The sequence below is a fragment of the Phascolarctos cinereus genome, unplaced genomic scaffold (genome assembly GCF_003287225.1).
Source record: "Phascolarctos cinereus isolate Bilbo 61053 unplaced genomic scaffold, phaCin_HiC Scaffold_5;HRSCAF=322, whole genome shotgun sequence".
NCBI classification, from domain to species: Eukaryota; Metazoa; Chordata; class Mammalia; order Diprotodontia; family Phascolarctidae; genus Phascolarctos; species Phascolarctos cinereus.
Genome location: NW_027555958.1, coordinates 51,521,523 through 51,665,701, shown reverse-complemented (window position 1 = coordinate 51,665,701; position 144,179 = coordinate 51,521,523). Strand labels below are relative to the sequence as shown.

The 144,179-nt window shown below is 39.8% G+C and overlaps 1 protein-coding gene across 2 annotated transcripts; it reads left to right on the top strand.

Moving 5' to 3' along the window:
• The first annotated feature begins 48,337 nt into the window (after positions 1-48,337).
• SLC22A15 (solute carrier family 22 member 15) lies at positions 48,338-125,581 on the top strand. Of its 2 annotated transcripts, none has more exons than XR_002327575.2 (12): positions 48,338-48,731; positions 65,899-66,111; positions 73,124-73,256; positions 74,410-74,574; positions 82,777-82,906; positions 98,080-98,295; positions 102,651-102,791; positions 108,708-108,793; positions 117,098-117,218; positions 120,916-120,992; positions 124,514-124,702; positions 125,024-125,112. XR_002327575.2 is itself a non-coding variant. In XM_021002539.2 (12 exons), the coding sequence occupies exons 1-12, from the start codon at positions 48,645-48,647 to the stop codon at positions 125,108-125,110; spliced, it is 1,641 nt and encodes a 546-aa protein (XP_020858198.1). In that variant the 5' UTR covers positions 48,338-48,644; the 3' UTR covers positions 125,111-125,581. The 2 variants fall into 2 exon arrangements, 1 of the variants encoding a protein (XP_020858198.1); XM_021002539.2 differs by having other exon boundaries at positions 120,916-120,988; positions 125,024-125,581.
• Positions 125,582-144,179: the final 18,598 nt, after the last annotated feature.

Genomic DNA, 144,179 nt, shown 5'->3' with positions numbered 1-144,179 from the left:
AAAAGGATTTTGCCCTCCTCTGCATCCTCTCCAATTTATCTACCAAGATGGTGAAAAGTCATAAGTTCATGTCATATGAGGATCATTTGGAGAAATTGGGTACATTTTTATCTTGGAGAAGAAAGAAGACAGTTGTTTTCAACTATTTAGAGGGTGTTTACAAGGAAGAAGGATAAGGCTTCCTTTGCTTGGCTCCAGTTGGAAGAATCGGGAAAAACGGCTGAAAGTTTTAAAGAAGCCAGTTTACGCTTAATGTTAGGAAATCTGTCCTAACTATTAGGGTTTTACCAAAGTGGAATGAGCTACCACAAGTTTGTTAGATTCCCCCTCTGAGCAGACCCTGGAAAACCATTTGTCAAAATGTTTGTCACAGCAGATATTCCTTTCATACATGGGTTAGATTAGTCACTAATGTCTTGTCCAACTCTAAAATTATGTAATTCCATTAAAATGGAAAATGTCATATTAATTAGAATTATTATTATTACAGATATGTGTGTGTTTGTATACACATATACATAGAGGGGCACCTAGGTGGTACAGTGGATAGAGCATTAAGCCTGAAGTCAGGAATATTTATCTTTCTGAGTTCAAATTTGGCTTCAGATACTTACTAGCTGTGTGACCCTGAGCAAGTCACTTAACCCTGTTTGCCTCAGTTTCCTCATCTGTAAAATGATCTGGTGAAGGAAATGGCAAACCACTCCAACATCTTTGCCCCCAAATGGGGGCATGAAGAGTTGCACACAACTGAAAAATGACTAAACAACATATACATCGAGATTACACATATATATAGGTATAAAAATACAATCACTACGAATATATAGCACATCCATACATGCAAACATATATCTGCTTTGGAAGCTACATGGCGTAATAGATAAAGCTCTGGAACTAGAGTCAGGAACACATGAGTTCAAATACTGCCATGGACACTTACTAGATGTGACCTTGGGCAAGTTACTTAACCTCTGCCTCAGTTTCCTTATATGTAAAATGGTGATAATAATAGCACCTATCTCCCAGGGCTATCAGGACAAAATGAGATATTTGTAAATCATTTTTCAAACCTTAAAATGCAATGTAAATGTTAGTTCTTATTGTTATTATTGTTATATGGAAGTGAGTCCTCATACCAAAACACATACATATATAATCAGGATGGCCAAATGATCTAAGGAGTTGTATTCTGGTCTCAGTCTTTATTAGAGGTAATGAATCACAGAATCTTGAAGCCATCTGGTCTGACCTGAATAAGAATTTCCTCTACACCTGACCAGAGAGCGGACCCCCTATATCTCAAGGCAGGTCATTTCCGTTTGGGGTAGCTCAGATTATTAGGAATTTTTCTCACTTTAAACCTAAATTTTCCTCTTTGCAACATTTAGTCATTGCTCCTGCTTCTACCCTTTGGGACCAAGCAGAGCAATTCTCATCACTCGTCTATAATTTCTCCAAATTCTTAAATACAGCTATCATCCTCCAGTCTGGCTTTTCTCCATTTCCTTCAATCAATTCTCATATATCATTAATTTGAGGCTATTCACTACCCTGGTTTCCATTTTCTAGCTTTTTAACATCCTTCATAAAATATGGTATCTGTAATAATAATGATGATGATGGTTGATAATGATGATAGCAAATATTTGTATTGTACTTTAAGATTTGCAAAGTACTTTACATATAATAATTCCTTCGATCCACACAAAACTCTAGGAAATAGGTGCTATTATTTCCCCCATGCTTAACAAATGAGGAAACTGAGGCATGAAAAGGTTAAGGGACTTTTCCAGGGTCACATAACTAAGACCTATCCGAGGTGGGATTTGAATTCAGGTCTTCCTGACTCCAAGCTCTGAGCTCTATCCATTGAGCCACTTGGCTTTCCAATGAAATATTCCAAATATGGTCTGACAAGGGCAGAGTATGGCAGCACTATCATTTCTCAAGTCCTGACCACCGTCTCTCTTAATGAAGCCTACCAATTCTGTTTGGCATTCAAAGCCTTACATAACCTAGCCCTCCTCTGTACCTTTCTAGTCTTCTTACATCTTACATTTCACACCTCGCCCCAGGTACTCTGCAAGTCACTGACACTAACCCCTTGCTATGGCATATACAAAACATTCCATCTTCCAACTCTGCCCTTTTTCACTAGCTATCCTCCTCCCCATACTTGCAGTGTTCTCTCTTTTCATTTTTCTTTCCTGATTTCCCTTGCTTTCTTTAAAACTCAGCTCAAATCTCATCATCGGCAGGAAGCTTTTCCCAATCTCCCTTATTTCTAGTGCCTTCCCTCTGTTTATTACTTCCAATGTATCCTTTCTAAAGATTGTTTGTACATAGTTGCTTACATGTTGTGCCCCCCATTAGATTGTGAGCTCCTAGAGGGACGAGATTGGTTTTTGCCTTTCTTTGTATAGTCAGGGCTTAGCACAATACATAGTATATAGCAGACACTTAATAAATGTTTATTGACTGACTAACATTTATCTTCCTGGTTTCCATATTATGTCACTGACACATATTACCTTTCAGGTCACCCTGCCCCTAAAAAAGAAAATTTTTTTTCTTTTTCTTTTTTTTTCACAACTGTACTTTAAATTTTTAAAAAATTTTTAACAGTATTTTATTTTTCCAATTATATGTAAAAACAATTTTAAACATTCATTTTAACAAGATTTTGAGTTCCAAATGGTTTCCCTTTCCTCTCTCTCATCTCCTCTTCTTAAAATGGTAAACAATTTTATATAGGTTATATATGTGCAGTCAAAAACACACTTTTTGTAGGAACTATTGTCTAGCCAAGCTTCTCCTATCTTCGTAAAGCTGATTTGTTTTTATTAAAAATAAAAATTTAAAGCTTTACATTTATCCTTATTAAATTTCATCTTCTTAATGTCAGCCCAACATAAGTCTGTCAAGATCTTTGAGATTTTAATTCTGTTGTCTGATATACAACCTCTCTGTCCTGGTTTTGTCATCCACCAGTTGGAAAAATATCACACATGTGCCTTTATTCAGTTCATTGATAAAAACGTAGATTTTGCAGGGACTGTACAGATCTCTGAGGCATTCAGTCAGAGACTTCCTGTCACACTGACCTCAAACCACCACTGATGACTCACTGGGTCCAGTCTTTTAAGTCGTGGACTGTACTATTGTTAGTCCATATCTTTCCATCTATTTCACTAGAATAGCACAAGAGACTTTCTCAAATACTTTAGTAGAATCCAGGTAACAGCATCAATAGCACTCCCCTGCTGTACCTGCCTTATAAGGCTGTAAAAAAAAAGGAATAAGTTTTGCCCATTGTTTCCTGTTTTTACCCTTTTCTTTTACTAACCATTCTCTTATCAGACACTCTAACATTTAGCCAGAAATAAAATCCAACCTCACTTGTCTATAGTTTTGAGACTCTGTTTTCTTCCTTTAAAAAAAGAAATCAGAACAACATTCGTCCTTTCCTAGTCTTGTGTGCATACAAATCTGCAAAGTATGGATAATAAACAAGGTGAAGTAGGAATCCTAAGCAAGGAGACAAATTTGATCTAATGACTTCAAAAAGTTTACTTTATTAAAAAAATGAATAAATAAATAGCATGGAAGTAGAGTAGCACTGTCTATAAAGATCTCATCAAAGGAAAAACCAGGAGCCAGAGTGGCAAAGCATAGTGGAAATTATTTTGGTGAGGATCAGTGGAAGCAGAAATGGCTCTCTATCTTTCTAAAATCACTTGCAATGGCTCCTCAGTTACATTGACCTATTCTTTCAGGACTCAAGACTGATGAGGACATAGTTCATTTTGGAATGGAGAGCTGTACTCATCAAGGATTGCTAGTCTTTCTCTTACGATCTCCCAAAATATCCTGGGAATCAATTCTCTATTAGCCATTTTTGTTTTGTCTTTCTCAAGACTAATAGAATTTTCCATGGCAGAGAACATAAAATCAGAACAGGAGCCTTAGCCACTGTGCCACCTAGCTGCCCCTCTACATGTCTTTTTAAAGTCAGTGAGTTGATGTTTCCTGTGCATCTACACTGATCTTAGATAATTCCCTTTTTTCTCTTCATCTGAATTGTTTCTCTTTTTTATTAAGAATTTTATTCTTGGGGCAGCTAGGTAGCATAGTGGATAGAGCACTGGCCCTGAAGTCAGAAGGACCTGAGTTCAAATTCTTCCTCAGACCAAACACTTGACACATACTAACTGTGTGACCCTGGGCAAGTCACTTAACCCCAATTGCCTTAAAAGAGAGAGAGAGAGAGAGAGAGAGAGAGAGAGAGAGAGAGAGAGAGAATTTAATTCTTATGAGTCATTCCCTAATTGACAAATGGTCAAAGTATATGAACAGGTAGTTTTCAGAAGAAGAAATCAAAGCTATCTATATTCATGAAAACATGCTCGAAATCTACTGATTAGAGAAATGCACATTAAAACAATTCTGAGGTACCACCTTACACCTTTCAGACTGGCTAATATGACAGATAAGGGGAAACGATAAATGTTGGAAGGGATGTGGAAAATTTAGGACACTAATGGACCATTGATGAAGTTGTGAATTGATCCAACCATTCTACAGAGCAGTTTGGAACTATGCCCAAAGGGCTATAAAACTGTGCATACCTTTTGATACAGCAATTCCACTACTAGGTCTATATCCCAAAGAGATCAAAGAAAAATGAAAAGCACCTTTATACATGAAAATATTTCTAGTAGTGCTTTGTGTGGTGGCAAAGAATTGGAAATTGAGATGAAGCCCATCAATTGGGGAATGGCTGAACAAGTTGTGGTATGTTATTGTGATGAAATACTATTGTGCTGTAAGAAATGACAAGCAGGAAGGTTTCAGAAAAACCTGCAAAAACCGATGTGAACTGATGCAAAGTGAAGTGAGCAGAACCAGGAGAACATGACTGAATACATATGGTCTATATCAAATTGCTTACCTTCTCAGGGATGGGGTAAGGGAAAGAAGAAAGGAGAGAATTTGAAACTAAGAATTTTAAAGAATGAATACTAAAATTGTTTTTACATGTAATTGAAAAAATAAATATTGTTTTTAAAACGAATTTATGAGAGTGCCTCATCTCTTCTTGTTTGGCTTCATGTATACAATTTTAATTCATGCTTAAGAATTCTTATCAATGTAGTGACCAATAATGGATTTAGAACTCATGATAAGCATGCTTCCCATTTCTTGGCAGAGAGGTGATGGTCCTGGGGTATAGAATAAGACATTTTCAGAGAAGGCCAGTGTATAGGGGTTTTTTTTCGACTATACCTGGGGAGGTGGTTTTTGTAGGGGAGAGAGAATTGGGGTAGAAATGGTGATAGTGATAGTGATGCTAAGTGACAGTGATTAGCAATAGTGATTAGCGATAGTGAAACTAAAAAGAAAAGTGAAAAAGAAAAAAAATCATCAATGAAACATTTTTTAAAATAAAGAGGACAGAAGGAAGTTCAGAAGAGGACACAGACAACCAAAGCCATACCAAAGCTACTGTGTTGGATTTAAAATATATTTGACTCAAAATTTAAAAAAAAAAAAGCTGTACATCATGTTCATGGTATCATATACAATCCTTTTTTCAGTTCTTTGTATTAAAAAGTTTATGTTTGTTATCTATCAAATTTAGAATAATAAACAAGAATATTTTAATTAATTTATTTATTTTTAGTTTTCAACATTCACTTTTATAAAATTTTGAGTTCTAAAATTTTCCCCTTTCCTTCCCTCTCCCCTCCCCAAGACAGCATGGAATCTGATATAAGCTATACATGTAGAATCATATTAAACATATTTCCACATTAGTTGTGTTGTGAAAGAAGAATCAGAACAAAAGGGAAAAACAAGAAAGAAAAAAAGCAAAAATAGCATGCTTCGAGCTGCATTCAGACTTCATAGTTATTTCTTTGGGTGTGGATAGCATTTTCCATCATGAGTCTTTTGTAATTGTCTTAGATCATCTCATTGGTGAGAAGAGCTAAATCCAACAAAGTCAGTCATCGCACAATATTGCTGTTACTGTGTACAATGTTCTGTTTCTGCTCACTTCACTCACCATCAGTTCATGCAAGTCCTTCCAGGTATTTCTGAAATCTGTCTGCTCACCATTTCTTATAGAACAATAGTCTTCCATTACATTCATGTACCACAACTTGTTCAGCCATTCCCCAACTGATGGGCATCCCCTCAATTTCCAGTTCTTTGCCACCACAAAAAGAGCTGCTACAAATATTTAAAAAAAGAATATTTTAAAAATTAGTACACAAAATTTTCTACTTCCTATGAACTCACAGAAATCTGTTGTCCCAAAATTTAGGGTTGCATGTCATACTGTACCTAGCTTTCTTCTCCTCTCTCACTAATTCTAAAATGGAAGAATCCTTTGCCTCCCCAGAAAGGTTCTGGTTATTTCCACTGCAGAAAAGAGTTTTTCCTCATCATTGAAAATCAGATCCATAATGCAAATTGCTCTCTTGTTGGTTCCTTAATTTTTGGAAGAATTTTTTTAAATTTTTTTAAAAAATATTTAAATTTAAATTGTCATTAAGGAAAGTCAAGAAATTATTAGCTACTCTCTTTTGGGTAGAGTGACAATTCCAGCAAATAAAGAGAGAATTGAAGCTCTCTAATCCTAGTATATGATTCTTTAGTACCAGACTTGTAGTCTGTTTCCTGAACCCCTCTTTCTATCCAAGAAATCTGTACTAGGTTCCAATGATAATATCTTTTCCCTTTCTGCTTCCGTTGAACTTCATCAAATGCATTCCATCATCCTTCCCTACTCTGGCTCCTGGTTTTCTTCATACGAATATCATTTTTTAATAGATGATGCTACTCTATCCTCAACCTTTTACCCAGTCATTTCATTTTGAATAAAGTATACCTCTAGAGTCAGGAGGCCAAATTTGCCTCCTTGCTTTGGGATTTCTAGTTCACTTTCCTTGTTAACCATATTTGTACATTTGTGTACAGAGATATGAGGCCATGGGTTTTATTGTTGGCTCCTTTCTTAGATTTTGTTTCTTGGAAATTTCAGAGCATTTCTGTTGCTATTTTTTCCTACACTTTAGCTCTCTATGCTATCTATCTCGATAACTAGATATAGGCAGTTTTCTTTCTTCCCCTTCCCTTTTCCATTTAAAGCTTTTTTTTTATTAGATTTGCAAGACTCCAGCAAATACATTCTTAGATGACCTTGTTTAATACACTCTATCCCTGACCAGGGTCCTGCCATTCTTATATTTTAAGGGCTGAGGCCAGGGAATTAAATCTCAATCTCAGGGACCATTTAAAAAAAAATATATATATATAGTTATTTCTTTTTACATTGCTTTTGCTTCTGAATGATATTGCCACCCAAAAGAACCTTTTCTTGTAACAATGAAGAAAAGTCAAATGAAGCAAACTCACACGTTAGCCATGTCAGATGGTTTGGAATGATAGCTCATTCCACACCTGGTTTCCAAAAGAGGAAGGAGTCGTGTTTCATCATAATCATCCCTCTAGAGTGCAAGATCCATCTAACACCACCTTATTAATCAACTGTTCTCTTCGCCAATCTTCCTTGCTATCCTGTAACCCATTACTCCAATAGGTAGCAATAATAAAAACAGCACCTGTGCTCCTAATTTCTTCACTTTCCTCCCCATGACTCTGTGGTCTTTAGTAATGTTTTCTTGATTTCTTCTGGAAGCATCACTTATGACTAAATGGAGTACCAGATGTAGAGAGTAGTCATCTGGTTTGATAGGTCATGGGAGTTCCTCCAACACATCTTGTATCATCCCCCTGCAAGACATCAAACCTTTTTATTGTTGTTTTCAATTCAACAAATATTCATCTTCGGTACCCCTTATCTGGGGAGTCACTAAACACTGCTACTTGTCTCTTCTTAATCTGATCCATACTAGAGGGTATCTCATCTGACAGCACCTGGGGATCAATATCAGCATGCCTTGGAGGATAACAGCTACTTCCTGCTCAGACTGTCCAGCTTTCTCATTAGGGAGAATTTCATATATGTATCTTAGTCATACTTCAGCAGTTTTTTTTTAAGTTGGTACAAGGAAGAGCAACTATGCCTTTAAACAAAACATCTTACCTCTACTAACACTGACAGAATACTGGACTGAATGGTCTAACAAATTAGGTTTGGGTTTCATTTTTATTCTCAGTGACAGTGAGCATTTTTAAAAGGGACAAGTACTAGCTGTGTGACACTGGAAACATCATTCAATCTCTCTTAGCCTGCACTTCTTCACCTTTAAAAAGGGGGTACTGATAGCATTTATCTTGGTGGATTGTTCAGAGGATCAAATAAGAGGACATATGTAAAGCATTTTGCAAATCTTCAAGTGTCACATAAATGCTAACTATTATTATTATACTATCAGATGCACATACAAACAGAAATTTAATATTGGGTGTCTTTCCCAAGTGAGAGGTAGTTTACAATGATTAGACAAGTTGATGAGTGGAGATCCCTTTCTGGGGTAGAGGAGGTGAATATAAATTAAGGGAGGAAATATAAACCCCAAACCAGGCTAGGGTGACACCAGTAAAGTCATGGAAGACCTAAGTCAAAATCCATTAAAATGTAAAGACAGTAGGAATTGTTTCATTCTTTATAATTGTATCCTCAGTGCCTGATATAATGTACGTGTGTGTGTGTGTGTGTGTATACATATACAATAAGTATATATGTATATGTGTGTGTTATATATGTGTATGTAGAACTTAATAAATAAATGTTGCTTAATTGATTGGTGACTGAGACATTTGAGAAAACTTCTGCATATGGATTTGCAAGTGAATTTTATCAAACATTAAAAGAACAATTCATTCTAATATATAAATTGTTTCAATAAAAAGAAAAGAAGGTGCCCTTCCAATCTCTTGATACCTAAACTAGGGAGAGATGAAGCAGAAAAAGAAAACTACAGAACAATATCCATAATAAACATTGATACACACATTTTAAATAAGATATTAGCAGGTAGACAACAGCAAAAAACAACAACAACAGCAACAACAACAATTATGTACTATGACCAGACTACATTTATGCCAGGAATGCAGAGTTAGTTCTACATAAGAAAGACTATAAATATAATGAACGATGTGCATAATGTAAATAACAAAAACTATATGATTTATCAAGTACTGAAGAGGCTTTTGCCAAAATCCAACACTCATTTCTATTTTTAAAATCCTTTAGAAATCATGGAAATAAATGGAACTTCCCTCAATATGGTAAATAATAATTATCTAAATTCATGAGTAAGCATTATATGTCAGAGGGAAAAGTTAGGGACCTTTCTGATAAAATCAGAAGTAAAGCAAGAATACCCATTATTACCATCACCATTTGACATAGTATGAAAATGCTAACAATAGCAAGAAAAAGGAAGAAGGGAAGGAAGGAAGGAAGGAAGGAAGGAAGGAAGGAAGGAAGGAAGGAAGGAAGGAAGGAAGGAAGGAAGGAAGGAGAAAAATTGAGGGAATAACCATAGACAAAGAGAAAATAAAATTATTGATTTTTTCAAATGATATAATGCTATACTTAAGGAATCCTAGAAAATTAGCTAAAAAATAATTGAAATAACAACTATCACGAAGCTGTATAATGTAAGATAAATTCACATAAATCATCAGCATTCCTAACAAAATTCCTACATAACAGTATTCCTATTCCAATAAGCCCATCAGGGAGAACAAGTAATAAAAATTTCATTCAAAATAATTACAGAAGTTATTCAATATCAGGAAGTGTATCTACAAAGATTCACCCAGGGACTATATGAATCTATAAAACACTCTGCAGAAAAAAAAAATAAAGACCTAAAATGGGAAAAACATTAATTTCACTTGAGTAAGTTGAGCAAATATCATAAAAATGGCAATATCATCTAAATGAATTTACTTTTTTGGTACTGTGCCAATCATTCTCTCAAAAGAAAATTGTACAGGACAGCTAGGTGGCACAGTAGATAGAGCACTGGTCCTGAAGTCAGGAGGACCTGAGTTCAAATTTGCCCTCAGACCAAACACTTACACTTACTAGCTGTGTGACCCTGGGCAAGTCACTTAACCCCAATTGCCTAAAAAAAAGAAAAAGAAAGAAAGAAATTTGTATAGATCTAGAAAAAATAATAACAACATTTATATATGGAGAAAAAAGTCAAGAATCTCCATGGAAAAAAAAAGGAAGAAAAGTGGTCAATCAGTACCAGATCTCAAATTATGCAACAAAGAACTAATCATTAAAACAATTTGGCACTAGTGAGAGAGAGAGAGAGAGAGAGAGAGAGAGAGAGAGAGAGAGAGCGACAGAGAGAGAGAGAGAGAGAGAGAGAGAGAGAGAGAGAGAGAGAGAGAGAGAAAGCTGATCAGTGAAACAATTCAGGTATACAACATACAAAAGCAAACAAAGACAGCAATATGTTAGGTGAACCCAAAGACCACAGTTTTAGGAGAACTCATTATTTTACAAAAACTGCTAGGAAAGTGGGACAAGAATCTGGCAGAAATTAGGTTTCAATCAACACCTTATACCATACACTAAGGTAAATTCCAAATGGATACATAATCTAGGTATTAAAGGACACATCACAAACAAATTATAGAAACAATGAGGAAATTAAACTGCAGATAAGGAAAGTGTTCGTAAATGAACAAATTAAGAGGATGACACAAGATAAAATGGACAATTCTGATTATGAGAAATTTAAAAGTTTTTTTGCATGAACAAACCTAACAGTAAAAATTAGAAAGGAAAAAGGAATCTAGGGAAGAAAACCTTTGGAATGGTTTCCTTGATAAAAGTCTCATTTCCAAGATATGTAAAGTACTAATTCAAATTTGTATGACTAAGAACTGTTTCCTAACAGATAAATAGTCCAAGGATATGTAAGGCAGTTTTCAAAGAAAGAAATCCAAGCCATAAAAAATCATATAAAAATTCTCCTAAAAAACCTACTCATTAGAAAATGAAAATTAAAGCAACTTTGAGTCTCTACTTCATATCTATCAGATTGTCAAAGAAGACAAATGAAGAAAATGACAAAGGTTGGAGAAAAGGTACAATAATGTACTTTTGGTGTAGCTGTGAATTGGCCCAGCCATTCTGGAAAACCATTTGGAAATATTCACAGAAAGTTGCCCAATTGTACATTCCCTTTGATGCAACTATGTTGTTACTAAGCCCATATTCCAAAGAAATTTTGAAAAGAGGAAAAGGCCCAACGTATATATACAAAAATATTTATAGCAGCTCTCTTTCTGGTAACCAAAAACGAGAAATTACAGGGATGTCCTATGGAGATATGGGTAAACAAATTGTGGTATGTGAATATAATGAAATATTATTGTACATAGATTATGAAAGGGATAATTTCAGAAGAAACTGAGACCACTTTAAACTGAAAACAAAAATAACATTATTTTAAAAAATTTAAAAGACTTTAGAATGCTTATCGGCACATTGATAAACTATTAATCCAAAAAGAATGAAGGTGAAACATGCCACTCACTTCTTGACAGAGAGGTGATGAACGTAAACGCAGAAAGAGGCATATATTTTCAGGCATACCTAATATGGGTAATTGTTTTCCCAGACTATGCATTTATGTAACAAGAGGTGCATTTTTTGGTATTTTTTTATTTGCTCAGTGGTGGGGAAGGGTTGAGGGAAGGACAGATTAATTAAATGTAACCCTTCACTCAAAGGGCCATTTGCATGCGACTATACTCACTGGTGGAGACTGATTGCTCTGTACTCCATGCCAATGTGAGGGGAATAGTTGGTGAGAGCTTGAGACATGAGAGATTCTGGTCCTCTGGCTTCTAGTTCCAAGACAGAATACATGCAGTTCTAACCTCTCTTCAGGTCTCTGAAGAGAGAAGACTTTTGGAAAAAGCCATGTGGAGAAAGAGTCAGCAATCTCTATCAGGCCCCTATCCCCAGCTTGCTTTGCCAAGGCCCTCAGGGAATTTGCCTTTGAGTGAGATCTGAGCCTCTATCTGTTGGTTGAGCTTAATTATCTCACTCTCTGTGAGGCCTCAGTCATGCTAAACCAGGGAAAGAAAGGCCAAGGTCACGCACTGCATCCGGGGCCATCTCCAGTCATTCTGATTGATATATTGCCACCGGACCCAGACGGCTCCAGAGGAAAGAGTGAGGCTTGTGACTTTGCACAGCGCTCCCTCACTTAAATCCAATTCACTTGCAAGTCATGGCATCACCTTCCTTGATGTCATGGTCCTCTTGGAGAATGAAGGACAAATAATAACAACATGCCAGAGATCTCAGGGTATTTGCCTTTGAGTGAGATCTGAGCCTCTATCTGTTGGTTGAACTTAATTATCTCACTCTCAGTGGAAAAAATTGGCTCATTCACTCTTTTTTCTGATATATGTTCTCATATGTATGCTTTTCCTTATTTCTATTTGCTATTGACTTGGATAAATGGGTTTATTTGCCATTTGTTATGTGTGCTTATTATGGAACTGGCATCTGATGGAAACAGAGTCAAGCCTTGGATGGCTAGCTTGGGGCACTCCTTCCCTGGTAAGAGATAGAGATCAGGAATGCACCTTGGACCTAATTTTTTTCTAGACTAACAATATTTAAGGAAACAGATAGATATAATTTTAGCCCAGTATCCACTTTCTAAGGAGAGCAGAGTGACCTGCCTCTGGCCCCAATCTCCTGTTCTCTTCCTGGCAGGAATCAAAGTCTGTCTTGGAGAACTGGGAGAGAAGGAGACTCTAGACATCTATTCTTGCCTCCCTTCAAGTCTCATCTAGATAGACCTTTGTGGATGCACATAGACTATGTGAGCATAACAACACAGCCTGACTACACACCCTAGCATGAAAGTTCTTGTTAACTGTTCAAACAAAAATAATAAACTTTTTAAAAGAGAGAACTGGTTACTGGGTTGTTGTTGTTCAATTGTTTTTCAGTTGTGTCCAACTTTTTGTGACCACATTTGGGGTTTTCTTGGCAAAGATTTTGCAACGGTTTGCCATTTCCTTTTCCAGATCATTTTACAGTTAAGGAAACTAAGGCAGATACACATTAAGTGATTTGCCCAGGGTCACAGAGCTACTAAGTGTATAATGCTATATTTGAACTCATTTCTTATTGACACCAGGCCTAACACTGTGCGATCTAGCTGCCTCTACTTATGACAGTTATCTAATCAAATGCAGTTTTTTACATTCCTTCCAATCTAATACACATTAATTTCATATGATACGTGCAAAATATGTAAGATCTGTTTTGAAAGTTTCTTTCACATAGGCTATAGAAACCATTACTGTCTCTTTAAGAATCAAGGGTGTTTGAAGAGTTATAGGCTTCCCATCCCTGTGGAGCCCAAAGTTTGACTTGGATCCATGAGGATCCATTGAAGAATTTTTGGAAAAAACAGAGAATAAAGATGGGGAAAAACTTCTGTCTTGAGAGAACTGTCTTAACTGTCATTTTATGAAGAAACCTTATAGAGAGAATTTTATGAGAAGTGATTCTAGGGACTGTTAAGTTAGGTCTTGTAAGAAGCTGACAAGGTCATTTTCCTGGCATGGTTGGAGATAAGTTGGAAAAGAGAAAGGATTTGAAGGGATCTTTATTTATAAAACCATCAAAACCTTTTCCTTAGGAATAGGATAGAGAGGATTCTTGCCGACTGATTTTATCTGGTGTCATGAGTGACCTAAACGGTATAGAGCTGCGTTTCCAGAAGCGAAGAGAAGAAATTATCTATAGTTACAGTGATGGTTTGAGGTAACTCTGTCTATGATCTTTCTCACAACTAAAACAACTAATTACGTCCTTTTATTGTAGATGTCATTATTTCAAAATTGCATAATAAGTAACTTTAATAATTCATCTAGGAAACCAGGGGTTTTAATAGAGAAATAAGTAACTACTCATGGGAAAGGCGGCTCCTCCAGTTTATTAAATATACAATATTTAATGAATGGGTTGGGGGCTATAGCCTTATGTGTTTGAGAGGGATGTTTAATTATATTAATTAATAAGGAATGCCAAACATAATCCTGGATTACAATAGAACTTGGAATGCTAAGATTAAATATGAGAACTAGTCAGGTGGCAGGCTGAGGGGTGACCTACAAGTAAGGATAATAATAGCATCTGCCTCCCAGAGTTGTTTTCAGAATCAAATTAATATCTGTAAAGTGTTTTGCAAACCTTAAGAAGTTACATAAATGTTAGCCAATACTCAAGTAGATGTGTGATTTCATTGATTCAGGAGTTTCCTCCAGCAATGAAGCTCTCAACATGTCAGTGCCTGTCATTCTTATGCAAGATCAGTACTATAGGTATTATTATCTCTCTTTTACTGGTGAAGAAACTGGGGCTCATAGAGTTTAAGTGATTTGCTCATAAGTCACATAGCTGGTAGATAGGAGGCCACCTAGTACAGCAGAAAGAGGACTGGTCTTGGAGTGGGCAGGCTTGTGCTCCCACCTTGCACAGGGTTACTTTACATGACCCCTCATGTCTCATTCCAGCCTGAGATTGATGCTCCTTTGCCAAAAATCAGAGCCCAACTGAAAAGGAAGGATGTTGATTCGTTTCCATTTTATTTCCCTTCCCCCTGTGTCCTCCCTTTTATCCTCCCCTCTTCCTTCCACATAGGATAAAATAGCCTTAAGCCAGGCAACAAGAGTAACAGGGAGGAGAGGGCACGAGAACTGCATGAGCTGCAGAGTGAAAAGGCAGACTGGGAATTAGCCAGGTTTGATTCTCCTGCACTGTGCTCAGCCGGAGGCTTTCCCAGGTCCCCTGCTCCCCTTTGTGGATGAAGGAAGAACTGAGGAAGCTGTTCTTCCACAGGTCCTACAAGCAAAAGCAAAATGGAATTATTTTCTCTTCCTCCTTCCAGGAAAATGATTTCCACAATCCCTTTCATTTCTCCTGTACGGACATTCAGTTGGCCATACAACATAACCCTCCATAAGCTTCTGCTGTTTGAAAAAATGCCTAACATGCAGAGAGGGTGCTGATAAATGTTTAACAAACAATTCTCTCACCTCCAAAATATGGGCACAGGACACTTTTTAAAATTTAATCTGCATTGTTAACATTTTCTTTATCACTTTCTTCATCTAGACAATCGGCAAAACAATAAATCAAGCTCTGATTGACAGTGCTTTCTGTTCCAAAGTGAATGCTCACAGTGAAAACTCAACAACCATATCTCATGAGCTTGTTCAAAGCCGGCTTCAGCATGTTCCCGCATGCCCACCCCAGGAATCTTGTTCTCTATCTGGCTACTGGACCCAGATGGCTCTGAAGGAGAAAGTGAGGCTGGTGATTTTGCCCAGCCCTTCCTCGCTTAAATCCAATTCACTTGCATGTCATGGCATCACCTGCCTGATGTCACGGTCCTCTTCAAGAACAAAGGGCAAACCCCAGCCATGCTCATCTCCAAATAAGGCGTCAAGCAAATGGTTATTGATAAGAAAGTAAAACTAAAAGACACAGCACAGATGTGGAGCCAGAGAGGTCCACAGAAGCCCTTTAGTCTAAATTCCTCATTTTACAGATGAGAAAACAGAGACACGGAGAGAGAAAGTTAATTTCCCACAGTCACACAGGCAGTGAGCAATAGAGTGAGATCCTCTGGATTCATTTATCTCTCCACTGTACCATGCCTTTCTTCCTAGAGTAGGCCACTTACTTTTCTGTCAGCTGTCTAAACGAATAAAATCATGCTTCAATTTCACTCCATGTCCCTCTGAAATGGGTTCCAGGTGACCCAGATAGAGTAGCATTTCCCCTCCGCCCTGACCTTTTGATAATACCCCATGGTAACAGGGGCACAACTGAAGGAGTGAATGAGGCATTGTCAATCATTTAATTTTCAGTGAGTTGGCTTCTAATTTTCCCTTGGCTTTCTCCAGTGGAGAAGAATTTTCCTAAAACACAGGTCTGATCATGTTGCTCCCAAATCCTGCTATTCAGCAAACTCCAATGCAACCCTATTACTTCCAGGATCAAATATAAACCCTCTGTTTAGCATTTTGACACTTTTCACAACCTGATCCCTTCCCATCTTTCTGGTCTTCTTATACTTGAGTCACTTCCACATACTCTCCAATCTGTTGTTCTGATTTCGAAGAGGACCAATGACATCTTAGGGTGATGTCTTGACTCTCTGTGCAAATCGGATTCAAGCAAGGCAACATTGCACAAAGTTGTCAGCCTCATTCTCTCTTCCAGAGTCATCAAAGTCCAATGGCAAGACAAAAGTCAGGATGACTGGTGATGTCCCAGGATGCGGTGGATGACTTTAACATCTTTGATGTCTGACCAAGCTGTAAGCTCTCCACAGCGCCTGCTTCAGCTGCCTTCATGGATGTTGGAACAAATTGTTCTCATCTGCCCATTCTGCCAGGGGAAGTCTTCATCTGCTGGGGGTAGGCGCTCCCCAAACTCACTGATGGGTCTGAGGCCCTCAGCCTAGTTCAGCCCCTTTGCCAAGATGGTTTTGCTGTGGTGGGGCTGCTGCGAATGCTACAGCTTCTACTCTCCAGTCTAGCCACTACTTCACTGACCTACTTGTGGTTCTTCCATCTCATGGTACTTAAATCTAGTACTTAGCACAGTGCCTGACGGACAGTGCCTTCCTTCTGTTGATTGCTGCAGCTAAGTCACTTTTTCAGTTCTATTCAACTCTTAGTGACCTAATTTGGGGTTTTCTTGGCAAAGATACTGGAGTGGTTTGCCATTTCCTTCTCCAGCTCATTTCCCCAGATGGGGAAACTGAGGTAAACAGGGTTAAGTGACTTGTCCAGGGTCACACAAGTAAGTGTCCGAGGCAAGATTTGAACTCATGAAGGTGAGTCTTCCTAATTCCAAGCCCAATGCTCTATCCACTGGGCAACCTAAATGTTCCTGTTAATCCCTCTGTTAATTACTTCCTGTTTATCCTGTATATAGTTAGTTTGTCCATATCTGTTTATTTGTTAAACAACAAGCATTAGATCATAAGCTCTTTAAGGGCAGGGGCTATCTTTTGCCTTTTTTGTATCCTAAGAACTTAGGCACATAGTAGGCACCTACCAAATATTTATTGACTGACTGACTGACCCTAATTACATGACTTAATTTCCACCCTTAGTATCCTTATTTGTGAAATAGAGAGCCAGGAGAGGATAAAAGGGAGGAGTAGGTGGGAAATGGAGTAAAGCTGAAATGAATCAACATCCTTCCTTGGTAGTGGGCCTGACTCTGATCTTTAACAAAGAATCATTGTTGGCAGACTGAAAGGTACCTCAGAGTCTGCCTCCTACCTACCTACATCAAGTAAATGATGTAACCCCTCATTTTTCAAAGGAGGAAATTGAGAGCTACATATACTAAATGAATTACACATCAGCATAGGCATATAGCAAGCATTAGAGACAAGATGGCAGCCCTCCTGCAGATTTCCCATCCTACTTTCTATCACAAGACCAGTCCTTTTCTACTATGCTAGGCTGTCTCCTATTTACAGCTGTGCAACCATGAGCAAGTCATTTACACTCTCTGAGCTTTCAGCTTCCTCATCTGTAAAATGGAGTACTGAGACCAGTTCATAGACCCCTTGAAATCTATTCACAGACCCTGGTCTGTATATATCAAGTTAAGAACCTAAGAAGGTGGTTTGGGAAAGGCTTCACGTAGAAGAGAATATTGAACTGAGCTTTAGAGACAAATTCACTTGTAAGCTTATGCCACGATTGTACTTTCTACCCCATCCTCATATATCCTCCCCAGCTCTTTACCCATTTGTTTGTGAACTATGGTTGTGAGACCCATAAAGTTCCCTTTCTGAAGGCCTGGAATGTTGTGCTCAATTTGGTACAATGCCTGAAATTCTGCCATTATTGATCTACTTTCAGTCCTGAAGGCTTCCTAGTCTTCTAGAGGTTTACACCTTAAATTAGTACTAGCCAATACCTTACTGGAGATGAGTTTATTAGTATTTACTGAGGGACTGAATACAAATAAACACTGGAGAGGGGGTGATAGGATAATAATAGCCCAGATTTATGTCACTCTTTAGAATGCAAATTTTATATCACCCTTATAATTTATATTATTAAAGGCTTAATTGATTTATATTATTAAAGGTAATTTATATCACCCTTCATAATACAAATCACTTTCCTCACTATAATAATGTGAGAGAGGGGAGAGGGAAGAGGGAAACTGCCAAAAAGAATCCACTTGACAAGTTTAAGATCTGTCCAGGTACAGGATAAGCAAGCTTTCAAGGTAGGAAAGAGAATAAGATCTTAGCCTAAGAAATATAAAAAAGACTGTCTTTGGCCCTCAGCATTTCTTAGAATAATAGTAAACAGAGCATTATTGCTTATGTAGGCATCATATACTGTAGAAAGTAGTGATCTGCTCTTTGAAATATTTGTATAAGGCAGTGTACCATAGTGGATAAGGAGCTGGTTTCAAAGCTAGGGAGACCTCCATTCAAGCTGACATATTTTGACCATGTGACCCTGGGCAAGTCACTAACCTTCCAGGCAAGTCTTTAACCCCATCAGTTGGAAAGAAGGTGCTGATCTGCATTAGCAGAGGTGATTTCCTCATCTAGGAATTTCCTATACTAATAAAATCATATTGCTGGTTCCTATCACTCAAAATCCTATAGTTTTGTTGGTATCTATGTTTTAATCCAGAATGTTAACAACAAGTTTTCCCCCCAACTTCCAATCTGCATAATTATACCCACCCTTTGCAGTTTCAACCAGATACTCTGACATTCTTCATCTTTTCCCCAAACTGTAATGCTTGTTACTTTGAGGTTGTTAGCCAGCTGTTAGATTTGATCCCAAAGTGGTTATATTTCAGAGAGGGGAGAAATGATCCCCAACATGTTAACATGTATTTTATAAAGCACTTTGGGAACCTTCCAAGGCAGAGTGAACTTTATGCATTTCAAAAGCATTATCAACATCATTACCACTACTAAATCATTACTAATGCCTTCTTCATATAGTACCAAAGGTTCCATTAACATCAGGTATTGTCTTACACCCTTATAGAAACTTAGAAGTACTAAAGAGAAGACAACATGGTCAGAGGATCATGGGATCATATATTGGATGCTGGCAGTAGAGTGTGGGCTCCTTGGGAATACAGATTTATTTATTTATCAGCTTATTTATTTATCCATTTTATTTGTGTATTTGTATTTACTCATTTATTTGATTTTTATTTGGTTTTGGTTTTCTTTATATCCATAGAGCTTTGGACAGCACCTATTGCTTAATAAATGCTAATCGACTGAGTAGTTGACTAAGAGACATTCAAGGCCATTAAATCCAACCTCCTTATTTTACAACTGAGGAAACTGAGGCTTAGAGATGTTAAGTGACCTGCCCAGGGTGACGCAGCTTCAAAGTAAAGGTAATATAAAAAACACTAATAAAAAGATTTTTGAAATAATATAAACTGGATGATTGGCTTAATTTCTTAGGCTTACTTGCCATTTCCATCAGCTCCAGCTTCAAGCTCAGCTGAGTGTTACTGTGCTTTTTTAGGTTGGGTATTATAGCACTGTCTTCAACAGGAGTATATTGTACTTTTTTTTTCAGAAAGGGCAGAGATCTTTAGCCTAAGACTGGTAGGAACTTCTCCAGTGGGCCTCATCTTTAAGCCTTGCCCACAGAACAGGGGTGGGAAAGGTGTAGTCTTTCCTATTCAATAGTTCCTTCAGAGATAGATGATTTCCCCACATTTCCTATGTTATTGTTGGGTCTTATGCAACTGAGTGGCTAGGAGGAAGGTTGTTTGTGCCCTTGGGCAAATTCATAGTCTCTGCTGGTCTCTTCGTAAGCAACTGAGCTACCCAGAGTGTCAGAAGCTCTTCTAAAATGTAAAATGTATCATTTACAACTGACGGGGCCACACTCTTGAATTTTATCACCTCTACTTTTGCCCCATGTGACTTTCAACACAGGTTTTCCTATCTAACTGCTTGTCATAATCTAGGCAGTATACCTTTTTATCCACTTTTCAAAACCATGTGATTGTTAGATTGCTTTCTTTTGATTGACTGTGAATTTCTTTGAAAAGACAATATAATGTTCCAGGGCTTGATGAAATCAACATAATGCCATCTGCAAACAGAAGCATCTGGAGAACCTTACCATCAATATAGAATCTCTTTTACATTTGGACTTGGCGCAAGACATCTTCTATGACAGTAGTGAACATCTTTGGTGAGCATATGTCTTCCTATTTCATGCTTCGTTTGATATTGATAATCAGAGGATTATTGAACAAAATTATATCTGTGCTTGCATTTATCAAGACATCTTGGATGATCTTAATGTTTACAAGCAAGACATTTTGTTGGAAGAAAGATTTCGAGGCTGCATTTTGCTCTACGGAATAAAATGCCTTTTTACAACCAACAAATCTTGTGATCTCCATGTCTTTTAAATGTATTGTTTTGACACAACAGGCATTTCCCAAGTGAATGCCTTCAGTAACTCCTCCATTTCAAAAATAATATATTCAAATAGTTTAACAGGAATAACAGTTAATAATAATTTAACCAGTTAACAATAAAGAAGCCTATGTCTTCTAATTTTGATAGGATGGTATTTGACCAAGATTCTATTGCCTCTCAATGTTGACTTTATTTACATTTTCATAATCATTATTTATACTGGGGTTGTTGTTTTTTTTCTTTGCCTTTGCTTTCTCCACTTTACATTACTTCCAAAAGTGTAAAGGTATTGGTCTAAACCTAGTTAAGACCTACTGATTTCACTGACTTTATTTTTTTAACTGTCATTTCTCCTCACATAAGGCATTAATCATGGGATCATAGGAACACAGATTTATTACCAAATAAATGAGTAAGGAGGTCATTGAATCCAACCTCTTCATTTTACAGATGAGGAAACTGAGTCATTGAGTACTTTGGTGTTTAAGTTGGAACACGGTATCTATGTTTCATCAGAGAAGAGATCACTAGGAAATACTCTCCTTTTCCTCCTCTCAGTTTCATCAATAAATGTTTTCAAGATGACCTGGCTTAGTTGGGTCCTATGCCTACCCTTTCTACAAATGTATTCTCCTTCTTCACTGCTTTTTACTTATTTTGTGAGATGACACTGTTCACAATCTCCAGTCATTCTCCTCTATAATATTTTCCAAATGAATTTGTACTCCATATAAGTACTGACCTTGATCACCTTGCCTTTAGTTTTTTTGTGGCTAAGGCAGTCTCTGGCCTCTTTTGGCTTTCTCATTATGATGACTATTTTATATCAATTAAATTTCTGTCAGAAATGGTGGTAATCTGTGCTGATTGAAAAGTTCCAAGAGACGGAATTTCTGGGTAAATTAAAATTAGTTTTGTTGATTTCAGCTAGAAAGCAGTCAACAAAATAGGTTCATTGTCTCTTTGGTAGAAAAAGAAAGTGAACCCCTTGAACTTTTGGTATTTGTAAAGTCTTTTGAAAAAGGGTTTCACCTGAGGGTGAAAATCAGCTCTGATTGGTCAACAAGAGAGCAAGCATTATGATGGGAGGTGGGCTATATATTAAAATGAGGATCTTGTGGTACACGACCTGTGTCGCCCAAATCTTGGTTAATAGGGACAGCAATCACTTGTTAAGACAGAAAGAGTGCGTCTGCAAATACAATGAGCAGGAATATAACCACTAGCCCAAACTTAGAATTTCTTTTACTGTCTGATTAGATCTCTAAGAGAGATTTCCTACACTGGCTTATTTCTGGATGAAGAAGTAGAAAAGGGAAAAAACCTTGGTTCTAATATAATAATTACTTATTAAATATCAGAGAGAAATATGTATTTCTCACAAATCATAATCAGTGCCTTTACTTTTATGTATGAGGATGGAGCTGTTATAAGAGAATACTATGTAATCTCATTTTTTTCTTTTTTTCTAATTTCATATTGATTTAAACCTTTGTTCTCACCAGTTGATGATTTGATTGATTATGAAAGGACTGTCACATTTACAACCAATCATTTTCTGTCTAAGACATATTTTATATCTTTTCTTACATGTATATATTCAGCATTTTATGGTTCTTTCTCTGGAAGAAATTTTTCATTATATGCCGGTAATATGCAGGTTTGAGGGTTATGAAATTCAAAAAGTGTTTGGATCCTTTCATTTCTCAAACTTGGGCCATCTTTTCTGGTAAATTATTTCTCAGTCCCCCATTATTACTACCTTCATCATAAAGTCACTCATTAAGGCATGTCTTAACTTGGTTTGGAGGATCATGTCCAATCCTTTGTAAAATTTCTCTATAACATTAGTAACAATTGTGTTTATCATATATTTTTGCTATATATACTCCCCATGAGCACTTCTGAGCAAGATAACCAAATATCCCATGAAATGATGTTTCTTGTTCACTTTGGGTATATGATGGTTGCAAGTCTACCAATTCCCTTATTTGCTTTTCCAAGGAGAAACTGTGGACTATATTTTCATTTAGCTGGAACTTATTTATGTCCTCTGGTTTTGTTTACAGAAAGAAAGTCAATATGCACATGGGTCAGGTCCTCTTAGACTCTGTCAGTCAGATGTTAGATGGTCTGAAACCTGCCTGATTCTTAGAATTATCTGCTTCCTTTCCCACTATTCATTGTCGGGGGGGGGGGGGGGGGGAGGAGCAGGGTGGCTCAGAAGAAAGACTGGTGGATTTGAAGTCAGAAGATATGGATTAAAATCCCAGCTCTGCCACTTGCCATCTTGACCTTGGACAAGTCACATCCTCTCTGGAGCTTAGTTTCCTCACCTATAAAATGAAAGGGCCATAGAACCAAATGTGTCTGTTCTAGATTCTTTTTAGCAATGCAAATAATTCTAAAGTCATCATAACCATCACTTATTAGTGGAAGAGAGGTACATGCTACTTGGGGCCATTTTGTAGTTTTATCAACTTAATGGCCAAGGAATTAATCATTAAATTGGCCTCTGGGGTCCCATTGAAATCAAAGATTTTTATGATTCTTTCTCTACCACCCTCATCAAACCCACCAGAATCATCCACTTCAATAGCTGGGGGAGAAGGGATGAGGGTTTTCTATGGTGGATAAGGGATAAGGGGAGTGAAGGGATACAAGAGATGTGAGGGTAGAATCAACAGGCTTGGTAACTAATTAAAAATGTAAGGGGAGAATAATAAGGAGTTGAGGATGACACCAATGTTTCAGACTCACCACAGCTACTCTTTTCACAAATGGGAGAAAAATTATTAGGAGATGGAAAACTGAAAAGAAAAAAAAAACAAGTTGGCTATATGCACATTACAAGCTGAAAGTGACTCATCATTAGAAGCAGAGTCATTTAACTGGCCAGACTATGAATACATCATTAACAACCTAGTCAGAAAATCATCATCCTCCATCATCATTTAAAATTAAAAAGTATCTCCAAAGAAATTGTTTACTGCTTTGTCTGCAAAAAGTACACCAAACAGTAAACCAGAGAGACAAAACAGCCTTTTGTGGGTTGTTAGAGCACTTAGAAGGTGTAAATGGTAATTAGCCATATGCTAGGCTTGCATAGTCCAATAAGAATAAGCCTTCAGCAGTGTAAGAACAGTGGTCCAATTTCTTAGGTCAGAAGCAGAATTATGGTACAAGCAGGAATAACTTCTGAGAGAAGCCCTGTGCCATATACACACACACCATCATCAGGTTTCAAAGAGAACAGAAAAGTGATCTTTCTTCTGTTTGAGTTAATAACAGGTAATCACGTCCCCACGTAATTATATACTTGATTTGGACATCCTGGCATCTTAAGGGGCACAGGATACCATATGTGACCAAAAGGGGAAAAAAGCAAAAAAAAAAAAAGTAGATCAGAGGACATATATCATCTTGTAGGATAGTGAGGAATTAGACGTAATTGAGTTGTTGAAATATTATTGGCAGGCAGCAAAGGTTCTTAGGGACTCTTCACTTGGGATGCATGATCTTGGATTTATGAGAGAGAGAGAGAGAGAGAGAGAGAGAGAGAGAGAGAGAGAGAGAGAGAGAGAGAGAGAGAGAGAGAGAGAGAGAGAGAGAATTATATTTCAATATAATCACCATGTATTTCACCAATCATGTATTTCATGTTATGCATTTCAAAACTATTCTGAAAAGAATCATAGCTTCAACAGACTGCTAATGGTGTCCATGACATAAAAAGTGCTAAGTGTTGTACATTGCAAATATTTTTAGACTTCTTCAATGTAGTAGTCAGTCATGCTGACTTTTTTTCTCCTTTTTTTGTCTTAAAAATACTATTTGTCATATGGGATAGCTCTCTAGAAGGGGAAAAATGAGGAAGAATTCTGGGGGAACTATGATGATTTTAAAAAGATACCAATGAAGTTATTTTTAAGAATAAAAAATTTACCAAAGTTAAAAAAGAAACTTAGTGCATAGAATGAACGGATTTGAAGTAAAAAATCCTGGGTCCAAATCTAACTCTATCATTTCTGTGACTACCAATGCAAGTCACTAAACCTCTCTAAGCCTCATTTTTTTGTCGCTTAGTCATTTTCAGTCATGTTTGACTCATCGTGTCCCCATTTGGGGTTTTCTTAGCAAAGATATTGGAGTGGTTTGCCATTTCTTTCTCCAGCTCATTTTACAGATGAAGAAATTGAGGCAGAGTTAAATGACTTGCCCAGGGTCATACATCTGAGGCCATATTTGAACTCAGGAAGATGAGTCTAGGCCTCAGTTTGCTCCTCTATAAAATGAGATGGCTTCTAAGGTCTCTTCTGGCTCTAAATTTATGAACCTGTTATTTCTATGCTAAGAAGGGGGGAAAAGTGCCAGATGACGACCTGTAGCTGGTCCTTCTGAGACCAAGTAGTATGGTTATTCCTTCCAGGAGACTGAGAGTCCTAACTGATAGCATTAGGAGTGAGATGTAAAACTGTAAGAGGAATTGAAGCTTTCTGAGAAACTGATTTCAGAAAGAGAAGAGAGAAGAAAGGAGAGAAAGAAAAGGAAAGAATGAAAGAAAGGAACGAAGGAAGGAAGGAAGGAAGGAAGGAAGGAAGGAAGGAAGGAAGGAAGGAAGGAGAGAGAGAGAGAGAGAAAGAAAGAAAGAAAGAAAGAAAGAAAGAAAGAAAGAAAGAAAGAAAGAAAGAAAGAAAGAAAGAAAGAAAGAAAGGAAGGAAGGAAGGAAGGAAGAAGGAAAGAAAGAAGGAAAGAAGGAAAGAAAGAAAGGAAGAAGGAGAGGAAGGAGGAGAGGAAGGAGGAAAGGAAAGGAAAGGAAAGGAAAAGAAAAGAAAAGAAAAGAAAAGAAAAGAAAAGAAAAGAAAAGAAAAGAAAAGAAAAGAAAAGAAAAGAAAAGAAAAGAAAAGAAAAGAAAACACAAGGAACCCCCACAAAAAGGAAGTAAGGGACAGAAATTATCAGCCCACTAGGAAGGCAGGAGAAGAAAAGATACAAATGAGAAAGAACAAACCCTGGAGCTGAGGGAGATCCCAGGACTAGGGACTCCATGGATGCTGGCAGTCCAGCCCAGAGTAACCATTTAGGGTATCTCTGTAGACTACAAAAGTTCCACAGGCAAAATCAATCAATCACCAAGCATTGACTAAGAAATTCCCCTGAGCATCGTTTAAGGCATTGAAGGTACAAAGGCCAAAAGGAAAGAGCCCCTGTTTTCAAAGAGTTCCACTTTCATGGGAAAGATGACACATGCAAATATGAATAGATAAAATGCAAACACAAGGAATTTTGAGGGGGAGAAAGTTACTAGAGGCAACTAGGTAATGTGCATTTGGAGTCAAACTCAAATCTAGCCTGAGATATTTCCTAGCAATGTGACCCTGAGCAACTCACTTGATGTCTGCTTACCTCAGTTTACTCAACTGTAAAATGGGAATAATAATAGCACCTACCTCACAAAGGTGTTGTGAGGATCAGGGCAGATAATATTTACAAAGTGCCCCCTCTTGTTTTTCCTCCTATCTGTCTGAATGATTCCTTCAGTCTACTTTCCTGGATCCCCATTCATGTCTTTCCCCCTCCACTGGATGTATACCAGGAATGTTCCTGAGTCTTCTTTTCTTCTCTCTCTCTGTACTCTCTCTTGTTGATCTCATCAGCTTTCATGAATTTATCTATGATCTCTCTATGAATATTATTTCCGTGCTCATCTATCACCTGAGGCCAATTGAACATTACCAATCGTCAGACTGACATCTGTAGCTGGCTGTCCATAGGCAATTCAATTTCAGTACATCCAAAATGGAAATCATTATTTTCACTCCAAAATCCACCCCTTTCTAGCATTCCTATTTGTGATGAGGCCCCCACTATCTACCAGATTCACAATCTCAAAGTCCTCCTTCTCTGTCATCCCACCAGTTTCCAAATCTTGTCAACTCTACCTACACAAATAATTCTCACATCTGTCCCCTTTTTTTTCATTCACATAGCAACCACTCTACTTCATTCAGGTCCTCATTGCCTCTTTCCTGGATTATTGACATCATCCTAATTAATTAGCACCCCAGCCCTTCATTTCCCTCCTCCAATCTCCTCCTCTGATTGGTGAATTAGACCCCAAGCCTCCATTTGAAGAATCATCTATGACAGCCATACTTGGTAAAAACCAGCCCATTGCTCCCTGGACTCATTCTGGGCTTTGCTTGGCACCCCTCCAATTCCCTGCTATGTATTGTCTTCCCCCATTAGCATGTAAGCTCTTTGAGGGCAGGGAATGGCTTGCTTACTGTTTGCATTTGTATTCTCTGCTCTTTGCATAGTTCTAGGCACATTACCTATGCTAATAAACACTCTTATCTGTCTGTCTCAAGAAGGGACTAGTCAACATTGTCACATGCTGCAGAGAGGACAAATAGAATGAGGATTGAAAAAAAGGTCATTGGATTTGACAACAAGTAGGTCATTAGTAACTTTGGAAGGAAGTTTCAATCAGTGGTGAGAAGAGAAACCAGAGAGCAGAGACTTGAGCAGGGTATGGACGGGGAGGAAGTGGAGAAAGCAAGAACACACTACTGTTTTCTAACAATTGGAATGAAGAGGAGAAGGATAGGACAATGGCTTGAAGGGAGAGCAAATCACAGAAAAATATTGTATTGTTTTCAAACTGAGCATGTTTGTAGGCAGAGGGTAAACATCCAGGTAGGCGAAATAAATGCATTCCTTTGCAGAGGGGATAATTGAAAAGGAGAGCTCTAAAAAGAAAAGAAAGGGCATGGGATCAAGGGCATAGCTTGGCAAAAGGGAGGGCTAGTTCCTCTTCCGAAACAGAAGAGATGGAGGGAACATTATGGAAAGACAGAAAGCCTTGGAGGTGTGTAGCAAGAGATCTGAAGGAGCTCTTGTCCAGTCACCTGTGTCTTGTCAGTAACATCAGCAGCAAAGTTTGCTGTGGTCACTGAAGTTGGGGCCAATAAGATATAAATTGAAGGACTGCTGTGTCGTGGTGAGGGTCTAGGTGAGGTTAGGTAACATGAATCTGTTATGGGCTCAGTCAGCAAATTTTTTATCTCCTCTGCTACTCCAACATTTTTTAGCTATGACTCCGACTACTGGAACATGACCACAACATGGGTCAGGTTTGGGTGGAAGTATGGTGCAGGCATGAAGAAATTAGTATCCACCACTGGCCTCCATCCACCTCACCTGAGCAATTACCTCATGGTCACAATTATACTACTCCAAGGGCAGGAAGTATAGATATGGGTAAATGAAGCTGAAAATTCCAACTATCATGCTTGTCATGGTCTTTCGTCTTGAGCTATCAGGCAAGGGGGGCAGATGGGTAGCAGAGTAGATAGAATACTGGGCCTGGAGTCAGGAAGACTCTTTCTGAGTTCAAATCTGGCCTCAGACACATCCTAGCTGTATGACCCCAGGCAAGTCACTTAACCCTATCTGTCTCACCTGTACAATGAACTGGAGAAAGAAATGGCAAACCCCTCCAGTATTTTTGCCAAGAAAACCCCAAATGAAGTCACAAAGAGTAGGCCATGACTGAAAAATGACTTAACAACAATGTAGGGCAGTAAGTCAGAGAATTATCTAGGTCTGAAAAAAAGATCTTCTGATAAACCTGGTATTATGGCAGGTAGGTAGCAGATGCAGTGGAACGAGTATTGGACTGGGACTAAGGGAGACCTGAGTTTGAATTCCACCTCAGGCTTTGTAACCCTGGGCAAGTCATTTGACCTCTGATTGCCTTAATTTTCTCAACTGTGAAACAAGAATTATAATAGCACCCACTTCACAGACTTGTTGTGAGGACTAAATGAGATAATTTTTTAAAAGTGCTTAGCACAGTGTCTGGCATGTAGTAGGCATTACATAATTGTTATTCCCTTCCCTTATGTTTATTTCTTTGTATATAAGTTGGGACAGTAAAGAGAAGACAGTACATGTCACATAAAACTCAAGAAATTTTTAAAAAAGTCACATGATTGGATTTGTTTCTTTGGAGTTGATGCCCATCGTGCCTATGACTCTCCAATTACATGATTAGAGAGCAAAGTAAGGCTATTCGCTGTCAGCAGCCTCTTTTTTCATCCCATTGTCATCCCATATCCCCCTATCCAGAAAGGCTAAGTAAAAGCACAAAGACAGTACAAGCTGCCCTCCTCCCCCTCTTCTAATTGCCAGCATCTTAATAACAATTATATCTCAGTTCGTAAGTGATTTGTTCCAAACCCAGTCCAGGCAGAGACGAGAAGATAATGGCAGAGCAGAAGGCTTTGGTGATAGAGGGGGTGGAGGTGGGTGGCAGCTAATAGAGCTTCCTCAGGTTGGGGGCAGCAGCTGGGTGATTTCTGTGCTCTAGCCAGACACAGGTGTTCTTCGAAAGGCACATATGGAAAGTGCCTGGAATGAGGCTCTTCTCTCTCCTACACAAATAAGGTATACACAAAAAGGAGGAAAAACAAGCTTAGTGAATGTTGACATGGTAAAATGCAGCCCTGTTACTAAACCAAGCTAGCCAAATGATGCCTGCATTTCCATCTTAAACTCAACATGTCCAAAACAGCTCTTTATCATTTCCCCTCAACCCTCCTCACCTGCTACCTTCCCTTTTAGTCCCCCCCGTCCCTCAGGCTCAAAACCTAGGTGTCGTCCTCAACTCCTTACTGTGTCTTACCTGCCCACATCCCAATTTCTTGCCAAGACCTGTCAAATGTCCCCTTTGAACATCTGTCAAATTTATCCTTCAGTCCTCTAACACTGCTACCACCCAGGTGCAGGTGCCCATCACCTCTCCAGAACTATTGAAATGGCTTGCTCAGTGGTCTACCTGCCACAGATCTCTCCTCACTCCAATCCACCCTCCATTCAGTGGCCAAAGTAATTTTCCTAAAGTCAAAATCTGACCATATCACCTCCCCCACTCAGTAAACTCCCATGGCTTCATATCTCCCTCAGGGTCAAATATAAATCCTCTATTTGACACTCAAAGCCCTTTATAACCATCCCTGACCCATTTTTCTAGTCTTCTGACACCTACCCACTGCCATGTATTCTGTTATCCAGCAACACTCTCTTTTTGCTGTTTCTCCAACAAGACGCTCTATCTCCCTATTGTCTACATTTTCTCAGTCTTTCCCCCTAGGTCTGGAATGCTTTCCCCCCTCATATTCCCCTCCTGACTTGCCTGATTTCCTTCAAGTCCCAACTAACATCCCAACTTCTAAAGGGAGTCTTTCCCAGTTGTCCTTAATTCTAGTGCCTTCCCTATGGTGATTATTTCCAATGTATTATATTTAGCTTGCTTATACCTAGTTGTTTGCATGTTGTCTCCCCCATTAGACTGTAAGCTCCTTGAGGACAGAGACCAGCTTTTGTTTTTCTTTGTATCCCAGCACTTAGCACAGTAGGTGCTTAATAAACATTTATCAAATTGAATTGTATGTAGTCTTTGACAGAGCCAGGAATTTGAATGCACAACTTTTTCCAAGTGGACCTCACTGTTCTTGAATGTATACAGTAACACTTAAGCCTCTTGAGATGGTATGAAATTAATGTCCTATCTTCTCTGGGGCTGATATATATAGAGTGGCAGGAACCCTCTCTTCCCTACTGAACTGTAAGCTCCTTGAGGGCAGAATCAGCCTTATTCATATTTGCATCCTACATGATGCCAAGCATGTTTTCTTGCACATAATAAATCCTTAATGAATATTCATTTAATTAAACTAAATGAACTGGATGACACTTGTTCTTTGCAATCTGTTCTGACTTCCCATTCACCCTGTGAGCAGTTCAAACCATTGCTTTTAATCTGCAAAGCCCAGCTTGGTTCTGGATCCTATCATTACAGACATCATTACCTCCCCTTGCATAATAGCAAAACAACCAAAGTCATACAGACCAATTTAATTAAAGGTATTGAGATTTTTATTTGGGGGACAAAGATTTTTCTTGGAGACATTTGCTATTGGATGGGGGAAATTTTTCCTAGAAATTTCTTTCCCATCCTGGTCAATTTATTGACCTTTTGAATGTACCACATTCATCTTGACAACTGTTATTCCCTAATTAGCTGAACTATCAAATGAGACAATATTTAAAAAGTACTTAGCTCAGTGCCTGACACACGATTGGTGCTATATAAATGCTTATTCCCTCCACCTGTCCATTTTTTTAAAAGACAAAAAAAATAAAATAAAATCAAGAACAGACATCTGAGGAACTAGCAGGCACTCAGTAAATACTTGTTAGATTAATTGGATCATGATTTGCATATTGAAACAGTGCCCTGTGATTCCAAGGCCAATGCATGCAATGGAAACATAGCAAATACAGCTAAATCTTGCCCATCTAAACCCTGTCACGGCTACTCTGTTCATTCTGTCATCTCCTTATCCTGTCATATGTCAGATCTGTACCTCATCCTAAACCACCCCCCACCCCAATCTCATCCCAACTCAATCTTCCCCTGTGCACTAGACAGACTATGGACTTTACTCATTTTGATGCATACTCCAAGCTCGGAACAATGTGAACTCAGGTCCTAGTCTGTACCAACTCCCAAACTTGGTGTATTGACTGAACTGACCTCCTTCCCTCCTAAGAGTAGATTGCACAAGTATTAATGAGGAGGGGCACCTTAAAGCAATGAATGGAAGTAAAACCTTGGAGGATATAGATAAAAGGTAATAAAATGTCTAGGGAGCAAGATCTAAGCATATGAGGAGGAGTTTAAAGAAATAACTTATTCCTTCCTGTGAAAATTAAAACCCTTTAAGAGCAAGCTGCTCACCAGAAGCCTAACAAAAACAACCTTTTGGAGAGGGTGCGGGTAGAAAAAGACACATCCATCTCACTGCTCACTGCCATCTTCTGTGCTGCTCCAGCTTCTGTTCTTATCAATAACATTCCTGAAAAATCTGCCTGCTCTTCCCCTTAGAGTTGACTAGATGGCACAGAGGATAGATCACCAGGAATCAACAAGATTTGAATTCAAATTCAGCCTCAGACACGTACTAGCTTGCATTTTTGAGTGAGTCACTTAATTCTTGTCAACCTCAGTTTCCTCAACTGTAAAATGGGGATAATAAGAGTACCTACCTTCCAGTGTTGTGAGGATCAAATGAAATTATTTGTAAAGTGCTTAGAACAGTGATTGATAAATGCTTGTTTCTTTCCTTCCTTTTTTTCCTTCCTTCCTTCCTTCCTTCCTTCCTTCCTTCCTTCCTTCCTTCCTTCCTTCCTTCCTTCCTTCCTTCCTTCCTTCCTTCTTATCATACCAACACTAGGATGAGAGCTGACCTCGGGATCCAGGAAGACCTGGATTCGAGTCCTGCCTCAGAGACATTAATCAATCAGGTACTTCTGAAATGCCTATTATTTTTCAAGCGCAGTTCTAGGTGCTAGGAATACAAGTACAAAAAAAGATCCCTAATTATGACAAATTTATATTCTAATGGTGGAGACAAGTGCATTTAAAATATACACAGCATAAATGTGTGTTTGTATATATAAAGTACATGGTTAAGTACAAATTAGTTTGGGAGGAAGAGCACTAGTACTTGGGGGGATGAATGATCAGGAAAGGATTTGTGCAGAAGATGGGGCCTGACCTGCTTCTTAAAGGAAGAGAGGGATCCTACGAAGGGGAGGTAAGAAGGGAGTGTTCTTCAGTGCAAGAGCCCAGAGACAGGAGATAGAGCACCTTGCATGACAAACAGAGAGAAGGCCAGTTTGACTGCACCATAGGGTGCAGGTGGGGGAAGAATATCCAGTGAGTATGGAAGGAGGACTTTGAGGTCTATTATTTAGGGATTTAAAGGCTAAACAGAGGAGTTTATATTTTCTTTTTAGAGGTAACAGGAAGCCACTAGGGTTGGTGGAGAAGGAGATTTGAATGATCATATCTGCACTTAAGGATGATCACTTTGACAGAAGTGTATATAACGGAGGTAAGAGACTTGAAGCAGAGAGACAAATTAGGAGGATATTACAATAATTTAGGAGAAACGTGATGAGAGTTTAAACTAAGGTGGTAACCTTGTAAGTAGAGAAAAGGAGTCAGATGCGAGCAGTAGTACACTAGAGCCAGACTGAACCTCCCCTCAATAAAGCCTGATGTTTCGTTTTCAGTGCGTGCAGTTACACATTAGAAATCAGCAAACATTACAAATAAGAGCTTGATTTGTTGTTTTATTTATTACCAAGACTTAAGAAAATGATGGAGAAAATGGGAATAACATGGACTAAACTGGAACACTCTCCCCCCCACCCCGAAGAGCGAGGTGTTCAACATTTAGTAGTTTACCACTTTATATGAGGCAAGTTATGAAGGTAGGAATGACAAGATTTGACAACGGATTGGATAGATGGTGTGAGGCTGAGTGAAGTGTTGACAGCAACGCCGAGATTATGAACCCAAGACACTGGAAGATGGTGATGACCTCAACAGAAATAAGGAAGTTTAGAAGAGGGGAGAGTTTAGAAGGAAAGATGATATTTCAGATGTTTTAGTTTTAGCTACATTGAGTTTAAAATGTCTCTAAACATCGTTTGACATGCCCAATAGATAATTAGTGATAAAAAACTAAAGCTGGGGGGGTGGGAAGACGAGACAGATATATAGATCTGGAGTCATCTGCATGGAGATAATAATTAAACTCATATGAACCAATGAGGTTACTATGAGAATAGGGGGACAGAAGAAGATGGTGGTGTTGCTCAATTGTTTCAATTGTGTCTGACTCTTCGTGACCCCATTTGAGGTTTTCTTGGCAAAGATCCTAGAATGGTTTATCATTTCCTTCTCCAGCTCATTTGACAGATGAGGAAACTGAGGCAAATGAGGTTAAGTGATTTACCCAGGGTCACACAGCTAGCAAGTGTCTGAGACCGGATTTGAATTCAGAAAGAGAAGTCTTCCTGATTCCAAGCTTGGCACTCTATCCACTGTGTCACTTAACTAAAGAAGAGGTTAAAGGACAAAATCTTGGGGAAAACCCAAAGTTAGGGGGCATGATATGAATGATGAGCCATCAAAAGAGACTGAGGACCAGTCAGATAGGTAAGAGGAAAGCAGAAGAGAGTAATGCCACAAAAACCCAGGGAAGAAGGAATATCCAAGAGGCCTGGGTGGTCAACAGTGTCGAATGCAGCAGATTGGACAAGAAGGATGAGTGTTCATTAAAAATAAATTGGTAACTTTAGAGTGAACAGTTTAAATTGAGTGATTAGGAATAAAGCAAGATTATAAAGGATTGAGGAAGGAGTGAGAGGAGAAGAAATAGAGGCAATAAGGATAGACAACTTTTTCAAGGAATTTGGCTGAGAAATAGAAGATAAATATAGGACAAACTTTGAGGGGATGGTGGGGCCTAATGAAGATTTTTTTAAAGTATAAGGCAGACTTGGACATGTTTGAAGGCAGTAGGGAAGGGACTAGTTGGTAGGGAGAGGCTGAAGAGTTATAAAGAGGTGATCACTGTGGAAGCAATCCGATGTAAAAGAAAGAGGGAAATGATCAAGTGTACATGGAGGAGGGTTGGCCTTGGCAAGAAGAATGACCACTTTTTTGTCAGGAACTTGGAGAAAAGAAAAGAGAATGAGAGATGATGTTAAGGAGTTTTGACAGTGGGAATTCACATCAAAACACCTCATTTTTGAGCAAAGTAATAGGCAAAGTCTTCAGCTGAGAGGGAAGGGAGAGGAGGAAGTGGTAGAGGGCGAGACTTGAGAAAGGAAGAGAGATGGTTTGGAATACCTTGCATGGTGAATGGGATAGGAAATCAATTAGGGAGGAATAAAAGGGCTTTCTTGCTGCAGTGAGGGTCTAGTTGAGGTTGTATGACATAAATTCATCCAGACAGAAAAGTTGTGGGATTTCCTCCAGCTTCATTCAGCGGCTGATAAATAGGCATGGAGTAGGTAGCCAGTGGAAATAATCCAGGGCCGAGGTTTGGCAAGAAAAGAGCTGCAGAGGGGCAAGAGAGCAAAGCAATCCCAGAGATCAGAGGGCAGTATAGAGTTGAAATAGCTAACTGTTGAGTAGAGGTTAGAGACGGGGGTGAATGAAGTCAGAGTAGAGATAGTAGCCTGAGAAAGGAATTAGTGGTAGAGGGAATGGAGGTCTCAATGAGGTATGAAGGACAAGCATAGGAAGAGTGAAGGATAGGAAGAAATGGAACAATAAAAGGTTGTGATCAGATACGGTAAATGCGTCAGAGTTTCTAATCGGGCAAGATCTCAAATGTGACCATCCCTATATGTAGTTTGCTTGGTTGTTATCCTTCATACTTGAATGACATCACTATGCTAGAGTCAAGTTACAGAGTGTTCGACTGTGGCTGATCAGACCAATACAAGCTTGGAATGCTCTACCACAGGTCGGGCACAAATAGTCCCTGTGAACACTTGGGGTGGTTTCTCTAAATAGGAGCATCCTGTGTTTCCTTTGAGCTGCTTCAATTCTGTTTTGCTCACAGAGGACAACACCTTCTCTGGTGTGGGCATGCCATGCGGAGCGGCCCTGTGCCAGTGTCTCCCATGTCACATAATCAATTCCAAAGTTCTTGAAAGAGACCTTGACAGTGTCCTTGTAGTTTGAAGGAGCATCTCCATGAGCAGTCAAGTCCCCTAATATAAAGGCTGGAGTTGGGGATAACAGGAAAATGGTGAGCTAGGTGCTGAACTACTTGAGAAAGGAAGGAGAATGATCTGGGTGTGTGACCCTAAGAGAGTCACTTAACCTCTAAGGGTCTTAGGCAACTGTCTAAGACCACTAGCAGAAGAGAAAGTTCTAACATGCATTGATAAAAGTAATTCTTCACTTGGAGTTCCTTATACCAATGAAATTATAGGCCCAGTCCCCATCCCAATCCCAACCCCTATCCAACGACCTCCCTGCTAAATATATGTGCTTTCCTTCCTGTCATCTCAGTGCATTATATATCTAACACACATACACCCTCCCCAAATTGTCTCTTATTCCCACTATACATATGTGTTACAGATAAATAAATCATTGAAATAAAACCTCTTAAAGTTGATAAGTACCTTAGAGATCATTATCAATCTGTCTAAAACAGAGTCTATTACCTTTCCCCCTAAACTCACCCCTCCTCCTAACTTGCCAGGGAGTGAATCTCCATTCTTCCAATTACCGAGTTTTTTAATCTAAGAGTCATCCAGGATATTTCATTCTCATTCCCCACACTGTCCACCCCCATCTACCCACTTAGTCACCAAATATGATTGATTCTACCTTCACAACTCTCATTTTTGTTCCCTTTTCTTTACTTATACCACTACCACCCTAATTTGGGCTTTTATTACCTTTATACCAGACTGCTATAATAGCTTTCTAACTGGGTATCCCTGTACTCAGCCTCTTCTCTCTCCAATCCATCCTCCACCCAGCAGCCAATTTGTTATTCCCAAAGCATCCCCGAGAATGTTGCTTTCCTACTCAATAGGCCTCAGAGGCTCGCTCCCCTTTGCCTTTAGAATAAATACAAATTCCTTTGATTGGCACTTAGTGCCGCTTCCAATTTGGCTGCTGCCCATCTTTCCAGGATGATTACACATCATTCCTCTGACACATTCTATGCTTCAGGCAAACTGGCCTATTTGCTGCTCCCTACACATAATATTCCCTCTCTTATATCCATTCCTTTGTACAAGTTGTCATCCATGCCCAGAACACCCTCGCTCTTCATTCTTGCCTCTTGGAACACCTAGCTCTACTCAAGGTTCTTTCTTTCAAAAAACCTTTGCTAATTCCCCCAATTATTAATACCCATTCTCCCATCACCTTGTATTTATTATGTATAGATTCTATATTTATATATCTGCCTACCATCCACCTACCCACTCAATAGAATTTAAACTACCTGAAAGAAGGAACTATTTTTGCTTGTTTGTTTATAACCACATTGCTTAACCTGGTGCCAGTTGCACAATAACCATTTCATAAATAGTTTCTGATTGATTATTCTAGTGTAATTTCTTACATCATGAAGGAATTCTCCCCATATCCTTTTGTTTGAATATATTCAGTGACAAGAAACATGCTACTTACCAAAGCAATCAATCCCATTCCTGTATTTTTCTAATTGGTAAATTTCCCACTTAAATATGATCCTGAATGTCAACTTAATGACAGTACATGACTGTATTCTGTATTTCCTTAACAACTTGTTAGGGAGCTCTCATCCATTATTTTTTAATATAAATTTATTTATTTTTAGTTTTCAACATTTACTTCCACAAGATTTTGATTTCCAAATTTTCACCTCATCTTGCCCCTCCCCCCAACCCAAGATGGCATGAATTCTGAATACCCCTTCCCCTAGTCTGACCTCTCTTCTGTCTCTCCCCCCCTTCTCTTTATCCCCTTCCCTTCTATTTTCCTGTAGGGCAGGATAGACTTCTGTACCCCATTTCCTGTATTTCTTATTTCCCAGTTGCATGTGAAAACTTTTTTTAAATATATATTTTTAAAACTTTAGCTTTCAAATTTTCTCCCTTCCTCCCTCCCCACCCACCCTCATTGAAAAGGTAAGCAACTCAATATAGGTTATACATGTACAGTTATGCAAAACACTTCCATAGTAGACATGTTGTGAAAAACTAACTCTATTTCCCTTAATCCTATCCTGCCCTCCAATTTATTCTATTCTTTCTTTTGACCCTGTCCCTCCGCAGAAGTATTTACTTCTGATTACCCCCTTTCCCAGTCTGCCCTCCTCTCTATCATCCCCCTGCTGTCTTGTCCCCTCCCCCTATTTTCCTGTAGGGTAAAACAGATTTCCATACCCAATTGAATGTGTATGTTATTCCCTCCTTAAGCCAAATCTTATGAGAATAAGATTCACTCATTCCCTCTTACCTTGCCCCGTTTCCCCTCCACTGTAAGAGACTTTTATTTTCTGTTTTTCCTTTGTGAGATAATTTACCCCATTCTACCTCTCCCTTTCTTCTTCTCCGAGTATAATCCTCTCTTATCCCTTAATTTTATTCTCCTGATATCACCCCTCCATCTTCAACTCACCCTGTGCCATCTATCTATCTATCTATCTATCTATCTATCTATCTATCTATCTATCTATCTATCTATCTATCTATCTATATGTATGTATGTATGTATGTATGTATATATATACATACATATAATTTTTTCCCTCCAACTACCCTAATACTGACAAAGGTCTCATGAGTTATAAATATCATCTTTCCATGCAGGAATGTAAACAGTTCAATCTTAATAAGTCTCTTATGATTTTTCTTTCCTGTTTATCTCTTCATGTTCCAGTTGAGTCTTGTATTTGAAAGTCAATTTTTCTATTCAGCTCTGGTCTTTTCATCAAGAATGCTTGAAAGTCCTCTATTTCACTGAATGACAATTTTTACCCTGAAGGATTATACTCAGTTTTGCTGGGTAGGTGATTCTTGGTTGTAATCCTATCTCCTTTGCCCTCTGGAATATCATATTCTAAGCCCTGTGGTCCCTTAATGCAGAAGCTGCTAAATCCTGTGTTATCCTGATTTTGCTTCCACAATACTTGAATTGTTTCTTGAAATATTTTCTCCTTGACCTGGGAACTCTGGAATTTGGCTACAACATTCCTAAGAGTTTTCCTTTGGGGATCTCTTTCAGGAAGAGATCTGTGGATTCTTTCAATTTCTATTTTGCCCTCTGGTTCTAAAATATCAGGGCAGTTTTCCTTGATAATTTCTTGAAAGATGATGTCTAGGCTCTTTTTTTGATCATGGCTTTCAGATAGTCCAATAATTTTTAAATTCTCTCTCCTGGATCTATTTTCCAGGTCAGTTGTTTTTCCAATAAGATATTTCACATTTCTTCTATTTTTCATTCTTTTGGATTTGTTTTACAGTGTCTTGATTTCTCATAAAGTCACTAGCTTCAATTGCTCTATTCTAATTTTTAAGGAAGTATTTTCTTCAGTAATCTTTTGGACTTCCTTTTCCATTTGGCCAATTTTTCTTTTTAGGGCATTCTTCTCCTCATTGGCTTTTTGGACCTCTTTTGCCATTTGGGTTAGGCTATTTTTTAAGGTTATTTTCTTCAGTATTTTTTGGGTCTCCTTTAGCAAGCTGTTGACTTGTTTTTCATGATTTTCTTGCATCACTCTCATTTCTCTTCCCAGTTTTTCCTCTACTTCTCTTACTTGCTTCTCAAAATCCCTTTTGAGCTCTTCCAAGGCCTGGGACTGATTCATATTTTTCTTGGAGGCTTTGGATGTAGGAGCTTTGACTTTGTTGTCTTCTTCTGGTTGTATGTTTTGATCTTCTTTTCACCAAAGTAAGATAATATAGTCTGACTCTTTTTGCTCTGCTTGCTCATGATCCCAGCCAATTACTTGAGTGTTAAACTCTTTGTTAAGGTAAGAGTCTGCTTCCAATGTGGAGAATGTACTGTCCCAAACTTCAGGGGTTTGTACAGCTGTTTTCAGAGATACTTGTAGACAACTGTAAATTTTCAGTTCTTCCAAGGTGGTATGATAAGGGGTGAGGTGTTTACTCCTTTCCTGGCCTGTGCTGTGGTCTATTAGTGACCACAAGCACTCCTTTCTGTTCTGGAACTATGAAGGGGGTTTCATCTCCACAGCCACTACAAGCTTCACCACAGCAGCGCTCCTCCTCACCCCAGGACCACCACCCAGAACTGTGACCCAGATCCAAGCATGAGCAAAGCAAGAGATTCCTGCCTCAGCACTGGCAAAGAGATCCCTGCAATCTCTCCTTCCCCTCAATTCCCCCTTCAGTCTGTGGGCCAGAAGCTCAGGAGGCAGACCCCTCTCCAGGCTGTGCTCGGGGAATGGAGCTAAAGCCACCTGCTTCTCTCTTAGCCCTGCAGAAATAGACTTTTCCCACTGACCTTCTAAGTTGTCTTTGGCATTCATGGGTTGAGAAGTCTGGAAACTACCACAGCTGGCTGCGATTCAGTTCTCTGTCAAACTGTGCTCCTCTTTCTGCCTGGCATGATATACCTTTCTGAACAACCATCTAGGTTGTCTTGGGCTGGAAATTGGCTTCACTCTGTCTTTTTGTGGATTCTGCTGCTTTAGAATTTGTTTAGAGCCATTTTTTTTACAGGTATTTGGAGGGGTTTGGGGGAGAGCTCGAGCAAGTCATTGCTTTCACTCTGCCATCTTGGCTCTGCCCCCTCTCATCCATCATTTTTCTAAGCCCTTCTTGAACTAAGCTCTATTGTCATCCTTTATATGTTTCCTTCTTATGGTATGTGGACACTTATCATGATAAATGTAGCTTGTTTTATAAAAAAAAATTCTACAAATGTGAGTTATTGCACTATTACTCTGAAACTGGAACAAACTAAAGGGTTCACCATCCAACCCTTAAGTCATTTACAAAGCAGATGGCCCTTCTTTTGTCAACCCAATCACCAAGTTCATGCTCTACAAAAATTCTACTCTGAACATGCACTTTACACTTTTGACTGACTGCCTTTGAGAGGAAGGATACCATTCATTCTATACAATAAGAGGAAGGTAAGTATCCAAATAACTATTGTGCAAGAGTAAAGAGGGAGAAAATGAGAAAAGGGGTCAGATGGAAAGAACACTGTCTTTAAATGAAACTTTTCTAAGAAGAGCTACAGGTGTGATACCTTGAACATAGCAGTACCACAGTGAGTGCAGCAGGCACTCCAAGGTTCTCTTGGCAGGCTATAAATTGAGAGACAAAGCTAACTCAGGGACAGGACAGGTTGAGATGGAAGGCAAAAGGTCTTCAAGATGTGTTGCCAGAAGCAAAACACAGCTGCGGCCATTATTACCAAAAAATCACCTTCTGTTCACTTCAATTCGACACATTTATTTAACATTTCCTGGTACTCTACCAGGTGAGTGAGAAAAATACAAAGTTTAGCTTTGTATCTTCTGACTTCTTATCCAACTGAGTCAGTGGCCTGGCATATAGAAAGTACTTTAACTTTGTTGATTAATTCATTGATAAGACAAAGTTCTGTCCACATAAGAATAACCCAGTTGCCCTGATCGATATCTTGCCATTGGACTCAGATGACTCTGGAGGAAAAAGTGAGATGGTGACTTTGCACAGCCCTCCCTCACTTAAATCCAATTCACTTGCAAGTTATGGTATCACCTACCTGATGTCAGGGTCCTCTTCTAGAAGGAAGGACAAACAATAACAACAACAACAACAAAGTTTATAAAATGCTTTAAAATATTGTCTCATTTGATCCTCACAACATCCCTGGGAGGTAGGTGCTCTTATTATCCCCATTTTTAGATGAGAAAACTGAGGCAGACATAAATAACTTAAAATAACAAGTTTTATAACTTGCTCAGGTTCGCACAGCTAGTAAGTGACTGAGAACAGGTTTAAATTAAGATTCTCCAGACTCCAAGCCCAAAGCTCTCTCCAGTTCACCACCTTACTTCCTGGAATTTGTACTCTAAGAGGATAAGGCAGTTAGGTGGCACAGTGGATAAGAGTGCTGGGCCTGAAGTCAGGAAGACTTGAGTTCAAATCCAGCCTCTGGAACTTACTAGCTCTGTGACCCTGAGCAGGTCCCCTGACCACTTTCTGCCTCAGTTTCCTCATCTGTAAAATAGGGATGACAATGACACCTACTTCCCAGGGTTGTTGTGAGGACCAAATGGGATAATGATTATAAAGTGCTTAGTACACTTTCTCACACATAGTAAGTGCCATATAAATGTTAGCTATTATTATAAGGAAACAAAAATAATTTATTAAGTGACTACTGGTGTACATATGCTAGGCTCCAGGAGAGATAGGAAGTTTAGATAAGATTCTAATCCATTCACTGTCTAGAAGGCAATAGCATACATACACAAAAATAAATGTGGTAAAAATCATACCTAATAAATGCAAAACACAGTAATGTATAAGAGGAAGAAAGGTTATCACCAACTGAGAGATGAAGGCTTCCTAGAAAAGGTGACCTTTGATTTGAATTTACAGGATGATTTCACAGGGGAGAGGTGGAAAAAGAGGACATTTTAGGCATACGAAACAGTGTGAGAAAAGGAAGAGAGGAAAGAACATGAAGAATCTTAAGAAAGCCAGTAATCCACTTTGACAGGAATGTAGCCCATGTGGAAAGAGTAAGACGACAATTGACCTCTGCCTCTTGGAACTCCTAGATCCCCTTTAAGGCTCTGTTCAGGAGGTGTTTCCTGATTTCCCCAGTTGTTGTCCTTCAAAATTACTCTGTGTTCATTTTGGATGGGATGGGGCTCGAGTCAATTAATCAATTCCACCCAATCCACTTAATACTGAGATCCTTAGCAGGGAAGAATACAGTAAAATGAATGAATCTAAGGTGTGAATAAATTAGTAACAAGGTGTGAATGAGACTTGGACATCTCCCATTGAATCAGGTAATGACATTTTAACTAGATTTTAAGCTAGCAGAACTGGAAGTCTGGTCCAGTTGGTTATGGGACTTGGTCATGCTCTATGAAGCTTGTAAAAAAAAATCAAACATATATAACTGGTTTGGAATTGGGATTTGAGAATATGACACCTTGGTGGCCTCAAGCCAAGCCCCTGCAAAAAGAACCACTTGGAAGGGAAGAAAAGAGCTTCAGCTTAGGCTTCAGGTCTTGCTCTCTTTCCTATTCCTTGACCAAAGAAGGACTTCAGAGGGTTGGGGGAATTTGTATTTCCCATTCGATCAGTATCCACTGGGAATAGGCTGATGTAGTTTCTTCATCAGGAGCTGAGGATATATTAGACACACTGAGGAGAGGCAGCTTCATGACTCTATAACAACTCATTTGAAAAGCTACAACATTCTTAAGGGAAATATCTTGAGGATTCTAGAAAAAAGACTTCACAAATCTGTGTGTTACTCCTTTGTCACATATACTTTCTAAACTTGAACTCACTCTCTCCAGACTCTGTATTTCTTGGGGGGTGTGTGTGTGTGTGGGTGATTTATAGAATACAATTGTTTTTAAAGATATCAACTAATAATCATTAGGGAAAACACCAACGGGGACTCGTGAGTTATAAAAACATACCCTAAATCCCTCTGCGCTACCTTTCAAACTTTGAGGGAAAGTATAGCACCTTCCCTCTGGAGATCCAACTTTACAGTTTTGAGTAGGGGATTGGAATATTAGCCATGGAACCTGTCCTGTATGTATATGCAGGGTATACTAAAAGACAGTGCAGTCTGGAGTAATAAACTTATCTACACACATATCATTCCGTCCCAATAGAATTTAAGCTCCTTGAGGGCAGAAACTCTCATTTTTGTATCCCCAACACAATGCCCAGCAAATAAATAGTAGATCTTAATAAATGTTTATTGAATTAAAATAGAAGAACATGACTAGGTCTGTGTATAATGAATATTAGTGAGAAAGTGAGATGAAGGATGGCTTGAAAGGAATCAGAGAATGGAGTCTAGACGACCTTTTAGGAGACTATCAAAATAGTCCAGGCAGATGGTAATAGACAAGGTGATTACAGCAGGAAGTGAAAGGAGGGAACAGATGGAAGAGCTTATATATTGTGGAGGCAGTATCAACCAATAACTAAATGGATATATAAGCAAGGTGAAGGATATGAAAGTGCTAAAGAGAATATCAAGATTTTCAACAAGTAAATATTAATAATAATAATAGCATTTATATAGTGCTTTGAGTTTTGCAAAATGTTTTATAAATATTTCTTTTGATCCTTAAAACAACTTTGGGAGGTAGGTGCTATCATTATCCTCATTTTACAGATAAGGAAACTGAGGCAGACAATGGTTAAATGACTTGCCCAGGGTTACATAGCTAGTTAAGTGTCTGAGTCTAGATTTGGACTCAGATCTTTCTTCTCGATTCGAGGTCCAATGCTCTCTCTTCTTGTCACCTGGCCATTTTGATGGGAGAGCAGTGGTATACTTACTACTAAAATTTAGGAGTGAAATAAGTTGGGGTTGAGTGGGAAGAAAAGGTTTAGTTAGATGTGTGTAGTTTGAGATGCTATTAACACCATCCTGGGTTGATTATTTCCTGTAGGCAGAGTGATTGCCTAAAAAGTTGGAGAAGCAAGTTGAGAGCTAGGGAGAGAAATCAAGGCTAATTGGTAGAGATTTAGAAGTCTGGAAGTTGCCTACATAGAGATGACAGTTGATGTCATGGGAATACATTGAGATAATCAAGTAAGAGGATGTAGAGTGTGGAATAGAAAAGAATCCCAGAGAGAACCTTAAAGAACACCCACATCCAAAGGACAAAAGGAGGACAATGTCTTCCAGCAAAAGAGACAGAAGTTAAAAATGAGTAGGAGGAGAACAATGAAAAACTATGAGTCTTTCAAGGGGGCAGTATTTAGAACAAGGGTTCCTAGCGTTTGGTCCATGAACCCCCAAAGTGTCTGTGGATAGATTTCAGAGGCTCTGTGAACTTGGATATGAAAAAACACATCTTTATTTTCAATGAGCTCAAAATTTAGCATTTCCTTCTATTGTGAATCCAGGCAACAAATATGATTCTGAGGAGTCCATAGCCTTCACCAGACTCCCAAAGGAATTCATGACACACAAAAAAGGCAAGAACCTCTGACCTAGAAGGAGGAGGTGATAAAGAGTAACACATTTTAAAGAAAAGTCCAGAAACAGGAAGATAGAAGAAAATTACCATTTAACTAATGATTAGAAGGTCATAGATTATAGAGTCTTGGAAGTAGAAGGGACCCCAGAGGTTGATTGGCCCAACCTGTGCCTGAGCAAGAACCCATTTCCAAGGTCTCTTAATGGGAAAAGGACCCACATTTACAAAAATATTTATAGCAGCTCTTTTGTGGTGGCAAAGAATTGGAAATTGAGGGCACACCCATCAGTTAGGGAATGGCTGAACAAGTTGTAGTATATGTATGTAATGAAATACTATTGTGTGATAAGAAATGATGAGTAGGTGGATTTCAGAAAAACCTGGAAAGACTTATATGAACTGATGCTGAGTGAAGTGAGCAGAACCAGGATAACATCATACACAGTAACGGCAACATTGTGCAATGATCAACTATGATAGACTTAGCTCTTCTCAGCAATAAAATTATCCAAAACAATTCTGAAAGACTTGTGATGGAAAATGCTAGCCACATCCATAGAAAGAACTATGGAGTCTGAATGCAGATCAAAGCATACTATTTTCACTTGTTTTTTGTTTTTATATTCTTTCTCATGGTCTTTCCCTTTTGTTGTGATTTTCTTTTACAACATAACTAATGTGGAAATATGCTTAACATGATTATACATGTATAATCTATATCAGATTGCTTGCTGTCTTGGGGAGGGGGAAAGAGAGGGAGGGAGAGAGAAAAACTTGAAACTCAAAATTTTACAAAAATGAATGTTGAAAATTATTCTTACATGTAATTGGGAGAAAATCCTAATAAGGAAAAAAAGACCTCCAGCAAATATTCGGCCACCCTCTTCCACTTGAAGATGTTCAAAGACAGTGGACTTACTATCTCTGGAAGTAGCCCATTCTACTTTCAAACAACTATTAGGAAGTTTTTGTTTCTCGTTTTTTTTTTCTTAACATCAAGTTAAAATATGTCTCTGTAACTTCTGCCATTGCTCCCAATTCTTCTCTTTGGGATCAAGCAGAACAAGCATAATCCCTCTTCCACTTTTAGCTTTTGAAATAGGCATTTCTCTTAGGGAGAAAACTGTTTCCTCTTCTCCAGTATAACCATCCCTAGTTATTTTAACCAATCCCGTTGTGCACACTTAATATGTACTTAATAATTATTTATTGTCTTGGTATGATGTGGTTTTGGATTCCTCACCTTTCTAGTCATCTTCTTCTGGATGCCTTCCAGTTTATGAACATCCTTCCTAACACGTGGTGCTCAGAAATGGGAAGGATTATAGAACCATAGGTATAGAAGTGGAAAGGTCCATAGCGACCATGGAATTCAACCCTCTCATTTTACAGATGAGACTAAAGCACAGAGAGGTTCAGTTACTTGCCCATGGTCACATATTGTCTGAGGAAGAATCCTAACCCAGGTCTTCCTGACTCCAAGTCCCCTATACACTATACCATGCTACCTTGCTTCTGGAAGACACCCAGGATCCTGTGCTCAAAAGCCCCAGAAACAGCAGCATCACCACCGCCCCAACCCTAGACCACCAACTGCTTCCAACTCTCTCATAATTAAGGCCAACTCTCAGGATTGGATAAGAGTCCTTTCATCCCGGTCACCACTCACAACACCACTGCCAGTCAACTACTGTTGATAAGGTAAGCAAATCAACCTTATTGAAACAGCTAGGCACCCTGAAGGACAGACAGGAGGCAGTAGGTGTCAGGTGGGTCAGAGCAGCAGCACCACCTGCCCTCAGACCTTGGTGGAGAAAACCTAGGACCTTCTGCTTTAGAATCTCAGAAATAGCAGCACCTCCCAGACCACTACCCTGCTTCCAACACTGCTAATGACATGGTCCAAGGGAATGATGGGATGAAGCTTGTGGGAATATGACCTGGCAACTGAGCCTACAGGTACTGCCATATTAGCAGCCACAGTTACTAAAAACACAGAAAAGAATATTTTTGACAGCCAAAGTCTTTGGTACTATCAAATAGTTTAATCTCAAAAATGGATGTGGTTTTATCAATGGACATGACACTAAAGAAGATACATTAGTATTGTCTGCTTTGCTGCTGTACCCAAAGGACCACTGGGACTTTCCATCTGGCTCGCAGCTGAAAATTCCTAAATTGCTATATTTGCCATCTCCCCTTTTAGAATATAAGCCCCTTAAAAGCAGGGATTCCTTGCTTTTCTATTTTTGTTCCCAGTTCAGTTCTTTGCACAGTTTCCAACTTAATAAATACTTGTGGACTACCTGAAGAAGAGTGACTTTCTAGTGAATAATTCTAGCTTACTGAATCACATTTTTCTAGGTGTTTTGTAGGGATTAAAATTTAACAACTTTCAGCCATATGTTGCACAGTTTTAAACATTTCTTTGCAGAATTTGCAAGGATCAATAAGTCCAAGTTTCTTAACAATGAACTTTCTGTAGTTTTTAGGGGTAATGACTTGCTCCACTATCACTATCCTGAACCCCATCCCACCCCAATTTCAGAATCCACTGAATTCAGACATTTATTTGAGGTTTCTTTGGTTGACATATTGTTAATTGAGTTCCTGTGGAACATCTTCTACTTCCTTTTCTTCCTTCTTAGCTGTTTCATAGGCTCCATCCAGTGGTAAACTGCTATCATTAATATTTGATAGGTCCAGTGGTGATCTGTCTCTTTAGAAAATATTTCTGTAAATTAGTATTTTTTATTACTCTCAGTAGTGGTAGCAATTATCTTCTTAAAATTGGAGAGTGGTCACAAAGTAAGCTGGAGAGATCTCTTTCATGTTGCCTTTTCAATCATGTCTGACCCTCCATGACTCCATTTGGGGTTTTCTTGGCAAACATACTGGAATAGTTTGCTATTTCCTTCTCCAACTCATTTTACAGATGAGGAAAATGAAGCAAACAGGGTTAAGTGACTTTCCAGAGTCACACAGGTAGGACGTGTCTGCAGCTCCAATTTGAACTCGGGTCCTCCTGACTCAGGCCTGTGCTCTAATTACTGTGCTACCCAGCTGCCTGAAGAGATCTCTATTTGTGCCAAATAGCTTTTGCCTGATTTCTTTCTGCCTTTCTCATTTTCATGCATTACTGAAGGCAGTATGCTTGGAATACATCTCATCTTCATCTTTTCCTTGGTGAAATTCTTTCCTTCCTTTAAAGCCCAGATTAGGTGACACTCTTTCATGAAGCCTTTCTTATATTCAGGCTGAAAGCACATCTCTCTCCCTTCTCAAATTGGCCTGGAGCAATTTTTCTGGATCTCTCCTTTACCCCCATCACACCCTACCTTGTAGCACATTTATTTGTGTAGGAGGCTGTCAAGACTAGGTAACTGTCCAGTCTCATAAGAGTAAGGGTTGGATTCATATGGATTTATAGCACGAAGGTATTTTAGAGATGATTGAGTCCAACCCCCTTTTTACAGAGGGGGAAACTGAGGCCCTGAGAGATTAAGTTCTTTGCCTTCTTTGTTTCCCTAGCACTAGGGCGGTGTTCTGCATATATATGTCCCGAGTACAATAAGTAATGTTTGCTGGAAAGTCTCCCTCGATGCTAGTGCCTTCCCTCTCAGATTGCCTTCCTTCCATTTGCACTGTATATATTTTGTATGTAGGTATTTTTATGTTGTCTCTCCCATTAGGATGTGAGACCCTTGAAGTCAGGGACTGTGTTTTTTGTCTTTCTTATCTCCTGCGCTGAGCTCAGTGCCTGGCACTTAGTAAGCGCTTACGGACTGTTGTCGGACTTCAAAGTCCAGATTGTCACTGCTCATCTGCCCTGCTGCCTTACTTGCCTTCTGATTTGACCCTCCGAAGCTTGGCCGGATACCCAGAGCAAGGAGGAGTTGCTGTTAGTGCTGGATGGAGGAAAGCAGGAAGTCATTCCACTTCTCCCAAGAGCGTTGAAACTATTAAGCCCAGGATAAGCCTTCCCAAATCACATAACATCCTACTTTTTTCGGGAGCCAAAAGGGAGTATCCCGGTCCTCTCCTCGCTCTCCCTCTAAGTGCTGCAGGAAACGCCCCCGCCCCAGGCACTCGCCCGCCCACACCCCTCGCACCCAGCCCACTCCCCTGGCACCCAGCCCTCTCCCGGCCTCTCGGCCCGGCTCCCTCCCCGTCCTCCTCCTGGCTCTGGCCCCGCCCCTGCGCACACTCCTTGCTCTGCTTTCGTCCAATGATGGTCAGCAGACGGAACGCCGTCTGCAGCCGGGCCCGAGTCTACGCTATCCCTCGGTCCCAGGCTCTCCGCTCCGCATCACGCAGACGCGGTACTCCCCAGCCCCCCTGGACCGCCTCCCGCCTCTCCCGCGGCGGCCTCTGAATGAGCCGAGAGCCGCGCTGGGGGTGGCGGGCCCGGGGGCACTGGCGCTGCGGCCCGGGGGGCAGCGCGGGCAAAGTTGTGCGTCCTTGAAGGCTGGGGTGCGGCCTGGGTCTGTGCCTCCCGGCCCCTGCTCGGGGCCGGGCTGAGTGCGCGGGGAGCCGGACCATGGAGGTGGAGGAAGCATTCCAGGTGGTGGGGGAGATGGGCATCTACCAGATGTACCTGTGCTTCCTGCTGGCCGTGCTGCTGCAGGTGAGTGCCAGCCGCATCCCATGGCCCTCCTCTGCGGGGATGCAACTGGTTAGGGGCGAGGGAGCCGGAGCCCCAGTCCCACGCGAGTCCAGGAGGAGGGAGGCTGGGGTACCTGGAACCCAGGAGGTGGCTCGTCCCGTCCTCTTCTTCTGGGGCTTAGGCTCGGGCCTGAAGAAAGCTAGGGTTCTGGGTAGCCCAGGGCCTTGCAGCACCACATCCATACATTGGTCTCATCGTCTGCCCTTGCTTTCTATCCGCTGCTCACACCCGTTTTCATTCATCCGAAGGGCAAGATGTGCCTGTCACTGGTTTCTGAGTACGAAGGACATGTTTTCTAGATGCCCTACAGATAATATTTAGCCCATCCATCCCGGCCTGAACCCAGGGTGGCATAGGAAATAAGTGGTCTATGGCCTGTCTGATCTAGTCTGGCCCTCCATGCATCAGATCATCCTTTGGGAGAATTTAAGGGTGGGTTTTTTTTTCATATTTCAGTGCATTTTATAAAATAACTTATGTCTAGACTCTTTTTTAAATCTCCAGTTAGAAGCAAGAGATAGACTAGTAGAGATGAAGATATATTGGGGAGCTCATTTTACAGATGAGCCCAGAGAGATTAAGTAACTATCCCTGAGATTATGCAGGTAGTAAGTGGGAGAACTGGAATTCAGACCCAGATATTCATCTTCCAGATCTAGTATTCTTTCATCATGCCCATATGAAGGGAAACCAAGGCCCAGAGAGAGGCTGTGACTTGTCAGAAGTTGGCAACTTGTTAGCTACCGAGTTGGAACTAGAATCTGGGTCCTGCTGACTTAGGTATTCTTTCCACTGGCTTTCTGAATTATCCTGCCCTGAGAAGGGTCTTTAATATTCTGATTTTTCCTACCATGGCCTTTAAAATCTATGAAAAATTAGCCTTAAAAGTCCATTTTTTGTGACCACACACTGCTATGATATTAAAATGTGGTTATTAGTTTTCTTTTCATGGATATCTTTTAGAGCTCAGAGAATTCTGGGCAATGAATGAATTTGGAAACTGGAGCCTGAGAAACATGAGTTTCAAGTTTTGTTCTAAAGGCTAACACTGATTCACTTTACTAGGTGGAAGGAAGTAGGGAATCCCTTCCAACTTTAAAAATTATGTGATACAATGGAAAAACATAGCCATTCTCATGAATTCAGATTTGGAAATTATTAGCAAGCATTGCAAGGCTGATCAAAGAAGAGATTAAGTAATGTGGTGTAGGCTGATGGGCATTCTTCAGCTTTCTAAAGTGCTACCCAACGGGTTTAGGCATTGTGGTATAACCACAAGATTGTTAGGCTTGCATAAGAGGATGAAGCAGCAGGAAAGTTTGAAAAAGTAGGAGCTAATATTAATGATTCTCCTTACTTTTCATGTATTGTTTGAAGTATAGACTGCCCATCAGTAGAAAGGAAATTTGGCAAATTCCATTTTCTTTTCCCATACAGGAAATTCCCAATATACTAATGAACTGTGTTCCTAAAGTTATCCTGTAAGTTATTTGTTTGGATACTTGGTGCACACATCTTGCTCATTAAGCAGACATTCATTACTGTATGGAAAAGCACTGTGCCCCAAGGCACTGTTCTTGCAGAGGAGGGGAGAAAGGATGACAAAAAGGTTTTGGAGAAGGTTGCCCTGTAGGAGCCTATAATGCATTCAGAAAATATCTTTAGATAATCTACAAAAACTAGTGTATATACAGGTGCCCCTTTAAAAAAAAAAGCAAAAAAAACCAATCTATGAAAGCTTATGCTACTACAAGAGGAGAGTGTGTTGTCTAGCAAAGTATGCTGAGGCTGGAGAAAGAGGACATTGGTTCAGATCCAGCCACTTGTGTGACCCTGCGCAAGTCACTTCTTCACTGAGACTCAGTTTCCCTGTTGGTAAACTGGTATTTTATTTCCAGCATCCTATTGTGACTTCACCATTTTGCCTAATACGTTAATTTCCAGGACATCAAAGTGCCACAAAACACATGCCACTGCCAACTACCTTTGTTATCATAACTACCTAGTATGAATCAGCCAGAGTTGGCATACTTTCCAATTTCTTATTGATCAAATGACTGTTCTCCATATTTTAGCATCACTGTCACCATCTTGTGCACAAATAATAATAGTTCTTGGCATTTATATAAACCAATAAGGTTTGCAAAGCACTTTAAATAGATTGTTTGATTTGATTCAAACAACCACCCTGGGACATAGGTACTGTTATTGTTCCTATTAAAGAAAACAGGCTCAGATTGGTTAAATGACTTGACAAGGGTCACATAGTAATAAGGCCCTGAGACAGCATTTATTAAGCCCCTACTATGTACTAGGCGCTGTGCTAACTACTGGTGGATCCAAGAAAGATAAAAGAGAGTGTCTACCCTCAAGGAACTCCCAGTCTAATGGAGTAATCAAGCTCAGCTTTTTGTGACTTCAGGTGTGACCCTCCATTCATTTAGGTAGCCCTGCCTTCTCTACACCCCCCCCCCACACACATGCATTGTAGTGGGTGCAGCTGCACTGTTAAGAGTTTTGTTGTTCAGTCATGTCTTTTAGTGACCTCGTGACCATAGCACACAGGTCCTTCTACCCTCCACTATCTCTCAAAGTCTGTTCAAGTTCATGTCCATTGTTTCCATGGCACTATCCATCCATCTCATTCTCTGCCATCCCCTTCTCCTTTTACCTTCCATCTTTCCCAACATCGGGGTCTTTTCCACTAAGTCCTGTCTTCTCATTCTGTGGCCCAAGTATTTAAGCTTCAGTTTCAGTATTTGGCTTTCCAGAGAGTAGCCTGAATTAATCTCTTTAATTCGTAATTCGATTTGATCTGATTTGATGATTTGATCTCCTTGATGTCCAAGGGACTCTCAAAAGTCTTCTCCAGCAACACAGTTTGAAAGTGTTGATTCTGCTGAGCCAGGCCTTCTATATAAGTCCGATTCTCACAGCCATACATTGCCACTGGAAAAACCATAGCTTTGACTATGTGGACCTTAGTCAACAAGGTGATTTCTCTGCTTTTTAGCATTCTGTGCAGATTTGCCACAGCTTTCCTTCCAAGGAGTAAGCATCTTTTAATTTCATTGCTACAGTCATTGTCTGTGGTGATCTTTGAGCCCGAGAATGTAAAATCTGACACTGCTAATAGCATCATATACTTTTAAAGAGTGTTCAAAAGAAGCTACCATTTTGGACGGCACCGAATTTTTATGTACAAATTGCTACTTGGGGAACTACCTAGAACTGGGATGTCAAACCCAAATAGAAACAAGGATCAGTAAAGTATACTTAAGGATCTCTGCAGGGGAGGGGAACAAAAAACCATATGTTAATATTATTTATATCCTGTTGTATTTTATTTAGTTAGTTTAATATTCCCCAATTATATTTTAATCTGGTTCCTGTGGAACTCCATGTGTGTTGGGGCTGGTAGTGGTGAATTTGACTGAGCAAGAGGATTTGCCTTGATATGGCAAGAACTAACTTCTCTAGCCTCAGTTTTCTCATCTGTAAAATTGGTTGGACATCTGAGGTCCATCCCTTCTATCTCCACATATATGATTCTCTGACCTTTTCTAGCTCTCAATCTATGATCCTATTCACATGCAAGTGGTCCCCTTTCTCTCTATACTCAATATCTATATTTTAAACAAAAACAAGCCATGCACCTAAAATGAAATTAGCTCAGTCTTATTTATAGCCAAAGCTAAGATTCAATTCAATTCAGGATTTATTATGGGCCTTTTTTAACAGACAGTTTTATTTATTTATTTTACTTTTAGACAATTGGGGTCAAGTGACTTGATCAGGGTCACACAGCTAATAAGTGTCAAATGTTTAGTCTGAGGCTGGGTTTGAACTCAGGTCCTCCTGACTTCAGGGTGGGTGCTCTATCCACTTCACCATCTAGCTGCCCCAAGAGCCCTTTTTTAATGCAGAGCTTAATGCTAATTTAGATGACAGAGTCCCTTCCCCCATGGATCTTATTAGAGAATATGACTGATATGCAAGAGATAGCAGTAAAACAATAGGATGGAGTCAGTGTATACAGACAAAGTGCTGTGTGGGGGAAAATTATTAACTTGAGCAGAGGTGTCAAATTCCTTGGCTGGATGGAGCAAAGGTGCAGAACTTCTGAGTGTGGCCTGATCCAGATTAAAATATAATTGGGAAACAATGAACAAAGTAAGCAAAAATGTAACACAACACAGATAATGTTCATTTGTGGTTTTCTAAGGCAATATGGGGATCACTGGGATCTGTTTCTATTTGAATTTGACACCAGTGAGGAATCAAGAAAGCCTTCTTAGAAAAGGTGACATTTAAATTGGGCTTTGAGGGTAGGAATTCAATAGGCAAAGGGGTGGAGGGAGAGACTTGCAGGCACAGGAAACAGCAGGAGGAAAGGCAGGCAAGTGGCAAATCACAGGGCATGTTTGAGGACCAGAGAGCAGTCTAGTGTGGCAGGAAGCAGTGAAGTAAGGCCATCTTTGGAGATGATGCCAAACACAGGCATAGGGTACTTCTGTGGATGTCTTTTTTTTTTTTAACAAGCAACCATCTTATAATTACCAAACTGGATAAGAGTTGATTATAATGTTTAACACGTGAGTCATTTTGTTCACTTTTTTCATTTTTTGCCTCTATTTCCTGGTAGGGATTGTGAGTTGAGATGCTAGTCAGTTAATTAACATTTAATTATCAACTGTGTGCCAGGCACTGTTCACACACACACACACACACACACACACACACACACACACGCACACGCGTGCCACACACAGAGGCAGGAAACTATTCAGCAGTCTAGCTGGACTTCTGTGCAACTTCTGTATGTGTGAATGTGAAGGAAAATGGAAGGCAGGACCTACTCCTTTGTTTTAAGTTCCATTAGGTAATGGAATATTACTGTGCCCTAAGAAATGATTGACTGTAAAGAATACAGGTACATGAAAAGACTTATCTGAACTGATGCCAGAAACTAGTCATGTAGTCAAGGATAAGTTACATCAACAAACAGCATTGAGTCATTGTCATTTCATATGGAGAAGAGAGCATTGGCCAAGGGTGTGTGTGTGTGTGCTTTGCAAACATTTTCCATCTCTGGGTCCCTCTGGCAAAGCCACAGACTCAGCAAGCCACTTATCATATGTTGGTCTCTGCAAAGCCTCCAGAATTGAGGAGACAGATACCAGCCAGGTCATAAGATAGTAGATTTAGAACCAAGAGAGACTACTGAATCCATAGGAGGTCCAATGACTCATGTGGGCCTCATTCCCCAAGCTTTATTGCTTTTTACCCCTTTGGGGCACTAACATACTTGTCAAATTGAACTCAAGGGGTGGGGGAAGCTAGGTGGTGAAGTGGATAGAACACCGGCACTGAAGTCCGGAGGATCTGAGTGCAAATCCAGCCTCAGATCAAACACGTGACATTTACTAGCAGTGTGACCCTGGGCAAGTCACTTAACCCCAATTGCCTTAAAAAAAAAAAGATGAACTCAAGGAACAACACAAGGAAGTATGTGGTTAGCTATTTATGTGGCATTAGCCAATGTATTTCTTAGTATCTAAAGTCTCACAGGTGGTAAGTATCAGGGGTGGATTTAAACCCTGCTACTCTGATTCAAGGAAACATTGTTTCTGCTGTATCATCCTTCAATGATATCTGAGTTTTTATTAATCCTGCTTGTTTTCTCGTGACTACAGTCTAGGAAGAGAAGGCCCAATCATCAGTGGCAACTTTTTTCTTTCCGTTGATGGGTTTTTAAGGAAGAGCGGACCATTGTCTAAAGATCCCTTCAAGATATCTATTTGTATATGGGGAGCTGGTGGGAACAAAAGAGAGGAAGTCTTGGGTTGGGATTTTGTGAAGTTTTCATATCCAAAGTCAGGAGCGAGGCTCCACTACCCCTCCAGATTGGGAGTAGAGCCATGGTAACCTTGTGTTAATAGCCATCCATACAATTCAGAATTCAAAGGAACCTCAGACATGATCTTCCCCAATCTCCTAATTTTACAGCTGAGAAAACTGCCATGCACACTCAGGTGGTAAGGCAGTCAAATTATATTTCTGTAATGCTCAGAAGTTTACAAAATGCTTTCCTCCTAACAAACCTGTGAGGTAGGTAAGATAAATGTTATTTTCACTATTTTGTGGTAAAGAAAGCAATCTCCAGAGGGGTAAAATGCTTGTTAACTGATTGAAATTTAATCATATAGCTACTGAGTATGTTGGAGGTGGCCTTCTATCTTTACCCACAGTTCTACTTCTCATCCCCAGAGATGGGGAGGTGACCTAACCGTCTCTTAACCCATATAACTTTTCCTAAAGATCTCTATAAATGTGGGCCAAATTAAAGATGGAGACTGTGGTTGAGTACTCATGCAGTGAACCCCCCATATCCTAGTTATGCCGTCATTTAGCCAAGATTCATTAAAACCTTGGTCCTGCTGACTAATTTTGGGTCATGCTGTACTTGGCACCCTTCCTGAGTAATTTTAAAAATGTCATTAACTGTACTGGTAAAGAAAGTAAAAAATGATGGATAATATACTTCACCAAGTTTGGAAAAAAGAGAATAGTCATATACATTAATATTGTTTTATCTTTGCCTCTTGCATCCTATTACTTTTTATTTAATTTTCATGATGATTTGTGTTGCTTTGCATGAAATCTTTAGTTGTGTCTGAAGACTGGGGATATGATCGGTAGTAATGGGCATTCCTTTAACTAGGTGTAAGCGGTAGTAAGAACATGTAAAAAGTGAATATGCTTTAAAATTTTTTTTGTCTTTTGTTTTTATATTGCTAGAATTTTTCTTTATATCCCTTTCCCTTTTATATCTCAAAGAATTCAACAAATGATTGATCCATGAAGAAAATGTGACAATGTATGCAACATTCCACATCCATAGGACCCTACATACACACACACACACACACACATACACACACACACACACACACACACACACACACACACACACACACCCCTTCTGAAAAGGAATTAGGGAAAGTGTATTGTTTTTCTTCTTTTTTTTGTAATTTTGAAACATTAATTTTCAAGCCAAAAAGCATTTATTAAGCAAGTATTAAGTGCATATGCTTTCCATTGTTTTTGGTGGTTATTCTTTCCCTTTACATTGTTATAGTCATATGTTTTCTTGATTCTGTTTTCTTCATTTTATGTCAGTTCATCAGTAAATTTTTCCATGCTTCTCTGAATTCAACATATTCTCTGTTTCTTACAGCATGGTACAATTTTATTACACTCACATACCACAATTTATTTAGTCATTCTCCAATCAATGCTACCACAAAAAAGGGCTGCTATAAATATCTTGGTATATATAGAACCATAGTTTTTATCAATGAACTCCTTGGGTAGATGCCTAGGCATCTTTGTGTCAAAAGGCATGGAAATTTTAGTCATTTTATTTATATAATTACAAACTGCTTTCCAGCATATACTAATTCACAGCTCCACCAACAATGCAGTAGTATGCCTGTCTTTCAATAACCTTTCCATTTTGATTATTCCCATCTTTTGTTATCTTTACCAATTTGCTGGGTGTTAGGGGAAACCTCAAGGTTGTTTTGATTTGCATTTCTCCTATAATTAATAATTTGGAGGATCCTTTCATATACTTGTCAATAGTTTGCAATTCTTCTTCTGAGAACTGTTTATTCATATCCTTTGCCCACTGTGGACACTAGCTTTTGTATTATATATTTGTTAGCTCTCTATGTATCTTAAATATCTAACTGATATCTATCTGAGAAATTTGACATGAAAGTTTTCCCACATACTATTTTTAATATATCTGTAAAGCTAACATAGTGTCCTGATAGTAGCAATATACTTCCTCTTTCCTGAACCAACCAGATTTGTAATTATATAGGCATGGGGAAGAAATTCCCTTTGGAAATTTGGATCAGCACTTGTTCTGCACCAATAGAAATATGCTCTTAGAGTGTTGCCTGGGGTACTGAAACATGAAGGGATTTGTCCAAGGTCACCTAGCCAGCAAGGTCATAGGCAAGACCCAAAGAGAGTAATTCCTGACTCTGAATTCTGTTCTCTAACCACTTCCCAATGTCACTTTTAATTTCTTAAAGTGTTTTTTTAATTGAAGTAGTAAATTTCCTTTGGGTTTAAAATGATGTATCATTTCAGAAACCTCATGGGCAGAAATACCTGTTAGCATATAATATATGGATGGTGCTCTTTTTCCTTTCTTGTGTTTGAATTTGTTTTAGGATGATTCACATACACTTAGATAATTTGTTTTAGTTCAGAAGTCAGGAGAGATCATCATGTCTGGCTCCTTCATTTTCCAGGTAATTAAACAGAAGCCCAAAGAGACAAAGTGAATTGATGAGGGTCCCATAGCTACTGAGGCAGGAACCAAGAACCAAGCCTCCTAACTTCCGGTCTAGTGTTTTCTTTATAACATCAGGCTGCCTCCTCTAGCAACTCTCCGTTCTCCACAGCAAGTTTTTAATACCAGGCAATCTCCCCATCTCCCCTCTCTTACCTTTTCAGTATGCTTTGTCCAGGCTGCTATTTTGCCAACACTGGGGAGAGTCTAACATGTTTCATATTATCTTTATACATGATTAGGAGACGCTATTGCAAAGAACACAATACAGTGCATTTCAAAGCCAGGATTGGTCAAATTACTTGATTTTTTTTTTATTGTTCTATTTCTTTTCTTTTCTCCCTTACTTTTTATAATGTTAGAGTGGACTATGAAATGGCATTTTAAATTGGGGGGGATGGGAAACTTAGCTCTATTTATTATCTAGTCTTTCTTTATTTACCTTTTCCTATGGTTGGCTGTCTAATGGACAAGAATCAGAAGAGTCACATGTGTCCAAAATTCTTGTGCCAGTGGGCTCCCTGACCTGTACTAATACCCGCCATTGTAATGGGTTTGATTTTAGGGCAAGATGCTCCTTACTTCACTGCAGATGTCATAGCTCTAGAATCATCATGGCTCTGCTACTTATTACCTGAATGATCTCTAGCAAGTCTTTTGGGCTTATTCTTTGGGCTCTAGTTTCATCATCTGTAAATAAGGAAATTGGACTAGATGACCCCTAAAGTCCCTCATTCACTTTACATCTAGAATGCTTGGGCAGATCATCAAAGTCTTGCTGGGTCCCCATAATAGGCCCAGATTTGGCTCTTTTCTTCCTCTCTCTTCCTACCTCTCACCCTCCTCAGACCTCCCTCTACCACTGTGGCTTGGAAAGATCTGGAGACTCCTAACTTCGCTAAGATTTAGGAATATAAATTGAGGTAGAGAACAGCCAGTTAAAAATAGGTGTGCATAGGAGCAGCTAGGTGGGGCAGTGGATAGAGCACCAGCCCTGGATTCAGGAGGACCTGAGTTCAAATCCAGCCTCAGACACGTAACACTTACTAGCTGTGTGACCCTGGGCAAGTCACTTAACCCCATTGCCTATCCTAACAACAACAACAACAACAACAAAAAGTGTGTGTATTGGACTTCAGGACAGCCTTTTACTGTGTCAAAAGGACAAATAGCCTTTTTCCTATATCGCTGACACTATAGAGAAAAAGGGTAATTCAGTCATTCATTTCCTGGGGACATGAAGTTAGACTGTAAGTTCCTTGAGAGCAGAGACTGACTTTTCTCTTTCTTGGGTATCTAATGTTTGTAGCATAGTACCTGGCACATAGTAGGCTCTTAATAAATTGACTGAAATTGAACCTCCACAGAATGTGGGAGAAAGAGAGGGAACTTCTTAATAAAATACTCTTTTCGGGCACCAAACCTTCCTGTCTACTTTCAAAAGAACATAAGATCATGGATTTACAGTTCAAAAGAACCTCAGAAGCCTTATAGTCCAATTCTTTAGTTAGGTTGTTGTCTTTCGTTCTCAAAGATGATCAAAATGATATCACTATGTTGGAGTCAAGGTATAGTCTCTGTGGTGATAGGACAAATACAAGCTCTGAAGGCTCTCCCACAGGTCGGGTACAAATAGTCCATGTGAATATTTGGGCTGGAGATGTCTCTAAATTTGCACATCTCACATTTCTTTTGAGCTGCTGCAATTCTCCTTTACTCCTAGAGAATGGCGTCTTCTTTGATATGGGCATGCCATGCTGGGTGGTTCTATGCCAGTGTCTCCCATGCCTCACAATCAATTCTGAAGTTCTTAAGAGAGACCTTGAGAGTGTCCTTGTATCACTTCTTTTGACCACCATGTGAGTGTTTGCCCTGTGTGAGTTCTCTGTAAAAGTCTCAGAGGCCATAGAGTCTAACCCATTTGATTAACAGATAAAGACACTGCTGGTTAATTGACTTGAGTCAATCATCCACTTGACTGAGATGAAGGATGCCAGTGCTGCTTTTCCTTATTACACCCCCTGGGAAAAACCCTTTCCCCAGCACCCCCCTCACCAGAACCCACTTGTCCTTGAGCCCCTTCCTTCTACTTTCCCTTCCTCCCCTCCACTGCCTTCGGTTGCCTTTCAGCGGATTACATTAAAGTTAGCAAATGTTTAGATGTGTGAGATTGTAGTTAAGACCTGAATATGCTAAACATGTAGAAACTGCTTTGTAATTGCAGCTCTCCCCCAAATTACCAGTGACCTCCTAATTATCAAACCCCCTGGCCTTTTCTCACACCTCGTCTTTCCAGAGGGCTCTGCAGCATGTGACACTACTGGAACCCCTTGCTCTCTCCCGGTTTTTCTCGTAATTGTTGGACTTCACCACAGTCTCCTTTGCTGGATCCATCTCCCTCTAGCTGTGGGCATCTCCCTCTTCCTCTTGCCCACAACTCTGCCCTGGATTGATGGATCTCTGTCCCTGTGTTTCTCTCCCTCTCTCTGGGTGTCTCTCTCTCCTCTCTTCTGCTCTCCTATGCTCTCCCTCTTCTTTTCTCCCCCACGTCCCCACCCCCACATCATCAGATGCCTTTGGACATCTCAAATTCAAAACTTCCCAAACAGAGCTCATTATCTTTTCTCTTACAGTCCCCGATTCTGAACTTTGCTGTTTCTGTCAAAAGTACCATTCTCCTTTCAGTCACCTAGGTTCATGACTTCAGAGTCATCTTCATCTCTTCATTCTCCCTCACCCTCCCCTCATTCCCAGTCAATCACTAAGTCCTGTCAGTTCTGTTTCTATACGTAGGATATTTTCTCAGACCTCCTTCTTTTTCTCCATTCACAGGACTGCTAGCCTGCTAAGGGCAGTCTTTTAACACATTTGCCTGGGCTATTGCAATCACCTTTGAATTGGTGTCACTGCCTCACATCCCCTCTCTAACCTACACACAACTGCCAGAGTGATATCCTAAGGCACAGGTATAACTATAGCATTCTCCCATTCAATAAATTCCAGTAGCTTCCCCTTACCAATAAGATCAAATATAAATTTCACTGTTGGATGGTTCCAATCCAATCCAATCAACATTTATTAACCACCTACTATGTTCCAGGTACTTTGCTAAGTACTGGGAATACAATTAATAAAAAGAAAGACAGTCCCTGCCTCAGGAAGTTTACTATCTAAAGCCTTTTACATTGAGCTCAAACCTAGATTTCCAGCCTTATTGATACCGTATTTTACCACATAATCATCACAGTCTTTTTTTTCCAGTCCAAAAATTGGTTTATAACCCTGCATCATATAATTGTCACGTGGTATAATTCATCATGCTGCTTCTTACAAAGTAAACCAAGCAGCAATATATTCACCAGTGGTGTATGGATACTCATTTGTCTCTCCAGCATTGGGAGCCGTGAGTCTAGAATTCTCAGACCACAGACATTGTCAGTATTCAGTTTTAATGTATATTCATGAATATTCCGTGCATCCTAATCTTGCACCAAAGACGGTTTGGTAATAAATTATTTTTAAGTAATACTGGCACAGTTTTTAAAGCTTCACATAATGGTTGCATCCCACTTTTATGCAAATAATTTGGCATAAAATCTGCAATGATTATGCAGTGAAATACGGTATTGTTCCTTCCCCTTCATATACTTTTGGGCTCAGCCAAACTAGCCTTGCTTTTTGTTACAATATACAATACGATACAATGTCTCCTTGTATTTGCAACAACATATTTTTCCCCTTTCTTAGAATGCGTTACCGTCCCATCTTGTCTTTCTAAAATTCATCATTTTCTTGAAAGCTCATCTCATGCCACCTCCTCCATGAGGTCTTTCCTGATCCCTCCAGCTAGTAATATTCTCCTGCCAAAAATTGCATTGGGTTTATTTTGTATATGCTGGTTTTGTGTCTAGCTCTATGTGTACACATTTCCAATGATAGAATATAAGCTCTTTGAGGGAAGGCATTGTTTAGTTTTTGTCTTTTCATCGTCAGTGCCTGACACATAGTAGCCATTTAATAAATATTTGTTTAGTGACTGATTATATGTGATCTTACTGTACTTGTAATTTCTGATTTTGTACATTTCAGTGAAATGGCTCCTTTCTACATTGTAGATTCTTATAGTTTCCTGCATCAGGATGAAGGAAAGCCATTTTTCTTTTTCCTTCATAATAAATTGCCACCATAGAGTGTGACCTACATCCACTTTTCATTCCTCTAGATTTACTGCTAAATATGAAAATTATTCTTACCATGATATGCATTAACCTTACGTTATTCTACTTTTCATATCATGACTTTTTTTTTCTTTTTCCTCCAGGGCAGTTTCATTCTCTCAATATGACAAACAACTCTTCTTTTGCCTTTAAAAAAATCTTCTCCACTTAACAGTTGGATCATTGCCATATAAAATAGACTTTTTATCCTTTAGATAGCAGAACACATGGTAAGTTTCAGATGCAACCAGATTTTATCAAGTGGACCATCTGATCAGAAAGTCATATTGTACAAGCTACATGAACTTCCATTTCATTAGCTTCATGAAAAAGAATGTCTTTTCTTAGAGCCAAGAGAACTTAAACATTGTCCAGAGTTTGGCATTGCTAGCTTAATAGTTCATGTGTGCTAGCTAAGCTTTGAAAAAAAAGAGGCTAAAAATAACTTGCAAAACCGGTTTTGTGGACAGTTTTTAGAGCAGGTGTCCAGACACCCCATTTTTAAATTCTGGCCCTGCTGCTAGCATCACTTTTCTGTATCTCTCTTCTCATCAGTAAAACTGGGATAATATTTACTGTGCAGAAATCCAATTATAATTCTTTATAAAGCAAGGATTCTTAACCTGGGTCTGCTAGATAGATTTCAGGGGGTCTATGACCTTGGATGGGAAAAAAAATCCCATCTTTATTTTCACTAAAAACAATTCCTTCAATTATTAAAAAAATAATATGAAAAGGTGTCCATAGGTTTCATCAATCAATAAATAAACATTTATTAAGCACTTTTGTATGTCAGGCATACAAAAAGTAGCAAAAGATAACCCTGTCCTCCAGAAGTTTACAATCAACTGGGGAGGGGGAGGCAATATGCAAACAAATATATGCAAAATGAACTATATCCAGGGTAAATAGGATATATTAAAGGCAAGAAGGTGCTAGAATTAAGAGGGTTTGGAAAAGGCTTCCTGTAGAAAGTGGGATTTTAGTTATGACTCAGAGAAAGCTATAGAGATTGGTAGTCAGAGCAAAGAAAGGCAGTAGTGAAAGCCAGAGAAAATGGCCAGAACTGAGAGTTGGAGTGTTTTATAGATATCCAAATTGGTCCATGATGCAATAACAAGTTAAGAACCAACCACTGGTTTAAAACTTTCATAGGATCACAGAATCCAGAGCTGGAGAAGACCTTAAAAGATCACATAGTCTAGCTCCCTTGTTTTAAACACAAGGCAATGGAGGAGCAGAGAGGAGGCAGAGTTTTGGTTATGGTCACACATTGCAGTAGGTAGCAGAGATATCATATTCTTTGACTCCAAATGAATTTTCCTAACTCTCCTTCTTTTCCCTACCGTGCCCCAGAAACCTCTTGACCCTGAAAGTTCCCTCCACCTCTAGAATTCTCACACTGGAAATGCCCTCCCCTCCTGAAGCCTCTTCCTCAAATAAGATGATACTTGTAAAGCACTTAGCAAGTGCCCATCACATAGCAGGCACTTAATAAATGCCTGTTCTTTCCCTCTTTCGCATTCTCTGATTGACTAATTCTTCTCCATGTTAAGGAGGCTGCCTAGTCCAGCCATATCTTCAGTACTCTCCAGGTTTCACCTCTGGCTCCCCTAACTTTCTCTACCATTCTCTTATAGATTTTCCTCATCCTTTTATGTTTTGTCTTCCACCAGTAGAATGTAAACTCCTCGGGGGCGAGGACTTTCTTTCTGCTTATATCTGTATTGTACAAGCCTGGCTTGTATAATAAGTGCTTTATAAATGCCTATTCATTTGTTGGTTCTGCTGTGCCTCACAATATCCAATTATGCTGTTGAAAAATGTTTGAAAAGGATGAGTTCTGCAAGCAGAGACATGGCTCCATCCAAATAAGGAAGGCTATGTGCAGTCTAAGCCTATGTGTGCTGAGGAGCCCATTGATAAAACCGCTGATGGCAGGAATAATTGGATGTACACATCCAGAGAAGTGATTTAAAAGAATGTCTTAGCGAGGCAGCAGCAAAACACCTTTTTGTGACTGGAGTAAGTGAACACTGGGTATTCACAAAGGCTTGTAAATTGCTGCCCTGTGTTTTCCTTCTGTGCAGCCCACAGCAAAGAGAATCCATCAACAAGCATTTATTAAGTGCCTATGGTGTGCAAGGTACTGTGTTAGGGAAGCTAGGTGGCACAGAAGACAGAGTGCTGGGCCTGGAGTCAGGAAGACTTGAGTTTGAATCTAGTCTAAGGCACCAGCTGTGTGACCCTGGGTAAGTCACTTAACCTATGTCTATCTTAGTAATGGGAATAATAATAGCACCTACCTCTCAGTGTCATTGTGAGGATCAAATGGGATAATTGTAAAGCACTTAGCACAGTGCCTGGCATATGGTCAGCACTCTATGAATGACAGATATTATGGTTATGGTTAGTATTATTATTATTAAGCATCAGGGATACAAAGACAAGACCAAATCAGTCCCTTTCTTCAGGGAACTTCCTGGTAAACAGGGAGATTAATATATGTATGTAGGTGTATGCATAATAGATACAAGACAATTTTTGGAGGGGGCTGTACTAACAGGTGGGAGGATGAACAAAGTCTTCATGTAGAAGGTGGCATTGCAGTTGAGTCTTAAAGGAAGGGAAAGGGGGACATCTAGGTGGCACAGTAGATAGAGCACTGGCCCTGGAGTCAGGAGGACCTGAGTTCAAATCTGGTCTCAGACCAGACACTTGATACTTATTAGCTGTGTGACCTTGGGCAAGTCACTTAAGCCCAATTACCTTGCCAAAAAAAAGGGGGGGAAAGGAAAGGGAACAGGTGATTATGGAATGCCTACTGTGTGCCAGGTACTATGCTAAATGCTTTACAATTATTATCTCATTTGATCCTCACAACAACTCTGCATAAGTAGGTGCTGTTATTATCCCCATTTTACAGTTGAGAAAACTGAGGCAAACAGATTAATCAACTTGCCCAGAGTCAGATGGCTAATAAGTGCCTGAGGCTGGATTTACACTCAGATCTTTCTAACTGTCCATTGCACCACTTCACTGCTTCATTGGATGAGAAGAATAGGGGAAGAGAGTATACCTTTAAGTTCATTGGTATAATAAACTCTTGGAATAGGAAACTCTTTCCACTGATTCAGATCGGCACCTTCACTGCCACTTCTGGTCTTAGAAAGTTGTCTAAGACATGAAGAAATTGATGTAGTGACTTAACCAGGGTCAGTACAGGTCAGAGAGGTGGTATTTGAACCCACTTTTTCCTGCCTCAGAAGCCAGCCCTCTGTTGATTATGCCGTCCTGCTTGTTTTGAAGGTAACTAGAGATTTAAAGAGATGGCGATGAGGTCAAAGCGCAGGCCAGGCATGAGGGGCATATGAAGCAAAACTGTGAAGCTGAGAGATGCAGAGCAATGTTAAGTGATAGTTAGAAGGTCCATGCAGTTGGACCACGGAGTTTGTGATAGGGAATGATGTGTAAAAAGGCTAGGAAGGTAAATTGGGGCCAGGTTGCTAAGAGCAGATGGAGAGCTGAAAATTAGAAGGTCATACAAGACTTTCTTCCCTAATAAAGAGCAAATCGGTTCCTCCTGCTATAATGAAGAGGGAATTGGCAGCAGAAAAAAAGTAGGGGTGGAATTTGGCAAAGAAGACATAGGGATGTTGGAACTGAGGATTAGCTCTAGCAGCTCTGAAGAATTCAGGAAAGATCTAAGGTAAAAGAAGAAAAGAAAAGAAAAGATCTAAGGTAAATTAAATCTTCCTAAGCCGAGAGGGAAACAAGGAATAGATTAAGCAGTAATTGATAACAAACAGTTAAAAGTTAATGATCTAAGAACCTAGATTTACTTAGGTATTTTAATTTCTTTAAATCTTATTCTAAATATTGTACAGTATATTTAAATATAATAATGAATAAAACCAGTAAATATTATGCTTACCTGTATCTAACAAACTTATAGGTGTTTTTTTTAAATTTTTTTAAATGAACAGGAAAGTGTTCTGTTCTCTGGAACTTAAGTTAGCCATTCATCTGAGAAACATAACGTTTGAACCTTGAGACTGTAGCCCAGCTAAGAGTGGCCACCTAGTGGCATTGTATCTGAATCTGGGGCATCTTACTTTTGGGCCTAGTATCTAAAAAGAAATAAAAGCCTTGGAAGGGACACCCTTGCAAGGTCAGACTTCTGAAGTGATTCCCAGTATCACACTCATCCTGTTCACCTTCACGGCCTTCCATGAAGCTCAAATAAGACAATATTTTCACAGACCCCCTGCAATCTATCTAGCAGACCCAGGTTAAGTATCCTTGCTTTATAAAGAATTATAATTGGATTTCTGCACAGTAAATATTATCCCAGTTTTACTGATGAGAAGAGAGATACAGAAAAGTGATGCTAGCAACAGGGCCAGAATTGTACAACATCAATAATTGCTCTGGCCAGGAAAATTCATCCAAAAGAGAATTGTAAATTCATGAGAGAGATTGTTAAGGTGAATGATAAATTTCTGTGGGATGTTCTAATTTTATGCATTTGTATTGCTAGCTTTATGTTGCCACGGAGGCAATCCTCATTGCACTGGTCGGGGCAACGCCTTCCTACCACTGGGACCTGGCAGAGTTTTTGCCTAATCAAAGCCATAGCAACCAGTCAAGGACCGAAGACCAAGCCTTTGGGGAATGGTTCCTGACAGCCAATGGAAGTGAGATGCACAAGCACGTCCATTTCAGCGGCAGCTTCACCTCCATCGCCTCCGAGGTAAATGATTAGGAAGTGAAGAAGAAACAGTTTTGGGTGTCAATCTGAAAGAGTTCATTCTAAGAAGGACAAACAAAATTAGGTTGTATGTCAACTGCTTTGAGAGAAATAAACGTGCATGCAACCTAATTTTGTTGTTTTGAGCTTTGATTACATTTGGTCATTTAAAAAATTGACTTCTTTGTCCATAGTCACCTACTCTTTGAAGTTAACCTGTCTGAGTTTTAGGTACATCTCAAAGGACCCTCCTAACCGTGATCAATAATAGTCATAATAATGAAGCTGTGCTGCTATTCTCTGGAGAGTGGGGATAGGCACTGAGAGTGGACGTATGATGTTCCTGTGGTTGGAATTTCTGCCAGTATAAGTCAGCCTCTTCTCAGGCAGGAGTTGCCTGGAGCACTGAGCAGTTCAGTGATTTGCCCTGTCTCAGATAGTTCACTAGGCTTCAAGACCAGCTGAGGAATACCCATAGCAACATGGCCTTCTTCAAACTTTTCCACTTCAGTGCAGGAATGGAAAAAATGCTGTTGAAAAACTTGTTCTTTTCTCTTCTCCCTAGAAAGAGAGGGGCAGAAATCCTATAGAAGAAGTTAACATGAGAGAACACAGATGTTGCTACGCAGCCTGATACATTCTTTTTTTTAATTTGTTTTTGTCTCTTCAATATGCTTTTCAGATGTAACAATTTCCCCCACACGTTACTATGACAATTTTATTTCTTGAATATATTTTTCGTCATAGTAGCTAGCATTTATATGCCACTTTAAGATTTTCATGTTGGTTTATAAATATTATCTCATTTGATCCTCACAAGAACCCAGAGAGGCAGGTGCTATTATCATCCTCATTTTACAGCTGAGAAAACTGAGCCTGAGCGAGGTTAAGGTCAGGCAGTTAGTAAGTGTCTGAGGCTTGATTTGAACTCAGGTCTTTCCAACTCCAGGTCCAGCACTCTATTCACAGCTCTCCTAGCTGCCCCTATTAGATTATATTAATATTTAAGTGCATGGCACATGGAGTTCATGAGATAGACTGGACCTAAGCTTAGGCAGTAAGTAGAATATACCAGGTGCTACAGGGTGGGGGCTGGAAGTCTCCCTTCCAAGGCACTTTTGTTGGAGGAGGGAAATACTCAAGTCATGGTCTGTAATCCTCTGTGCTAGCTGAGAGCAAGCACTGTTCAATGGGGGAACTGATAGTGGAAAAGCAAAGGAGGAAAGTAGTTTGCATTTAAGGGATCACTTTATCCAAATCCCTTTGTTGTTGAGTCATTTCAGTCATGTCCAACTCTCCCTGACCCATGTGGGGTTTTCTTGGCAAAGATCCTGGAGTGGTTTGCCATTTCCTTCTCCAGCTCATTTTACAGATGAGGAAATTGAAGCAAACAGGGTTAAGTGACTTGCCCAGGGTCATACAGCTAGTCAGTGTCTAAGGTCAGATTTGAATTTAGGTCTTCTCAACTTCAGGTCTGGTCCTCTATCCACTGTGCCACTTAGCAATCCCTAACCAAATCCCTAATTATCCCCTTTAGCTGTTGTTGACAGAGGAGCCAGAAAGACTGAGGCAGGGAAGAGAGTGGGAGTCATTTGTTCAGCAAACATTTATCGAGTGTCTACATTTGATATTGTGGAGGGCTACCAAGAAGTCTCTTCTGTCCTGAGAGTGTATAATCTGATAGGAGAATAACAGAAGGGGAGGGAGAAGAACTCAGTACGAACCTAAGAAACTACTGTCACCAAATGGGGAGGAGTTAAAGTGATCCTCTCCACATCATCCCCACTGGTCACCCAAGTTCCTCTTGAGCAGTTTCACCTTAGGAAGTTTTTCCCTTTGAGCCCTGAGTGCACTTCTCCTGCTTTACCCTCTGGGGCCAAACAGAACATCCCTGCTCCCTCTCTACTTGAAACACAGCTGTCATGTTCCACCTCTTCCAACACCTGTCTTTTTTCTTTGTTTTTCATTTTAACCTGTGTCTCAAATGAGAAACTGAGCTCGAGTTTTTTAGCCTTCATTCCCTATCAACTGTCTCTGTGGTCCCACGGACCTGCTCAGCTTAATCCCCTGCCATGTACATTGCAGTGAGGAATATGAGCCTTCCAATGTGGTGTGTAACTGGGGAAGAAGATTTAACAAGTACATTGGGGATGTGAAACATTTGCCACATAGGCAGTGTTTGTGGAATTAGAAATGACTCTGTTGTCTGCCTGGGAGTGAAAAGCATGGGAAAGTATAGAGGACCAGTGGCTAAGCTACCATGAAGCCCAAGGAACGGGTGTCAGTGTAGACCCTTTAGAAGGTTTCTGGACTTAAATGGGTCCTACTCAAGAAAGTTGCAGCTAGATGGTACCATAGTGCATACAGTACGGGGCCTGGAGACAGGAAGACTTATCTTCATGAGTTCATAGCTGGCCTCAGACACTTACTAGCTGTTGACCTGGGCAAGTCACTTAACCCTGTTTGCCTCAGTTTCCTCATCTGTAAAATAACCTATAGAAGGAAATGGTAAACCACTCCAATATCTTTGCCAAGAAAACCCCAAATGGAGTCATGAAGAGTCAGATACGATTGAACAAAAACTCATGGAAGTAGTGAAAAGCAGCAGTCAGGAAATCAAAACCACCCTTCCTCACATTGTGTCTATGTCAGACCTTGAACACTTTTTTCTTAAGGAGTGTTTTAGGAAGGGGCAAAGGAAAAAAGGATGCAGATGTGATTAACTTGATACTGTATGCTGGAAAGACTATAAACTGGCAGGCTTGACTATTCTGAAATGAGCTTCTAATAGCCATTGGGGTGAATTTATGTAGCAAATTGCTGTCTGCTGTATTCAAATTATTCCCTGAGCTATGACTCATTCAGAAAGTACCAAGCATCGCTGAGACACACAATTATCATGCTTAATTAATGTTTGCAACCAAAAAAGAGTAAGGTTGGATTCTTTAATATCATTGTAGATAATGTGGAACTGAAACGGACTGATTATTATCTTGAGATTAATATCTTTTCCCTAAGCCATACCCCAGGGTCAAAAGAGAGAATATAAGAACTATTTGAAAAATCCACTGCAATAATTGCTTTGGAAGCTCATTTTTTTTTAATGCCTTGCTTCCTTATGCCTGTGTTACTGATTGTAATAGCCTGCACACTTCACCCATTAAGTGGTAATTCAGAATGACAACTACACAGAGCTGGAACAAGTTAGTTAATCACCATGAAACTGTTCCTGAAATACCCTGTCCAACGACTCCCTCATCGCAGAAGGCCCCAATTGCCCAATTTTCTCCTTGAGCAAGATACTCTGGTACTGTGTGAGTTTCTGGTGTCTTTGCAGGAAGTACAGTATAGGGTGAAGGGGCCACAATTCAGCCAAGATTTTCAGAATTTTTCTCTCTCTTTGCAGCAGAGCTGGTATCCAGTACACTAGTGAGAAAGAGTCAGTAGAAAATAGCCCAGGGTCGTGTTTGTGAGAAGCTATTAGTCATTCCAGCCTAGCATCCTGAAGAATCAAGCTAGCTCTGAGACTGAGTAGGTTGTGTTGTTGAATGTGGTACCCATTTGGATTTCATCAGTTATTTCAGAAGCAATACTTTCAAGGCCATTGCCTTCTCGTTTGATAAGGCAGGAGGCTGAAAGGCTGAATGGGTAAGGACAACAGCTGTGCGTCTTTCCTAGTCTTGACAATCATGCTGTACACCTGTAGCCCCCGGTAAGGAATTCTGCCATCTTTCTGCCTTTAAGATGGCCAAGTTGTACTAAGTAAGCGGCTCCCACGGGGGGTCTCCAACACTGTTCTTTCAGAAAAGACAGTGGTCATATGGGTGGCCTAGCCTCTATTTTCAGTTAGCTAGGCTTTTCAAAGGAAGCAACAGTTTGTGGATTACCTATTACAAATTTCCTTAGCCCAGAAGAGATTCTGCCTGAAATCCAGCAAGCTTATAGACTGTTTTTCTAGATTTCTGCTCATTTCAAATGTTAGGCCAAGCCAAAGAACCAGGAAGGTTAGTTTGCTTTAAAAAACTAAACAATTAGGGACAGCTAGATGACGCAATGGACAGAACACCGGCCCTAGAGTCAGGAGGACCTGAGTTCAAATCCAGTCTCAGACATTAGACATTTACTAGCTGTGTGACCCTGGGCAAGTCACTTAACCCCAATTGCCTTGCAACATAATGATAATAAAATTAAAATAAAAACACTAAACAATTTAGTGTTTGTTGAGAAACTAAATATCAATGAAGTCGGGATTGTCCAAGCTATGTAAATGAAGAGTTTATTTGCCTGCATTCTGGTGAACCTAAAATTTCGCTGCCATTCTTCCACAAATTCTTCGAATATTTTGGGGATTCCTGATGTCAGCCCGTCCATAATCTAGTAGGTGGTTCAGTGAGTTTGGTTCAGTGAGCCCAAAACCCAAAGCCCGTTCCTGTTCATTACCTTGGAACCAAACCTCTCCAACGTTACAAGGGTAATCCTTTGTCCACATACCTGCCATGCATCACCAGACTGCATTTTATGCCATTCGATCTTGGCAGGGCCTTCTAGAAATGCTCCCCAGTCATCTCCGTACCAGATGATGCATCCAAATCGTGCTTCTTTGGAGATGTCTTCACTTCACTGTCATGTGATATCAGGTAGCCAGTTGGCACAGTGGATAGAGGGCTAGATTTGGAGTCAGGAAGCCTTGAGTTCAAATCTTGCCTTAGACACTTACTAGCTATGTGACCCTAGGCGAGTCACTTAACCTCTCAGTCTTAGTTTGCTCCCCTATACAATGGGATAATAATTCACAAGGTTGTTGTGAAGATCAAATACGAGTATTTATGTAAAGCACTTGACAAAATCTCAAAGGGCCATATCAGGTACCAAGAATTGTCCCTGAACTTAGAAGACTGTTTAGAATCCGAGCTCTACTGCTTACTAGCCGAGAATCTTGGGGTGGGGGAAGCTCTTTCATCCTCTAGGCCTGTTTCCCCCTTTCACATTGAGAGGGATGAAGAAGGTTGTTCCTGGTCTCTTCCAGTTCCAATCTTCTATGAGTCTTTACCTTTTCTCCTTTCTAACTTTCTCTCATGTTTTGATGTACTTCAATTCAACAAACACTGATTAAATTTTGTTGTTGTTGAATCATTGCAGTCCTGTCCAACTCTTCATGACCCCATTTGGGGTTTTCTTGGCAGAGATACTGAAGTGGTTTGCCATTTCCTTCTCTACTTCATTTTACAGATGTGGAAACTCGGGCAAGCAGGGTTAAGTGACTTTCCCAGGGTCACCCAACTAGTAAATGCATGAGGCCAGATTTGAACTCAGGGAGATGAGTCTTCCTGACTCTAGGCCTGGCACTCTGTGCACTAGCTTCCCTTATTTACTGAACGTCTACAAGAATATGTACTGAGCATGTTCCTGGGCACAGAGGCAAAAAATAAAAATTTGGGGACCCAGGGAGCTGACATTCCAAGAAGGAAGGGCTGCAGTTCCACCTTTAATGAATATACTTAGGTACATTGGGTTTATATCAGATTGTTTTAAATGATTTTTTGAAATTCCCGACTTAGAATATCAGTTTGGGGGGATTCAGTTGAATCGTATTTTTAAGCGCATCTTTGACTTACATAATGTTAATGCATATTTCATTTCTAGAAGTTAGGCTGTATATTTTAAAGACTTGGCTGATGGTGCCCCTATGACAGACTCCCCCAGAAGAGTGCTTGACATGTCCCTAAAGTGCTTCATAACTGGGAATTGCTCCATGTGTAAAGTCTTATTGTTTTTATGCCCACTTTTTACTTGCCTTCTCTGTCTCCAAATTATCGAAAGATTCTGGATGACTCTTATGATCTATAACGATGAGTGCCATCCAGCGATGGATTAGCCGGCCTCTGTGAGGTGGCAGCTTCCCTTTCCTGATGGTTTTCAAGAAGAGACTGGATGGTTCCTTGTGAGGGGAGTCATAGAAAAGGATTCGTTCTGCAGGTGGGATTAGACAATCTGGTCTCAGTGATTTGGGATGGTCCTCCAACAATGCAAATCACATTCCATCCAAGCCAACCCATTCTGAGTGATTCTGGTCCATATTCTCCCCAAAATTTGCCTCATTGGATCCATCCAATGGAAGGCCTATGTGGAAGAAATGGTAGGTCTCCACCCCTGCAGTTTTCTTTTTCATTGAGCAATAAAGTGTGTGGTTTTAATGAAGGGAATCTGTGGCAGCTATTTCAAGAATGCAGGCCTTTTCTGGTTGGAGATTGCCAGAAGTCTAAATTCCAAAAGTCTGATCTCTGGTAAAGTGTCACATAATTTATAATCTTGTTGACCTCCTTTCTTAACTATGGTAGCACAAAGTTTAGAGAAAAGCCAGGGCCACACAGATGATCATGGCAAACTAATTGTCCATCTCTCTAGAAGGAAGTAAGGAAATAAACACTTATTAAGTGCCTACTGTGGGCTAAGTTCCATACTACAAGCCACAGAAGACACAGGGAGAGAATGCTTGGTGAGCTGGAGCCAGATGGAGAGAACTCAACTGGGAAACTAGAAGCTTTCAAAAGGAAAGGGTCAACTTTCTCAACCAATTTGGCTTCCTTCAGGAAGGGTGATGGGGGGAATACAGCTCTGTGCTTTCCCAGTTCTTTAGGAAGTAGTTCTAGAGAATGATGGCTCTTTGAAAATAGAGATTTCTTTCTTCCTTTTTATTTTTTATAGTCCAAAAGTGGAGGAGAGCTGTAAAAGCCATTAGCTTACTGGAGAATTGGGCCAACCACATTATATGGGACTGAATGACTATGAAATTCTAATGATAGTATTATAAGAAGAACTTTTCAGTATTTTGTTGACTAAACCTTGAATAGAATCTGAGATGGACTCATTACACTGCAGTCTGGATAATAGTAGGCCATGTGTGGGAGAAAACTAGTGTACAAGCTATCATTGTACATGCAGCCTTTTAATGACTGACTCAATGCAACCATCTTTTCCTTGGCCTAAAGGCCTGTTTTTTTTCCCCTTCTTTTAGTGGTTCTTAATTGCGAACAAGTCATACAAAGTGAGTGTAGCCAGCTCATTTTTCTTCAGTGGTGTGTTTGTGGGAGTGATATCATTTGGTCAACTTTCGGATCGTTTGGGGAGGAAAAAGGTCTATCTAACAGGTAAGTTATTGCTATCCTGATAAAGCCCAAGTTTCATGGAAAGTCCTATGTTGCTTTTTTCACCATACTGCTTAAAGTTCTTCAAGAATAACTGTTTAGAAAGTGTCAAATTTTGTATCAGTTGTATCTGACAAGCAAACTACAACTAGACCTGATTTTTGCTGGGTATTTATAGCTTGACTTGCCAAGACCAAATATCTTAATGTTCAACATTATCTTTGCCCGCCTCTAAATTCTAGTCTAAGGATCTCATATGATCTCAGAGTTGCATCGTACTTCTTATTTTGCAGATGAAGAAACTGAGGTTCAAGGAAGGTGAAATGACTTTCCCAAATTAGTTTCTCACGGGGCCAGTGGCATAATGAGATATTCTGCATTCATCCTTCATCAGGATTTTCCTCCTTGTAGGTTGCCTCTTTCCAAACAGACTACAAAGAACCCTGCCAAGTTCTTTTGCTATGGGGAAGGGGACTGTGCCTAGGAACTAGTGGAATAAATGGTTTAGTTTTATATTATACTCAGTAGGGACAGCTAGGTGGCGCAGTGGATAGAGCACCGGCCCTGAAGTCAGGAGGACCTGAGTTCAAATCGGGCCTCAGACTAAATACTTGACACTTACTAGCTGTGTGACCCTGGGCAAGTCGCTGAACCCCAACTGCCTAAAAATTAAAAAAAAATTATACTCACCAGAGTTCTAAGATCATAGAATTTAAAACCAGAAAGTATCTTAGAGATCACCTACTCCAAATATCTCATTTTATAGAGAAGAAAACTGAGACCCCCAAAGGAGTAAAGTGACTCTGCTGAGATATGCAAGTAATAAATAAAAGTTAGGTTTCAAACCCAGGTCCCCAGTTTCCAAATGTGGCTCTGTCTCCATAATATCAGACTAATGTTAGTCTGGTATAGACAATTCAGAATTCACGGCTACTAGTCTCTGCTACCTAATAGTTAAAATTTCAGTTTTTGTTCTTCCCGGGAGCATTTTCTTAGTAACTGTATGAAAGGGATATAACTTAAAAGGCTGTAGCTTAAGAACATTCATGTTTTCAAGGGCTCTCTTCATGAAGTGGCAGATAAAATAAATGATTATCATCAAATATCCTTTTATTTTGCCTTTTAGTGACTGAATGTTATTCCTTGCTTTTTTTAGGTTTTGCCCTTGACATCCTGTTTGCCATTGCAAATGGATTCTCCCCCTCATATGAGTTCTTTGCCATATCTCGATTCCTAGTGGGAGTGATGAATGGAGGGATGTCGCTGGTATCTTTTGTTTTGTTGAATGAATGCCTGGGCACTGCCTACTGGGCACTAGCAGGTAAACCTTTAGATTCATTTATAAACAAGATAGAGCTAGGTAGATGCGATTAAGGACAGCATGAGAACTGGCTTAACTCCAAAGTCTTTGAAAGACAAGTTCAGTTACAAGGAGTTGAGCACAGTAGAATGGAAACAACACTGACCTAGACAATGGAATGCCTCTCTCTCATTTATGTTAAAGGACAGGTCAGTTCACTTCTTTAAGACTCAGTTTGCTCATCTTTAAGATGAGGGGGTTGGATTGGATGATCTCAGAGGACCCTTACATCTCTAGTGGTCTGGGAGTCTGAGTGTCATCTAACAGCTTCCCTCTGCTGAATTTAGTTCCATTTTTTTTCTATGTGACCTTGGACAGGTAACTTATTAACATGTCCTAGAATCACAGAAGACTAGGTGTGGAAAGGACCTTAGAAGTCACTGAATCCAGCCCCTGGATTTATCGTTATTTTTCAAGAAACTTTATTGAGGCCTCTTCTCTTTGCGGTCTGTTTCAAAAACGGGTCCCTCCGGTTCGAACCTTTTCCTCAGGACAAATCAGTCAGCAAGTATTAAGCGTTGGTTCTGTGCCAGGTGTTATGCTAGCCTCTAGGGACAAGAAGACAGAAATAAACCAGTCCTTGCTTCCGAGGAGCAAGTTCTGTCAAAGAGGGAAAAATCGTACAAAATAGATGAAACAGTGAAGGCTTCTGACAGTATAGACAATATTCTTTTCTCATAGCCCTCCACCTGTCTACCACAGGAGAAGGGGGACATTTTGTCAATTGTCCTCTGGATCTTCATTGACTTTTCAGCTACTAAGAGTTCAGCTGCTTCTAGTGGTGCTTTGACTTCAATCATAGAAGCCATTGCATGCATTGGCTATAGGTGGCCAAGGGACTTGGAGTCAGGAGGACTTGAGTTTAAAACTGGGCTCATATACTTACTAACTCTATGACCTGAGGAAAGTCAATTAGCCTCTATTTGCCTCAGTTTCCTCATCTGTGAAATGAGGATGATAATAGCATCCATCTCTTTCTCTCTTTTTTTTTTTACTGTATATCTCTTTAAAATTTTTTTTTTTATTTTTCCCCAGTAACATGTAAAAACAGCATCTATCTCTAATGGTTGTTGTGAGGATCAAATGAGATAATATTTGTAAAGCGTAATACCTGGCACATAATAGGTACCATATAAATGCTGTTATTGTTATAATTATTATTATATATTATTATATTTTTCTAGTTCTATGGATTCACTTTGTATCAGTTAATACAAACCTTCCTGTGTTTCTCTGAATCCCTCGTATTCATTATTTTTAGTGCTCAATAATATTTCCTCACATCCATACAGTTTTTCAACCTTTCCTCAATTAACGGGTGTCCCCTTTGTTTCTATTTCTTCTCCACTCCCAAATAGTGCTTCTATTAATTATACTATATAGTGGACCTTTATTTCTGTCCTTGACTTCCTTGGGGCATGTACTCAGTGGCAGAATTTCTGGGTAAAAGGATATGGACAATTTAATAATTTTTCCCCATAAGGCCAAATTGTTTTCCAGAATGCTTGGAGCTCTACATCTCCATTAACAATGCATTGGTCCACCTCCCATGTTAGTTCCCCTCCAGTGCTGATTGTTCTGAGATGTTGTCACCTTTCCCAGTATGCATGGTGGGAGGTGAAATCTCAGAGTTGTTTTACTTTGCTGTTACTGATTTGGAACATACGATCACTTAGAGTTTTCAATGCTTCTTTTGAATTTTGCTGACATATTCTCTGACCTATTGGGGAATGGCTCCTGGTCTTATATATTTGTGTCAATTCCCTTTACATTTTAGCTATCAGATTTTTATAATTGATATTGGTTGCAAATATTTTTCCTACTTTACCATTTCTATCCTTATCCTACCTCATTGATTTTATTTGCACAAAAGTTGTAGAATTTTATGCAATCATAATTGTCTTTTATGATTTCCCTTTCTTGTTAAGAATTCCCCCACACACACCCCCAAGCATAATTGTAATAGGTACTTTACCTTGATCCCTTGTAATTTTTTATGGTGTATGGCATTTTATATTTAAATTACATACCTATTTTGAGAATATTGTGATATATGGCATAAGGTATTTCTTTAAACTTACTGTCTGCTGACCCCAGTTACACAATGAAATTAGTGATGTAATGAAAGTTAGAATCTAGGTACTCTTAACTTTCTCTTCTTTGCTAGCGCTTAGACTCCCAGACCCCATAGTAAAGATAGAAAGGACCTCAGAGATTGTCTAGTCTTACCCTCTCATTTACAGGGGCTCAGGGAAGTTATGGGACATCCAACATCTTTATTCTTTACTTTATTGGCATAAGACATTGTCCCAGGAGAGGGCCTTTACAAAGCTTTCAGTATCCATTTAGGCCCCTTTGCTTCTAGGATTGCAAAAAAAGAGGATTTTTCTATTGTAGAATTTGGCCCAAGGAACTTGTAATCCACCCACTGAATATGAGTTCCAGTGAACACAAAACTATGTAAAGGATGAACGACTATGTGACATACTGATTTACTCCTGTATGTACTGTAGTGCTTATCTCTTTTGAGCCCCATAACAACCCAATGAAATAAATGGCATAGATATTTATTATCCCAGTCTCACAGCTGAGGAACTGATGCTCAGTTTTTCCCCATTTTACTGATGAGGAAATTGAGGCCCAGAGAGAGGTTAAGTGACTTACCTATAGTAACATAGTTAAGAAGTATCAGAAGTTGGATGTGAACCCAGGTCTTCTCGATTCCATGCCCAGCACTTTGTCTACTATTCCACCCTAAGGAGTTGAGTAGGAAAGGAAGGGATTTGAGAGAAACTGATCCTTGTCCCTCCTGTGGTCCAGCTAAATCAGCTTCCAGGGCCTAGGGGAGAAATAAATTGAGATCAATATGTATAGTCATTAGAGATGGGCTGTTGAGCAAACTAGAAATCACCTCTGACTTCCCTGGCCATGCCTCCTGGTCTTTGCTGCCTTCATAAAGAAATGAATTTTGGATGAGCTAAAAGGATTGTGGGACCTTCCAAACTATGCTGGCTTGGGTTGCTTTACCCATTCCAACTCATGAGTTAGAACTGGCAATAGAGATGTAGCTTAACCTTTCACTTTGAAACAGGAAAAAAAACCATTTTTTTCCAAAAGCAATCAATCAATCAAACATTTGTCAGATGCCTAAATTGTGCCTGTACTATGCTGAGCACTGGTAATGCACCCCCTTTCCTTTCTTTTCAGAGATGGAGGACTGTGGGTGTGAAATATTAAATATTTCTATACAGAAATGTTGGTTAATTTTGTTGAATTGCTTTTTTTCTCTCTCTTATTATTCTTTGTTCCAAGGGTGGATCTCATGGTAGAGGAGAGAAGATGGATATCTTAGGAAATTAAGACTATATAAAAAAAAGATATCAGTGATTTAAAAAGAAAGACAGTATAGTGAACATTTCAAAATGCATACTCCAGGTGCAGTAGCATAGTCTAGCTATGGTTTACAAAGAAATTAGCAACAGTCTTGTTTCCCCGATTAAGTTTAACTAGAGAAGACCTTCTAGGTGAGTTTTAAATCACCACTAAAATCTTTACTATCAGAAATCCAATTAAGAATCTTCCATATTTTTCATGAGCTTGTCACATTCCTATAAAAAATCCAGTTTTCCATATTGATTTATGAATGGACTTAATTTGGTTTTGTTTACTTAATCTTTTGCAAAAGGTTAGTGAGAAATGACTAATTTCCATTCAATTTGTGGTGGCCTGTTCCTATCAAATTTACATGAATTGTTCAGTAAACAAGGCCTCCTGACTTCTTCTTCTTGGTCATCAGGAATAAAAAAGGCATATCTGTATTTAAGCACTAGAATCCCTCCCTCTCCTCTGCTTCCCCCCCCCCATCATCTTTGAATCTGTTCATATCATATGGTTACAAGTTTGGTAGTTGTGGGACCAGCAAGGCTGCTAAAGCAGGAGGTGAAAACAGAGATAGGTGGTAGGATACTTTTCAGGGAGGGCTGAAAAAACTGTGGTGATTCTGCTGTGGGATGTATGGTCTAGAAGAAAGATCACTGCCTCTAAAGTCAAAGGACCTGGTCCCAAATACTGACTCTGACACTAACTGTGTGACCATGGCCAAGACACTCACCTTCCCTGAGCCTAATTTTCCTCATCTTTTAAATGAGTGGGGTAGACTAGATAGCCTTCTAGTTCTAGAGCCATAATCCTAGAATTGACTAGTTAGTGATTGTCAGAGGCTGGAAAGGTACTAGGAGGAAGCGGCCTGAAGAGGCTCTTCCTTTGTGTGTATGTGTATGTAATTCCATATGTCTTAGGGAATGCCACGGATAATCATTCTGTCATCAGTTAATTGTTATAAATGGGTAGATAGATATATATGCATCTAGAAATAGATAGATTGAAGGATAGATAGATGCATAGATAAATAGAAGGATAGATAGAAAGATAGAAGGAGAGATGGATAGATATAGATATAGATGGATACATAGGAATATAGATATAGATAGATATGGATATAGATATATAGATATGGATATGGATAGATAGATATAGATGTAAATAGGTAGATTGATATGGATATAGCTATAGATAGATATGGATTTAGGTAGGTATAGATAAATATTATTTTATTTTTTGCTTTGGACCTCTGATTCATTAGTATGGGGAATTCCTGGTCTGGAAACCCCCTCCACATATACAAATTGACAACTTGTCTTAGAGAAGTGACTGGGACACTGAGAGGTTAGGTAATTATTCCATGAACACACAACTAGTTTTATTCAGAGGCAAGAGTTGAACATGTATCCTCCTGACTCCAAAGTTCATAGGTCATAAGTATAGAATTGGAAAGGACCTCAAGCCATCTAGTCCAACCTCTATCATTGTACAGATGAGGTCATTGGAAACCAAGGAGGCTAAGCGAGTGATTTGTCCAGTGTTACATAGGTGGTGAACATCACATGAGGGATTTGAACTCAGGGCCTCTGGTTTGATTCTAGAGTCAGCATTCTTTCCACAAAATCATGCTATCTTTCACTATTTAAATAAAAATAAGAATTCTTTTCTGTTAACCCAGAATGTCCTTCTGTTGGCTCATGAAAATTACATAAACCTCCTGTTTTAGAGTTTTTTGTGTCTCTTCTTTGGTACTTCAAGGTATGCACTTTGTCCTCATTTTAGCTTTTGTTTTTTCTTCTTCGGTGCTTCAAGGTATTTAGTTTCTTCAGTATTCTGTTTGCTGATACAGATCATAACACTTCTTTGCATAAGTTGCTGTAAAATAAAAAAATCTCTCTCTGGCATCCATCCTTTTGGGGATTGTGGGCATCTCAGAACATAGCGAGGCTGGTGGTCAGAATACAGACATGCAATCTCTCACTGGGTATCTTTTAAAAGTATAGCTTTAAAAGAAAAAAAAAAGAAAAAAGTGGATTTCTGGCTGACCAGTAGTATGAATTTGGAACTTGGGAATACAAACACAAAAGTCCAGAGAAACCTAGAAAGGTATATTTACTTGACCCAGTTGGAAAGAGCTATATACTGAAACACTGCTAACACTCTAAAAGGGAGAGAAGAAACAAGTGTTCCTTCAGAACATTAATATCTTCAAAGTGTATCAAGGAAGTGAAATGAAAAATGAGAGGTTCTGGGGTAGAAGTGCAGAGAAAATTGGTTCTTCTTTGAGGATTTAAAGAGAGGGAAAAGAAGGGAGGGTAAAAACAATACACTAGTGTAGAAATGAGGAAGAAGGGAGTAGAACTTGCTATTTTTTACAGTTGGAGAATGTGGGAAAGATATATAAACACATATGTGTGGGGAGAATAGGCATGAGACGAATTTCACCCTTATCTGAAAAAGACAGAGGAATATGGACCACATACATTATAGTTTGATATAGGAATATATAAAATGCAACAGGCAAATGAATGAGATGGTTAAAAAGGAGGATAATGCGAGAGAGGGAAGAGTCACAAGCAAAATAAACTTTCTGATTCTGAAAAGGAATTAAAAGGGGGAAAAGAAAGGAAATAGAAGGGAAGGAGAAGACAAAGGAGGAAAGGGGAGAAAATGGACTTGTAGGTGTAGGGCTTAGATCACCTCTTAGATAACTGGAGAATCAATGAACAAATTGAGGTGTACAGATGTAATGGGATACTATTGTACTGTAAGAAATGCTAAAAGATAATTTTAAAGGATTCTGGGTAGTAAGGATTGATGTACAATGAAGTTGGCAAAACTGGGAGACTGCATTGAACAGGACAGTAGCATTGAAAAGAAATTCATCTTTCAAAGACTTAAGTACTTTATTTGACCATGTCTCATAAAGCATGTTACCTTCCTGTTGACAGAGTGGTGATGGATACAAAGTAAAGGGAGAGGCGTGTATTTTTGGACTTCATCACCATGTAAATTCATTTTGTTGAACTGTGTTTAGTTGTTACAAGTTTTTTTTCTCTTTTTCCTCTCTGTTTTAAATTGGGGAAAGAGAAGTGGAGAAGTGTACAAGGTTAGCAATAGTGATAAAACAGAACCATTGTAACATTTTAAAAGTGTACAGAAGACAGGAGGAAGTTCAGATGGACATGTAAACAGGACATTTGTGAAGATTATATAGAATTTATCTTGTGCTTTTTTAAAAAGCAGGTGGTATGAAATATGGGTTTCCTGCTTTATGTATCTACTGCTATTACTCTTAGTGTTTAAGTTCAGAATAAATTTTTTTTTTTAAAAGAACCCATTTGGTGCTGCTGAGGGAGCAAATTTCAGTGATTACATAACCAGGCTCAAAACCCTGGCATCAACTTTCCTGTCTTTTACCCCCAGGATCTACTTTGTTTCAAATATTTTCTATCCTATGCCTGTCATTTATCTTATATCTTTTTTCTCCCTCCTGCTTCTACTACCACCACCCTAAATTAGGTCATAATTAATCTGGTTTAATTTAATCACCTCTTCCTGAGTCCTCCACATTCATTCTGTACCCTTTCCATGTGTACCCTTCCTGTAGTTGCCAAAGTCATCTTTCTGATGCATATGATTATTTCATTCTCTCTCAGTTTCTCAGTGAATTGCCATTGCTTCTAAAATATTAATGCTTTTTCCTGGCATTCAAGGCCATTGTCGTTTTTCTATATGCTACCTTTCCAGTCTTAATGAACACTCTTCCTTTTCAATTAGTAAAGCAAAGCATGTATTAAGCACTTACTATGTTCTAGACACTATGTTAAATTCTGGGGATTCAAAAAAAGTGAAAACGAGCCTTGTCCTCAAGGAAAGCACATCCTCCAAGTGGAAACAACATACAAATAACAAGTTACATATAAGATATGTGGAATACAGCTGGAAGGTAATTGCAAAAAGAAAGGCATCAGCAGCTGTTGAGGGGGGAAAGATGAGGGTGGGGAGGGACTAGAAAAGGTCTTTTGCATTTGTTTGGAAGTAAGCTGAGTCCTGAAGGAAGCCAGGGAAGGTAGGAGTGGAAGGAGAGGGGGCAGATCATTTCTCACATGGAGGACAGACAGTGAAAATTCAGTCAGGAGAAATAGTGTCCTGTACTAGAAATAGCAAGTAGACCTGTGTGGCTAGAACATAGCGTGTATAGAGAAGAGTAATGTCTAAGAAGACTGGAAAGTAGGAAGGAACCAGGTTATACAGAGCTTTGAATGCCATTCAGTCTACTACAGATGCTAATTAGTCTCTCAAGAATTTTCTTCATATTTCTCAAGATAAGAGTTAAATTCAGTCTCTCAGGAGATAAATTATATCAGTACTTTTTCTTCACCCTTTGTTCAGGCATCTCAAGAAACACGTCCTAGCTGCCCCTTAACTGATTTCTAAGCTCTAGACTTTGACCTACTTATTTTAATCATTATTCAATACAACAAAATTCTAGTGTAACAAAATAATTTGGGTGCTTTCTTAAAAGCCGTTGTGACAGTACCTGTACTCTTATGGTTCATATATTCACTTCTTTTGTGCCACTGATTTGTCCACTTCCCTGTCCTTAGGTTATAGCTCTCATTGCTTGATATTTGCACGTCATTCTATTTTTATATTGTCCTTTAGTTGTCAATTTCATTGACAACTTTACAATAGGAAAGGATTTCCCACAGTGTGTGATCAGAAATGATCTTGCGGAATGTTCTTTCTCTAGTAACAATTGTCTTCTCCACGAACTAGGGTCCATCGGCGGGCTGTTTTTTGCAGTGGGAATTGCCCAGTATGCCTTGCTAGGATACTTCATTCGCTCCTGGAGGACACTTGCAGTTGTGGTTAACCTGCAGGGAACAGTGGTCTTTCTCTTGTCATTGTAAGTTTATTTTCTTTTTCTTTAATTTTCATTTAATATATTACAGGAGTATCTTAAGAAGAGGAACATTATTGCCTGGTGGGAGCTTGGTATGCTTGATGAAGAAGGAATTCTTCATCAGTTCTCTAATACTTTGCAACTTTTGGAAAGATGATTAATGTATGCGTTGTACAGATATTTGTTGTTTAAAATGAGCTCTTGATGTAAATATACATATATATATACAGAGAGAGAGAGAGAGAGAGGGAGAGAGAGAGAGAGAGAGAGAGAGAGAGAGAGAGAGAGAGAGAGAGAGAGAGAGAGAAGGATAAAGAAATAGATGCATAGATAGAAGAAGGCTAGAGAGAGAGATGCATAGATAAAAGGATAGATAGATAGGTTAGAGGCATAGATATGTAGGTAGAAGGATGCATAAATGCATAGATACATACATACAAACATACAGATATACATAGATAAATACATAGAAGGATAGATATAAAGCTCTTGATATAAAGTTTATATTACAGGATTATGAAAGTAGGGTACTAATTTGTTTTATATAACTTGAAACCAAGAGAGGCAGCATGCTGTAGGGGGTAGGGGCATAGGTCTGGAGTCAGGAAAACCTGGGTTCAAGTACTGCCTTGGGCATGCACTAGACAAGTCATTTAACCTCTTGATGTCTTAGGCAATTCTCCATTCCTATAAGCCACAGGAGTTGCTAATCTGCATCTGTGGAGGGAGTCTGCAAAGTGGAAGTTCCTTTCAAATCTGAACACCCCCCAACCCCCCAAAAAGATAAATAAAAAATAGGTACCTGAAACCAATGATTTTTTAGATTAGATTATATTGCATCACCTGGTAGCACCTATTTATGAAATGTGAGTTTTAGATGTATTATTCAGGCCAAAAACAATCGTAGTAATTAAATTTGGGGATGTATAAGCCCTAGGATCTGCAAGCATGGGAGGAATGCATGTGGTTGGAGGGAGGGAGAGCAGCAATGAGCAGCTAAGGGGTGCAGCAGATGGAGTGCCCAGCCTGAAGTCAGGAAGACTCCTCTTCCTGAGTTCAAATCTGGTCTCAGATAACTTACTAGCTGTGTGATCCTGGGCAAGTCATTTAACCCTGTTTGCCTCAGTTTCCTCATCTGTAAAATGAGCTGGAGAAGGAAATGGCAAACCACTCCAGTGTCTTTGCCAAGAAAACCCCCGATGGGGTCACGAAGAGTCAGACACAACTGAAATGACTGAACAATAAAGAGAGAGCAGCAGTAGAAGGAAGATGATAGTCAGCAAAGTACAGTATTGTAGTGCTCCCAGAGGCATAGCTCAAAAGATATACCATGTTACAAACCTGACCATCTTAAACCCATCTGCATCAAAAGTGTTTTGCTGCTCTGTGAGCTTGAATTTTTTATAATGAAAGTCAACATCAAAAAATAGAATTTTTCTTTCTTTCTTTCTTTTTTTATTTTGGTGGCCAACTTTGCTGGAAAGTGTTTCACATGTAGTAATGATCTATGTATATAAAATGCCTTAAGGCTTGAGTAACACTTTACATACATTAACTCATTTGACAAAATGACTGATATTTCTCTAGAGGTTCATTAAAACTTCATTAATTCAGATTCTACTAATTCAGAATCTCTACCTGTTTCGATTGAGCTGGACTAAAGTTTAGCATTCTGTAATCTGTGGAGGGAGGAGGAAGAGGTATGTGAGTCCCTAAATAATAGATAAATAAGAATGAAAGTGAAACATTTAACCTAGGAGACAGAACTTTTCAAACATTTGAGAAACATTCCTTTGAATACAATGAGGATCCTTATTTACTTAAGCCTGGCAATATTTTGTGGATTGTAAATTTGCATTGTGTATTGGAAAGGTGTGTTTGAAGCTTCTTTGCTCAGCTGCCATCTCTCCTCCTCCTTCCTCCTTCTTCCCCTCCTCCCTGTTCTCTCCTCCTTCTTCTTTTCTCCTTCCTCCCTCCTCTCTCCTTTTTCTTTTAAGAACTCCATCCCTTTCATTGGCTCTTTGCTTGAGATTTCCAAATCTTTACCTGCACGTGACTTTTCACTAAAACTTTACTCCTAGCCCCTCAAATAATACATCTAAAGTTGAATTAATCTTTTTCTCTACTCTGTATCCTCCCACCAAAACAAACAAACAAACAAGTCCCGCTCTTCTCCGTTTCTGATTCTAGCACCACCATCTTTTATTTAACCTATATGCTATCTTTGACTTTTTCTCCCTCCCTCACATCCCAAATCCTGTAGACTCTGCCTTAGCAATCTCTTTCTTCTTCCCTTGCCCCCACCTGTCTGCTCACACTGTAGCTGCCCTGACCTCCTTGCCTGGTGTTATAATAACATAACTCACTTGGGATAGTCAATAACCTAACTCACTTGGGATGGCCTCCTAAGCTGATTTTCCTTATTCCAGTCTCTTTTCTCCAATCCATTCCTTCACACTGTTTCCTAGTCACTTTTCCCAATACATGCTTTGATCACATCATTTATCCACCCAGAAACCTTCAGTGGCTACCCTTTGCCTTATAAATAATGCAGAAACTCCTGCTTTTAGCATGGAAAATCCTATGCGATCTGGCTCAAATCTACTTTCCCAGTCTTAACTCAAAATGTTCTGTTTCACATACTCATAAGTTTCAGCCAAAATATCCATTTCTATTTCTGGGTCTGTTCACCCCTTGCTCTGGGCTTTGTTCATATCATTTTCCCATGACCAGAATGGACCTCAGTCTATTAGAGTCCTTTCCTTCCTTCAAGACCTAATTTGGGTACCATCTCCTAATAATACTGCCTTCCCTGACACCCCTTCCCTTTATTCACTTCCCCTTCCATCTCACCTAGGTGCAAGTGATCTTTTCCCTACTGCAATTTCTCAAAGCCCCTTCTTTGCCTTTTCTTCCCTGTAGCTATTCCACGCTTTGTTTCTATTTGTGTGCTTGTCCTGAGACTGTAAACTACTTGAAACAGGATCTGTATGATATTTCTCTTTGCATCCCCATCATTCATCACAGTTCTTTACACAGTCAGTCAGGCTTGCTGAATTTAGTTGACTCTACCCAGTGCTTCTCTATAAGAGACTTTCACTAACTGAGACTAACCTTGCATTTTATGTCTCCTTCATCCCCAGCACTTAATTCTAAATCTATGATAATGTGATCTTATAATAAAGGATTTCTTTTAATCCATTATTTTTAAAAACTTAGAACACAGAGGATAAGTTAGGAAAACATGAGATTAACTTCAGTGTAAGTTTTGTGTGTTACATGTAGGGACAGGGGATAGAGACTGGGCTAGTGATTTCAATGGTGTAGGAAATTCCCAGATGATGAAACTCTTTCTACCAATGTGGGTCTATACCTTCTTTGCAATGACCAGAATCAGAGAACTGCCTAGAGCATAAGGGATTAAGTAACTTGCCTGGGATTACACTGCCACTGTGTGTCAGAAACACAACTGATAGCAGGTCTTCCTGGTTCCAAGGCTAACTCTCTATATACTCTGGACTGTAATAGCTTCTCTATACCATGTAATGGGTTGTGGGTTTGTTTTTTTTTAATAACCTCAATAGGGGTAGCTAGGTGGTGCAGTGGATAGAGTACTGGCCCTGAAGTCAGGAAGATCTGAGTTCAAATCCAGCCTCAAACCAAACACTTGACACTTACTATCTGTGTGACCCTGGGCAAGTAATTTAACCCCAATTGCCTAAAAAAAATAACCTCAATAAATTTCTTGATATAATATCTATTTTTTATTTGTAGGTGATGTTTTTTAAAAAGAAAATATAAATAAAACACCTTAGTTATTATAAATTTCCAAGTTTTTTGTGTATTTTTGTCTTAACCCAATTGTGATCACCTTTGATCTTTTTAAGAGTTCTTAGGAAACTGTATTTTATTGTCTTGACCACAGTATCTCTAAGGGCCATCTAGCACAAAAGGGCTTACCTCTGTTAGGTTGGCCACTAAATGGATGAATTCTTTGGCCATTGCAATTCATGAAACAAAGAAAATAAAAATTTAAATGGCCCTGGCCCTGGGCTTTCAGGTTGTAGAAGAAGTGCTAAGAATCACACATAATTTACATAATGATTAATTTAACTGTAACCAATTCATCTGAAACCTTTGTCCATTGACAAAAAAAATGGACATATTTTTGAGTAACTGAATCTTATCACTGTCAATAGTTCCATGATAGACATCATCAAAAGACAAAAGGAAGTTGCAGATAAATGGAAGGCTGGCTCTTGGATGCTTTTTGAAAAGGCAAACAAAGGAACTTATGGAGTTGGGTTTTATCACCCGCCCACCTATGCAATATGAAACATAATTTCATGAAATACTTGGATATCTCATCTTGCAGTGTTCATGAGGAGCAGAAATAAAAATAATGGTTAATGGTTATATAATACTTTAAGTGCAGTATTTCATTTGGTCCTCACAACCTGTGAGACAGGAACTGTTATTATTATTATCATCCCCATTTTGCAAGTATAGAAACTGAGGCCAGGAGAGTTTAAGTAATTTGATGATGATCACACAGCTAGTAATTGTCACAAGTGGAATTCAAGCCCAGTTCTTCTTGATTCCAGGTCTGGTGCCTTTTCTGGTCACTTATGCCACTCTAATTTGATTCTTTTCAAAGAATCTGCTGCTGATCTCTTGCAAAGAATGAGAAATGAAAGAACCTCTATGAAGAACTTGCCAACATTCTATTCTTAACCTGGGGTTATGAACTTTTAAAAAATTGTTTCTTGGGGGCAGCTAGATGGCAGCCCTGGAGCCAGGAGGACCTGAGTTCAACCGGCCTCAGGCACATAACATTAATTAACTGTGTGACCCTGGGCAAGTCACTTAACCCCATTGCCTAGCCAAAAAAAAATTGTTTCTCAAAATTGGTTTCCCTTTTAATCCCATGTATTTTATAGTATGCATTTTTGAAAGTACTATGAGAAGGGGTCCATAGGCTTCCCCAGATTTCCAAAGGGGTCCTTGACACAAAAAAGGTTAAGAACCCTGGTCCTAAACCAAGTTGTCGTGTACTTTGATATTCTAAGACATCTGTGCAAAGGTCAGCACAGGATAGGGAAGTGAAAATATATTGGAAAATATGGCTCAGATTGGAGAAATGAAAAAAAAGGTCAGAGCCTTGGAGACTAGCAAGAGGCTTCATGCCTTGAGATTGTGAATAATTTCTTCCAGAAGGCAATCAGAAGGAACAGGACATATTGAGCAAAAAACATCACAGAAAAAGAAATTTACCCTTTGCCATTTTGTTACCATCTGCTGGCTGTTCTCTAGATTATTATTGTCTTTCCTAAGATATGGCACAGAGTTAGATTAGTTGATCTCAGAGATCTCTAGTCCAGGTTCTCCATCTCTGTCATTTCCTGGTCCAATTGGTCCAATATTCTAACCTGTTGAAATCTTTTTGAGCTGCAGTTCGGGTTGCATCATGTTAACTGTCCTGTCATCGTCCACAACGTTGATAAAAATGTTAAGTGGTGTAAAGCAAGGGCAGATCTATGGAGTACTTGACTGCAGGACTTTTACGTTTCCATACAATCATTATACCACTAGTCTTTGGTTCTAGCCATTCAACCAATTCTAAACCCACCATCATCTCCAATGCTTCTTAAACTGTGGGTCATGACTCAACCCCATATGGGATTTAAGAAGCGCTGAATTCTAACCCATAATATGAAACTTTGCTAAATGCATTCTTAAAATCTAGGTAAAGTCAACTCAATAAGAATTTATTAAACATCTACTATGTGCCAGGCATTGTGCCAAGCTCTGGGGATACAAAGAAAGAAAAAAAAGTAGTCTCTGCTCTCAAGGAACTTACGGTCTAATAGGAGAGATAATTTACAAAGAGCTATGTTCAAATAAGCTATATATGGGATAAATTGACGATAATCTTCAGAGAAAAGTCACTAACATTAAGGGTGATCTGGAAAGGCTTCTGGGGTAGCTAGGTGGTACCATAGTACATAGAGCACCTGGCCTGAAGTCTGCAAGACTCATTCTCATGAGTTCAAATCTGGTCTCAGACATTTACTAGCTGTGTGACCCTGGGCAAGTCACTGAACCCTGTTTGCTTCAGTTTCCTCATCTGTAAAATGAGCTGGAGAAGGAAATGACAAGCCATTTCAGTGTCTTTGCCAAGAAAACCCCAAATGGGGTTAATGAAGAGTCAGACATGACTGAAACTACTGAACAATAAAGAAAGACTTCTTACAGAAGATAGGATTTTGTCTGGGACTTCAAGGAAAGCAAGGAGAGTGAGGTGAAGAGTGGGAGAATTCCGTGCATGGTGGACAATCAGTAAAATTGCCTGCAGATGTGAAGTGGAGTATCTTGTGCCAGAAACGACAAGGAGGCTGGTGTCACTGGGTTCTAAAATATGTGGTAAGAATAAAGTGAAGGAAAATTTGAAAATTAAGAGGGGCCAGGTTATGACAGGCATTGAATGCCAAGAGAGGCTTTTCTATTTTATCCTCAAAGCAATAGGGAACTACTGAAATGTATTGAATAGAGTTCAGGAGATCACTTTGACAGCTAAGTGGAAAATGGACTGGAGTGGGGAGAGACTTGAGGCAGGGAGACCAATCAGCAGGCCTATGTGTGAGGTGACAAGGACTTGCAGTAGGATGGTGGCAGGGTCAGAGGAAAAAGAGGGTGTATACAAGAGATACTATGAAGGTAGAATGATAGAACTTGGCAACAGAGTGGATATAGGAGGTGATAGTGAGTGAGGAGTCAAGGATGGCTGTAATGACACATTGATTATGTTAATTGTTTTTTCATTGATCTGAATTGGTTAATGAAATCTTTGTGCATCTGCATTAGGTTCTAAACAACTCTCTCTTTTCTTCTTCCTCAAAATTGTTTCCAGAATTTCCTTCTTCAGCATTTTCTGTCCTTCCTGGTGTGACCTTTCCTGTAGAGTTTTAGGCAATGGGATCCTATTTTTCCTTTCTATGAATACTTTGAAATCTGTTCGTCTAAGATCTAGGGTATATGTCAGACTTTACCTGGCTTTCCTTTCCTTTTTTTTTTTTTAAAGGCAATTGGGGTTAAGTGACTTGCCCCGGGTCACACAGCTAGTAAGTGTCAAGTGTCTGATCTGAGGCCAGATTTGAGCTCAGGTCCTCCTGTCTCCAGGGCTGGTGCTCTGTCCACTGTGCCACCTAGCTGCCCCTTTTCCTTTCCTTTTCTACCACAAAGTCTCTGGTGGGGTGATTACTGCCTACCAAAGTTTTGATTGTTTTCACCCCAGTAACTAGTTCTTCATGTTGGTTCCTTCAACTTTCTAAGCATGAAATAATCATCAAAGCAAGTCAAGAAATTATTAGCTGCCCTGCTTATAAGATCAACAACTAGCATTTGTGTAATGCTTAAGAGTTACAAAGCATTTTGCATATGTATTTCATACAATCCTCATAACAACAGTCAAAAGCTGTCAGGTGCAGTTCAGTGATGGACATCAGTAAAGATATAGAGATATATACATCTGCATCTGTGGAGGGAGTCCTCACACTGGGAGTTTCCTACAGGTCTGAACACTTCTCTGCCCTACCACCACCACACCAAAACAAAAAAGATAAATAAAATATTAAATACCTTAAACCAAAGATTTTTTAGACTAGGTTATATTTAACTTTCCTAGTGAAATTTAATCATATTTTCATCAGTTTTTAACAAAGTTACCAGAACACTTAAACTGAAATCCTGGCCATTAAAATAGTCTCTTGAGGAAGATAATATACTTATTTAATGAATGCAGCTGATTGCCTAAGTATTTTTTGAAACTCCTCTTTTTGAAATTGCCTGAAGAGACAATTTATGAGCCCAGTAGTTTCCCAGCTTTATAGTCAGCCCTTAGGTTTTGCCAAGCTCTGAGGTGGCTCAGCTGACCCCCAACCTTATTTAGCAGACTGAAGCTCTGAGTAACTTTTGGCTCAGACTAGACTCTTTTTTTTTTTCTTAAAGAGCCAAAGGTTATTCAGAACCAGTGCTGGTGAATAAGGTACATGTTACTATTTAGGGTCCAAAATGAAGGCTGAGTAAATTAATAAGACTGTCTTATAAGCAAAGTGTAAAAGCAATTCCAAAGTAAGAGCTCTAAAAAAATACTGTGATCACGGGCAGTGTTTTTAGAATAAGTGCATCTCCTCCCCAAATCACTGCAATTGAACTTAATTTGTTATTGTTGTTGTTGTTGTTATTTTATTTTAGAAACTGGGTCTCCCCATTTTGCCCAGGCTGGTAGTGCAACAGAGACTCATGGAACCAATCCCACTGTAGATCAGCTGTGACCCACTCTATCTCTGACCTGCGCCTGTTCACTTGGGCAGCCTGGCAGCCCTTTGCTCCTGGCATCTCTATGGGTCTAGACACCTAATTGGCTTATTAGCCTAATGCAGCATAGAACTCCAGAGCTCAAGAAATCCACTAGCCTCAGCCTCCCTGGTAACAGGGATTATGGGATGTGTCACCATGACAGCTACTGACATGTGCTTTGAAAGGGAAAATATACATGTGTTCTGGCTTGTTTACTTTAAAAATTATCCAATTACATTCTAGTCACACCTCATATATACATAAATATGTGTGTGTGTATATACACACATAAGCACATATGTATACATGTGTGTCTATATATAATTCATATATGTGTATATATGTATATGTGTGTGCATGTGTATCAGTGTGTGTATGTACACCCACATACACACAGGCAAATGTTACAGCCCATTCAACAAACACTTACTAAGCCCTTGCTTGGCACTGAGTGCTGTCCTAGGTACTGCCCAAGATGAAGTCTAGAGAAGACATAATCTATCTTAGTGGAGCAGGCAGAGACCTTAGAAACCCAGATGTGCACTGACAAGGACCACATATATTCATAGAGGGCAAAGACATATACACAGGCAACTATAATGCCCCCTACTTTAAGAATCTTCAATTTCATGAGCATGGGTATTCCTTTCTCCACTCAATCAACAAACATTTATTAAGTATTTATTATTAAGTACAATCTTTCTCCTTAATGCCCATCTGAATGGGGAAGATATAACATATACATAAATCAGTCCATACAAGGTAAAGACAGAGTAAATGGAAGCTAACAATATAGATCAGCAGTCCTGTAGCCTCAGAAGATAATCTTACAGAGTTGCTTTTCGTCCACTTTACCTGGGAACAAACCCTGTCCAAATGTAGCTAGGCCAGTCCTTGAAGAGACATACATTTGATTTCTGGGTCTGTACTTGCAACCTTGCCTGCTTAGAAGGACCTATTGTAGCTTATTGTCTACTGGCACAGCCTTGGAGGCCCCAAGGTCACTTCCAGGCCAGTATGAGACATTAAAAAAAGGCTTTCATGGAAGTAGGAATGACAGTGCAGCATTGAATGATAAATGCATTTGGACATTTCTAAAAAGAAGTTTTATAAGATGCCAGGTGGAAGGTCATTACCAACAGGGAGGAATTATTTAAGACCTCAAAGAGGAAGTTGATTTGATCTGGACTTTAAAGTCAAAGATGCAAACAGGAAGGTTATTTGTGGCAAATATGAATACCACAAGTTCAGAGTGTGTTCAAAGACAAATAATAGTTTAGTTTGACTAGAGTATATTATATATTGGTTCTGGATGATGTGAGAATGGACTGGAAAAGTAGAAAAGCCCCAGGTTACAAAAGCCTTTAATTCCAGGATAAGGCATTTTCATTTCAGTCAATGGGTACTGAGGAGCCCCTGCAGATTTTTCAGCAGAGTAGCATGACTAGATCTAAGCAGAAAGGTTATCCTAGCAATGGATATGAAGGATAGATTGGAGGAGAGAGAAGGCAGAAGCAGCTAGGCCAGTTAGGAACTAAGGTTCTATGGCTAGGGTGGATTTAAAACCAGCCCACTTGCAGGTAAGAGAGTTGAGCTTTGCTCAGATGTGGAAAAATATTGAGGGCTATGTGATTCATTTCAAGTCATCAAACATTTTTTAAATACCTACCATATGTAAAGCCCTATACTAAAGGCTAAGGATTCAAGTACTTCTGTCTCAGTTTCCTCAGTTATGAAATGGGGGATAATAATAGCACCAACCTCCCAGGTTTGTTGTGAGGATCAAATGAGCTAATATTTGTAAAGTGCTCGAACATCATAGGTGCTTAATAAATGCTTGTTTCCTTCTGTTTCCCCCTTACAATTACTATGAGTAATAGAAGTTTCCTTTTATTGATCTTTCTGATTTGATGGGTCTTGACTGGCACATAGCAAGCACTATATAAATGTTAGTTATTTTAATTATTATAAATTATTCCTCACCTTTCCTCTATCCTGCTTTCACAAAGGTTTATTTAAAGAGTTGTGGCTTTTTTAAAACCCTCTCATAACTATGGAGGAAAAGTGATAAAGTTGCAAAAGTCTTAAAAGCTGTCTTCTCTTGTGCTAAGTGCATGCAGGTGGACCAAAACTAGATCTGGGTGTGTCTTATTTGCTGTTCATCCCCTCCACCTCAACCTCCAGTCCATTGACTAGGTCCCCTCTTTTCCTCTGAGTCAGCTGGCCCTAACCCACTGGGTCTGGATGTTAACCCAGGCTCTCTCTCAGTGCTTAAATCAATTTAATTTGGCAAAGCTGCTAGATTTCTCAGGTCTTCTGGAACTCATCTGCTTTTTTATGGAGCATCTAAAACTTCTTTCCTTGCATTTTAGCTTATCCTGTAAGGACCTTACAGGCAGCCAGTCCCTTTGCACCTGATGGCTCCAAATCCCCTTGGAAGTTCTATCTTCATCCTGTATTATCTGGCCACCAGCTTTGATATAATGGAAAGAGCTTGGCTCTGGACTAAGAGGTCTGGGTTCAGAACTCACCTGTGATGCTTACTGCCCTTCTTATCAAAGGCCAGTCACTTAGCCTTGAGCCTCAATTTTCTCGTCTGTAAAAATGATGGGGTTGGACAGCCTATAACATTTTTTCCAACTCCAGATCTATGACCCTAGATTTCAGAACTTCTCCCATTGATCTTTACTTCTCTGGAGGTTTGGATGGAATATTTTCATGGACTTCTTCAAATTTCATCACTTGCCCTTGACCCAGTTCCAGATCTTGCTCAATTTGCCTTTGGCAGATTTATCACACTGTTGATAGGCTTGTTCTGCCCATTTGGCTTCTTCATCTCTTGTCCCAACCTGACCATGGTTGACATTTATATTGAGCTTTAAGGTTATAAAGCACTTTATATACATTGGCTCATTTGATTCCCCAGAACGATTCTGCAAGATAGGTAATCCAAGTATTTTACTTGTCTCACAGAATGCCCAAGTGTAGGCAGTGATGAAGCTGAGACTTAATAAGGCTAAGTAATTTGCCTTGTGAAGTAATTTAGTGAGGTTGGGGAGATAAAGTCTGCTGTTCAGGCCTAGGTCATCACACTCCAAATTCATGGTTCTTTTCTAACACACTATGCAGCATCAGTAATATCAAGCAGTATTTGGGCTTAATTTTCTCAGCCTGGAGGCTACAGTTTCCCCACCCCCTCCATCGAGTCTACATACCTCAAGAAAATCTGCTGCCATTTTCCCCCCTTTTCTTAACCTCCTTTCTCCATGGTCATTCTCTGCTTCTGTTCTCAGTATCCTTTGTAGCTCCATTAGCATTTCAAGATGACTTCTCTGGGTAGTTCAATGAATGTTGATGTTTTTCTGGGTTCAGCTACCAATCCTCCCCACTTTTCTTCCCACAGACTCTCTTAGATGACTCACTACTCTGATCAGGGCTTTGCTTCCCAAGCTAATGGTTTTCTAGAATCCTGTAATTTCTTCTTATAATAACAAAATTACTTAGTCATGGCTCAGAGTGACCTTAGGGGAAATCTAGTCCAATCTGTCCATTTTACAAATAAGGAAATAAGACCTAGAGAGGTCTGATGACTTGCCTCTAGGTCACACTTCTACCATATGGCAATTATTTAGAGATAGTTCATACACTAATATAGAAAACAATCATTTATTTCCTCCAGGCCATTAGAACTGCTGCCCCTGAGATCAGGGAAACAGGTGAAAAATGGTTCTACCATCTCAACAAAGTGATATTCTCACTTGCATTTCCTCATAAATGTTCTCCATGTTTCATTGTTTTACTTATTGCTTTATAGGAAGGACAGGTAACTTTACCTCATGGAGGACTAGACATTTTGGTTAGTCTTAAATAACCTTTCGTGTGCTTTGCACATTTGGGGCAGGGATGCTTGGCCCAATTAAAGACAGGTAGATCCATCTACAAACAAGTCAATTTATTCATAGGGGTCTTTTTGGCATGCTTATTTTTGGGAGGTTTGCCTTGAGCAGCAATTTTATAATAAACAGTACTCATGGAACAATTAATGAGACAGTACAATGCTCCTAGATCTACCATTGGAAGGCAGTGTATCATTTTAGAATCACAGGCCCTGGTTTCAAATTGTCATCTTTGCTACTTACCTCCTCTTTGATCTTAGGCAAATCACTTAACTCCCCTGGGCCTCAGTTTCTTCATCTGTAAAATAAATGGGTTGGACTTGATGGCTTCCGAGGTAATTTCTAACTCTAGATAAATGATCCTATGATCTTATGAGCCTTCTTTTTTGCCCTTCTCCCTTCATTTCCAGTTTTTTTTTTTTGTTATTGTTGTTACGCTCTTTTAATTAATATTCTGAGCTAAGTAGCAAAATTTTTCAAGGGCATGGATTAGGCCTTTTATTTCCACTGTCTTCCCTCACAGTATCTTTCACACCTTTATAGAAAGTGGATATTTTGTATGTGATTATTGACTAAGTGGCTGTCCATTAAGTTTCCAAATTCAGTTGTGGAACCACCTCTAGTTGCCCTGATCTGTATCTTGCCACTGAACCCAGATGGCTCAGAAGGAGAGAGTGAGGCTGGTGACTTTGCAGAGCCTTCCCTCACTTAAATCCAATTTACTTTCATGTCATGGTATCACCTCCCCGATGTCATGGTCCTCTTCGAGAATGAAGGACAAACAACAACAAATTAAGTGGTAGTGTTCTTCTTCTGGTATCCTTCCTAAAAGCTACAGAGATTTCTAAAAAAGATATGATGAATTTCTGATAAATTCTATCCATCCGAATTTCATTTTATGCAAATGCCTTTGGACACATATGTGACACCAATGTGACATATCATCTTTAGAGCTTCAAATGGAACCCAGATATACTTTCTTATTGTGATTAGTTAACAATGATACTTCTGTGTTCCTTCCCCAACTTATCTTTGAACGGTCTCATCAAGTGTACTCTTGGGTTGAGACTAAAAGATGTACCATTTGAAGTGTTTAAGACATCATGATGGGAGTGGTAGTAAGGAGCATGGTGTCCAGAACTTCATTGGCATAGGGAAATCCTGGTGTGGAAACTCCATCTACCAATGCAGATGACCACTGACTGTAATCTTAGTCCTAGAGAATTGCCTGAGGGCACTAATAGGTTGAGTGACTTTCCCATGATTGTGCAAGATATTGGGGAGAATATTATATTCTATCCTTAACAAGTATATTTAAAAAGTATTCATTTTAATAGAATCACAGAATCATATCATTTCAGAGTAGAAAGGGACCACCAACTCTTACTCATACCTGAAAAAGCCTTCCCACTAAAATAAACTTGACATATGGTCATCTAGTCTTTGCTGAATGACCTCCAGATGGGGGGAACCCATCACTTCCAGCCCATTCTGGTTTTGCAGGACTCTAATTATTAGAAAATGTTTCTTTGTATGAAGCCTAAATCTGCTAAATCTGCTTCTTTAAAACTTCTACTCAGTGTTCCCAGTTATTAAGATGTTTTTCTAAAAGTACACATTTAAAATGAGAAAGAAAAAATGGCCAACAGTGGCCAAGATACAATAAATTTAAGGATTCCATTGGTTTGTATAGTGTAGGGATAATCTTGCTTAATGAATATCCTTCCTTCTTTCCTTCCTCCTTTCCTCCCTCTCTCCCTCCCTCCTTCCTTTCCTCCTTCCTTCCTTCCACAGGAACATATGTAGTTTGTCAAGATATTTACCCCTTAATGTTGGCCTCTGGGAATTTAAATACCCTATTTATCTGACACATACACAGTCTATACTACTTTTATACCATTTTATACCATTGCTTTAATGCCTTGTGTCTGACTCTTTCTTTTATGATAAATTGAAATAGGAACTAGTAGGGTGTTTTTGAGGTTTCCAATCTTAACCCAAAATTCATATTTCAAACATTAAAACCTTTAGATTTATTTTAAAATCCTTATCAAATTGATTTTTAATTTTTAAAAAAACTTCTTTCCCTTTTAAGAAACATAGTTCTAATTTCTTTTTATAAATTCACATGATTTGGGGGTTCATCCACTACATAATACTTATCTACAGAAAGGACTCTGATTTTTTTTTCATTTTTATATGTCTTATGTGGAGCTCTGACATAGAATCAGAATATAATATAATAGATTTATAACTGAAAGGTACCTGTGAGATCATAGATTCTAACCCCTTTATTTTTACCAGTGAGAAAACTGAGGACCAGATGTGTGAAGTGATATGTCTGGGAACACAAAGCTAGTAAGCTCTGAGGGATAGTCAATCACTAAGCATTTATTCAATGCCAGACACTATGTTATTGCCAGAAATCCAGCAACAAAAGCAAAACTGTCCCTGTCTTTAGAGAGTTTACACACTAATGGGGGAAATAACATGCATATATATGTGTGCATGTATGTATATGTATATATGTATACAAAAACCATATACCAAGTAGATACAAGGTCACTTGTGTTTGACAAGTATAAAGACTTAAGATTTTGGGATAAGAATTCATTATTTGGAAAAAAGTTGTTGGGAAAACTAGAAACTGGGCATAGACCAGTGTCTTACACCATTTACCAAGATAAGGTCAAAATGGATGCATGACCTTGATATTAAAAGAAAATTAAAAGAACATGGAACATGGAACATATTATATATATATATATATATATATATATATATATATACACACACACACACATACATACATACATATATGTATATCTATATATAAAATTGTGTTGTTTATTTATTATTTAATTCTATTATTTTGTATTGTCCTATACACATGCATACCTGTATCTCTTAAATCTGTTTCAGATTCATTCCTGAGTCCCCACGATGGTTATACTCCCAGGGCCGACTACAGGAAGCAGAAGATGCCCTCTGCCTCATTGCCAAGAGAAACCGGAAGCTCAAGCGCACCTTTTCACTGATGCCCGCAGCAGAGGGGATCTCCAAAGAGACTGGCAGTTTCCTGGACCTCTTCCGCTACCGGATCCTCTTGGGGCACACTCTGATCACGATGTTCATCTGGTACTTACACATCTGGGGTATTGCCTTTAAAAAGCTGTTGATGCCCAGCAATTCCAGTTGCTAGAAACCTGTTGAAAAGCTGTCTCGTCTGCATTGTTTCTGAAAATGTTTACCTCATTCATCATCATGAGAATGTTTGCGTGAGGAACAAGCCTTGTCCCTTAGTTTCTGTTGCTCTGTCCTCTGCTTTTGACATCGCCTTCTCTCCACAACTGATGTTAGATGCAGAGGATTTCTGACCTTGACTGGGTAAACAATAGTAGGAGAGACAAATTTTTCTTAATAAGGTATTTCTATGTGAATCTTCTTAACAATTATAAGTGAAGAGGAATGAATACCGTTATCTGAGGCCTTTAAATAGGACTTAAGGGGGGAGAAAGCCTATAGTCAGTGTCTCTTTCTGTCTCTGTCTCTGTGTCTGGCTCTGGGTCTCTATCTCTCTGTCTCTCTCTGTGTCTGTGTCTCTCTCTCTTTCTCATTCTCAACCCCCCCCCCCTTGGTTGTATTTTTTTTTCGTTTGAGACAATCAGAGTTAAGTGGCTTGCCCAAGGTTACAGAGTTAGTAAGGGTCTGAAGCCAGATTTGACTCAAGGGCTAGTGCTCCATCCACTGTGCCACCTCGCTGCCCTGGAAGCCTATAGTCTCAAGGAATTTCAGAGAACTTCAGAATTGCCTAGTATTTCATAAGAAATTCCATCTATCTTCTCCTTCCCACATATCATGGGTTAAATTGTATGTACTTTACAAATTAAGATCCCAAGAGTTTGAAGCACATGCACGCCCAAGGCAAGTTAGGAGTGTAAGCAAGAATCAGAACTCTCAGCCCCCTAATTTTCCAGACTCTCCCTTAGAGCATGAGCCGCATTGTCCCTGGTGGGGACCATGGCATTTCTGAAAGTAGCTTGGGAAGGTTCCAGCTTGTACCAGGTTGGGTTCAAATTAGTGGGAGGTGGTCAGCTTGTGTGATGCATGCTGGGTATACACCTTTGCCGCTGGTAGCTCAGGGCACACAGTGAAATGAAGGTTTGCACAGCCCTTCCTTTCATTCTATTGAACTGCGATAGATGTGGTGCAGTACGTGAACATGCACTAACTGTGCTAATTGTGTCACATTGGACTGTCTGTGGCTCCATTGTGGCTGCTGCAGATGGCTCCATGGGGCCTCCATGTTCGATGTTGGGATGAGGAGGGTGATGTGGACATCATCTTATGGGTGATCCTAAATAGAAGAGTAGATAATACACGTCAAGATCACCAAGCGGCGCTTTGCACATTATGATAAGTCTTTAACAAAGCACTATTATTGGATTAAATATCTATTCAAATATAGCCAGTAGAGAAGCAAGTGCCGTCCTCCGACCCCCAATCCAGGGCTCTGCCCTAGAGTAGGGTGACACCGGCTTCCTTTTCCTCTCATTTTACACCACTGTATGTTGTCCCAATGATCCCTGTGTCATCAACACTGAGGACAGGAAGGAAGGAGGAGACAAGCATCTGTTCAGAGTCGTAGCTTTAGAACTAGAATGGACCTTGCAGCCCATCTCCGGGGGGGGGGGGAACCTGCAGCCTCCAGGCTGCATGTGGTCCTCTAGGTCCTCGGGTGCAACCTTTTGGCTGAGTCCAAGTTTTACAGAACAAATCCTTTTATTAAGGGGATCTATCCAGTGAAGTTTGGATTCAGTCAGAGGGCCACCCTTGAGGGCCTGGAGGCCACAGGTTCCCCACCCCTGAAAGTCCATCATCTAATTTTACAGATGAGAAACTGAGGTCTGGAAAGGTCCCATAGAAAACAAATGTTAAGCAGGAGAGCCAAAATTCTAAGCAAGGTAATAATCCTAAATCCAGTGCTATTTCAGCAGGAGCACCTAGAATGTAGCACATAAGAATCATACATGACTCATGGATTAAAAACTGGGAGGGATGTCAGAAACAATCTAGCCTCCTCATTTTACAGATGGGGAAAGTGAGGCCCAGGGAGGTTAAGGGAATTAATTGCCCACGGTCATACGTGTAATAAATGTCAGAGGTGAGATTCAAAATACAGTCCTCTGACTCCAATATTCTTTAACTATGAGCCCTGCCTTAAAATTTTTTCTCTGAGGTAGAACTTTTTAAATAATAAATTTAAAGAAAGAGATTTGATCTCTTATGTATGGATATAATATATATAATATAGATATGAATATGTATAATACAGATTTAAATAATATAAATTTAAATAAGAGTTTTTATGCATGATATAGATATGAATCAATATATTATATATAATACAGATTTAAAGAAATAATGTAAATTTAAGTAAATGAGAGACTGTATCTTACATATAGATATAACATATACATAATATGGATATGAACCTACATATTATATATAATATAGATTTAAATAAATAAGAGTTTGTTTTCTTATATATGGATATAATATATAATATAGATATTAATATATATAATACAGATTTAAATAAATAAGAGATTATATCTCTTACATATAGATATAATATATATAATATAGATATGAATCTATATAATATATAATACAAATTTAAATAAATAATATCAATTTAAATAAATAAGAGATTTGATCTCCTAAAGGTGTCCTTTTACTTTTATAATAGTAGGGAAGATATTATTCCATGTATGCTTTTTTTTAAAAAAATGATTGAAAATCCTATTTGAATTTTAGCTTATTGAGGTATTCTTCGGGGGGGGCTAGGTGCCATTGAAATGTGACAGTGGGATGTAAAATTAGACCTGAATTTTTAATATCTGCTCATATAAAATCTCATGAAATCATACCTTTAAACCTAGAAGACACCTCAGAGGCCATCTAAACTCAGCACCTCATTTTACAGATAAGAAACTGTGTCCCAGAGGTTAAGTGACTTTCCCATTATCGCAAATCTAACAAGTGCCAGATAGAGTGGGTTTTTAGGGTCTGTGGTAGCCTGAGAAAATACTGCTAAAGGTTACATAAAGATCCCTAGTCATATCTAGAACTCAATGAGAATTAAATTGATTTTTATATGTAGATTTGTGGCTCCCAACCACCTTCAAGAAAACTTGCTCCGTGGTAAGTTGGGGTTTTTGTTGCCTCATCTTCTTTGCCGTATCTATTTCTACCATTTTCCCCAACTGTATCCATTGAACTTCCAACTTGGCTCCCATGCTATTTTGAAATTAATCTATGTAATCTTGACCCAACTCACTGGACCTGTGTGGTTCGTGGGGCTGGAATCAGTATTATTTTCCCATGCACATGTCCTTACAATGCATGGTTTCCACATTTATTAGTCTGTGGCACATAGGAAGCAGAATTGAGCCAAAAGATGGAATTGCACAAGAGGTAGAAACAAATGAATATGTTTCTGTGCTGAGAACTCTGGAGACATGAAGGGTTCCACTGGCAATGGTGTGTCACACAGATAGTATCTGCAAGACTTTTCTCCCTGTTTGCCTATTGAAGACATCTCACATTCTGAGAGTAGAAACAGGGGCAGCTAGGTAGTACAGTAGATAGAGCACTGGCTCTGGAGTCAGGAGGACCTGAGTTCAAATCTGGCCTCACACTTGATACTTACTATCTGTGTGACCCTGGGCAAGTCACTTAACCCCATTACCTAGCCACCCCCCCCCCAAAAAATGTAGGAGGCTGATAGTAGGAAAAGACCTAAATAACCCATTGGTCCAAATCTTCGAAACAAGGATTCCCTCTATAGCTGTTGTTGTTCTTTGTCCTTCGTTCTTGAAGAGGACCATGGCATGCAAGTGAATTGGATTTCAGTGAGGAAGAGCTGTGCAGAGTTACCAGCCATCTGGGTCCAGTGGTGGGGTATAGACCAGGATGACTAGAGATGCCCTCTCCCTCCCCCATAGCATTTACTTCTTGAATGGTCAGTCATCTAGTCTCAGCCTGAGAACCTCCAAGAAGGGAGCATATGCTGCTTCCTGAGATGGCCTGTTCCACTTGTTTCCTCTGCTTGTATGGAGCCCAAATCGTCTTCTCTGCAATGTCCACCCTGTGGTGTCTGATTCGCCTCTATTCCAAAATGTACATTTTCTCCATCTCTAATTTGCTTCAACACTGTACTCTAAACAGACATGATTTCCCACAGCGATTATTTATGGTCTAAACCTAAGCCTATCCCAGAGTCTAAGCCTAAACTCTCCTCCCCATACAATAGCCTTAGAGTCTAAGGTATTGTTTGGGGAGGAGAATTAATGTCAAGGGTCAAGTTAATGATTGAGTTGTGAATATATTCTATTGATGATCTTATGTGACGTCACAAAATGCCTACTTACATGTTTTTTTACAGTCATCCCTTCTTTCCTCACCCTTTCATATGTTCCCCTTTATAGGTTTGTGTGCAGCTTGGTTTATTATGGCCTAACACTTAGTGCGGGAGATCTGGGTGGAAATATTTATGCCAACCTGGCCCTGTCCGGTCTGGTAGAGATTCCCTCATATCCTGTCTGCATCTATTTAATTAACCACAAATGGTGAGTATAAAAGATGGGTCCACCTGGTTGTGTATTTGTGTGTGTATGTGTTGTAGTCATCACATTTATACAGTATTTGCCAATTTGTGCTTGTTGACAGAATAGCCTTAATCTCTTTTATGGTAAATCTGAATTCATTTCTTAATGGGTTTTTTTTTCTTTGTTGACATGTTTGAAGGTTTTAGTTGCATATTTCCAGTCCAATCAGTGACAGTCTGATGATTTTTTAGTAAACACGATGCAATAGGTTGAAGAGTTCTGTTAGATGGGCCTGGTATTCCATCCCAATAGATACAGCTACCATTCCTAATGGCAATAGCTGCCATTCCGAATTAATAGCATTTTAAAGTTCTTACAAAAAGGCACAAGATTAAAGGAATCAGAGACCTTTCCTAACCCCCAAAAAGGTCTTGAGAGGACTAATTTCTCATTTAATTGTCACTGATAGCTCTTTGTTTTTCTATCACCTTCATTTCTAAATCTATCCCTCTTCTCTTCCCTACCCATTGAGCCATCCCTTATTAAAAAAAAAGAGTAAGAAAGGTGGGGACCAATTAGCCACATCTAACCAAAACATCAGCTGTGTCAATATATGAAATGTTCCACATCCATGGTCTACCTCCTGCACAAAGAAGAAAAGGACATTTTTTTCATCTCAAAAAGATTGTTGCTATTGCCTATGCCCAATGGATATGGTATAGGCTGATCACAATATCATTTGAATTTCTCTAACACCCTTAATAATAACTCACATTTGGGTAGCACTTTGAGGTTACAAAGGGTTTTTCTCACCACAGTCCTATGAGATAGAAAGTGTAGATATTATTATTTCCATTTTATATAAGAGAAAACTAAGAGTAACAGAGTTCAAGTGAATTTGCCTATGGTTACCAAGTCAGTAAGTTGCAGAGCCTATACTCAAACTCAAATCTAATAATTTAGAGCCCAATATTTGGCTACACATCGTGCTTCTTTTCTCCTCCCTGCTCCCCCCAACCCCCTACCCAAGAATGCCATAAAGGGACGCATATCTTCTGCCATTAAATTCTTTATCAGGAGCAGCCCCAAAATGTAAATTTTATGGAGGGATTTGACTTGCACTTCCAAATTGGTTAATCAGAAAAATCAAATTAAGTAGAACTTCTTATTTCTTAAGTGTTCTGGTTAATAATAATAATAATAATGATTGTTGGCATCCATCTGGCATTTTATGACTTATAAAGCACTTTCCTCATATGAATCCTAGCAATTGGCATGCATTGCTTAATCAATTGATATGCTCGGAACAGCGAACCTTTGTTTCCTCAGTCATTTCATCTCTTACCCACCGCATAAGGTAGACAGTGTAGGTTTTATCTGATCCCGCTTGTGTAAAATGAAAGTGTTAGACAAGATGATTTCTGAGGTCCTTCTGGTCTGAGATAGGCAATCTTCTAATCTTCATTTTATAGATAAAGGAACTGAGGTTCAGAAACATTAGCTCCTGGGGGAGCTAAGATGTCAGTTTTCTGCAGTCTTCTGACTCGGGGAGCCAGTGCTTTTTCCCACTGTGCCTCGCCATTTCTATAGAATGGATTCTGAACCAGCAAGCATACTGTGCAGCCATGGTTCTTTCGGGCCAGAAACCACTTCAAAGCCAGGGACTTGGCCAAGCTTGAGCAGTCGCAGCAATGTCCAGGGCAGAACACCTGGGCCTGGTTGGCCTCTGAGCCCCAGTTTTGCCAAAAGAGTGTAGTCTGAAGTAGTAGCAGAGAAGAGAGTCATGCTTCAAGAGCACCAGGGAGAAGAGACAAAAATTGGTCCCCCAAAGTGCTGAGCCAGGTCCAGAAAACACAGAGGAATTAGAGGAGGAGCAGAATGAGGTCTCAGCAGGGCTGGCCGTGGTTGTGGGATTATTTGTTCATTCTCTCGCTGCCAGATGTCTGTTTTAAAGCAGGGATGTGTTCTTTAATGAGATGGGGAATGGCAGTTGGCCAGATACCCAACACAGTAAAACAGCCCCACAAATCACTTAGCCCACCTCCTATACTTGCTTCCCACAGTCTCCTCAAACTAACAAAATCCTCACTTGAATTACTGAGAAGAGTAGAGTTACATTGGATCATTACCCAGTGAGGCATGAGCTTCCATGAGGCTTTTAAATCCCCTGGCTATTGAATCCTGAAATTTAATTCAATTTCACAAATGTTCATTAAGCACTTACTATGGACAGAATATTTACCTAGAAGGTACCAAGCATAGATAAGACACAGGTTGGGACCTCATGAAGCTTGAAGTCCATATATTAGATGGTCCTGAGGATGGGCTGGCTATCTGTTGTCTTTATCAATGGGCTTTGAGCCAGTTTTTAAGGTTGTAAGCCCTCAGTCACCTTTAGTCATTCCATATCTGATGTTTAGATGCATTTGTTCCCGAGACACTAGGCTTGAAGATTTGGAAAATCATTTCCAGAATTTACTAATTACTTGTCCTGAGGCAAGTCAGCTAGTTAATAAGCATTTATTAAAGTGCTTACTACACACCAAGAGCTATGTTAAGTGTTGGGATTACACAGAAAAGCAAAAAACAGCCCCAACCCTCAAGGAATGTTCCTTCTAATAAGGGAGACAACATGTCAGTAATTCAGTATATAACAGATGTGTTCAGAATAGAGAGCAGGTCATCTGAAAAGGGAGGTATGTGTAGTTACGAGGAACTGGGAAAGGTTTCTGGCGTGAGGTGAGATGTGAACCAAATCTTGAAGGGAGTCAATAAGTCATGGTAAGGGGACAGAGCATTTCAGGTGTGAAGGAGAGCCGGTGCAAAGGTCCAGAGATGGGAGATGGAAGGTTGTAGTTGAGAAACTGCAAATAAGCTTACATAGCTGGATCATGAAGTGTATCAAAGGGAATAAAGCATGAAAAGCAAGTCTCCCAGTCCTTTGAGCCTCATTTGCCTTATCTGTAAAATGGAGATAATAATAATAATACTCATACTATTTCATAAACCTTAAAGCTAGCTATCAATGGGAAATACTGTTATTACCTCCTAGGTACCAAGCCTCAAATTTGGATCATAGAATTTAAGGCTGAAAGAGATCCTGGTTCAACCCCTTCATCTCATAAATGTCAGGAATGAGATCAGAGAAACTCATTAGTTTTCTCAAGGCCATACAGGTAGTTTATAAAGAGCTGGGGTAGAAAACTACATTTTCTAACTTGAAGTTCTGAGATTTTATCTCAAGAATGTGCACATAGAGTTTCATACTTTCAGAAGTTTAGGCAGCTAGGTCAGTGAAAGTGTCCATGGCTTGAGTGGTGGAAAAGAGGCAGGGTGAATGGATAGGCAAACAAGAAAAATAAAGACATGAGAATTGGTAGGTGAATTATGGTGGGTGTGAGTAAGGAGGGTAGAAGGCCGATATGAATGGAAGTGACCTCTAGAAAATAAGAAGCTGTTATTTGGGATGGTTCTCTGGGAGGGAGAGGTAGGGAAGGGGAAATTTAGGTGATATAAAAATAAAAGATATCAGTAAATATGTCTTTTAAAAAGAAAATGTGGCTCTTCTCTCAGTGCTTTAGATGGCACTTTTCCAATTTTTTGTGCATGGGTGATTTCATCCACGTGGACACTTTCTTTACCAACCCTGCTCTGCCTTAGTGTCTGGTTTATTGAGTTGCTGTTACCCCCCCCAAAAAAAAATTTCCCCCAAAAAATATTGTTGTTCAGTGACCAACTCCCTGTTAATGAGCTGCCCCGACCTTGTCAACAGTAGTCCTTGGATGACAGATCTTCAGGCGATCCCTGGGCACGTGCAGGATGTCTTTCCAGCCTGGCAGGATTTGATGTTTCCCCCTAACCCCCAGCACAGCCTTCCAGGCTCCCCTTCCCACAAAAGGAGGCATCAGATTAGGCCTTTAGTAGAGACTGGTAGTCACTGTGCACCATAAAACCAGTGCCAGTGGTGATGCTTAGCAGTGATATGCTTTTATTTCCCCAGTGAATCTGCTTTTAAGAACTCACACTGACACCTTACTTATCTGGCATCTTTGAGAAACCGAGCTCTTCCAGTAAAGGTGGATGTTCCTAACGGCCAAAGCTTTGCCCTTTAAGAGGCAGCACTTGTTTTGTTTTGGTCGTTTTTATGAGATTGCAAACCCATCTCCACTAAAACATAGCACACACTTCCTGCCTTCTTATTTGAGGCTGGCTCAAGCATGGCTTTAGGAGCATCGGTTGTATTGGGCTGATGCCCTCAGGAACTGGTGAGATGTACACACCTGCTTCCCCCTGTACTAAATGACCCCAGGACTGCTCAGATATTGGGGGCTGGGGTACTCTGTTGTTGCTATCTCTCTTTGCTGTCAAAAGTCGCATCTTGCCTGCTTCCATTGTGTCTGGTTTAAATAGCCCCTGCTTCTGTTTTTTGTTTAGGCTTTTTTTTTTTGCTGACTCATATTTACTATGGTCTTGGAAAACAGATCATTACAATTGTGGGAAAAATGAAGCATCAATAGTCTCTAAATGAGGGTTTTTACAAATAACGTGTCTGCATGAGCATTACTACAGACATGTTTACTCCACAGATGTCTGCGTGAGCGTGATTACAGACATGTTTACTCCGCAAGATCTTTTTTTTCTTCTGAGTCCTGTATGTATGGGAAAGTTGAAATTAAAGATAAGTAAATTGTTATAGCATTTAGACCTAAATTATAGAGATTGTGTTAATTTTTTGTTAAAGGAACGTAGCTACATGAAGAGGGGAGTAGAATCTTCTCTGAGTTTGCTTCAGTGTCAAAAGAACCCCTAACTTGGGAATGTTCCACTTGTATATGAAGAACTTGTTTCTAGGATAAATGTTTTGCATAATAACTGTGATAAGAATAATAACTGGGTTTTATAGTTTTGCAAACTTCTTGACATGCATTATCTCATTTGAACCTCACAATAACAACCCCATGAGGTAGCCATTCCTGAGATTATTGCCTCCATATTAGGGATGTCTTATGAGGTCCATTGAAAGTCCCCTCATGTTTTTAGCTTCTTTATCAGATTTACCATGTTATATCCTTAGAATATTTCTGATTAATGCAAAGGTTCATTACATTTTTTTTGTCTCATGGAACCCTTTGACAGATTATGGAACCTATGGAGACCTCAGATCATACTATTTAAGTGATTTTTAAAATGCTAACTTTAAGTTAGAGGTTAGTGAAATATATATATGTATATCTATGCACACATATATACATATAAACATACCTGTATATATTTATCCCATCCAAGTTCCCTGACTTCCTGAAATTATCTATGGAGCCCCTGCAGGGTCCATAGACCCCAGTTTAAGAACGCTTGGCTTAGCGTCACTACACTGGCAATAAGCCCACTCTCTCACAAAGTTTACCAGACAGCCAACTATCCTTCATTTGGGCAGAATTGGCTGATTATACCACCGGTTAAGTAGACTACTCATGTAATAGCTCTTTCCCGACATGTTTAAGGGCTCATTCTGAAAGCCTGGTTCCTGTCCAGTTTAATGGCACACCCATGGGAAACTGGCAATTGGCCATCTTAGCAGTATTGGCAGTGTGATGCCTATTGCCAAAATCAATAGCAGTTAAGACAGTGTGTGCTCCAGCAACATCTTCTGCTGGCTCGTTAATATCTTGACATCATTTGCACCTGTCATCTAGTAAATGTTCCTTGATTTTATTCTATTTATGTTGAGTCCCTGTCACCTTCAGTTATCGTTGTATTGAGTAAGAAAGACACAGACATCTGTGTACATGTATATGTGTGTGTCTGGATGATATATGTGTGTGTATATGTACATGTGCAGCAAAATCAGAGGAAACCAAAGAAAAGGCCAGGTAGGCAGGAACAGATGGATTTAGGAGATAATTAATAAGAATGTCTCATCTGTTTTGATTCCTTTAGGTTTGGTCGCAAGCGGACCTTAGCAGTTTTTCTGTGCCTTGGAGGACTGGCCTGTCTTATTGTCATGTTTCTTCCTGAAAAAAAAGGTGCATTGTTTTTATTTTTCTTGCCAGGTTTTTTGTTAGCGCTTTGATAATGGTGGATCTTAGCCTGGAAGAGTCTACCATATGCCACGCTTCATTTCTATGACAGGGTATTCTTTAGTAATTGTGTAGGACATAATGGACCAGATCCTTCCTGGTGAGTCAGCTGTTCTCTGAGTGAATGAAGAACTTTGAGCAGTGCATTATTAATTCTTTCAGGCTATTAAGCTACCATCTGGGTGGCTAGAATATCATACTAGTGAGGCCAGGTTTACTAACTGGATCACAATAAGGACCTGTTAGCTTCCCACAGAGAAAGTCTCTGTTTTGTAGCCATAGGATCGTACCCCTAATCTGAAGCAGCCAACTCTGAGGGTATAGTATTGGCTATGAGGAGGCCTAGGCAATATCTACCAATCAAGAAACATTTGTGACACAGCGGAGAGAGTGTTGGACCCGGAGACAAGAAGATGGGTTCAGAGCCCACCTTAAACATTAGCTGCATGAGCCTGGGAGAGTCACTTAATCTCTCTGGGGCTCAGTTTCCTTATCTTTAAAAATTAAGAGGTTGGACTTACTGACCTCTCCAATCCTCTGATACTATTCGATGTGCCAGACACTGTTAGGTGCTAGGCATCTGATTTAGAACAAAGCTGTAGCCACTATGGAAGAACAACTTAAATGTCAGTCCTAATGCTGGTGCTTTCTTCATAGGTGAAATAACAATAATAACTAACATTTATATGGTGTGTACTATATGCCAAATATTATCTCGTTTTATCCTCACAACAACTTTGGGAAGTAGGTGATATTATTATCCCCACTTTACAAATGAGGAAACTAAGGCAAATAGAGGTTAAATGACTCGCCCAGGATCACACAGCTAGTGTCTGAGGCTGTATTTGAACTGTGGTCTTTCTGACCCCAAGCCCAGTGTTCTGTGCACTATGGTACCACCTAGCAGCAAAACAAAAAACTGAAAGGTGAAAACATTTCACCAGATACCTTTTGGGAAAATTACTACTGCCTCAGGTTCAGTGGGATCTCTGGGTCCAAACGGTAAATTACTTGAGATCACAGACCACGTGTCCTTCTTCCTTTGCAGCTTCTCACAGCATCTAACATGAGACTATGCATTCATCGGATGCCCACCAAAATGATAGTGGCTTTCTGACTTATGTCTACAGAACAGCTTACGCATTGGATGGGATTTATAATAGTTTTGGTTGTTATTAAATGCTTTATTCTTTTAAATTTAATTTTAATTTTTAAAAACCAGAACGGTACCTAGAATCCATCTGGTCAGGTGCTTTTCGTGCTTCCAATTCTTTGGCAGATTTTACAATTTTAAAATGACGGTATAAAAGAGACATTGCTCACCTCCTTGAGCTTTTGTTTGTATTCCCAGTGCCCAGGAACTGTTAGAAAAAAAGAGAGTAAAATATCAGAAGATGGTCCTACTACCCTCCTCGTTTACACTGCCCCTCACTGTTGGAAATTTAGATTAATTTGTATTAATAGGATACTTCTCTGGACAAATGCAGAATAAACCAGAATGCCTTGGCCAGATTTCACCCCAGTGCCCCAGCACCAAGCATACAATAGGCACTTATATATTTGTTTCATTAAATCAAATACATAATGAAAATGTTCACATAACCCTCCCAACCTGACCCTATGTCAAGTCAAGACTGCAAGTATTTATTAAGCAGATCACCTGGCTGCTTAAATTCTCCTGAACTTCTCAGGACCTTCCTGTCCAGACCCTACAATTTTAAGCCTCTTTGTCCCTTCTCTTCCCTTGTTCATTTATGTTCCCTTACTCTCTTATTAGCTAGTATTTACCTTATTAAATCTTTGGGTTGGAAAATTCTTTGCCACACTAGTATATCTTTTCTCCTAAGGTATACAGTTGGATTGATTCAAACCACCTGAGCCTTTACACAATGGCCCTTTCTGAACTTATCCATGTGATGCCTCAAAAAGCAAGACCAAGGGGGAGCTAGGTTGCACAGTGGAGAGAGAACTGGCCCTGAAGTCAAGAGGACCTGAGTCCAAATCCGACCTCAGACCAAACACTTGACATTTACTAGCTGTGTGACCCTGGGCAAGTCACTTAACCCCAATTGCCTAAAAGAAAATAAAAATTAAAAAAAAGGCAAGACCAAGAATGCAATTCCTGCCCCCAACTCTAGACCTACAGTCATCTCCTTTGTCATTTTGTGTTTATTTCAGGAAGTTGTCCTGATCCCCCTATCTTCTTGTCACGTGAAAAATGGGAAATAAAAGAAATTACATCAACACTGATCATAATAATTTTATGAAAACTGCTGCCACAATAAGAACTAAAGAACTCAGAATGTTCTTTATTCAGCAGGTGATTGATTTTTTTTTCTTTACCAGATGGAGAAAGGTGCTGACCAAAAGCAAAATCTTTAGGAAATAAACTCATTTGTAAAATCTTATGAAGGATAATAGGCTATTATGAACAGTGTTGTCTCATACAACAGAGAGTAGCAGTGGAGAGTAAAAACAATTTTTTAAAATGTTGAAAAGAAATACAACTAAGCAGTGTCATACCCAGAGTGTTAAGAACGAAAATGGAAAATACACAGATGTAGATAACATGGTGCAGGCTACATAAAGCCCTGGAATATCACAGAACCTCCTCAAAAACAAAACGAAAAACTGTAACCTCTCATAGAGTTTAACCTGACCACAGGAAAAACCAAGTGGATGAAGAATGTCTGTTGCCCAGATTATGACATATATCTGAATGGACACCTTACCCATCAGGAGAGCTAACTAGATCTCTATCTGGTATAGATAATACAAATGTACAATGAATTGGAGTCATAATTGACAAGGACAAAGAGTGTAAACTGGATTGCCTTGAAGAAATTACAAAGCTCTTTAATGACTCCAATATTCTTATGGGAACAAAGGTCCATATTTTTTAATACCAACATTCTACCAATGTTGAAGCATGTTTGGAAGACATGACACATGGCCGTCTCTGAAAAATTTAAAAATGAGTATCGCATGAAAGTCAATGGAAAGGTGAAGGTTACAGCCTGTAACATCTAAGTTCAAAGAAGAACAGGAGTAAAAGGTATCATCAGAGAAACATATGAAAGGAAGAGAAGATGAACTGGTCATATGGCAGGAGTGAAGTAGGACATCTGGAGAACAAGAACATTCTACTGATAACTACCATGAAGTGAGGAGAAAGGAAGGAAAGACTCTGGCACATTGAAAAGATACCCTGTGGCAGACATCAGATGGATTCATACAGTATGGACAAGAACGGGTAGCTTGTGATCTGCTTTGCTGGAGGGAAATTCCGAATGAAAGAGATACCATTCACTTAGTATGATCACATTGTTCTACCTTATCCCATCCAACTATGTTTGATGATTCTGTCTAATAGATCTTTACACACCACACTGGTGTGCCTCAGTGAATAGGATGGCACCAGATCAGTTCCAGAGAAGGGGACATCTGGCTAATATTGAGGATTTCCATGGAAACAAAGAATCATATGAGTTCCTGAGAGATTATTTCCAAGTTTCAGCACTATTAATACTAAAAGATGTATGTACTGATGGACCAGCTTAAAGGGTTGTACATGTAACTGAACAACATAGACATGGACGATATACATTCTTTATCCACTTGTTTTTTTCTTGTGTAAATTCTTAAGCAAAATTCTTTGGAGTGATTGTGAATTCTATTTAGAAACTGTACAGTGTCTTCAGGCTTGGTTTTATCAGCAGGTTATTATTTGAAACAGAAAACTCTAACCATGTTTCTTCCATGTGCACTCAGAACTAGATTTACCTGACAATAGTAGTTACCTTCGACAAGCGCACATCTCTCTGTTTTACAACTTGCTTCATATTAACAATCAGGATTGTCAAAGTTCTTTATTGCCTCACCTTTTAAGGAATAATATCTGATCTTAATACGTGCACAGGAGACATCTTTTTAGAGAGTGCCTTTAAGGCTGTATTCTGTTCTATCAAATCTCTAGTCAACCTTTTTTTTGAAGCCTAGACCCTCCCTGGCTGCCTCATAATGGTGACAGATCTAACAAGGTAATTCATTTAGCACTGTCCATTACCCTTTCGTGGACCAGTCTGGTTCCAACATTCCCACTCCTAAGGGTTTTCTATCTTTTTCCTCCATCTCTCCCTCTTAACTACCCCATCTTCAGCCACAGAAGATTTGAGCCACTGTAAAACATTCACTTTTGCCTTCCCTGGTTTAAAAGTACATGAATCTTGTCTTTGAAACGAGTTTCACCAGACCTATGTCTTGTCTTACCATCAAGAACTCGCTATTCCAAATTTCGCCTCCTGTAGCTACCACTTTAAAAAGCTGGTTCCTCCGCTAAAAAACAAAAACAAAACAACAAAACACCAGCTTTGTCATCATCCCAGACCTTTTCTTACCCACCTGCTGTACTGGGTCCTAACCTCTGCCAGTCAAGTCGGACCTCACACCAGCAGGTGAGAGTAAGAGAATGAGGCTGAATTTTTAACATTCTAGTGCTTTCTTGCTCACTCATGCATTGCTCCCTTCAAAGTCGCTCCTCTAAGAGCTTAAACACTTAATCTGGTAATCATGACCCATTTTTAGAATTGCCTTCAGAGCCTTTCTCACTGGTAGCAAATCAAGATGCCTTTGAGGGTGGATTTGATGTGTGGGCATGAACAGTCAGTAGCTATTTAGTGGCAAGTCTAGGGAGTAAGGTAAGGAATCAGCTTGGTGAGGCAGTTATGGTGAAAACTGAAAGTAGGAAACAGTGAACTTTATTTTAGTTCTTGGCTTGTAAATGGACTCTGCTGACAATTTCCAAAGAGGAAATCTGAAAGTGCAAAGCCTCCCAGAGTGACAACATAGAAGAGTGCAATGGTTTCTGGGAAAGACAAGTCCTAGGTCACTATTTCATAGCCATAAGTTACACACCCAGTAAGAGCTGCTGACAGCAAGGACTTCATTTGCAGGTGAGAAATGAAGCAGAGGAATTAAAAGAAGCAAACCTGTGGGTGACATGCAAAGCACTCCTAGACCATACATCGTGTTACTGCCAAGCCCGGATTGTGGGCATAGATGGCAGGGGGAGAACCACATTAGAGAACATTCATTCAAGAATGCTGGAGATTGCTTCTTCTGTAAAATGAGGGCAGTGGACATTATGGCTTCTGTGGTCCTTCCCTGCTGTAAATCTCTGGGATCATGATTCTAAGGGTCTGTTACTAGCTTCAGCTTAATGGTCCCAAATGTCATGTGTAACAGATCATTTCCAGACTTAGCTATCATTATGTGGGTCCTATTGGGAATGTTTGGATGCTATGTTTTCAATAAGGATTTTGCTTAAGAATCCAAACTATGGGGCGGTGAGCCCTTAACATGCTGCCAAAAATGTACAGTGCCTGCACTCTGGTGCTGTCTGGAAGACTTCATTGGACATTATTTCCAAAGGTCATTTCCAGAACCTAGCAGGTGAATACACCTCTCCGGGCTACCCTTCTGCCCCAACTCATTACACTGACTCACTAGTTTTTTGGGGGGAATAATGATTAAAGTTGGTCTGTTCTCTTTTTAGCTCAGAAAAAAAGAATCACTAAAGCCCAACCAAATACTCTGGAGAGCAAAGGCTAAAAGACATGAGTCATTGCTTGTTCAGTGGATTCCCTATAATGGGTTTTGTGGGTTGTTGCTGGTTTGTTTTTTTCCCAAGGCACGTAAATCAAGGGCTGGGATTCTTTTCCAGGTAACCCGCCAAGAGGGGAAGATGTGGCCCCAGACGGCAGCGTGTGGCATATCCGAGCTCGAAAGTAAATGAGGATTGATTTCAGAACTAAGCAGGGAAGGTGGTACCTGATGAGAGGTCGGGATGAATCTGTGATTCCTGGAGCAGGCCTTTCTTTGGAGGTCTTGTTTTCCCTTCTAGCTAAGAAATCAGGAATCAGTGGAACGGTGGTTTCTTCCACTGAGATAACCCTCACCAGGTATCCATCTTGCCGTTCATTCGATGAATGTTGATGGTGAGCATGTCCTGCAGACCAAGCACTGTGGAGGATACAGATAAGGGATCAGGTCCTGTCATTACTGCATCTCGTAGGATGTAAGTTCCTTGAGATTAGGGACTATTTTTGTCATTCTGTCCTCAGATAATTAATAAATAGTTGCGGAGCACCTCCTGTGTGTGATCTTGAGAAAGCCTTAAAAAACAAAAGACATAGTCCCACCCCTCGAAGCATGGAGTCTAAGAACCAAATTAAAACCTCATGTAAGCAATTACAAAGCAGAATATCAAAAGGGACAACTTGCTGTAGGGAAAATTGTTATATACAAGCTTATGGTATCGTAAGTGTATAGAAGTTATCACAGCGAGCAGAATGAGTTAAGGCTTTAGGAGGAAGCATTAATAATAACTAGAACAGCCTGGTGGCACCCTAGTGCTGGGGCTGGAATCAGGAAGACTTGTTTTCATGAGTTCAAATTTGGTTTCAGACACTTATTAGCTGTGTGACCCTGGACAAATCACTTAACCCTGTTTGCCTCAGTTTTCTCATTTGTAAAATGAGCTGGAGAAGCAAATGGCAAACCGCTCCAGTGTCTTTGCCAAGAAAACCCCAAAGAATTGGTTACGACTGAACAACATTTACATAACATCCATGGTGTGCTAGGCACTGTGCTGAGTGATGGGGTACAAGATAGAAAAAATAAGTTAGTCTCTACTCTCAAGAGGTTCCCATTTGACTATGGGAAGACAATTTATAGAGGAAGCCTCAGCTGCAGGGAAAATGGAAAGGTTCATTGGTCCTTGAGGTACAGAAGCAAGGCGGATGGTAATGCATCTTCTTAAGTGACATTTCCACTGAGAAAACTCTGTTTCTGACATTGAATCATCTGATACTGGCCAAGGACTTTGGCACTGAAAACTTCCTTTTCAGAGTCTTCAGGAGTGGTAGCCACTGAATGCAATAAAATAGGCCCTCTTGGGGAGTAGGAAGTCCCCCAAACCTCTCCCCCAATTGGAGGTCTTGGTATGAAGCAAAAGTTACGTGATCACTGGATGGGGATGTTGCAGGGGAGGTTTTTCTTGGGGAGGTAGAGGTGGTACTAGTCAGGCCCTGAGGCAACTAGTGGTGCAGTGGATAGGGCACTGGGCCTAGAGTCAAGAAAAACTATGTTCAAATCCTGCCTTGGACACTTACCATCTTCGTGACCCTGGGCAAGTCACTTAATCTCTGTCTGCCTCAGTTTCCTCAGTTGTAAAATGGAGGTCATAATAGTACCAAACTCCCAAGATTGTCGTGAAGATCAAATGAATAAATATTTGTTAAAAGCTCTTAGCACAGGGCTTGGCATGTAGTAAGAGCTATGTAAATGGTAGCTCTGATTATGATTATTAACACCTCCTCCTGAAGCTTTACAGGCACTCTATGGGCCTGGAGTCAGGAAGACCTGAGTTCAAATTTGGCCTCAGATACTGGACAAGTCACCTGTTTGTCTCAGTTTCCTCCTCTGTAAAATGAGCTGGAGAAGGAATTGGCAAACCCACTCCAGTATCTTTGCCAAGAAAACCCCACATGGGGTCATGAAGAGTAGGACATGACTGAAACAACTGAACAAGGCACTGTATAGTGCTATGTATGGGCTGTGTACATGCTTACTCCATCCCCCCTTTCTTTCTCTTCCCTTCCAACTGTGAGACTGCAATTTTCTTAACATTCTTAAGTATACACACAATAAGATATAAAGGTGGTACAGGTTAGTTCCTTAAGTCAAATACTTTTGGCCTTCACTAGCTTGATAGACCATATATATATATATATATATATATATATATATATATATATATATATATATATATATGTATGTATGTATATGTGAGTGTGTGTGTGTATATATATACATATATATACATATATGTACATATATACATACATATATACATACATATATACACACACACACACATACACACATATATATATATACATACATACATGCAGGTTGCAGGTGGCTGCTCCAGGTGATCAGAAGAACTACAGGCTGGGCTCATTTAGTAACTCTCGTGCTCTGGGGAAGCTATAATGCCTGTAACTGGAAGACAGGCAAATGTCCATCTCTTGATTCTGAATCTTCTCCCTAAATTAGAGACTACAGCCATCCTACCCCTTGGGATTGCCTTTAAAGTCTCCTATTCTTTTCCTAAATAACTCTGTAACTTAAAAAGGATTTTCATTTCTGCTAATGATCTCCTCCATTACATTGTCTTTTCTTTTCCAGACACAGGAGTGTTTGCAGTGGTGAATAGCCGTTCTTTGTCTTTATTGGGGAAACTGACCATCAGTGCTGCTTTTAACATTGTTTACATCTATACGTCAGAACTTTATCCAACAGTCATCAGGTACGTCACCGTCAAAGAACCCTTATCTAGGCAATCTGTGTTTGTTCCAAAGTCTTCTTTCAGGATCCTTAGGCTTTAGGCAAATACCTCCCTGTCTTACAGCTGACACTCCAGCATTTTTAAACGTGTAAAATTGGATTGAAAAGGTTGTCACTGGAGTGGGGAAAACAGTTTTTGCTTGGATCCTGTGGGCATGTTATGGACTAAGTGTACTGATATAAATGAGGAAAAGGGAATGGTTGTCTGTTTTCATTTTTTGTTTTGTTGCTTTGTACTATCTGGCCTTACCTATTAGATTCAATTCAACAAGCTTTATTAAGTACCTACTGTATGCAAAATACACAGTGTTAGGTGCTAGTAATACAGTGATAAAAAGCTAATATTCCCTAGCTTCAAGGATCTTATGTCTTAGCAGGGCAAAAAAAATTGTATACACATAAGTATATGCAAAATATGTCGAAAGTAACGTGAGCTTGTTGGTGGGCATAGCACCAGCAAATGAAGGATTCAGAAAAGGCTTCATGTAGGAAGTCATGTTTGAGCTGAGCCTTGAGGAAAACCAGAGATTGGAAGAGGCCGTGGTGACTGCTGGGTCTTCTTCTGCCTTCTTTATGTCCCTCTTAAAGTCCAGAGCTCTAATCTAGACTCAGTAGTAAAATGAGGTCCTAACCAGCAGCAAAGGAAGAAGAGAGGGCATCTAGGTGGTTCACTGGATAGAGCACCCAGGTCTGGAGTCAAGAAGATCTGAGTTCAAATCTAGCCTCAGTACTTAACCGGCTGTGTGACCCTGGGCAAGTCACTTAACCTCTGTTTACTTAAATTTTCTCATCTGTAAAATGAGGATAGTAACAGCACCTGCCTCCCAGGACTGTTGAGAAGATAAAATGAGGTGATATTTGTAAAAAGCGTTTAGCCCAGTGCCCAGCATGTAGTAGGTGCTAGATAAATGTTTGCTGTTATTAATCTTTTCAGTAGCTACTAATTTTAATAAACCCAAATATGGTATTTGCTTTTTTAAAAAATTACTGTTACGTGCTCACTTTGTAGTCCATGATGACCCACAGTTCTTTTCAACACATTATGGCTCATATGTAAGCTGCCACTGGGCAGCTAGGTAGTGTGGTGGACAGAGTGCCAGGCCTGGAATCAGAAAGACTTCTCTTTCTGAATTCAAATCCAGCCTCAGACACTTACTAGCTGTGTGACCGCTGTTTGCCTCAGTTTCCTCATCTGTGAAATGAGCTGGAGAAGGAAATGGCGAACTCCAGTACGTTGGCCAAGAACACCCCAAATGAGGCCATGGAGAGTTGGGTGCAACTGAAAACAATTGAGCAATACCACTAAGCTACCACTGAATTCTGGATTTTTTTAAATTGTCTCTTATTCAAGTCAGTGAAGGCAAACAGACCAGTCTGTACTGTTCAGGGTCAGCCTTTTAAAATTACGTTGTCTTTCCAAATATGACCAATACGTTACCTTACCTCTCTCAGTCTTCAGGCATGTCTTCGGTCCCTTCTTGTGCTCTGATAAAGAATACCACATACTTCTGCCTTCCACAAAAGCCCCTGCTGCAGTGACATTGCCCCTGAAGTAATAATAAGAGAAACAGCATGATGGAGGGGACATAGAACTGGACCAGAAGTTAGGAGATCCCTGAGCTCAAACCCTACTTTTAACCTTTGCTTGCTGTGTGACTATAGGCAAATTATCTTTTCCTTGCCTCAATTTTCCCATTTTTAAAATAAGGATAATAATATTCAAATTACCTATCTCACAGAACTTTTGTGGGGGTCAAATGAGTAAGAGTATATAAATTGCTTTAACAACCATATAGCCTGGCTATTATCATCATTTTGGAAAATCTTGGGTGCAAGCCCAGTGACCCTGTGTCAGTGTCCAAGGACCTTATTAGCTCATAAATGGTTCTTGGATTTTTTTTTTTTTGAGTTTGAAAAGATCATAGGAAAAAATGCTCTAAATCACTGTTGATTAGAGGAATGCAAATTAAAACAACTCTGAGGTACTACCTCACACCTATCAGATTGGCTAACATGACAGAAAAAGATAATGACAAATGTTTGAGGGGATGTGGGAAAATTGGGACACTAGTGCATTGTTGGTAGAGTTGTGAACTGATCCGACTATTCTGGAGAGCAATTTGGAACTATGCCCAAAGGACTATAAAATGGTGCATACCCTTTCACCTAGCAAAATCACTGCTAGGTCTATATCCCAAAAAAATTAAATAAAAAAGGGAAAGGACATATCTGTACAAAAATATTTATAGCAGCTTTTTTGTGAATTTTTTCTTTTTTCTTTTTGAAATTAAGACAATGCCCATCAATTGGAGAATGGCTAAATAAGTTGTGGTATAGGATTATGATGGAATACTATTGTGCTATAAGAAATGATAAGTAGGATGCTTTCAGAAAAACCTGGGAGACTTACATGAATGGACGCAAAGTGAAGTGAACAGAACCAAGATCACCGCAGACAGTAACAGCGATTTTGTATAATGATCAGCTATGCGTGACTTAGCTGTTCTTAGCAATATAATGATACAAGACAATTCAGAAGTACTTATGATGCTCTCCACCTCCAGAGAAAGAACTGATGGAGTCTGAATGCAGATCAAAGCAGACTTTTTTACTTTATTTATTTTTCTTGGTTTTTGTGTTTTGATTTGTTTTGTTCTGTGTTTTCTTTTGCACATGGCTAATATAAAAATATGTTTTGCATGACTGCACATGTATAATCTATAGCAAATTGTTCACTTTCTCAAGGAGGGGAAGAAGGGAAAGAATTTGGAACTCAAAATTTAAAAAAAACAAATGTTAAAATTGTTTTTACATGTAATTTAGAAAAATAACATTTTTTTTAAAAAAGAAAGGATCATGGCATAGGGATAACCTTGTGTAACTTTGTTTTTTCATACCATTGTACAGATGAAAATGAGGCCCAGAGGATTTATTTGAATGACTTAGCAACATCACAGAGGTAGTGGCAGAGTAGGGATTCAAACGAAATTCTTTGAACTGTAGCTCTAATGCTCTTTTCTTAGAGATTTTCAAAGTTAGCTCTTCCTTCCAAGGTAGCCCATTCCACTGTAAGACAGCTCTAGTTTTTAGGATTTCTGAGAGAAAGTTGCTGATGGAGAGGATCCTTCAGTTTGTGATGAAAGAACGTAGCAAGTAAGCATAGTATTAGTATTAATATAATGAAAATAAGTTCTAGGCCTGATCCCTGGTAGGGAGGTACTAGGGCAACATTTAGAGAACACTAAGATGCTAAGAATACACTTGTAATGTGGTTTATTTGTCTAGACCAAGAGAAATTATGCAAAGATTACCATTTTCCAGTTGGTTTACTTTGTCTTGGTGATTTTTCTTCGTGTCTTAAATCATTGAAAGTCATGTCATCTTCCAGTTCATTTTTTTAAAAAATTTCTGTTCAGGACTTTTATGTACCAATTTTTCTTATTGTCTTATCTACTTCTTGACTATGATAAATATTTTCCAAACATTATAGATGACAGTAGCTATAAAGTTTGCAGTATTTGTGAACACCCTAGTTAATGTAATTTCTAAAGGATTTTGTCTTTGTTTGGGATGCTTCTCTGTGCTTATTGTATTGCTTAAAAAAAACCTCTATAAATCTTCCCTTGGAAGTGTCATTGATCCTTTGTCTTTCATTTCAGGAATGTTGGACTAGGTATGTGTTCGATGTTTTCCCGAGTTGGTGGAATTATCGCTCCCTTCATTCCCTCACTGGTTGGTTTGTACCTTTTGGTTTTCTCTTCCTTGATTTTTTTTTTTTACTTTAGAAATAATTTTCTCTGTGCCATGAGACTGAAGAAGTCATTAAAGAGATACTCTTAATAAATCTACATAAATGAGCTATCATATGTCCCCCCACCCCAGACCTTTTTTTTTTCTTTTGGGGCATTAATTATGTACTTGTTTTAAATCTTAGTTCTACTTTTGTGACTGGGACTAGTGAGCTCTGTGCTATGGCAGCCACTAGCCAACCCCCTCTCCTCAAGGGTTCCATCTTCATTCTGTTGCATGGTACCCAAAAGGACCCCTGATTCCTGCCAGCCTTTCCTCTTCAGAGAGGAGGAGGAGCAACACACTGGATTTATAGTCAAAGGCCCTGGATTCAAATCTTGACTCTTATTTATTACCTTATGACCTTGAAAAATTCACTTCTCTTTTCTAGACCTCAAAAAAGAGGGGGTTGGACTAAGTGATCTCCAAGGCCCTCCCCAACTTTATAGCCCATGATCCAAAGAGAATATTAGGGAATCAATGAAGAAAAAATAATTCAAACATATGTGTCATGTCAATGATGGCTTGGTAGTATTTTCATTAAATCATAGGTATTCTTCCCTTAGGCTGCCATTTTATATATACTTCTGGATTTACCATTGAGACCACATCTATTTCAGGTCAATCACTTCCTCCTGTGACCCCAACATTACCTGTTTGACACTATTGTTTGTTTAGCAAGAAATTGTTAGCAAATATCTTCGGCTCACTGGATAAACTTGATTTTTCTTCTAAATTGATAAATATTTTAGAAATTGAGTAGCTTTATCCTATGTGACCAGGATTGCTTTAAAGATGGTGAACTCTTCCTGTCTTTTACTCACCCTAGCCTCCTTATCTCATTATCGATTATCTCTGTAAGGATGAGGAGCCTCCTGTTATAGAGGAAAGAGATCTAAATTGAGAGTCTGGAAACCCAGATCCTGGCCCACTTTCCATCACTCACTAGCTGCATGACATTGAGCAAGTCTCTGGGTTTCATTTGTAAAAAATGGAGATTGGAGGAAGAACGTTCTTTTCCAGTTCCAAATTCTATCTATTTACAGCCTGAATTTGATAGGGAAACAGGCTTGGGGACTTGGCTGAAATAGACCCAAAAAGCTTTTCCTGTTCTTGTGGACCTACCAGTTCAGCTAGGACAAGTAGAAGTGAGTTCACAGCATTGCCGTTACGTCTCCGAATTTCTAAGTCATAATGAGGACGTTAGACTAGGACTTTCAGATCCCTTTCAACACTAAAAAGTGATTTCATGTCACAGTCTGTTCTCTTCATCCCCACCTGTGATTTTTTTCTAACCAAGGGATTTATGACCAGAAGTCTGGTCATTTTGCCTCAGTGTTTTGACTAGTAGGTACTAACTGAGCTCTGTTTGATTATTTGAATCTTATGAATCCAATTAATTCTAAAACAACCTCTTTGAACCACTCCCTTGTTTGGTCATGTCAATAAAATGGTCCAGCACCTTTTGGTTTTATAGTTTTATTATGTCATCTTTCCCTGAGTACATATGATCAATGATTTAAAGCTGGAAAGAATCTTAAAGGGCAATGAGTCTAAACTTCGTTTTACAAATGAGGAAACTGAGTCCCAAAAATGTTAAGTGACTCACACAACGAGTAAGTATTTGAGGCACAATTTGAGCCCAGGTCTTCCGGACTCCAAGCACCATGCTGCCCCTCCAAGATGTAATCCAAAGCCCAGGGAACCCTCAAACATAAAGAGTCTCTGTTCACCCTGAAGATAGGTCATGCCTGACTCCAAAAAGAACGAACAATAAGTGGTTCCTCCCCTATTCTATCTTCCCCTCCCCTCTCCTCGCCTCTCCTCTCCTCTCTTCTCTCTTCCTAACCCAAAGTAAAGTTCCAGTGAAAAATCTATATAATAGAACTTTGCTATGTTTCATGTCTAGGATCTCCCCTACAGGGATTCACAGAGTCCCTTTTACAAAATATATTCAGTGTATAACATGGACCTGAAAGATAGGCAGCTGTTTATTTCTTCTGCCAGAAAAAAAAATGCCTGAAAAACAATGACTCAAAAGGGGCATTACCAAATACAAAACAACTTAAAACAAGAACCCATCTCATTCATTATATTCTTGTCCATTATGGATTTTCCCATGTTTTGTCCCTCCCTATAAAGGAATCATATCGAATTCAATTCATTTCAGAAAGGCATTTTTTATGTGCCTTATTGGGGTGGGGGAAACACCTCCTGTACACAAATAAATATATTCAAAATTAACATAAAATACCATGTCTTGTTCATCAAGCTGGACCAGACACTAGCTACCTATTGATTAATGATGTCTTTCTCTTTGGATGGATATCCTAGAATATTTTAATATCTACCCATGTATTTCTATTTATTCCTTTTGATTTTAGGAGAAAGAAAATACTTGTAACATCTTTCTCTTGATCTGGCCAAATAAGATTCATATCAGTCTTGTGGCACCAGGCACTTAGAGTATGTTTATGGAGGTGTGTGTGGGGGGTGGGGATGGAGGGAGGTTTGGGGGGGTTTTTTTGGAGGGAGTAATCCTTCAAATTGAAAAAACATCAGGAAAAGTCATCAGAATGGATGACCTGAGGTTAATAATGGTGAGATCTATGGGGAGGCTTAGATGTAACACAGGAAGACGGAACCAACAAAGTCTTAAAGCACTGTGTAAGGGAAGTTTAGCCTGTTTACCAGAAATGCCCATCAGAGATTTAGCTGCTAATGCTTTTTGACCTTTGAACCATTTTTTTTTGTTTGGGAGGAGGGATTTTTTCCCCCCAGAAAATGGTTTAAGACCTGAAATGCCCACTTGTAGCCCCTATCTAATTCAGGTTGTTTCCACTTCCCTTATTACTGGCCTCATCCATTTCCTAATATCACTTTTTACTGAGTCCTGCCTCAGCTCAGTGCTGAGATGACACTTGGCCCAGCCGGTGTGGTCCTGTCAAGGGCTGAATGTTGAGAGTGGGGCTGTGGCAGGATGTGGTTAAGGTGTATCCTTAGGTGGAGCAGTTGTCTTATCCCAGCAGCCAGAAGTTAATAATTACTCAAGTACCTACCTTCTAGCCAATACTAGTCAGTAGAAAGCTCTTGTCAGTGCTTCCTACTATTGAGATCAGGACTAAATTCCTGCAATGGTAACCAAAGTGTCAGGAGGAGACTTAGACATCCATCTGTACTACAGACTCAGAGTCCCCCAAACTGCGCTCAGGTGGGTCAGAACTGCACTGAACAACTTCCTACTTCTGGCTGGTTGCACTCACATGATCTTCCTGATTAAATCATACCTCCGGATGCCTGAAGAAGACTCATGTAATTTGCTCACGATGGATGCTTTCCATAAGGGCCAAAGGGGTCCCACAACCTTGGTCATGGTGGGGAGCAATAAAATGAGTGGTTAGTTACTGTTAGTACTCAATAATAGCTTAGAAAGGAAATTCACACTGGGATTCTTCTTCCCTGTTACAGAAATATGTGCAATGGTCTTTACCTTTCATTGTATTTGGTGTGGCTGGCTTGTCTTCTGGGCTTCTCAGTTTATTGTTGCCAGAAACCCTAAACAGACCTTTACTGGAAACACTGTCTGATCTCCAGATGTATTCATATCGGAGGCTGGGGGATGAAGCATTATCTTTGCAAGTACTGGATCATGAACAGGTATATTAATATTTTTCTTAATAATTTCAGTCCGCCTCTTAAATGCAATTGTAGACTTTGAAACAGAAGGATTCTGTAACCCTATTACTTATAACTGAGATAGATTATCTAGAAATATTATTTGGTCCCTCAGAGCTACAGATTTTCAGGGAAATAAAGATGACTGATGATTTGTTAAGCTTTTCTCAAGGCCAATTCCTGACCTAGTGAGTGAGGATACCATTAAACATATTATTTGTTGGATGGCTTGGATATTAATTTTCATTTTTGAAACTCCATCTCATTACTTTGCTACTCTCCTCTTTTTTTTTCCTATTTTAGTCTGAAGACAAGGAGAGCCCATTTGAAAGTGAAAGTAATGAAGATGAGTTTTATGATGCTGATGAAGAGACCCAGATGATCAAATAAGACCTAAAGTTCTCTCCATAGTTGTCCAATCATCTTTCAGGCCTCTGGCTTCATCCAGATTCTCCCGTGAACCTAGAAGTTGGCAGTCAGTTGCAATGGGATGAAGGTAGACACTGCTCCTCTTGACTCTGAAATCTTCTCTGGGGCAGGAAGATAATACATTCCCACAGCAAAGAAGATTCTGGTATTCTCACTGGAGGAACATCCCAAACTTTTCTCGCACTTGAGATTAGCTCAGAACTGTGACCACCACCCTACCTCCCTCCCCCAACCCCAGTCAAAGAGATTCAATGTATATTCCCAAATGACAGAAGACATTTCTGGAAGTTGAGTCTAGGGGTGCCTTGAAGTAGATTTTGTTTGGAGCCTGAATGTGACCTACTGGCAGAAGTAGGAATTTCTCTCACCATTTTGATGGGCTAATGGGTATACCCTTATTGTGATTTAATAATCAACAGTATTTAATGTTTATTCTTACTCCATTCCTTCCTTGTGAGGCAGGTAAGTGTTTCCATTTCCAGTGGATATCAGAGACAAAGTGCCAGGAGAGTAAATGATTTGCCTGAAGACTCTTAATTTTTTAGCAGAAAAGCTCAAATTTTGAGCTTCCAGCTGAGTTCCAAAACTATAGATCAGGGGTTCTTAACTTGGGGGTCCATGTACCCCGAAGGTGTCCTTGGATAGATTCTAGGGGATCTATGAACCTGGATGGAAAACAAATTGAATCTTTATTTTCACTAATCTCTAAATGAAATTTAGCATTTTCTTCCATTATGAATGTAGACAAGAAAACATGACTCTGAGAAAGGGTCCATTGGCTTCACCAGACAGCCAAAGAGGTCCATGACCCAAAATAAAAAGGTTAAGTATAGGATTTACCTTAGCTACATGTGCCTTTAATCCGAAAGATGTGAGTTTAATAAAAATTAACCCACCAGAAGAAGCTTTCTGAAGGTTTAGAGGTTTGGTTCCACTGATGATGGAATTGTGCACCTTTTTTCACATTTTTGCTATATTACCTTAGATAAGTCATTTGACATTTCTGAGCCTGAGTTTTCTGATTTGTCAAATGAGGAGGTTGGACCTGTAGAGCAGTGGTGTCAAACTCAAATTGGAAGGAGGACCACTAAATCATACAAAAGGGTCTGTGGGGGCCACATATTGACTTAGAAAACCACATATTAACATTACTTATGTAATACAGGTAAGTGGCACACTGGGTCTCTAATCAGGAAGACATCCTCCTGAGTTTAAATTAGGCCTCAGATACTTACTAGCTGTGTGACCCTGGGCAAGTCACTTAACTCTGTTTGCCTCAGTTTCCACATCTGTAAAATGAGCTGGAGAAGCAAATGCTAAACTACTCCAGTATCTTTGCCAAGAAACCCCCAAATGGGGTCACAAAGCATCAAGATATGACTGAATAACAAATGTTCTATTGTATTTTAATTTATTTTGTTCAATATTTCCCAATATTTTTTACCCTCAGGAAGGTTGTGGACCACATGTAGCCCCTGCGCCATATGTTTCACATGTCTGCTCTGAAGGAGTACCTCCAATGTGTTTTTTCATCCTCCCAAAGTCTTTCTCATTCTATGGAATGATGTTTCTGTTCTGAGTCTGTGGTATCAGAAGCAGCCAGAGAATCTTCTTTGGACTGTAGAGTCCCAAAAAGGGTGCATAAAGGGAGCTAGGGAGTAGACCCTGATAGCCCCCATTAAGGAGAGCACCCAGCTTTCCTTAGGATGAGCTGCTAAAAGGGATAGATGCTGCTGGCACGTGGGTGCAGACGGCGTGGGATCTCTGTCCGGCACTTTGTCGTCAGCTTGTCTGCACCTTATTCTGTGTTGCTAATTGGTGGGCTCAGACCTTACCTCCCTGACTTCTGCCTTCCATCACTCCTGGCTATTTTGCCAGGTGCCATTAGAAGGTCATAGGAAATCAAAGTTCATAGAAGGACATAGGGACTGCCACTGTCCTAGGAGCCAACCTGAATGGTGCTGAGTTCCCTGAATGCGTTCCCTTTGAAAATATCAATGTTGACCTGCAAAGATCGCTTTCTGTAGCACACCTCGAGAGACACTGTGTTGACTCTTTCTATTTTAAAGTCTGTGTGTACAGTGTTGAGTTAGATGGCTTTCCTGAAGGAGAAAATGTCACTGTTTTCTATGAAAACCATGGCATTGCTGGGACATTTCATAGGAATGAAGACAGGAATCCCCTACAACCGTGCCTGCCATTCACCGTGTCCCCTTGAGCCCTGGGGAAATTCTAGAATAGAAGTTATTAACTCGGGAAGATTTCAAGGGGTCAATGAACTTAAATAAGAAGTAAATCAATTCCATCTTTATTTCAGTATATTTGATGTCTTCTGCTATGGATTTTATTTTATTTTATGCATTTAAAAACGTGATTCTGAGAATGGATCTATAGGCTTTACCAAAGGGGTCCATGACACAGAAAAGGCTTAAAAAAACCCCATCCCCCGAACCCAGGCCCTCTGGACTTCAGCCCACACTGCCCACCCCTTGCCTTGGTCCGTCAACATGGTTGTGCTTAGTCAGCACGAAATTAAGTTACAATCTTTCTGTATTTTTCTTAAACCCCTTTAAACCTGCCAATTATATTTTCAGCTCTTCTCACTGTGCCTGAACCTGCTATGGCTGTAGTGGCTGTGAAGCAAAGAACATTGACAGGCTGAGGGTTTCTTCCCACGTCTGTCTCCAGTTCCCGAAAGAAGAAGCCATGGTGATCCTCAGAGGCATTTTCATTTTCTTAGCCCTGCTCCTGCAGGTCCCTTAGATGATCCTGGCTCAGATCCCTGAATTACGGAATCCCAAGGGATTTCCTTGGGGTTTGGGGGAATCTCATCAAGGTCCTTCTGCCATTTCGAGGAGAAGAGCCTCCCAGAATGAGCCTGCCCTCCTCTGGAGTGTGGTAGCATGGCCTGACATCAATGGGGAGGATTTTATGGGAGGTCCTGTTGATCCAATACCTGAGTCTCCACCGTCCATAAGGGATAGCATTTCCCCATGAACTTCAGTGGCCGTGGCATAATCACAGTGTTTGTATCACTCACTTACCAGGGAGATGCTGAGGAGTAAAAAGTCCTTTACCCCAAAGGGGTGCTGCTATTTCTTTCATTCATCTCCTTCTCAAAAGCCTTCATATGAGTATCCATTCTGTTAATGGTAACTGACCTTTGAGGAATATTGATTACAAGGAAACTCTGGTGTGAGATTCTGTATGCACAAGTGCCCACAAATACGTTTGGCTAATTTCAGGGTAAGTTAAACTTTCGTTCAGTCCATGCCATGCCTACTTGCAATCATTTGTATGAAACATTTTTTTTTCTGGCTGTTTGTCTAAAATAAGTTATCATTTCTCCTGAAAAGCAGCCATAAAAACATTCCAGGTGTCTCAGTGTTCTTTGTGTAAAAGGCTTATGAACAGGTTGCCTAGAACCTTCAGGTAGCAAAGGTCCATTGAAGGGAGACTTCCCATTTGGGAAGATAGTGGTTTGTCCATGGAACAGTCTCTGCCCATGCAATCTCCAACATGTTAGGGCATTTCTGTTCCATTCAATGCAGCAAATATTCATTGAGCAGCAACTATGTGTTAACCACTGTGCCAGATGACGGAGACACAAACATGAAAAATGATGACTTGTGTATACACCTAGATACAATGGGAGGGGCAAAGGAGTCATCAAGAATTTGAAGAGAGAGAGAGAGACGGCTTTCAGATGGGAGCCTCGTTGGGTCACTCCTAAGCAAATCAGGCTTTCCTCAGTATTAAATGATAATTTTTGTTTCTGTGTCAAGATCATTTTCAATATTATTCTAACTTCTCATCCCTCCACATGTAATCATCAGATTTCCAACTGGAAGAGTATGGAGGACTGAGGAAGCTTTAACATAGATTAAGTGGTGTTATCTCTTGATCCTTCAATAAAAGATCACAAAATACAGAACTGTTTTGTCCTTATACAGTATATCAGGATGGTGTACTGGTGCCTTTTGGGATGTGGGTATTGGCAGAGCTTGGCCAGGGTTGGGGTATGGAGCATGAAAAGGTAGTACCGAAAGTTTTGTCTCTACCACTCCCAGGAAAAAATAAAAATCTTCAAAAAAAAAATAATTGTCAGTATTCTTTCATAGTAACAAAAGCTCACACTGATATGGTGCTAAGGAGCCCAGTGGGGTTTCAAATCCTGGTGTTTTAACCCCAAATTAGGTTAAAAAAAACCCCACAGGACTAGAAAGATTGGGTAACTACTCTGTTGGTATGGTTGGGACTAGAACTCAGGGTTTCTTACCCCCAGAATCCGATGCTTTTTTCATGACATCATGACTTTACAAAGAGCACTCGGTTAGAGCACCAGACCTCAAGTCAGAAAGTCCTATTTTCAAATCTAGCCTTACACGCTTACTAGCTGTGTAAACCTGGGCAAGTGATTTAACCTCTGCCTCAGTTTCTCTACTGTAAAGTGGGTATAATAATAGCACCTACTTCATCTGATTAAATGAGACACTATTTGTAAAATATTTAGCACTGTATCTGGAAGATAGTAGGCACTTAATGAATGTTTTTCCCTTCCACTGCCCATCCCTATTAACATTTATTATATGCCCAGGACCAAACCGAAAGAGAAGAAAATGGTTGAGAGCCTGTGGGAAGGTTCTATGGAAAAGCTTAAGCAGATGGGAAAAGTTGAAATCATTCTAAACATCATGTATATTTTTAAAAATGGGAGTGCAGGTTGTGGTAGGGATGGCTTCTGGATCAAGCATTGGCAAATGTAAAAAACAGATGCGTCTTTCTCTGTCTACCAAATAGTGCCTGTTGGTTCTTAGGAAGAGTTGCTATAGCTCTGATATCACCAGGATCGTAAAAATTGTCTCTGGGCAAAAGCTATCTCATTTGTTTTTTGGTAGTGCCTTATTTCAGTATTTTAGAAGTCCCTGGTTTTATCAATGCTGTTTCCTCTCTGTATCTCCATTGACACAGATCAGAACCCTTCTATGCTTGAGCCTATACCAGACTTTGTGAGTTGCTATGGCCAAAAAATTCATCACTCTGCAGTCATCCTAATGATGAGCCTCACTGGACTTGGGCCCTGGGAGTGCAAAGATGAGAAGCAAAACTCTCCATCATTGAGAAGCTTACCTTGTATTTAGGGGAAATAGTGTATATGTGTGTTATGCACAAAGTCATTGAGGGAAAGGTACTCACTAAGAGGGAGATAAGGGAAAGGCCAGAGGCATTTGAACTGAATTTACAGTAGTCTAGCTGAGAGGTGATTAAGACCTGAAGTAAAGGAAGACTACATATGGAAGAAGTGGAATCAACAAGATTTTCTATGGGATGAGGGAAAATGGGGAGTCAAGGATTCCAACTTGCATGACTACAATGGTGGTGCCTTCAACAGAAATATGGAAGTTCAGAACTCAGTTAAGTAGGGGGTTGTGGCAGACACATAATGAGTTTTCTTTTGGACAAACTGAGTTTGAAAAACTTAGTAGGCAGTTGTTGATGTGGGACTGGAACTCAGGACAGATACTAAGGCTGGATATATTCATCTGAGAGTCATCTATATAGAGATAATTGAACTTACACAATCTGATGAGGTCACCAAGAGAGAGTAGAGGGAGATAGAGAAGAGAGTCCTAGAAAGAGCCTTGGGGTATACTCACAGTTAAGGGGTGGGATAAGAGAAAAGATTTAACACTTGTCTCCCCGAAGGAAAAAATGTACACATGGCCCACTTCTAAGTTTAATATTCATGACTAATACTTTCCCCATCACTTAAATCTAGATAATCGACAAGATGATAAGCCTAGCCCTGATTTGTAGCGTTTGCTAATTTCCTAGGCACAAATACTCACACTGAAAAATTTAACAATTAGCTCTTGAGAGATCCAGAATGAGCCAGCACCCACAAAACATTGGATATGACTGTTGATCCAACAAAGGAGAATGAGAAAGAATGGGCCAGCAGGCTGGTGGGAGGAGAACCAAGAGAGGGGTAGTATAAAAATCCAGCGAGGAGAGAGCAGCCATGAGAAAAGGGTGGTCAACAGTGTCAGATACTACAGAGTGATAAAGAAGGATGTGGATTGAGAAAGGGCCAATTGGATTGGGCAAGTAAGTGACATTTTTGGAGAGAGCAGTTATGGTTGAGCAACGAAGTGAGAAGTGAGATTGTAAGGGATTGAAAAGTGAGTAAAAGAGAAGGAAAAAAAGTGGAGGTAGAGAGTGTAGGCTACTTTATCTAGGAGGTTGGCTATGAAAAGGAGGAGAGATAGAGGATGATAGCTTGAGAAGAGAGTTGTGTTGAGTGGGCATGTTTTAGGGATGGAGACTTGAGCATTTTTGTAGACGCCAGGCAGCAATAGTAAACACAGTGTTTGTTTCCTACAACATGCCATTTTCCATCTTCATGATTTGCACAAGTGTCTGTTTCTTATACCTAAAAAAAAAATGTTGCTTCTCACATCTGCCTGAAATAGCACCCTAACTGGCCGATTTCAAGTCTCTCCCTACTTAACACATCCTTCACAGAGCTGCCAAACTGATATTCCTAAAGTCAAACCATATCACTCCTCTGATCAATAAAGTTCATCGGCTCCCTGTTACATCTCGGGGGCAAAACAAATTTCTGTGTTTGAGATTTAAAGCCCTCCACAACTGTACTTGAGTTTTATTATATAGTCAATCAATCCACCAACAAACATTTATTAAGTACCACCTATGTCCCAGGCACTGTGATGAGTGCTGAGGATCGAAAAAGAGGCAAAAGCTAGTCCCTGTCATCAAAGAGCTTGTAATTTAATGGGAGGTGATGATGATGATGATGATGATGCACCAGAGTAGGAGCAGAGTCAGATGAGGGAAGGAGGCGTGCTCCAGAGATGCTGCAAAGGTGAAAGTGACAGGCCTTGGCAATGGCTTGGGTATGAGGGATGAGAGATAGTGAGGAGCCCAGGATAACTTCTAGGCTATGAGCCCCCTCACAAAATGGTGTTGCCTTCCCTTAACAGGGAAGGTAGGAGAGGGTAAGATTTAGGGGGAAAGATAATGACTTCTGTTTTGGACATGTTGAGTTTAAGATGTCTACTGGACATCCAGTTCTAGATGTCTGAAAGATAGTTCAGAGATGCAAGATTAGAAGACCTTTTTACATACTCTTTGGTCAAGCCCAACTGGACATTTTGACATTCTTCACATAGAACATTCCATCTCTATACTGGTTTCTAACCTTTTCCTTAATGCAATTTCTTCTCACTTCTGTCTCTTGAAATCCCTAGGTTCCTTCCAAGCTCGGCTCAAACACTCCTTCCCGAGTGAAGACTTCTGTGATCCCTCCAGCTGCTAGTACTTCCCCTTGAGATTACCTTGTAGTTTCATTTTGTATATACTTGCTCTGTGTGTGTGTGTTTGTGTGTGTGTGTAGTCTCTCCCCTAATAGAATGTAAGCTCTTGCAGGAATGCTTTTGTTTTTGTGTGTTCCCAGCACTGATTAATTTGTGCTTTGGAGTAAAAGATGTGTTCAAAACATCTCTTGGCTGAGAGGTAAGCCTTTCTAAAGGTGGGCTTGAGGCAGGCAAACCCAACCAACTGGCAATCCAGGTGTGATTGTACTTTCTAAAGGTGCTTCTTTGTGGCCTCAGCTCAGAGAGGAGTGGTTTGAAATATAATCATATGATGCCCTGGTTCACTGCCAAGAACTTCAGCAAGGGAATAAAGGTGCCCAGGAAGTCAGGAAATCTAGGTGCCCAGGGAAAACACAAGATAGTCAAATAACAGAGTACTACCGCAAACCAAGATTGCTTCAAGGTCAATAAATACATCATAACCAACTGTTGCCCATAGAACATCTTGATCATTAAAAGGATAAAAATGAAGGGAAGTTGAATGAGCAGGATCCAAGACAATGGGAATGGACTGTTAAGAACCAGGTAATAGTTCACTTGAAGAAGATCCAGGTAACAATTTAGAGGGTGAAGAAAGTTGGTTCATCTTTTCTAGAGCGTCATGGAAGTCAAGTGATATAGCGCCCACTGGAAGAGGGTCTCAGGCCAGATAGATGAGAGGAGGGGTGAGGCTAAATCTGGACAACTGTTTTTTAGCCTAATTCTACAGCTACGGGGTGGGGGGGGTCCAAGGACATGGAGGTCACATGTACAACTTGATTGACTAGAAACGACAATACCCAAACTGGACCAGTTCAAGATACGGATTTCAGGCCAGCTGACCTGAGGATGCTGAGGGTCAGCCTGAGCCACCCAAAAGTTCAGGATGGCAACAGCAAGCCAGTGGGTCTGACAATATGAGAAGTGCAAAGCTGACAGAAGGCCACTGGATGCACAGTAGGACTAAAACCAGTGGGCAGGCAGACTTACGGTGCTTCCCCTAAATGAAGGAGGGTGTTATACATGTAGTCAGATCCTGGGCATGCAATGCGTATTTTGTGTGTAATCATAACATGGAATTATACTTGTTGTATGGGAAAGAGAACGGAATAAACATTTATATAGCCCCTACTATGTGCCAGGCACTGTGCTAAGCACTTTACAAATACCTCATTTAATCTTTATAATAACCCAGTAAAGTAGGTGCTCTTATTATCCTCATCTTACAGATGAGGGGACTGAAGCAGACAGAGGCTGAGTGATATGTTCAGGGTCACATCACAGCTAGTAAGGAAGGAATAAGCACCTGACTTGAATTCAGGTCTTTCTGACTCCACCGATCCATCTACCTGCCTAATATGGCTGTATGTGATCTGTCTTTGGTCTACTGAAGCAATGATGTCACCATTAAAATGTCCCCATTTTACAGATGAGGAAACTGAGGCAGAGAGAGGTTAAGTGACTTGCCCAAGATCACACTGCTAGTAAACTGGATTTAACCTTTGTTGTTGTTGGGGTGTGTATGTGTGTGTGTGTGTGTGTGTTTGTGTGTGTGTGTGTGTAGGCAGTTGGGGTTAAGTGACTTGCCCAGGGTCACACAGCTAGGGAGTGTCAAGTGTGTGCAGCTGGATTTGAACTCAGGTACTCCTAACTCTCTGGGCAGTACTCTACCCAGTGCACCACCTAGCTGCCCTGGATTTAACCTGTAGTCTTCCTGATTCTAGGCCCAGCGCTCTATCCATTGCACTACCTATGTATTTGGTTATCACCTGTTTGATCTTTCATGTGCTTTTGTGATCTGTGCTATATATTTTTCGGCACAATACCTATCCTATATATCTGTTTCTGCAGACAAATTTAATGTGTTATGTACTATAATCTTACATACATACTGAGTATTTGGGATGATTACCTGGTCTGTGTCTTTGTGGATTGATAACTTTTATGGTAAGCACCTATGAATGTACCTACATGTTGGGTGTGATGCACTAGCAGAACATTTTTTTTTTAATTTAGGGGGATAGTATTGGGAAAGCAGTAGCTTTGTTACTGGCAGGATAATAAGATGAAATGCTGGCTCTACCATATCCTTCACGGTCTTGCTTACCTGGTAAAATTTGCACGGACCACAGATAGCATGATGGGAATACAAAGGAGATGAAAAGAATTTTCTAACCTCATATGAGATTAGGTTAGGGAACAGTAGGTAAGACAGAATCAGTTCAAAAGACATCTTTAAATACCCAACAGTTTCTCTCCTTGGCTAGCTCACTGAATATGTCTGGCTGGGTTATATAACTCATGGAACAGTTGAGACAGAGTGGACAGATACTTCTTCCTGTAAGCCAAGAAGCTTTATAGCATTCAGAACCCAGCCATGTCAGAAGAGTAGCAGCGACCAGGAAGAGGCCCAGGAGAGGGCAGCTGCCTGAAGACACCAGCAGAGAGCAGCATGGTGGAGAGAACTGGTGGAGAGAAGCTATCAACTCAACCAAAAAAGCAGCTGGCCTCAGGACCTTACCAAAAGACTTGGGAGGATTTTCTGGGGAATAAGCAGTAGAATGAAAAGTGAGAGCTAAGGGTAATGGCTAGCATTTCTATAGCACTTCAAAGTTTGCAAAGAGCTTTACATTTGATCCTCACAACAACCCTAGCAGATAGGTGCCACTATCATCCCCGTTTTATAGATGAGGAAACTGAGGCAGAGAGAAGTTAAGTGACTTGCCCAGGGCGCACAGCTAGTAAGTGTCTGAGGCAGATTTGAACTCAGGACTTTCTGACTCCATGTCTCTCTATCCACTGCATCATGTGGGTTCTCAGGCTACATGTTCCTTGTGTGTACCCTCTCTCTCATAGGTATATTATGAGATGTGAGAGCATATACACCTCTTGTATATTACGGGGAAGAGGAATCTTTTTGGTCGTTCATTTCACTGTATTACCTAAGTATTTTGCTTTGCATTTAATTTGTTCTTTTTTTTCTTTCTTTCTTTTTTTTTTTTGTAAAATCACCAAGAAACCTGCACAATGCAGACTACAACATATCTTAGGCTTGGGAGAGCTTACAGGGGACTCATCTGTAAAATGGGTCTGGGACAGGAGAGCTGCTCCAACTGCTGTAAGTAGAGTCGGCTTCAGGTATTTTCAGGATCATCAAGTGGAAGATGGAATAGATTTATTCTTTTGGCTCTGGAAGGCTAAACAAAGGGGATGAGTGGAGGTTGCCTGGGGCAGATTTAGCTGAAGAAAGAACTTCCTTACCACAACTGCTATTCCAAGGGGAAATGAAAGGAGTTTCAAGGTAAACCCCAGGGTTTTCCTTCACAGAGGGGAAGCAAAACTGATCATTAGATCATTGTGGAAGGGATTTTTACTCAGGGGTTGAATCAGATGGTCTCAAAGTCCCTTCTAATCTGACCTTGGGTAATTCTGTTATTCCCACAATTGAATGGACTTCTTTGTAAGTAGTGAGTTCTCCCTCTCTTGGAATTTGCAGACAAACAGAAATTGGATGGATCATTTGCTAAGGTTGATGCAGCAGGGATTTCCTCATTAGGAGGGAGGTAAGACTAGTATATTCAGGGGAGGTAGAATAGAGTAGTGGAAGGAGCACAGAACTGGGAGCAAAGCGATGGGATGGCTCTGTCTGGGATTGAATCATGGCTTTTATACTTTTGAACAGAAAGTTCTGCATAACGTTAAGAGCTATTTCCCTTCTCTGGGCATCAGTTTGCTCAGCTGGGTGGTGCAGTGGATAGAATGATGGGTCGGGAATCAGGAAGACCTGAGTTCAAATCCTGCCTCAAACACATACTAGTTGTGAGACCCTGGGCGAGTCACTTAAGTTCTATTTGCCTCCGTTTCCCCATAATAATAGCACCTACCTCCCAGGGTTGTTGTGAGGATCAAATGAGATAATATTTGTAAACTACTTAGCTCTGTACTAGCCACACACAATGGGCACTTAATAAATGTGCCTAAACACAAATGTGCTAGACAAGCTCTCTAGTCCCATGCTTCAATTCAATAAATTCAATTCAATTCGACAAATATTAAGTATTTACTATAATTGTTAATATTTACTCTTAGTGCTTTAAGGTCTATAAAGCACTATAGACATATATTATCTCATTTGATCTTTGCAATAAACCTATGAGATAGATGTCATTATTATTCCCATTTTAGAGCTGGGGAAAGTGAGTTTGAGAGGGCAAATTACTTGTCCAAGGCCACCCAGCTGGTAAACGTGTGAAGCAGATGGCAAAGCCCAGAGATCCTTAAGTCAGTAGGTGAGATGACAATGCCCAAATGTGCAGTGCAGAGGCAGGGCGGGTGGTGAGACCTCGTGGTGGTTGTTGTTTGTCCTTTGTTATCAAGATGACTGACATCTTGACTCGCGTGTGCATTGGATTTGAGCAAGGCAGAGCTGTGTGAAGCCTTCAGCCTGACTCTCTCCTCCAGAGCCAGCAAAGTCCAGCAGTAAGACAAAGGGTCTACATTTCATCAGAAGGAATAGAGTTGGTGACTACCATCTTATCCGAGCTGCATTGCCCATGAAGCAGCAGGCTGGGTCCTGGGCAGCCCCTGCTAGGGGAAGGGGTCAGGAAAGAAGGCGCCCTCAGTTCCAGGGGTCTTCCTGCCCCTTGTACTCTACCTCTCATGATGGATATGATGGACTAAGTGGTTAAACCTGTTGTATCCCCCAGAAGAATGGAAGCGTATTGAGGGCAGACACTTTTCCCTCCATTTTATCTTCTTATCTCTAGCACCTTGCAAAGTGACTTACATCTAGCAGATACTTATTCAATGAATTGGATTGGAAAAGAGCATATATAAAATCAGAAATAATATAGCAGAATAGGATACCTAGAAATAATCTTGTCCTTACTAAATTGAAGAAATCTCCCTAGTCCCAGACCTGGGTTCAAACCCTAGCTTTTCTACTTACTAGTTTAGGACCTTGGGCATCTCTGAGATTCAGTTTCTTCATTGGAAAAATTGGCACTAATATTTGCTTGTACAACCTACAATCCAGAGTTGTTGTAAAGAAAGCACTTCATAAACTGCTTTAAAGATGTTTAGTCACGTCTGACTCTTCATGATTCCGTTTGGGGTTTTCTTGGCAAAGATGCTAGAGTGGTTTGCCATTTCCTTCTCTAGCTCATTTTACCGATGAGGAACTGAAGTAAACAGGGTTAAGTGGCTTGCCCAGGATCACACAACTAGTAAGTGTATGAGGCTGGATTTGAACTCCACTCTTCCTGACTCCAGACCCAGTGCTCTATCCACTGAGATACTTAGCTGCCTGCTTTAAAGATATGTATATATAAATGCATTATATCAGTTATATTTATATAAAATATTTTAATATGAGCTGTTTTATAATACTGTTTTGATTTTTGTTACCTAAGGAATCTGAACCCTATTAAGGGTGTCTTTTAAGTATGTTAAAAAGTGTGTCTTTGAAATTATGTAGCTACAAGATATTCACATGCCTTCTAGTTATTTCTCTCCCTTTGCTTCTCACCTCATCATGCAATGTGTATCTTATCTTCCTCTGTGAAATGTGTGTGTAAGTATGTGTATATGTTCATATGTATACTTATTTCTACATATATGTATGTATGTACACAATTTTATTATATACATATATGTGAATATACATGCATGCCCACTTTTTTTGTCAATGAAGAAAACCTCACAGTAAGCCTTGGAAACATGATACTATTCAATGGTCTGCCATTAGGTTGTTTTTCTTGACCTAATTGATTTCTTGCAGCAAGGGTTTCTATTGATTTTCAGAGAATGCTGAAGAGTTCTGTGGGAAATGTTTCCACTCAGGAACTGGATACAAAGAAAATCAGGCCCTATTAGAGCAACTAGCTCTACTCAAAACCCTCACAAACCTGGGACCCAGGCAGGGCTTTTGCTCACTCACTATCCTGAGCACTCATGATTCGGTGCAGACCCTGAGCTCTGTGTGAAGGGACAATCTGTTTACTTCTCCCACTGATGACTCATGCTGAAAGATGACTCCTCCTTTCAGGGTACTCAGATAATTGTCATTGCTAAGAAAAGAAGGAAGGAAGGAAGGAACAGAAGAAGGAAGGAAAGGAGAGGAGGGGAAGGGAGGGGAGAGGAGGGGAGGGGAGGGGAGGGAAGGGGAGGGGAGGGGAGGGGAAGGGAGGGAAGGGGAGGGGAGGAGAGGGGAGAGGAGAGGAAAGAAAATTCTTACCATATGGTGATGGAATGCTTGTTGTGCATTCTGGGTATTACATGTCAAGTCCCAAGCAAACCCACATACATGACCCTTGTACTGAAAATAAAGAGTGGTTCCCATACACAAATAAAAATCAGGATCTTGCTTATTACTTAGCTCTTTCCAAATCGATCCACCTGCATGGAAAACTTAACTAGCCCACAGAACAGTTACAGTTGGACACATGTCACCAAGCTCCATGCTAATGTGAGGCTGAAGCCCTTGAAGACAGGACTAGGGCAGGGGGGACACATGGGCCTAATTCACATCCAGCCCATGGTTTGATGTATCCAGGTGACATGAGAAATGGAAACACAAAGGGGCTACCTCCACAGGATAGTAGGTGGTCTGGGGCTTAACTAGGGCCTACTCATAGAAAATAAGACCCTAACAGATGGGGGAATCATTTATTCCAAAAATATTTGTCAGTGAGGTTCACTGGAAAGAAACCTGGACAGGGAGTCAAGAAACCAATACTCTCTGTATCTTTATTCTAGGTCGCTATATGATGACTGTCAAATCCCTTCCTCGATTTTTTCACCTGTAAAATGAGGTACCACTATCCTCTCAGTTTCCCATGCTCACCCAGCTGTGACCTCTAACTCCCTACTATCCTTGCCTCCCCACACCCAATCTGTGGCCAGAACCTGCCGATTTTACCTTTACAGCATTTCTCCAACACGGCCCCTTCTCTCCTCTGACACTGGTACAGACCTTCATCTCCTCACTCCTAGGCTTGTGACAATAGCCCTCTAACGGGTTTGCCTAGCTAAAGTCACTCCCCGATCTAATCCGTCCTCCCAATCAGCTACCAAAATCATTTTCCTAAGGCTCAGCTCTGACCGTGTCCCTCATGTTAGAAGGCAGGTAGGTGGTGCAATCGATAGAACAAACACTGGACCTGGAGTCAGGAAGACCTGAGTTCAAATCTGGCCTCAGATGATTACTAGCTGTGTGACCCTCAGCAGGTCCATTATCCTCTGTTTCCTCATCTGCAAAATGGGGATAATAATAGCACCTTTCGGGGTTATGAGAAGATATTGTTAGCACACTGGCTGGCACACAGTAGATGCTATATAAATACTCTCTCCAATCAACTCCCAAGGTACCTCCAGGATCAAGTATAAAATCTTGTTTTGCATTCTAAGCCCTTCATCACCTAGCCCTGCACATACCTTTCCAGTTTTCTTAAATCTTATACACCCCAGTCCCTACACACACACACACACACACACACACACACACACTCCTCGCATGCTTTTTGACCTTGGCCTCCCTGCTGTCCCATGAGCAATATACTCCGTCTTTCCACTCCTGGTGTTTTCTCTGTCTCCCAGGCCTGGAATACTTTCCCTCCTCATCTCTGCCTACTGGCTTTCCTGACTTCTTTTAAGTACCAGCTAAAATCTCACTTTCTACAGGAAGTCTTTCCCAATCCTTCTTAATTCTAGTGCCTTCCTTCTGTACATTTTTTTCCCCTCTTTATACTGTATATAGCTGGTTCATATGTATTTCTTTGCTCAGGGATAGCTTTTTGCCTCTCCTTGTACACACAGTGCTTAGCACAGTGCATAGCATGTAGGTGCTTAATAGATACTCATTGACTGACTGACAGAGGACATTGTAGTTGGTAGGCACTGGGGAAGATTGGGTTTAAAAGGAGAATGGTTTAAGAAGTAGGAGGGGGGCTGAGCGAAGATAGTGGAATAAAAACAGTGACTTGCTTGAGCACTCCCCTAAAACCCTCCAAATACCTGTAAAAAATGGCTCTAAAAAAATTCTAAAGCAGCAGAACCCACAAAAATACAGAGTGAAACAAATTTATAGCCCAAGACAGCCTAGATGGTTGATTGGGAAAGATATATTGTGCTGGGCCAGTAGAAGAGCACAGTTCGTATTGGCGCACAGGCAAAACAGGCCTCAGCGAACCTGGAGCAGGCCTCAGGGGACTGAATCAAGAGAAGCTGTGGCAGTTTCCAGACTTCTCAACCCACAGTTGCCAAAGACAACTTAGAAGGTCAGTGGGAAAAGTCTGTGACTAAGGTGAGAGGGTGCAAGAGAGAAGCAAAGTCCCAGCCCCAGTCCTGGAGCTTGGCCCCAGGGCAGCAGCTACTTCTGGAGCTTCTGGCCCACAGACTGAGGGGAAATTGAGTGGCTGATCAGATGGGGGATTGCAGGGATCTCTCTGCTGGTGCAGGATTCTCTTGCTTTGCCTGTGCTTGGATCTGGGTCACAGTTCTGGGTGGTGGTCCTGGGGCAAGGAAGAGTGCTGGCATGATGAAGCTTGTAGTGGCGATAAAGAGAAAATCCTCCTCACAGTTCCAAGGCAGAAAAGAGTGCTTGTGGCCACTCATAGACTAGAGCACAGGCCAAGAAAGGAGTAAACACCCAACCTCTGATTGTGCCACCTCGGAAGAAGTGAAAATTTACAGGTCCCTACAAGTATCTCTGAAAACAGCTGCACAAAACCCCCAAAGCTTGGGACAGTACATTCTCTACCCTGGAAGCAGACTCCTACCTTAACAAAGAGTTTAAAACTCAAGTAATTGGCTAGGATCATGAGCAGACTGCACAAAAAAAGTCAGACCATAGAATCTTTCTTTGATGACAAAGAAGATCAAAACATATGACCAGAAGACAACAAAGTCAAAGTTCCTACATCCAAAGCCTCTAAGAAAAATATGGATCACTCCCAGGCCATAGAAGAGCTCCAAAAGGATTTTGAGAAGCAAGTAAGGGAATTAGAGGAAAGACTGGGAAAAGAAATCAGAGTGATGTAAGAAAATCATGAAAAACAAGTCAACAGCTTGCTAAAGGAGACCCAAAAAATACTGAAGAAAATAGCACCTTAAAAAATAGCCTAACCCAAATGGCAAAAGATGTCCAAAAAGACAATGAGGAGAATGCCCTAAAAAGCAAAATTGGCCAAATGGAAAAAGAAGTCCAAAAGCTTACTGAAGAAAATACTTCCTTAAAAATTAGGCAGCTAGATGGTGCAGTGGATAGAGCACTGACCCTGAAGTCAGGAGGACCTGAGTTCAAATCTGGCCTCAGACCAAACACTTGACATGTACTAGCTGTATGACTGTAAGCAAGTCATTTAACCCCAATTGCCTTTTTAAAAAAATTAGAATGGAGCAATTGGAAGCTAGTGACTTTATGAAAAATCAAAACACTGTAAAACAAATCCAAAAGAATGAAAAAATATAAAAGCAATGTGAAATATCTCATTGGAAAAACAACTGACCTGGAAAATAGATACAGGAAAGATAATTTAAAAATTATTGAACTACCTGAAAGCCATGATCAAAAAAAAAAAAAAAAGAAAGCCTAGACATCATCTTTCAAGAAATTATCAAGGAAAACTGCATCGATATTTTAGAACCAGAGGGCAAAATAGAAATTGAAAGAATCCACCAATCTACCTCTGAAAGAGATCCCCAAAAGAAAACTCCTAGGAATATTGTAGCCAAATTCCGGAGTTCCCAGATCAAGGAGAAAATATTGTAAGCAGCCAGAAACAATTCAAGTATTATAGAAACACAATCAGGATAACACAAGATTTAGCAGCTTCTACATTAAGGGACAGGAGGGCATGGAATATAATATTCCAGAGGGCAAAGGAGATAGGATTACAACCAAGAATCACCTACTCAGCAAAACTGAGTATAATCCTTCAGGGGAAACAATAGTCATTCAGTGAAATAGGGGACTTTCAAGTATTCTTGATGAAAAGACCAGAGCTGAATAGAAAATTTTACTTTCAAATATAAGAGTCAAGTGAAATATGAAGCGGTGAACAGGAAAGAGAAATCATAAGAGACTTATTAAGGTTGAACTGTTTGCATTCCTACATGGAAAGATGATATTTATAACTCATCAGACCTTTGTCAGTATTAGAGTAGTTGGAGGGAAAAAATTATATGTATGTATATATGTATATATATATATATATATATATATATATATATACACACACATATATATTATATATGTTTATACATGTATATATATGGAGAGAGAGAGAGAGAGAGAGAGAGAGAGAGAGAGAGAGAGAGAGAGAGAGAGAGAGAGAGAGAGAAATCTCACAGGGTGAGTTGAAGATTTAGGGGTGATATCTGGAGAATAAAATTAAGGGGTGAGAGAGGATTGTACTGGGAGAAGGAGAAAGGGAGAGATAGAATGGGGTAAATTATCTCACATAAAATAGACAAGAAAAGGCTTTTACAGTGGAGAAGTGGGGGAAGGAGAGAGGGAATGAGTGAATCTTATTCTCATTGGATTTGGCTTAAGGAGGGAGTAACATACACACTCAGTTGGGTATGGAAATCTCTCTTACCCTACAGGAAAATGGGGGGGGGACAAGAGAGCAGGAGGATGATAGAGGGGAGGGAAGATTGGGAGAGGGACTTCTGAGGAGGGATAGGGACAAAAGAGAGAAGAGAATAAATGGGGGGCAGGATAGGACAAAGGGAAATATACTTAGTTTTTCACAACATGACTACTATGGAAGTGTTTTGTATGACTATGCATGTATAACCTGTGTGGAATTGCTTGCCTTTTCAGTGAGGGTAGGTGGGGAGGGAAGAAGGGAGAAAATTTGGAACCCAAAATTTTAAAAGGTGGCAACAGAGTGCTTTGGATCCTTGAGTACAGGAGTGATTGATCCGATCAAATATTTGTGCAAGGAAGAATATTCTAGAAGCAAGAGAAGAACAGGTTAGAAAGCAGCAAGAGGAGAGAGGGGAAGACATATCAGAAGACTGCACAGTCAGTGTGAGTGACTTATAGGCATTCCCCAAGTGTTGTCTTCCCCATGAGAATATAAATTCCTTGAGGGCAGGCTTTGATTTTTGCTTATATTTGTATCTTTAGCTCTTAGTACAGTGTCTAGCACATGGTAAGCCCTTAATAAGTGCCTCTTCCTTCCTTCTTTCCTTTCTTTCTTATTCCTTCTTTCCTTCCTTTCTTCTTTCCTTCCTTCCTTTTTTCATTCTTTCCTTCTTTCATTCTTTCTTTTCATTTTCCTTCCTTCCTTCCTTCCTTCCTTCCTTCCTTCCTTCCTTCCTTCCTTCCTTCCTTCCTTCCTTCCTTCCTTCCTTCCTTCCTTCCTTCCTTCCCTCCTTCCCCAAAGAGATGGATCAGCCAATGATACAAAAATGATGGCATGTCTTAAATGAGTGTGTTTTAACTCACACAAACAGAAGGTTTGAGGAGTACAGTCAAGGACAGTAAGGTAAAGATACAATCACAATGCTCCTAATCCTTGGGTACCAGAGTCTTTAGACCATAGTAGAAGAAAAAAAAAGGGAGTTCTAGTCATCCTAGATGGTCTTTTCTCATAATCAGTGGGAAAGACAACTTGTCTCCCATTTCTTCCACCAGGTAAGGAGCT

What these genes read in the sequence shown, in the direction of transcription:
- SLC22A15 (XM_021002539.2), top strand. Translation starts at nt 48,645, where the DNA reads ATGGAGGTGGAGGAAGCATTCCAGGTGGTGGGGGAGATGGGCATCTAC. An exon ending in TGCTGGCCGTGCTGCTGCAG is followed by an intron (nt 48,732 to 65,898) that starts GTGAGTGCCAGC and finishes TTGTATTGCTAG; the next exon opens with CTTTATGTTGCCACGGAGGC. An exon ending in GAAAAAGGTCTATCTAACAG is followed by an intron (nt 73,257 to 74,409) that starts GTAAGTTATTGC and finishes TGCTTTTTTTAG; the next exon opens with GTTTTGCCCTTGACATCCTG.